Raw genomic sequence first — 144,179 nt, forward strand, 5'->3', positions numbered from 1 at the left:
ACTTCTCGCCATATTAGAGTCACTTTGCACCTTATAAGAGTCACTTGCCATCATATATTGGTACAATTATATAACATCATGTACATGCAATTAGAAATCCTTTTACCACCTCTTAGTCCCACATTCATACAAGTCAATTTTGGTCCAAATTTTGGTTATAATTAGTCATGTAAGTCACTTTTCACCATATTAGAGTCACTTTGCACCCTATAAGAGTCACTTTCCACCATATATACAACAATTGACATATTGACATCATATACATCCAAATTGACATCCTTTTACCACCTATTAATGCCACTTTCATACAAGTTAATTTTGTTCCTCATTTTGGCTCTAACCAACCCTCTAAGTCACTTTTCACTACATTAGAGTCACTTTGCACCCTATAAGAGTCACTTGCCACCATATATTGATACAATTAACATATTAACATCATGTACATGCAATTAGACATCCTTTAACCACCTCTTGGTACCCATTTCTTACAAGTCAATTTTGGGCCACATTTTGGCTCAATCAATCATGTAAGTAACTTCTCACAGTATTAGAGTCACTTTGCAACTTATAAGAGTCACTTGTCATCATATATTGGTACAATTAACATGTTAATATCATGTATATGCAATTAGAAATCTTTTAACCACCTCTTGGTAGCCCTTTCTTACAAGTCAATTTTGGACCACATTTTGGCTCTAATCAATCATGTAAGTGACTTCTCACCATATTAGAGTCACTTTGCACCTTATAAGAGTAACTTGCCATCATATATTGGTACAGTTAACATGTTAACATCATGTACATGCAATAAGAAATCCTTTTACCATCTCTTAGTGCGGCCTTCATACAAGTCAATTTTGGTCCACATTTTGGTTCTAATTAAACATGCAAGTCACTTTTCACCATATTATAGTCACTTTGCACCTTATAAGAGTCACTTGCCACCATATATTGATACAATTAGACATCTTTTAACCACCTATTGGTACCCATTTCCTATAAGTCAATTTTGGGCCACATTTTGGCTCTAATCAAAGATGTAAGTGACTTCTCACAATATTAAAGTCACTTTGCACATTATAAGAGTCACTTGACATCATATATTGGTACAATTAACATGTTAACATCATGCACATGCAATTAGAAATCCTTTTACCACCTCTTAGTCCCACATTCATACAAGTCAATTTTCGTCCATATTTTGGTTTTAATTAACCATGTAAGTCACTTTTCACCATATTAGAGTCATTTTGCATCCTATATGAGTCACTTTCCACCATATATTTGCACAACTAAAATGTTAACATCATATAATCCCATTTGACATCCTTTTACCCCCTCTTAATTTACTTTCATACAGGTCAATTTTGTTCCACATTTTGGTTCTAATCAACCATGTAATCCACTTTTCACCATATTAGAGTCATTTTTCACCCTACAAGAGTCACTTTCCACCATATATACAACAATTAACATGTTAACATCATATACATCCAATTTGAAATCCTTTTACCACCTATTAATGCCACTTTCATACTAATTAATTTTGTTCCAAATTTTGGCTCAAATCAACCATGTAAGTCACTTTTCACTATATTAGAGTCACTTTGCACCCTATAAGAGTCACTTACCACCATATATTGATACAATTAACATGTTAACATCATGTACATGTAATTAGATATCTTTTAACCACCTCTTGGTACCCCTTTCTTACAAGTCAATTTTGGACCACATTTTGGCTTTAATCAATTATGTAAGTGACTTCTCACCATATTAGAGTCACTCTGCACCTTATAAGAGTCACTTGCCATCATATATTGGTACAATTAACATGTTAAAATCATGCACATGCAATTAGAAATGCTTTTACCACCTCTTATTGCCACATTCATACAAGACAATTTTGGTCCACATTTTGGTTCTAATTAACCATGTAAGTCACTTTTCACCATATTAGAGTCATTTTGCATCCTATGTGAGTCACTTTCCACCATATATTTGTACAATTAAAATGTTAACATCATATACATCCAATTTGACATCCTTTTACCACCTCTTAGTCCCACGTTCATACAGGTCAATTTTGTTCCACATTTTGGTTCTAATCAACCATGTAAGTCACTTTTCTCAATATTAGAGTCACTTTGCACCCAATAAGAGTCCCTTTCCACCATATATACAATAATTAACATGTTAACATCATCTACATCCAATTTTACATCCTTTTACCACCTATTAATGCCACTTTCATACAAGTTAATTTTGTACCATATTTTCGCTCTAATCAACCATGTAAGTCACTTTTCACCATATTAGAGTCACTTTGCACCCTATAAGAGTCACTAGCCACCATATATTGATACAATTAACATGTTAACATCATGTACATGCAATTATACATCCTTTAACCACCTCTTGGTACCCCTTTCTTACAAGTCAATTTTGGGTTACATTTTGGCTCTAATCAAACATGTAAGTGACTTCTCAGAGTATTAGAGTCACTTTGCACCTTATAAGAGTCACTTGCCATCATATATTGGTCCGATTAACATGTTAACATCATGTACATGCAATTAGAAATCGTTTTACCAACTCTTAGTGCACATTCGTACAAGTCAATTTTGGTCCAGATTTTGGTTCTAATTAACCATGTAAGTCACTTTTCACCATATTAGAGTCATTTTGCACCTTATATAAGTCTCTTTCCACAATCTATTTGTATAATTAACATGTTAACATCATATACATCCAATTTGACATCCTTTTACCACCTCTTAATTCCACTTTCATACAGGTCAATTTTGTTCCACATTTTCGTTCTAATCAACCATGTAAGTCACTTTTCACCATATTAGAGTCACTTTGCACCCTATAAGAGTCACTTTCCACCATATATACAACAATTAACATGTTAACATCATATACATCCAATTTGACATCCTTTTACCACCTATTAATGCCACTTTCATACAAGTTAATTTTGTTCCACATTTTGGCTCTAATCAACCATATAAGTCACTTTTCACCATATTAGAGTCACTTTGCACCCTATAAGAGCCACTTGCCACCATATATTGATACAATTAACATGTTAACATCATGTACATGCAATTATACATCCTTTAACCACCTCTTGGTACCCCTTTCTTACAAGTCAATTTTGGGCCACATTTTGGCTCTAATCAAACATGTAAGTGACTTCTCACTATATTAGAGTCACTTTGCACCTTATAAGAGTCACTTGCCATCATATATTCGTATAATTAACATGTTAACATCATGTACATGCAATTAGAAATCGTTTTACCACCTCTTAGTGCCACATTCATACAAGTCAATTTTGGTCCAGATTTTGGTTCTAACTAACCATGTAAGTCACTTTTCACCATATTAGAGACATTTTGCACCTTATATGAGTCACTTTCCACAATATATTTGTATAATTAACATGTTAACATCATATACATCCAATTTGACATCCTTTTACCACCTCTTAGTTCCACTTTCATACAGGTCAATTTTGTTCCACATTTTGGTTCTAATCAACCATGTAAGTCACTTTTCACCATATTAGAGTCACTTTGCACCCTATAAGAGTCACTTTCCACCATATATACAACAATTAACATGTTAACATCATATACATCCAATTTTACATCCTTTTACCACCTATTAAAGCCACTTTCATACAAGTTAATTTTGTTCCACATTTTAGCTATAAACAACCATGTAAGTCACTTTTCACCATATTAGAGTCACTTTGCACCCTATAAGAGTCACTTGCCACCATATATTGATACAATTAACACGTTAACATCATGTGCATGCAATTATACAACTTTTAACCACCTCTTGGTACCCCTTTCTTACAAGTCAATTTTGGGCCACATTTTGGCTCTAATCAAACATGTAAGTGACTTCTCACAATATTGGAGTCACTTTGCACCTTATAAGAGTCACCTTCCATCATATATTGGTACAATTAACATGTTAACATCATGTACATGTAATTAGAAATCCTTTTACCACCTCTTAGTGCCACATTCATACAAGACAATTTTGGTCCACATTTTGGTTCTAATTAACCATGTAAGTCATTTTTCACCATATTAGAGTCATTTTGCATCCTATATGAGTCACTTTCCACCATATATTTGTACAATTAAAATTTTAACATCATATACATCCAATTTGACATCCTTTTACCACCTCTTAGTCCCACTTTCATAGAGGTCAATTTTGTTCCACATTTTGGTTCTAATCAACCATGTAAGTCATTTTTCTCAATATTAGAGTCACTTTGCACCCTATAAGAGTCCCTTTCCACCATATATACAACAATTAACATGTTAACATCATATACATCCAATTTTACATCCTTTTACCACCTATTAATGCCACTTTCATACAAGTTAATTTTGTACCATATTTTCGCTCTAATCAACCATGTAAGTCACTTTTCACCATATTAGAGTCACTTTGCACCCTATAAGAGTCACTTGCCACCATATATTGATACAATTAACATGTTAACATCATGTACATGCAATTATACATCCTTTAACCACCTCTTGTTACCCCTTTCTTACAAGTCAATTTTGGGCCACATTTTGGCTCTAATCAAACATGTAAGTGACTTCTCACAATATTGGAGTCACTTTGCACCTTATAAGAGTCACCTTCCATCATATATTGGTACAATTAACATGTTAATATCATGTACATGCAATTAGAAATCCTTTTACCACCTCTTAGTACCACATTTATACAAGTCAATTTTGGTCCACATTTTCGTTCTAATCAACCATGTAAGTCACTTTTCACTATATTAGAGTCATTTTGCACCCTATACGAGTCACTTTCCACCATATATTTGTACAATTAACATGTTAACATCATATACATCCAATATAACATCCTTTTACCACCTCTTAATTCCACTTTCATACAGGTCAATTTTGTTCCATATTTTGGTTCTAATCAACAATGAAAGTCACTTTCCACCATATTATAGTCACTTTGCACCTTATAAGAGTCACTTTCCACCATATATAAAACAATTAACATGTTAACATCATATACATCCAATTTGACATCCTTTTACCTCCTATTAATGCCACTTTCATACAAGTTAATTTTGTTCCACATTTTGGCTCTAATCAACCATGTAAGTCACTTTTCACCATATTAGAGTCACTTTGCACCCTATAAGAGTCACTTGCCACCATATATTGATACAATTAACATGTTAACATCAGGTACATGCAATTAGACATCCTTTAACAACCTTTTGGCACCCCTTTGGTACAAGTCAATTTTGTGCCACATTTTGGCTCTAATCAATCTTGTAAGTGACTTCTCGCCATATTAGAGTCACTTTTCACCTTATAAGAGTCACTTGCCATCATATATTGGTACAAATATGTAACATCATATACATGCAATTAGAAATCCTTTTACCACCTCTTAGTCCCACATTCATACAAGTCAATTTTGGTCCACATTTTGGTTCTAATTAACCATGTAAGTCACTTTTCACCATATTAGAGTCATTTTGTACCCTATATGAGTCACTTTCCACCATATATTTGTACAATTAACATGTTAACATCATATACATCCAATATGACATCCTTTTACCACCTCTTAATTCCACTTTCATACAGGTCAATTTTGGTCCACATTTTGGTTCTAATCAACAATGAAAGTCACTTTTCACCATATTATAGTCACTTTGTACCTTATAAGAGTCATTTTCCACCATATATAAAACAATTAACATGTTAACGTCATATACATCCAATTTGACATCCTTTTACCTCCTATTAATGCCACTTTCATACAAGTTAATTTGTTCCACATTTTGGCTCTAATCAACCATGTAAGTCACTTTTCACCATATTAGAGTCACTTTGCACCCTATAAGAGTCACTTGCCACCATATATTGATACAATTAACATGTTAACATCAGGTACTTGCAATTAGACATCCTTTAACAACCTTTTGGTACCCCTTTGGTACAAGTCAATTTTGGGCCACATTTTGGCTCTAATCAATCATATAAGTGACTTCTCGCCATATTAGAGTCACTTTTCACCTTATTAGAGTCACTTGCCATCATATATTGGTACAATTATGTAACATCATGTACATGCAATTAGAAATCCTTTTACCACCTCTTAGTCCCACATTCATACAAGTCAATTTTGGTCCAAATTTTGGTTATAATTAACCATGTAAGTCTCTTTTCACCATATTAGAGTCACTTTGCACCCTATAAGAGTCACTTTCCACCATATATACAACAATTGACATGTTGACATCATATACATCCAATTTGACATCCTTTTAGCACCTATTAATGCCACTTTCATACAAGTTAATTTTGTTCCACATTTTGGCTCTAATCAACCCTATAAGTCACTTTTCACTATATTAGAGTCACTTTGCACTCTATAAGAGTCACTTGACACCATATATTGATACAATTAACATGTTAACATCATGTACATGCAATTAGACATCCTTTAACCACCTCTTGGTACCCATTTCTTACAAGTCAATTTTGGGCCACATTTTGGCTCAATCAATCATGCAAGTAACTTCTCACAATATTAGAGTCACTTTGAACCTTATAAGAGTCACTTGTCATCATATATTGGTACAATTAACATGTTAATATCATGTACATGCAATTAGAAATCTTTTAACCACCTCTTGGTACCCCTTTCTTACAAGTCAATTTTTGACCACATTTTGGCTCTAATCAATCATGTAAGTGACTTCTCACCATATTAGAGTCACTTTGCACCTTATAAGAGTTACTTGCCATCATATATTGGTACAGTTAACATGTTAACATCATGTACATGCAATTAGAAATCCTTTTACCACCTCTTAGTGCCACATTCATACAAGTCAATTTTTGTCCACATTTTGGTTCTAATTAAACATGCAAGTCACATTTCACCATATTATAGTCACTTTGTACCATATAAGAGTCACTTGCCACCATATATTGATACAATTAGACATCTTTTAACCACCTATTGGTACCCCTTTCCTACAAGTCAATTTTGGGCCATATTTTGGCTGTAATCAATCATGTAAATGACTTTTCACAATATTAAATTCACTTTTAAGAGTCACTTCCATCATATATTGGTAAAATTAACGTGTTAACATCATGCACATGAAATTAGAAATCCTTTTACCACCTCTTAGTCCCACATTCATACAAGTCAATTTTCGTCCACATTTTGGTTTTAATTAACCATGTAAGTCACTTTTCACCATATTAGAGTCATTTTGCATCCTATATGAGTTACTTTCCACCATATATTTGCACAATTAAAATGTTAACATCATATACATCCCATTTGACATCCTTTTATCACCTCTAAATTTCACTTTCATACAGGTCAATTTTGTTCCACATTTTGGTTCTAATCAACCATGTAAGTCACTTTTCACCATATTAGAGTCACTTTTCACCTATAAGAGTCACTTTCCACCATATATACAATAATTAACATGTTAACATCATATACATCCAATTTGAAATCCTTTTACCACCTATTAATACCACTTTCATACTAGTTAATTTTGTTCTACATTTTGGCTTAAATCAACCATATAAGTCACTTTTCACTATATTAGAGTCACTTTGCACCCTATAAGAGTAACTTGCCACCATATATTGAAACAATTAACATGTTAACATCATGTACATATAATTAGATATCTTTTAACCACCTCTTGGTACCCCTTTCTTACAAGTCAATTTTGGACCACATTTTGGCTCTAATCAATCATGTAAGAGAATTCTCACCATATTAGAGTCACTCTGCACCTTACAAGAGTCACTTGCCATCATATATTGGTACAATTAACATGCTAACATCATGCACATGCAATTACAAATCCTTTTACCACCTCTTAGTGCCACATTCATACAAGTCAATTTTGGTCCATATTTTGGTTCCAATTAACCATGTAAGTCACTTTTCACCATATTAGAGTCATTTTGCATCCTATATGAGTCATTTTCCACCATATATTTGTACAATTAAAATGTTAACATCATATACATCCAATTTGACATCCTTTTACCACCTCTTAATTTCACTTTCATACAGGTCAATTTTGTTCCACATTTTGGTTCTAATCAACCATGTAAGTCAATTTTCACCATATTAGAGTCACTTTGCACCCTATAAGAGTCACTTTCCACCATATATACAATAATTAACATGTTAACATCATATACATCCAATTTAAAATCCTTTTACCACCTATTAATGCAACTTTCATACTAGTTAATTTTGTTCCACATTTTTGCTCAAATCAACCATGTAAGTCACTTTTCACAATATTAGAGTCACTTTGCACCCTATAAGAGTCACTTGCCACCATATATTGATACAATTAACATGTTAACATCATGTACATGTAATTAGATATCTTTTAACCACCTCTTGGTACCCCTTTCTTACAAGTCATTTTTGGACCACATTTTGGCTCTAATCAATCATTTAAGTGACTTCTCACCATATTGGAGTCACTCTGCACCTTATAAGAGTCACTTGCCACCATATATTGGTACAATTAATATGCTAACATCATATACATGTAATTAGAAATCCTTTTACAACCTCTTAGTGCCACATTCATACAAGACAATTTTGGTCCATATTTTGGTTCTAATCAACCATGTAAGTCACTTTTCACAATATTAGAGTCACTTTGCACCCCATAAGAGTCACTTTCCACCATATATACAACAATTAACATGCTAACATCATATACATCCAATTTTACATCCTTTTACCACCTATTAATGCCACTTTCATATAAGTTAATTTTGTTCCACATTTTCGCTCTAATCAACCATGTAAGTCACTTTTCACCATATTAGAGTCACTTTGCACCCTATAAGAGTCACTTGCCACCATATATTAGAGCCACTTGCCACCATATATTGATACAATTAACATGTTAACATCATGTACATGCAATTATACATCCTTTTACCACCTCTTGGTACCCCTTTCTTACTAGTCAATTTTGGGCTACATTTTGGCTCTAATCAAACATGTAAGTGACTTCTCACAATATTAGAGTCACTTTGCACCTTATAAGAGTCACTTGCCATCATATATTGGTACAATTAACATGTTAACATCATGTACATGCAATTAGAAATCGTTTTACCACCTCTTAGTGCCACATTCATACAAGTCAACTTTGGTCCAGATTTTGGTTCTAATTAACCATGTAAGTCACTTTTCACCATATTAGAGTCATTTTACACCTTATATGAGTCACTTTGCACAATATATTTGTATAATTAACATGTTAACATCATATATATCAAATTTGACATCCTTTTACCACCTCTTAGTTCCACTTTCATACAGGTCAATTTTATTCCATATTTTGGTTCTAATCAACCATGTAAGTCACTTTTCACCATATTAGAGTCACTTTGCACCCTATAAGAGTCACTTTCCACCATATATACAACAATTAAAATGTTGACATCATATACATCCAATTTGACATCCTTTACCACCTATTAAAGCCACTTTCATACAAGTTAATTTTGTTCCACATTTTGGCTCTAATCAACCGTGTAAGTCACTTTTCACCATATTAGAGTCACTTTGCACCATATTAGAGTCACTTGCCACCATATATTGATACAATTAACATGTTAACATCATATACATGCAATTATACATCCTTTAACAACCTCTTGGTACCCCTTTCTTACAAGTCAATTTTGGGCCACATTTTGGCTCTAATCAAACATGTAAGTGACTTCTCACAATATTAGAGTCACTTTGTACCTTATAAGAGTCACTTGCCATCATATATTGGTACAATTAACATGTTAACATCCTGTACATGAAATTAGAAATCCTTTTACCACCTCTTAGTGCCACATTCATACAAATCAATTTTGGTCCACATTTTGGTTCTAATTAACCATGTAAGTTACTTTTCACCATATTAGAGTCATTTTGCACCCAATATGAGTCACTTTCCACCATATATTTGTACAATTAATATGTTAACATAATATACATCCAATTTGACATCCTTTTACCACCTCTTAATTCCACTTTCACACAGGTCAATTTTGTTCCACATTTTGGTTCTAATCAACCATGTAAGGCACTTTTCACCATATTATAGTCACTTTGCACCTTATAAGAGTCACTTTCCACCATATATACAACAATTAACATGTTAACATCATATACATCCAATTTGACATCTTTTTACCTCCTATTAATGCCATTTTCGTATAAGTTAATTTTGTTCCACATTTTGGCTCTAATCAACCTTGTAAGTCACTTTTCACCATATTACCCTATAAGAGTCGCCACCATATATTGATACAATTAACATGTTAACATCATGTACATGCAATTAGACATCCTTTAACCACCTCTTGGTACCCCTTTTCTACAAGTCAATTTTGGGCCACATTTTGGCTCTAATTAATCATGTAAGTGACTTTTCACCATATTAGAGTCACTTTGCACCTTATATGAGTCACTTGTCATCATATATTGGTACATTTAACATGTTAACATCATGTACATGTAATTAGAAATCCTTTTACAACCTCTTAGTGCAACATTCATACAAGTCAATTTTGGTCCACATTTTGGTTCTAATTAACCATGTAAGTCACTTTTCACCATATTAGAGTCATTTTGCACCCTATATGAGTCACTTTCAACAATATATTTGTAAAATTAACATGTAAACATCATATGCATCCAATTTGACATCCTATTACTACCTATTAATGCCACTTTCATACAAGTTTGTTATAACGACCGAGAAATTACGTTTGTATTATATTATAATAATGATATATTATGTGTATTATTATGTGATTAAATGTGTTAAGTCATTAACCCCTAACTGCTATGTGTTATGTGTTGGCTGTTTTGATCCAAACGTGCTTTGGATATTTATTGAGCATTTTATCGTCAGTTATATATTTTATATCAAAACCCGTACAGCTCAAAACTATGTTTTAAAAGCCCGTATTTCAAACAAAATCATTGGCCCTATTTTATTTAAAGATGCCCTATACCATATCGCTATTCTGAACCCTTAGACGTTTTCCGGACCCCTTCGGGTACCAAAAACCCCACAAAAAATTTATTTTTATTTTTATATGATCATGAAATTATCATATATCATTTTTCTTTGTATTTTTGTAATATTCACAATTTTTGGGAATTTTTAGCATTTATTTTGTATTTATTGGATATTTAAAAATTCAATATTAATACCCAAAAATTATAAAAATTAGGGTCAAATATTTTTATTAGGAGTTTAATTAGACCCTTAATTTTACTTAGGGGTATTATTTTCATAAATATAAAAACCTGATTTACTATTAATTAAATCAGTTAATTATAATTAAAAATCAGAAAAATAAAAAGAAAATTAGAAAGGGTTAGGGTTTGTGAAGAACAGAGCAGGAGGATCAAAGCTGATTTTTATCGTGATTCCGGAGTCCAAATCGAGCGTCTGTGTACTCGTTTTGAAGCTTATGATTTGTAGTTTTCGATTATGTAATTGTTTTTTATGGTTGATTGATTGAATTGAAATTTGTATTTTCGGGTTTAATTTCTTGAATTCGGGTTTGCAGTTCTGTTAATTGTTTGATGATTCTGTTAGCATAGACGTTTAGATCGTCGGATAGGGAGTCGATTGGCACTGGTTTCGCGTTCGTTGGTTTCCGTTTCGTGCTCGCCGGAGAACGACGCCGCCGCCGTGTTCTTCGTGTTTCCGGCCACGTTTCGACGAGAGGAGGACGAGGGAAGGAGGAGGAAGGTGCTGGGAGCGTCGTTGTGTTGCTGTGCTTCGAAACCGCAGAAGAACGAGCCCAGAATCGAGTGTTTTCGCCTCGCCGGAAACCGTCGTCGTCACCGGATTCTGGGACGGTGACGGCTGTGCTTCGTGACCCGTTAACCTGAGGTCGACCCGGTTTGCAACTCGGAAATGACCCGGGTTTGATCCTTCATAACCCAAACTCTGTTCTGATTTTGTGTTTTTGAGTAATTAATTATTTATTTTATATTTTAGTAATTAAAATCAGTTTTTAATAATTCTAAAAATTAATTAAAAATTAGTTTTAAATTCTGAAAAATAGTATTATTAAATTCTAAATTATTTTATTAAATTATAAATTCGAAATTAATTATTTAATTAATTATTTATCTAATTATTTATTAATTATCTAATTAATTAATAATTGGGTAATTAATTAATAATTAGGTAATTAATTAATAAATAAGAATTAGAAATAATTAAGTGATATGATTAATAATCTAATAACTAGTTAATAATGCGAATAGTAATTCGATAATTAGAATTAGTATTCGAGCGATAGTTATTCGAATAATATTGCGGTAATTATTTATAGCGTATAATTAAATATCGGTAACTAATTGATTAGCGAATCGTATGAGTTTCAATAATAATATAATAGTTCGATAATTATGCGAGAATTGCGAGTAGCTCGTAGTTATACGAGTGATTAATCATTAAGTTGGTTTATAATTCGAGTAATTCGTAGTTATTCGATAAGTAGCGTATCGGTTAATTAAATCGATTAATTATTTGTAAATAATCGATTTGATCGAATAAGTAATAATAATTTGTAATAAATAATAATAATTCCTAATAATTAGGGATTAATTATTTTAAAATATAATAATTATTAATTAATTATTTAAAAATATAATTAAGGATTGTTTATTTATAATTAATTATTAATTAATTAAATCTTGTTTAATTTATAATAATTCAACCGTTAGTCCGATTTGAGCGAAACGAAGACCCCTAGACTCAGAAACAAGGCAGAGCAAGCTAGGGACAGAAGGCGGTGAGTTAAACCAGGTTAAGTATGCGCAAGGCAAGTTTTTCCCCTATTCTAAATTCAGAATAGTGATTTATATTTCCTTTTATCGTATCAGTTACCTTTGATAATCATTGTTCATATACACTGTTACCCATTTATTATTGCTTGTTTCAATTTCATTTCGATTCTTGATTTCACCCAATTTATTGAATTCCCTTTTCATATTTCAATCCTTTTTACCCTTGTTACATATACTCTGGTATATCCTGGTGTTGGGATATATCAAAAGCATTCCTGATTGTTCCGGATGCTAAGCCTTGGATTGGATGGTTACTATACGGGCTGGGTTTTACCCAGACCATTATTTAATAGGCCATAGTTGCCTGAGTACTCTTTATGTTGGTTGGGTCTATGCAGTTGGGTATAGATCCGCACTATATTCTGACTGATCAGCAGGTTATAGTGCATATGTTAGTTCTTGTTTCCAGTCTTGTTCATTTGGTACTCGCCAGCATTGGCAAATTACTATCCTATACAGATTCAGATGGTTATTTCAACCAGCAGCTAATTGGTTCACCTGTTTCTCTCTTATACTATATATATTGTTACAGGCTTGTTGAGCAATTTTGGCTCATCCCCTTTTATTATTATTCCTATTGTTTTATAGTTAAGGTAGAGAATGAAACCCATCAGGACCTGCATAGTCAAGAAGCGAGTCAAGCAACGGGACCCTCTTATACCAAGAGTGTTCCTTCCCATTCCCGAAGAGAGCTTTGAATTGCCAGATCAGGTGTAACAGGATAAGTAGTAATGTTGGGTTGAATAAAAGTCTTGTGTAGTTTGAATAAAAGTTGAGTGGTGAGATTGTAGATAGAATAAAGTTTTGTAACAAAGAGAGTTCTTGAGACAGGTTTATTTATTTGGGTTTGTAATAAAGTGTAGTATGTGGTTCTTGTTTTCAACTCAGACCTTAAAATATCCTGAGTAGTGATAGTTCGGGGTAATTATTATATTTATATTTCACTTGTGCAGGTTTAGTTGGTAATTGTTGTTAATAATGCCCCAAATCTATACCCCAGATTTGGAGGGTGTTATATTTATTGTGTTCCATATTTTGGCTCTAATCAACCATGTAAATCACTTTTCACCATATTAGAGTCACTTTGCACCCTATAAGAGTCACTTGCCGCCATATATTGATACAATTAACATGTTAACATCAGGTACATTCAAATTAGACATCCTTTAACAACCTTTTGGTACCCCTTTGGTACAAGTCAATTTTGGGCCACATTTTGGCTCTAATCAATCATGTAAGTGACTTCTCGCCATATTAGAGTCACTTTGCACCTTATAAGAGTCACTTGTCATCATATATTGGTACAATTATGTAACATCATGTACATGCAATTAGAAATCCTTTTACCACCTCTTAGTCCCACATTCATACAAGTCAATTTTGGTTATAATTAACCATGTAAGTCATTTTTCACCATATTTGAGTCACTTTGCACCCTATAAGAGTCACTTTCCACCATATATACAACAATTGACATGTTGACATCATAGCTGGGACATCTTCATTTTCTGTTGCTTTTCCCTTACCACCAACATCTTTCTTGTTGTTGTTCAAAGCATCATAATCAAGACCAATTGCTATGTTAGCACATGGTTTGTTCTTCTCATGGTACTGACCAACCGACTTAGATGCATTCCATATTGATTTCAGTTTCACCTCATTCTTTTCAATCTTTCCTCTTAACATAACTTCAATCTCATTGGCACACTTCAGCTTGTTTTTCAAATATTCATTCTCTTGATTGACTGACTCAAGATCCACAAGCAGTAGATCCATATTTTGCTTCTCACTTTCAAGCTTATCATTAGCATTTGTTAGCCTACTTACTTCCTTAGTAGCTTCTAGTAAGCTACTGTGTATATGAAACATCTTCACACTCATCTTTTCCACAGTCTCGTTATATTGACTAGCATTTAAATCAATGGTGGTTAGAGTTGGTACCTTTGATTTTGAAGTGGATGTTTCTCCATGCTCAAAATCCATTAGTGCATAGTTTCGAACTTCTTCATCCTCATCATCAACATCAGTGTCATCCCAACTCTTTCCTTCTACAATATAAGCTTTTCTAAACTGTTTCTTCAAGAGAGCTTCATACTTTTCTTCCAATTCTAAGTAAGCTTTATCCGTCTTCACCTTTTTAGGATTTCTGCATTCAGTAGAAAAGTGACCCAACTCATCACAGTTGAAGCAACTTATCTTTGATTTGTCCACGGATCATGTTTTGTAGGCACCTTTGCTAACTGAATTGTACTGAGTTTTTGGTTTCCAATTGTTGTTGTTGGAAGATTGTCCCTTGCTCTTGAAGAACCTTGGCTTCTTGACTCTTATATTGGAGAATTTTCTAACCAAGTAAGCCATGGGTTGGTCCATTTCATCTAGCTCATCCAAGGTATAATATTCATCTTCCTCCAGCTCCAGTACAACTTACTTCTAGGTCCTTTATTCTTTTGTTCCATAGCTTGGACAACTGGAACTTGATCATCTTGCTCATCTTCACTTGAACCATCAACAACATGTCCATGATGTGCTTTCAATGACTTTCTTTGCAGCATCTCAAGTTCATAAGTTTTCAAGATTCCATATAGAACTTCCAAAGTCATTCTCCTTAAATCTTTTCCTTCTCTTATGGTTGATATCTTTTGTGCAAGACGGTCAGGAAGAGCTAGCAAAAACTTTAGGTTAACCTCCTCAGCTTCATAATATTTATCATGTAGCTGCAAGCCATTTATCAGTTTGTTGAACCTTTCAAAAAGTTCTGTAATTCCATCTTTTGGTTCGGCCATAAACCCTTCATACTGAGAAACCAGAATCCTCTTTTGGTTTGACCTAACTTCATATAAGATCTCTATTTTCTCCCAGATTTGTTTGGCTGTGTCATAGTTGACAATATTATTGTACATTACATTGCCAAATGACTTTATAAAGATCAGCTGCAAGCCACTATCTAGAGAGACTTTTTCTTTTTCAGGCTCAGTATATTCTGAAGGATCTTTAGGAGCATAATGTGCTGGAATAACCATGTCTCCATTTATAGATTCCTCAACTCTTACCATGGGGTAAAAGGCCCATTCTTGAGGATCTGAATGTATAGTGGATTGGCCATCCTGATGAACAACATCATTTTCTTTTTCCGTAGTGTGTAGTTAGATCTGTCAAAGGTAGGGATTTTGATACTGCCGAGTTTCTGTGTATTCATTCTTCCAAGATCTTCAATCTGTTTGCTTTCAGATTTTGCTCCGATACCACTTGTTAGGTAATGAATACAACACAGAAGGGGGGTGAATGTGTTTTAGACAATTTTAATGGTTTTTTAATTTACTTAGACTTGGTGAACAAAGCAGATAAGAAATATAACAATATTATGTTAACTGAACTAAAAACAGTGAACACCAGATTTCAAAACTCACTTAATTTTATATAAAAATCAAGCTAGTGTTTTGCTACAAATTTCTGGGTTCTTGGTATGTTAAGAACTCAACTTCTCTCTTGAGAGTTACTAGATTTTCTAGATCTAACTTGTTACTCTTAAACAAAGCATCCAGTGTTTACTTTATAGAACAGTAAATACTGATTTTACACAGCATGTAATAGAATGTATTAATCCCTACTTTTGGATAACTAAATCTTTCTATTTCTGGCTTAGTGTATCTTTGCAAATCGTGCATGTCTGTGACTTTACTTTGTCCGTTAATTTTGGCCTTTGATCTTGTACTATTCAAGCTGCTTTTGTAGACTTTTCAAATTAGTGATTGAGTTGTTTTTTGATTGATAATCTTGGATATTTAACTGATCTCCATTTTGTACTTTTATTTTTATATTGAGATCTCCAGTTTGTCATATAGAGGACTCGACATCTCGATAAGTATAATGGCTTATCGAGATCTCTTATTACTCTAGTTGTTTTGACTTATCGAAGTCTCTGAGTTCTCTATAAGAGAATTAGACTTGTCGAGGTCTCCAATCTTCATGTCTTCATTTTGGCTTATTGATATCTCTGAGTTCTCTAGTGAAAAAATGACTTGTCGATATCTCAGAGATCTCTAGTGATAATTTGACTTATCGATATCTCAGAGATCTCTAGTAGTATTTTGACTTATCGATATCTCCAATCTTCATGTCTTCATTTTGGCTTGTCAATATCTCTGAGGGTTCTCTATAAGCTTTTCTTGACTTCTCGATAAGTCATTCTGAAGTTCTCGAATGTCTTCTCTATAAGACTTAATCTGTGATTTGTAGATTTCTTGACTTAGAATGTTTTTCCTAAAAAAGATTTATTCAACTCCAAACTTCTTTGCACTTTCTCTGAGGCATGATCTTCATGATCTTCTTTCAGAGTTTATTCTGAGGCTTGACACTATTTACAGAAAAATACTCCAGTCTAATCTATTTACAGTTTTACAGACTTAAGTGATATAATACAAAATGCAAACTTATATTATCATACAACTTACTTAGGGTTGTCAATTTGACTTAGTCTTGTTATAGCACAGGCATGACTTGTACAACATACGATAGTCAACATAAGTCAATATATTATTATTAAATAATAAGTAATTTTTTGAATTTCAATTTTTTTCTTAAAAATAGTTTTTATTTATTTTTCACCCTTTGACCTAATTGGCCGATCTGTGACCAAAATCAATCAGCTTTTAACAGTTTTTTTAAAAAAACGTCATTTGACCTGATTTTTGATTAATCGAGACGGGATCAGCCCGAACTTCGATTAATATGTTAATCAACCGATTTTTTGAACACTGACTATATCCATCAAATGCTTGTGTTAAACTTAAATATTTATCTATTTTTTAAATTAAAACTTGAACATTTATCCAAACTTGAAACTCCAAATATATTTTAAAACCTTTACATATAATTTTGTATAATATGTCCAAATAAATTAGCCATGTTATCGTTATATCTTTTTTCCTCAATAACAATAAATATGTCATATAGTTAGTTTTTAAATAATGTATAAATCATATGAATATTATTGAATATAAAAATAACTATTTTCTAGTACTTATGACTACAATGCCTCCGGATAGATTAGATGTTAGGTTTATCACCTCCCAAATTCTTCATGTAACATATGTTCTTTACTTCGGAAGAAAAACAAGTGCTAATAAGCAAGGCTGGATTTTATCTGCAAAAATCAAGCAACGAAATAACATTACAAAAGGCAGTTGGAAGCATCCAATCGTCCAGGTCTCCGGGGTCTCGAACATCTTCGGACAGCTCCGCACAATGGGACTGCCGACAAGCTGACCAAGGTCGTGGAACTAATAAAAGGTCAGCTCAAAAGTTCCCAAATCAAGAAAAGAAATAAGAAAAGCCCTTCTCCACCTCGGACAACTCAGAAACCTCATGCAAAACGTGACTTCGTAAAGCTCAATATCAACAAAGCCCATATACTGGCTATACTTAAGGAAGGCCCAGGGGACAGGCCCCCGAGGCCCATGAACCCGAATAGGCCTCCAAGCACCAGGTTCTGCAACTACCACGATGACACATGGCACATGATAACAAGGTGCTACCAGTTAAAGAACTTGATTAAACATAAAGTCCAAAGCGGAGAGCTTTCACATTTAGCTGTTAAAGATGACTCGAACCATAGAATTCTGAAGAAGGGTTACGCCTGAATAATGACCTCTTCGAAAAGCTCAGAGACTTTATATAGTCCAGAGTAGCCAATTGTAGGGAAAAAGTCTCCAAGCTCTGTAATATGAAAGTAAAATCAAGAAGCATCAAGGTAAACGATCTAATGCTAAGGGAGGCTGTAGCTTCAATGCCCTCCAAATAAAGCAAAATTTATGCTCCAAGGGAAGGAACATTGTTAGGAAATGAGTAACACGCAGAGGGGGGGGTGAATGTGTTTTAATATTTTTGTGCTTTTTTTGAATGTTTATGGGTGAAAAAAGTAAACTAAATCTTGTAATAAAATGTGTTCATGCAGAATTTAAGCTTGCAGAAAATAAAGAACACAGATTTTCAAAACTCACTTAATTTTATATTAAAATTAAAACTGTTTTGCTAAAAAAATTCTAGGCTCTTTGTTGATAAAGATCTTAGCTTCTTCTTGAGAGTGTTACAAGAAATTTGATCTAAATTGTTACAACTGACTAAAGGACCAATGTTAACTTTATAACTTAGTTAACTGTTGGTTTACACATTGTACAATAAGACATGCTAAATGCAAAAATAGCTGTTGGATGTTTCCAGACAATAATACTCTCTTCTTCTAGCTCACCATTCAGAAAGGCACTCTTGACATCCATTTGATACACTTTAAAATTCAAATGTGCAGAAAAAATCTTATTGCTTCAAGTCGTGTAACTGGAGCAAAAGTTTCATCATAATCAATTCCTCCTTCTTGTGAGTAACCTTTTGCAACCAACCTTGCTTTGTTCCTAGTAACTACACCATTTTCATCCATCTTGTTCCTGAACACCCATTTTATTCCAATAATGCTTCTATTCTTTGATGCGGGAACTAACTTCCAAACTTTGCTTCTTTCAAACTGATTCAGCTCTTCCTGCATAGCAGATATCCAGTCAGGATCCAGTAGAGCTTCATCAATTTTCTTAGAATCTAATTGAGATAGAAAACATGCATGTAGGCACTCATTAGCAGTTGCACTTCTAGTCCTCACACCAGCAGTAGGATCACCAATAATTGCATCTCTAGTGTGACTTATATCCCACTTCCTTGTATGAGTTTGTTGACTTGGGCCTTCATTATTTTCTTCATTGCTGGTATGACTGCTGGATCCTTCTTCTCTTTCTCCCCCTGAGTTTGTGCTCTCAAATTCAGGTGTTTGAGATGAGTTTCCATTTTCATGATTTTCATGTTGAGTAGTCTCTTCATTTAATGTCTGTTGTGTATCAACTTCATCCTCCCCATCATAGTCACTATCAATGTTGAGGTTTTCAAATGTCAGGGCTTCAGCTTCATTATCATCAAGGCATTTCAAGTCTGGACATTTGTCATCATCAAAGGTCACATCTGTGCTCTCCATAATCTTCTTTTGATCAATCACATAAACTTTATAGGCTGTTATTTCCAGTGAATATCCCGGAAAAATTGCTTCAGAAACCTTTGAGTCAAATTTTCCCACATATTCAGAGTTGTCTTTCAAAATGTAATACTTACTTCCAAACACATGAAGATGCTTTACAGTAGGCTTTCGTTTAGACATGATTGAGTAAGGTGACTTGACATGTGCCTTGTTAATGAGATATCTGTTCTGAGTATAACATGCAGTGTTAACTGCCTCTTCCCAGAAACTAGTTAGCAACTTGGCATCTTGCATCATTGTCCTGGCAGCTTCAACCAATGTTTTGTTATTTCTCTCAACTACTCCATTATGTTGACGTGTTCTGGCAGCTGAGAATTCTTGAATAACGCCTTTGCAAAAATCACTCAGTGTAGCATTTCTGAATTCTGTTCCATTATCACTTCTCAATCTTATCACACAATTGTAATTTTCAGCCTAATTTTCTATCTTCCTGATGTGCTCAATTATGATGTGTGCAGTTTCATCTTTAGAATACATGAACTCTACCCAAGTTTATCTTGAGAAATCATCCACCATCACAAGTGCATATTTGTTCCTTGAAATTGATAAGACATTCACTGGCCCAAATAAGTCCATGTGAATAAGTTGCAATGGTGCACTTGACTTGTGACTAGATCTTTTCATTTTTTCTTTCAGACAAGCTTCACAAACTTCAACTTGAGCAAATTCCAGTTTGGGCATGTCTCTTACTAACTCCTTTTTGACTAAGGTGTTAATTGCCTTGAAATTCAAGTGAGACAGCTTCTTATATCATAGCTTGCTTTGTTCTTCTGATGCCTTGGTGTAGAAGCAGCAACTATCATCCTTATTTGTTGAGTCCAAGTCTGCAACAAACATGCTTCCTTTCCTTGCTCCTTTCAGAGCAACTTCACCAGTTTTCTTGCTAATAAAAGTGCATTCTTTTATGTTGAATAAAAATTCAAAGCCTTTTTCTGTAAATTGGCTAACACTGAGAAGATTCACTTCAAGACCAACTACTAGTGCTACATCATCAATGTCAATATTTTTAAAAATAATCTTGCCATATCCCACTGTGAATCCTTTGTTGTTGTATCCAAAGGTCACCAATGGACCAGCTTTCTCCTCAAACTGTGATAGCAGAGCCTTATCACCTGTCATATGTCTGGAACATCCACTGTCAATGATCCATATGACTTTCTTCACTTTACCCTGCACACAATGAGATTCAGGTGTGTTTAGTGACCCAAGCAGTTTTGGGTACTTTCTTCTTGTTAACTGATTTAGCAAAAGTAGAGTGAGTTGTTTCAGATAAAATAGAGTTCAATGATTGTTGTGCATTTTCCCTATCTGATGTAGACCCAATTTTTGTTTCTTTAAGGTCTACTCTCAGTTTGTAGCAACTCTTCATCACTTTCAAGTTGCAAGAGATGCAGTCAAACTTATCACAGAATGAGTAGGGATCATTTGAATTTGCTTCATTGTATTTGCGAGCTCCTTCAGTTGGCTTGCTAACAACCTTTTTACAAATGTGAGTTAAATGATTTGCAGAGCTACATTTTTCACACTTCTTTCTAGGAGCATCTACAATATAAGTAAGATTATTGCTTTTGTTTATCCCTTTTTTCCCATTTCTATTTTTCTTCTTCTTTCTTGCATCTTCAATCTTTATTTCTTTGACAGGAATCTTGGTGCTTTGATTGTCCATGAGATTTTCTTCAGGTTTAGAAGATTGAATTGAGTTTGCATTTTTCTTTTCATTATCATCATCTGCAATTTCTTGCTTGATAATCAATTCTTCTTCACTGAAGTCTACTTCACAAGCCTTGAACACAGGTGACCCAACCTTTTTCAGCATTGCTGGAACATTTTCATTCTCTATTGTTTTTCCTTTGTCCCTTATGTTTTTCTTTTTGTTGTTCAAAGCATCATAATCAAGACTAATAGCAATGTTTGCACATGGTTTGTTTTTCTCATAGTACTGACCAACCAATTCAGATACATTATTGAAGGACTTCAACTTTACTTCATTTTTCTCCAGTTTTTCCCTTAGCACAGCCTCAATCTCATTTGCACACTTGAGCTTGTTCTTCAGATAACCATTTTCTTATTTTAGGGCTTAAAGCTCTACTATCAACAATTTAGTTCCTTGTTTTTCATTCTCAAGCTTCTCATTCATTTTTGTCAGTCTGCTCACTTCTTCATTTACAGCCACCATGCTTGTATGAATGTGAAACATTTCTGTACTCATCTTTTCAACAGTTTCCTTATATTGATTCACATTTAAATCAGTGGTGGTAAGAGTTGGTACCTGTGATTTGGATGAGAATGATTCTCCTTGCTCCAAGGCCATGAGTGCATTGTTACCAAATTCTTCATCTTCATCATTTTCAGAGTCATCCCAACTTTTACCTTCTGCAATATAAGCGTTACTTTGCTGTTTCCTCATAAGAGCTTCATACTTTGCTTCAAGTTCAAGATAAGCTTTATCTTTCTTACCTTCTTGGGTTTCCTGCATTCAATAGCAAAGTGGCCTAGTTCATCACAATTGAAGCACCTTATCTTAGATCTGTCAACAGATCCAGTTTTGTAGCCGTTCCTACTATCAGAATTGTATTTCCCTTTTTCCTTCCAGCTGCTATCTTTGTTGAAAGACTGTCCTTTACTCTTGAAGTATTTTGGCTTCTTTACTCTAATGTTAGAGAATTTTCTAGCCAAATAAGCCATTGACTAATCTAGCTCATCCAGTTCTTCAAGAGTATAGAACTCATATTTTTCAAATTCCAGAATGACTTGCTCCTGTGAATCATTTGTTCTTTGCTCACTTGTTGAGGCAACTGGAGTTTGAGATCTTGGTTCATCATTGGATGTTTGGATTTCATTTACAATTAAAGCACTTGAGCCATCCACAACATGTCCTTGACCAGATCTCAATGATTACCTTTGAATCATCTCTAGTTCATATGTTTTGAGAATTCCATATAGAACTTCAAGAGTTATTCAGCTCAAGTCTCTCCCTTCCCCGATTGCTGAGATTTTCTGTTCCAAATGATCAGGGAGAGTAAGCAAGAACTTTAGGTTCACTTCTCAGCTTTATAGTATTTGTCATGAAGCTACAAGTCATTTATCAGCTTATTGAATCTTTCAAACACATCAGTAATGCTTTCCTTTGGCTTTGCCATAAAACCCTCATACTGTGAAATCCGTATTCTTCTTTGGTTTGACCTAACTTCCTCAGTTCCCTCACAGAGTATCTCAATCTTTTCCCATATTTGCTTGGCAGTGTCACAGTTGATAATATTGTTGTACATCACATTGTCAAGTGACTCGATCAATATTAATTACAAGCTGTTATCCAGGGAAACTTTCTCTTTTTCAGGATCAGAATACTCAACAGAATCTTTTGGAGCATAATGAGCTGGGATAACCATGTCGCCATCTGTAGATTCCTCAACTCTAACCGTAGGAATGAAGGGTCCATTCTTGAGGGAATGTAGAGTGGATTGGCCATCCTGATAAACAGCATCATTTTCTTTTTCCAAAGAGTGTAGTTAGATTTGTCAAAGGTAGGAATTTTGATGCTACTAATTTTCTGCGTACTCATTCTTCCAAGATCTTGAATCTGTTTACTTTCAGATTTTGCTCTAATACCACTTGTTAGGAAATGAATAACACACAGAAGGGGGGGTGAATGTGTTTTACTGTTTTTGTGCTTTTTTTGAATTATGGGTGAACAAAGTAAACTAAATCTTGTAATGAAATGTGTTCATGTAGAATTTAAGCTTGCAGAAAATAAAGAACACAGATCTTCAAAACTCACTTAATTTTATATTAAAATTAAGATTGTTTTGCTACAAAATTTCTAGGCTCTTTGTTGATAAAGAGCTTAGCTTCTCCTTGAGAGTGTTACAAGAAATTTGATCTAAATTGTTACAACTGACTAAATGACCAGTGTTAACTTTATAACTTAGTTAACTGCTGGTTTACACAGTGTACAATAAGACATGCTATTAGCTTTTCTAAACTATCACTTGTCATTTCTATTTACAGAAAAGTATATCTTTCATTTCTGGCTTAGCATATCTTTAGCATCATGTGTTCACTTTGATCTTCCTTTGTTAGTTAATCTTTACCATTGATCTTGCACATTCTTCAAGCTGCTTTTTGTAGACTTGTCAATCCAGCTGGTTGGATTGTTTGTTGATTGTTAATCTTGGATATTGAACTGGTCTGTGATTCTGTACTTTGAGAATTTTACTCGAGATCTCCAGTTTAGGCACATAAAGATCTTGACATCTCGATAAGTAAAATGATTTATCGAGATCTCTAATGCTCTAGTGAGTTTGACTTATAGAGGTCTTTGAGTTCTCGAATGAAACTTTAGCTTGTCGAGATCTCTCAGCATCATGTCTTCACTTTGTCTTGTCGATAACTTAGAGTTCTCTAGTGAATTTTGACTTATCGATATCTCTGAGTTCTCTAGTAGACTTAGACTTATCGATAACTCTGAGTTTTCTAGTGAAGAAATAACTTGTCGATATCTCCAATCTTCATGTCTTCTTGACTTGTCATATCTCTCTGAGTTCTTTAGTAGTTTTCCTGACTTCTCTATAAGCCATTCTGGAGTTCTCGAATAACTTCACTATAACATTAAATCCGTGACTTGTAGAGATCTTGACTTAGAGTATTTTTCCTAAAACAACTTTATTCAACTCCAAGCTTCTTTATAATTCTTCTGAGGCATGATCTTCTTGATCTTCTTTCAGATAGAATTCTTAGGCTTAACACTGTTTAAAGAAAAAGACTTCAGTCTACTCCTTTGACATTTTTACAGACTATAAATGTTACAAGTATAAAATACAGATTAAGATCACAATATAACTTACTTAGGATTGACAAAATATTTTAGTCTTGTTAAAGTACAGGTTTATCTTGCACAGCAATCTCTCCCAATTGGTGAGAAGATTGCTTAACACACATTCATGCCTGTTAACAAGACTAACCCCAAGCTTAATAGATTACCAAAAGTAACAGTTCATTATTCTCCTTAGATCAAATATCCATTTAGCTTTGCTTCATACCATGATCAGGGACACTAATGATATTGTTTTCTTCAGTAATTTTTGACATCATCACTTATGTATGACAACCATACAGGATCACAAAAGTCACCAGTTCTGGCACCTATCGCCCCTCTCACTTTGATAAAACTCCGGTAATAAATTCCTGGAACGCCATCCACCTCAAATAGTTCAACCCATGAACGCTCCACAACAAAATCTCATTTTAAATTGTTAAGTCATGATATAAGTAAGTTTATGTAATCAAGTTCCCTTTTATAATTTCGTTCCCATAAAGGAAGATTATGAAGTAAGTCGACATATGTAATCTCTCTTTGTTTCATAATTGAAGCCTATCTCGAGATAATTCATGTTTTCTTTTCTCATATCTATCATATCATGCATAAAATTTTCCCAGCATATCTTTTGGAGTTCTAAAATTTAAAATCACACACTTCACTCATCATATTTCAATTTTAAAAGTACTTATATACATACAAACATGTTCATTTTTACAAAGCATATAAGATAGTACCATCTTCAACTACAACTCCAAAAAAATGCCAACAAAAGCCAACAAGGACTACAAGAAATAAGAACTCCACAGAAAAAGATCTCCAAAACAATCATGGTGCCAACAAAAATAGAAGGCCTGTTAATCCTACATAAACATCTACTACAAGTAGCTCATCAAGCTCCAACAGTAAAAAAAGAGGTAAGGCAGTCGCCAAAAGTAAACATCGGCTTACGTCTTCAAGAAAAGAAAAAATATTTTTTAAACACGATTGAAACGAAAGTAAAGCAAAAGATAAGTAAACAGAAGGAAAAGTACCACTTCTCAACACGCCTGAAGAGACCAACCTCCATGTGGTTCAATCGTATCTAATAAAAAAACTTTCTACAGACCAGTCTTGTGACTTCACTAAGTCTTCAGACTTCGTCTACCTCATCGAGGGTCGAATCACTTTGTATAGGCAAAGTACCACTTCTCAACATGCCTGAAGAGTCCGACTTCCATGTGGTTCAACAGTCTCCTAATAAAGTACCTACTACGGGCCAGCCTGGTAGCTTCACTGAGTCTTCAGGCTTCGTCCACCTCGTCAAGGGTCGAATGACTTTCTACGAGCATTCAGAAGTAGCGAAGCACCAGCTGAATCACTTCAAAACTGAGATGGACGATATACCGAGTATGATTGAAGAGTTAACTATCAATTACTCAAACAACATGAGCGCCTAAGTCCATACATAGTTCCCTCCTTGAAGTGGTCTCCAAAAAGAGCCCCATATAACTTCAAATAACTACGAAAATATTTGAGTAGAGACTAAACTTGCGGCAATATACAAGCCTACAAATCTCTGAAGTCAATGAGCGGGTAAGTATTATGATCATTCTTTGTGATGACAATATCTTCTGCATAATAATAGAATGATAAAATATAAATGAGGTCGGTGCAACAATCATCCTCCTCTACAAGTAAAAGACAAATGTTCCCTCGTACCTCGAAGGGGTCAAAAATATAAGGGAGGCCCCCACCAAAAGGGCACTGGCTTCCCAGACCCCAAAAGGTACGTGACTTTATGAAGCTCAATAGCAGAGTAATGATCGTCACCATCCTCAAAACAGATCTTTAATGTAACCCACCAAGTCTCATGAATCCCAATGAAGAAACAAATACTACGAATACCAGGAAGACACGGAACATGTACAATGATCAATTGTCTTATTTCTCATCATAAAACTATGCTAGCGGAAAGAGAATTCGCTAAAGTTTGAGACTCGCGAGAGGAGTTTAACATATCAAAAGAACGTTTATCATATGAGCACCAAACTAGAAAAGAGCCCGACACAACCGTCTGAAAGACCTCAATGGCTCAACCAGTTTAAAGGCACCACTTCACTTATTTGAAAGAGCCCATTTCACGACTCCTCGAACAGCTCAACCAGTTCAAAGGCACCATTTCACTTGTCTGAAAGAGCCGACTTCACGACTCCTCTGACGGCTCAACCAGTTCAAAGACACCACTTCACTTGTCTGAAAGAGCCCGACACATACCGCCTCGAAGACCTCAATGGCTCAACGACCCTTAACGTTTGAAGTAACATACACCTAAAGAAGCCTTAAACTTGGAAGCGGATTCACAAATAATGTAACAAGGAAGCTCAGTGCCAATAATACTCTATAAAAAATAAAAAAATAATTACGTAATGGGAGCATCAAGGTCTATACGAACAAGGGCTCAATCTAAGAACAACTTCAAATCATTCCAAGTCAGCTTTAACATTCATAAATTTTATCAAACTTCTATTTCAAATGTCTCACTTCGTTGACATCACCATCTTCACAAAGCATTAGTCTTCACCAACTTCATCAATACGTGTCACATGACTTGAATCAGTTCTATGCTTTAAATACTTCTTGAAGTCCAACACCTCACGAATAGCGAATCAAAAATCTTCTCCAAGTACGAATCTAAAATCCTCTCCAAGTGCGAATCCAAAAACGTCTCGCGAAAGTGAATCCAAAGACATCGCCAAATGTAAATCCAAAATCCTCGTCCAAGTGCAAATTCAAAAATGCCACACGAAAGCGAATCCAAAGAGATCTCTAACTATGAATCTAAAGTCCTCTCCAAGTGCGAATCCAAAAATGCCTCGTGAAAAGCGAATCCAAAATATTCGCCAAGTACGAATTCAAAAATGCCTCACGAAAGCGAATCTAAAATCCTCGCCGAAAGCGAATCCAAAATCCTCGCTAAAAGCGAATTCAAAAATGCCTCGCGAAAGCGAATCCAAAGACATCAGCCAAATATGAATCCAAAGTCTTCGCCAAGTGCGAATCGAAAACACCTCGCATCTAGCGAATTCAAATTACTCGCGAAGAGCGAATCCAAAAACATCACCAGGTACGAGTCCAAAGACCTCATGTACCTCGGAGACACCTCAGACCCCGCTTACCTCAAATAGAGTATTATACTTAAAAGATTCTGACGATTCATAACTCCATGAAATAACTTAATAGCTCACACTTCTCGCGTACATTAGATCTCTTCAACTTCATCAAGATATTATGTATTTTGTTCTACACTTAAAAACTCCTCGCGAAGCACGAATCCAAAATCCTCGCAAATAGCCAGTCCAGAAACTCGCACAAAACAAATCCAAAATCATTCGCCAAGAGAGTCCAAAAAACTCGCGAAAGCTGAATCGAAAGTCTTCGCCAAGAGAAAATCCAAAAAACTCGCTAAAAGCGAATCCAAATTCCTCGCCAATAGTGAATCCAAAAACTTACGAAAAGTGAATCCAAAATCATCGTCAAGTGTGAATACAAAAAATTCGCGAAAGCGAAGCCAAAGTCCTCTCTAAGAGAGAATCCAAATACCTCGCCAAAGCGAATCCAAAGTCGTCGCCAAGAGCGAATCCAAATAATTCTCCAAAAGATACATCGCCAAGAGCGGATCTAAAGAGCTCTCCGACTTTATTCAGCTTTGTTCGACGTCGCGAAAAGCGAACCCAAAATAATTTACCACTTCATCGACCTCGCCAAGAGCGAATCCAAAAGACTTTCCTAACTTTATTCGGCTTCATCGAGTTCACCTAGAGCAAGTCTAAAAATACCTCGCCAAGAGCGAAACCAAAAGACCTCGCCGTCCTCATTCGGCTTCATCGACTTCGCCTAGAGCGAGTCTGAGAACACCTTGCCAAGAGAGAATCCAGAGACCTCTCCAAGAGTGAATCCAGAGACCTCCCCGATTTGATTTCGCTTCATTCGACCTCATCAAGAGTGAATCCAGAAATTTTTGCCTAGAGCTAGTCTAAAAAAATCTCGCCAAGAGCGATTCCAAAAAAGCCGCGAATAACGAATTATGCGACCTCTCCACAAGAAAATACAAAGGCCTCATGCACCTCAAAGACTACTCACTCTCCAACATGCTCAAAAGAGCTCGTGGAAATGAGCTCAAAGATCTTTACATGTGACGAGTGTACATGAAAAATCTCTTCACGAGTGCAAATAAGTTCAACTCTTAACGCATTAAAAAGGTCAAAACTTAAGTCAATCACCTCATAAATTCATCAATCCAACGCGGTCATTACTTTCCCATTCTCATCAAGTGACCTATACAACTCAATCAACTCATTCACCTACTACGCATACAAGTAAATTTCGCGAGACCTCCAAACTTACTTGCATTTAACATACAGTCTAGCTCAAGGAAAGTTAAAAAAATGACAAAATCATCAAGGCCATATTGCAAGGCCTCCTGAAAAGGTAACTTGAAATAGAAATAAATTAAGTAGAAGTTCTTCCGAATGTGTTTCTCCTTCTTCAAACTCACAGAGGCCTTCTCAAGGTCCGACTTTGCAGCTTTCAGCTCACGAACCTCATAACAAAACTTCGAGACATTGACAACCTCAACTGCTTCACCCCAGTTCAACAAATTCTCCAACTCATTCGGTAAAAAAACAAAATAAGAAGAGAAAGTACAAAGTAAAGGGAACCGATAGCAGCAATTAAGAAAAAATAGAAACAAGTAAAGGCAATATATTTAACCATCAAAACTTAACTCAAAAGACTTAGATTGAAGAAAAGAAGATTACAAAAGCCTCCAAGAGGCATTTCTTAGGATATCAACTCATACGCCAACATCTTCGAGATGGTGCGAAGAACCACTCCTACTGCCGACTTTGTTCTGCAAGTCAATAGAATAAAATTCAAGGAAAATGCACCTCAGTAATACCTTCACATCTGCACTTAAAAATTCACACTCGGTTACCAATCCCAAGTTATCAGCTAACAGGTTAAAAGCCTTCTCATCCACGACCATCTCCTCGGCCAACAAAGTAGAGGAATTTTCCTCAAATTTGAAATTCAAAATCACTAGATCAAGAACTTCACGTTGCAGTTTTGAAGTTTCGGACAGATCAACCACATCAACATGGTGCAAAGCCTCAACACCTCCATTGACAATGTAAGAACAAAAAGAATGAAAGTCAAAAAAGCTTCAACCAAGAGCCACATCAACAAAAATAATATCAAAACAAGACTATCCCATGAAAAAGAAATACAGAAAAAGAATACAGCCAACATAATCCTTGCACCACTTAAACCCGACTCCAGCAATTTCAACAACAACTTCAAATTTAGCAGTCGCTCAAGCACAAATTCAGTCTTAGAAGCCAAATCCACTCTCTCAGAACTTGGACACGTTACATGCTCCCTGAAATTCTTTTTTGGTAAGAACGTGAAGATACCCATCTCGATTCCTCTTCCTATCCTTACCTTTCAGCAAGGTTGTATTAGGCTTTAAAAACTCCACTACCAAAAACTTCACAAATAGAAGCAGTAATTTTGGATCAAGTTTCAGGACCTACTTCCACTTTGCCCACCAACAACAAAAGCAGAAGCGGCTAGAGCCTTTTATATTATGAACATTGCATAAAATTCATCGATAGATATCATTACGTGCAGCTCAACAACCTCACAAAACTCAGGTCATGTTAAGTGTCGCCAAGAGCTACAGGCTCTCAATTTAGAAAATGAATGTATTTTTCAATTTTTTTAACATTTCTATTCTTCATTATACAAAAAGAAAAAAAAACTCTCCCATATAAAAGTTTATAACTAAAACATCTAAATATCTTTTTTTAAAAGGGGACTGAATGTTGGGTATAGGCCCACCTAGTATAGAGCCCATTTAGAAGAACCATTTAAACACTATAAATACACTTTTAATCACACATTATAAAAAGATCTAAATATTATATTTTAACACAAACATGATTTTATTATCGAATATTTTTAATTGATTTGATGATAATAGTAAAGAAAAAACTTTACGTTTATAGCCACAAACTAGGGTCTGCAATACTAAAAATGATGGTAATTTTCGATTTCAATAATAGTAAATCTGTTTGTTATTTTTTAGTACTTAAGTTTTCCTCAATTTTAAATCTGACAGATTATAAAGAATTTGACACTTGGCATTTTGTAATTTTTTTTGGGAACCAATTTGGTGCCCCTGATATTTTTCAATTATAAATTCTTGAATATTTGATTTATAATCATTTTTTATCAATCGGAGCAGTTAGTGCCTTTTTTACATTGTACCAATTTCTTGTATTTACGAAAATTTAATCCTCCAATCAATACTATAAGTAATTAACAACAGCAAAAAATTTCATCCTTTTCGTGGATAATAAAGGTTATAAATGTCATGTAAATCTATGTAGGTGTGAAGCTAATTATTGTTGGTTTAAAAATACAAGAAATTTTAGATATGGGATATATTTATAAATGAGATATATTTATAAATGAGTTTTTAAAATCAGACATTTATATTAAATTATAATAACTGAAATATGGTATAATTTGGTTAACAATTATTCTCGTATTTTGGTTAATAAAAAAATTAAAAAGTAAATGATATCTTATATCTATTAAATTACTAAATTGCTCAACTATTATTAGACACAATTTCCTTGTTCTTCTAAACTATAAGCATAATTTATCATATTAAATTATAAACACCCCTTCTTTCTAATTATTTTTATCACAAATATATAATAATTATATATTTACATAAAAGTATTAAAATTAATTTTTTTACATGATTAAATAAATAAAAATTTAAAACATATTAATAATAACGGGATCCCTCCATCATCGTACAAGTTTAAGCTAATATTTATAAACTCGACATAATTTAAAATAAAAGATGTCAAATATTTCAAATTTTTATACCAAAAAATTTCCCCAATTCAATGTGTGGCAACCTTTCTAATAATCCCATAAATCAAAATCAGGCGAGATCCTTTGTTAAATTTTTTGGGTTTGATTCGAAATTTGTTCAATAACCTCCCAAAAAAAAAGAAGAAATTCAGGGGAAAAAAGAGTGGGGGATAGAGCAGTGTGGCCTGCTTGCTTGCTCGCTCAATCCATAACTTGTCCATATCAAATTCACAAAATGAACCACCTTTCATCATCTTCTACCATTTCTCAAACCAACCCTATCTCATTTCCCATTTATTCAGCTAAAACCCCCAAACGCAAATTATTTCTTGTCCTTAGACCAAATTACAGGCGTTATCGACCCATTTTCCGAGTCCACTCATCTGCTGACGGAAATGGGTCGGAGGATTCTCCTTGGCTACGCTTTAACGAGTCGATTTTTCGGGGGTCTAATAGATTTTTCAAGAAATTTGGGGAGTCTGTCAAGAAAGAAACTGGCTTTGATGTTGATGTTGTTAATGCTCAGCTTTTCGGGTTTTTCGGTTGGGCTAAGGAGGTTGCAAATGAGGGCCAGGCTCAGTTCGACTCGTTTAGGGCTCGTGTACTTCCTCAGTTTATTCGGTGGAATAAATGGGATAGATGGAAGGTCAATTTCTTTATGTTTTATGTAGTGTAATTTAGTGTTTCTTTGTGCTTGTGTTTTAAAATGTGGTTGTTTTTAATGAATGATATGTTAATTTGCATTGCTGTAAGGGTAGGTGATGAGGAAATATGAGTAGTTTGCGTTATTTGGTTGTTTTTCAGGATATTAAGAGCTGGGAATCTAAGAGATTAGGTGCATTGGTACTTTATGTTTTTATTGTAGTTTTATCTTGTCGAAGAATTTATACCGGGGTTCGAGCTCCTTTCCTTGCTCGTCAACAAGAAGAACTCACCGAGGCGTATATGGAGGCCTTGATTCCTGAACCAACTCCCACTAACATTAGGAGGTAACTGCATTTCTATATGTTACTCGTCGTCGTTAGAAGCATTAGTTGTTCCTCTTTTCCGACAATAATCAGTGATCCCCTTCAAAAAAATTAACTAATTAGGCAGTGAAACATTATTAAGATTTAAGCTTACCCCATTTAACTCTTATTATGCTTCTATTTGATTTTAAAAGTTAATTTCATCAACTTGGGTTGCTCTATTGGACGTGGTAAACCTCTGGGAGTCAGCATGACATGGATCATTGACAAACTTAAAAATCCCTTCCTGTACTGCTTAATTGTTTATTGGTATTAGATGGATTGGATCAGAGGTGAATATTTTTTTTTTAAATTTTCAACGGTCTATATTTTCCTAAAAACCTTATAGGTACAAGAAAGGGTTATGGAGGAAAACAACTCCAGAAGGCCTCAAATTGAAGAAGCTCATTGAAGAACCAGATGGGACAATTACCCGTGATAGTTCCTATGTCGGGGAAGATGCATGGGATGATGATGATGTTGAGACTCCAATTAATTACGAAAAACAGACAATTAAATATGACGGGGAGTTGAGTGCAGGAGACAGTAAGTCTCTGCAAGGAGATTTGGAAATTTCGGGTTAGTTAGTGCTGGTGTTTTGCTCTTAATTTTGCAACATATATATGATCTGGGGGAAAGATACTGCTTATGAAACCAGTTCTTGCTAGTATGTGAATTATGATGCTAGCATATCCAGTTATTGCTAAGTTTGCTTCTGGTTGCAGCTGGAAAACAATTATTATCTGCTTTTCTTTTATGCAAGTTAACTTCTTGCTAAAAATATATTGGAGCCAAATATAGATTGCGGGCATAGGTACATACTTTTTTTAAGGAAGATTCGGGAATCTAAAGTCAAAGAAGTATTCAAGATATTTGTTTTTTAAAATTATAGATATACGAGTAAATTTGATTTATTTTTCTTCTGTTTTGTCCTTTGTGTATCTTTTTAATTTAACTGGTTGGCTGCATTAATATTTTCAAGCATACATATATTTTTCCTTGCAAACTGGGAAGCTTATACCCGGGGTTTTAGACAGCTTTCAAATATTGTACCTGTTGTACACATGGACCATGAACTTGCCAATGCAAATCTTATACTGTACGCAACTCTTATTATCACGTTGGATGGAGCAGCTCCCAAAAGGAAAAAAAAAGGAATTTCTGTGGGAGTACTGATCGTTTTAGAACTATAGTTGATGAGACAATATGAAAAGTTTGGCATTTATCTATGTCAGCTTGTTAGTTTTTTGTATTTTCTGTCTAGTATTAAGTGGGAAATTTCAGTTATTCAACTTCATGCAAATGTCTCTGGCAGATCAAAATCAGGAAAATAAAAGGACATGGCGGGAAAGACTTCAAACATGGAAAGAAATTCTTAGGAAGGAGAAGTTATCCGAGCAACTAGATTCGTTAAATGCGAAGTATGTTGTTGAATTTGACATGAAAGAGGTCGAGAATAGTCTCCGCAAAGACGTTGTAGAGAAGGCTCGAGATGCACAAGGGACGAGGGCTCTGTGGATTTCTAAGCGTTGGTGGCGTTATCGTCCGAAACTTCCTTACACCTATTTTCTTCAGAAACTTGATTGCTCTGAGGTTAAATCATTTTCCCAGTGCTACATACCTGGGCTTCCTCTTCTTTAATTATAAACTATAAGAAAGGAATTAAAAAAATTAGTTCTTTGAAGTGTACATATAAATGGAAAAAACGTGGCTGAAAATTCCTAATGGAAATCATCTAAATTTTTTTGTACATATGAAACACAAAAGCGAATGTATAATTAGGACAGTTGTTGGAGTCTCTGAGATAATATGTTTGCTTCTTAAATGGCCAGATAAAAATTTTATGTCGACAATTATTTGAGACCCTCCGGAGTAATTCTGTGCATGTGTGATTACATATAAGGGCACCTGCATCTATCTTACTTGGACTCGAGTACAGTTTGTTGAACTCGGAATTTTATGAAAATTTGGGACACAAGTAGGGGGATACAACATAGTCTATTAATAAACAAGTATCTTAAAGAAAATTTTGTAGTAGAAGTTAACAATAAAACTGAAGCTAAGCATGACTCTGTTAGGACTTTGTAGATTAGGGGTATTCTTCTCATCTACTCTATTTCTTTTTCTTGTTAAAAGTTCTTTTTTTTCTTTTCGTATTTTTCTTTTTTGCATTATTATCATCTCATATCTGGTCTTTGAGTTTGTCAGAGTGTCGACAGTTCAACCAAAGGCCCCGATACAGGTATGGTGGCTGAAACCAAAGAGTCTAAGTAACAAAGACCTGCATTTGCTTCAAATTAATAATATGTGAAAAGTGAAATTAGAATTTACTCCCTTTTGTGGCGTTAGCCGTTAGGATGAACCAGAATGCTTTCAGGTTGCTTCGTAAAGTAAGTAGCAATTTAGTCTAAATGCTGGAATAGAGAGTCATAGTTGCAGTGTATTAGTATTTAGTAGAACATTAGGATATGGTTGCATAGTTTTTGACCTTCAGAAGCCATTGTTGGGTAGCATTTATTTTTATTTTTTAATTTTTGTGCAGGTTGAAGCTGTTGTCTTCACTGAGGACCTGAAAAGGTTGTATGTAACCATGAAGGAGGGATTCCCACTAGAATATATTGTGAGATTCATATCCCAATTCTGTGTAGTGAAGAAAAAGGATCTGTATATCTGCGTGTAACCTTGATAATTCTAATGCATATGCCCATCACTCAGGTTAATATTCCACTCGACCCACATTTGTTTGAGATGATATCAAGTTCCGGAGTTGATGTAGATCTCCTTCAGAGACGGCAAAGCCATTACCTTTCTAAAGTTGCAATCGCTTTACTACCTGGAATATTGATATTGTGGTTTATTAGGGAAGCTGTGATGCTTCTTCATATTACGAATAAGAGATTTCTTTATAAGAAGTACAATCAACTTTTCGACATGGCTTATGCTGAAAACTTTATCTTGGTATATATTGCTTTCTACTGCAAACTTTATTTGTTAAGCTTAAGCAACATGTTTATTTGATCTCAATATTCTGTTACCCCCTCAGCCAGTTGGAGAAGCTGCTGAAACGAAGTCCACGTATAAAGAGGTAGTTTTAGGCGGTGATGTCTGGGATCTCCTGGATGAATTAATGATTTACATGCGTAACCCAATGCAGTATTATGAAAAGGAAGTAAAGTTTGTGCGGGTAATGGTCAAGTTTAGCAATCAAATTCCGAAGCTTTGAAACACGATTAATCTGTGTTTGATCGAGCTCTGTTTTAATGTTGATTTCAGGGAGTACTTCTGTCAGGTCCTCCAGGAACAGGCAAAACACTTTTTGCACGGACACTTGCTAAAGAAAGCGGGATGCCGTTTGTTTTCGCTTCTGGCGCTGAGTTTACAGATAGTGAAAAAAGTGGTGCTGCACGTATTAATGAAATGTTTTCTATTGCAAGGAGAAACGTAAGTTATATTTCTTGCATGCTATGCAGTTTCCATTAATAAATTTAGTTGTTTATACTGGATTATTGAAGATTTAGACTCATTGGTTAATGGGTTTTAAGTTTTAGTTGAAAGGTTATATTGGGAGGATTTTGCTAAAGCTTATGCAAAGTAATTACACCTGATAGGTGTAAGACTCGTAAGCTAGAGCTTTCATTTTGACCTAGGATTCAATTTGAAAAATATGCACACAGGAAATTCGGTTTTTAACTAGTTCATGTATGAGGATCAAATGGAGAAGCCACTCATAGATGCTAGGGTTATAATCTGATTATTAATACGGAGAGATAAAGAAGCACCTATGTAAAAACATAAATGCTCTTGAAATATTATCCTTTAATGAGGAATTACAGGTTCCAAGTTAAATATAATTTTGTGTTCTGTTTTCAGGCTCCTGCATTTGTATTTGTTGATGAAATAGATGCTATTGCTGGGAGGCATGCAAGACAGGATCCACGAAGAAGAGCAACATTTGAAGCTTTGGTAGCGCAGCTTGATGGAGAGTTAGTATTTCATTTACTCCAGAATGACATACAGCAATTGAAAACAAGGCTTCTATTTTTCTAAGCCTTCCTGAGTTGTTTGATTTGCTAAAAAAATATATTCTGAGCTTTCGTTTGATTAGCATATTAATGAATAAACTAAAATAATAAGTAATACATTTTAACTGCAAAATCAATTAAGAAACTATGTCTCAGGACACATTTATTTTAGTGATAGATCCCCAAAATATATTTTAATGGCGGTAGTGTGGTAAGACACCAAATTCTAGGTTTTTCAAAAAAATTTACACTACAATATATTAGAATAACTGCAGCTGTAATGTGCAGTCAAAGTTTTAATAGAAACAATATGTTTTATACTTGGTATATATAATTGTCTTTCGGACCTGTGTCTGGAAAGTTTTTGTTTTATATCATAAACTTATAGTTGTACTTCATTTTAAAATTTAATTATAACTGGTGAGATAAATTTAGGGAAGGTATAGGTAAATGATAAGTACAAGGATGAAGGATCAGATAATATATGGGACTAGGTGTGTCCACTATATTGTTTAGGCTGCTTCTTTGTGTATGGTTACTTCAAATATTTATGAACATTAGATTAAAGCTAATTGCTTGTTGCTGAAAAAAATTGACAAGTTGAGTTGGCCCAGTGGTTAGGTGCCCAACTCATGACCAATAGGTCATGGGTTTGACTCTCTCATCTGACATGCCAAGGGTCATTGTCCAGAAACATCCTCTCTATTCACTTATATAGGGTTAAGCGTACATCCCACCCTCCTCCTATGCTGCTCTCCTAGTGGGATAAGTGAGTATATCCCTTTTCCCTTTTGTTTGCTGCTGAAAAATAATGCCGAAGTCCTTTTTTTTTTCTTGTCAGGAAGGAGAAAACTGGTGTTGATCGGTTTTCACTGAGGCAATCCGTGATATTTATATGTGCTACTAATAGGCCTGATGAACTGGATCTTGACTTTGTTCGACCTGGAATTATTGATCGACGTCTGTACATTGGCTTGCCTGATGCTAGACAACGGGTCCAAATTTTTGGTGTGCACAGTAGAGGAAAGCAGCTTGCCGAAGACGTCAACTTTGAAAATGTTAATTTTTGGAGCCTCATGTCTTTATCAGTTTATAATTTCTCGCATCTGTTTATTATCTTTCCTTAAGATTTAGTGAGTACTAAAGGATATATTACACTAGCTATAGTCTATAGAGTTTACAAATAGTTGATGTGTTTCTTGAAGGAAGTTTTACTTGGTAAATCTATATGGCTGTCTGTGAGTGCAACATATAATAAGAAACTTGTATTACTGTTTAAGATCTAATGACTACATAGCATTTTTCCAGCTAGCTTGGGCTTACTCCTACCTTTTTGATGCTTCAGCTTGTTTTTCGGACTGTGGGGTATTCCGGGGCAGATATGAGAAACCTTGTCAACGAAGCAGGGATTATGTCTGTAAGTTGGTTATTAAAGTTATTATAAACGTGTCTATCATAAATTTGTGCTGTGCCTTATCCAGCTTCCATATGTTGCACCATTAATCATTGTAACTTTAAATCAACATCCCTTCGTATGCATCTAGCTCCCCATGCTCTGTTTTTAATTGTGCACATTTATCAATCGATTGTGTAGAAATTCTAAAAAAATACAGAATGTGGAAAGCTATTTCTTTATTGTCATCTGGTAGACTAGTGTAATAGTGTTCCTCAGTGAAGTTCTTCATACTCTTATTTTTGGCCATTCCCCTTTTTTCTGCTTCATGTTTCAGGCGAAACTGTGTTAACTGATCATGGTTTTTCATTCTTTTGTCTGTTAATGCTTGAATAAATTAGAGTTTATTTTGGTCTTTGTTTACATTTGCAGGTCAGGAAAGGGCATTCTAAGATTTTCCAGCAAGATATAGTTGATGTGTTGGACAAACAATTGCTCGAGGGAATGGGTGTGCTTCTAACAGAGGAAGAACAACAAAAATGCGAAGAAAGTGTAAGTGTCTTCTTTTGACATTCTTTCTTAGGCTTAAAAGTTAAAACTATGATATACTGTTTAATAAGTTTTTTTTTGTGTTATGTTTAATAGGTAACATTTGAGAAAAAGGAGACTACTTGCAGTACATGAAGCAGGCCATATACTGTTGGCTCATTTGTTTCCTAAATTTGACTGGCATGCATTTTCACAGCTTCTTCCTGGTGGCAAGGTACAACTCATCATATTTATTTCATCTAACTTTTTATTTTTGGGTCTCCTGACCTTTTGTTCTACCCACTTAAGCAGGAAACTGCAATTTCTGTTTTTTACCCTCGAGAAGATACAGTGGACCAAGGGTACACAACCTTTGGCTACATGAAAATGCAAATGGTGGTTGCTCATGGTGGGCGTTGTGCTGAACAAGTCATCTTTGGTGACGACGTGACTGATGGAGGAACTGATGATTTGGAAAAGATAACAAAGGTAGTGTATCTGCTTGTATATTGTTATCATCCCAAACCGTTTTTCCAATTCCAGTATCTAGATGTTCTTTGTAGTCGTGTTGTGGATATAGACCTTGCAATCATTCTTCTGGTTCTCTGTCCCTAAGCCATTTTAATCATAGGGGCATATCTTTATGATTTTTATATCTTTCCAAATTAGAAGATATTTTCTCTTAACTTCTTATTGATATCCATAACTCTGTTTAAGCAACGAAGATACCATACTTCCAGTTATTTTCACCTATATATTTTGGTTCTTAAACTGTCAACTATTGTCAGAAACTCCATATTCGTACACACACTGTCCAGTTGAAACCTCAGCCATATTTTGACAACATAATTAAGTTTTAGCGTTGTATATTCATATTACTTCTGAAAGTATTAGTTAATTGCAGGTACACTTTGAACTCAGTAATAAGAGCATCTCCAGTAGAGGTACCGTTGAAGGGTGCCAAACATGTCCAACACATCATAAATAATAATTTTGTATTTTTTTCTCCATTTAAGTCATAATTATGACCCTTCAAGTCCAATAGTTGGCACCCCATGAAAGGTGCCTCAATGGTCTCTAAACAAATACTATAAAAACTAGATAAAATATATAAGTATGGATAATATATACTTTAGTGCTACTATTTAAGTTTTTTCTATTTAGAGGGGGTGCCAAAAGTTGGCAACTCTTGGCACCTCTTGGGCACCCTTGTGACTCCAATAGGGAGGCACTCAAGAGTGCCATGCCACATAGGATTTGGCACCCTTCTCGGCACCCTATTGGAGATGCTCTAAGTGACATCGGTGTTGATATATAATATATATTTTACCAGTGTCGGGGTAGATGTAAGTTCTTACAATTTGTGTTCTTTAAAATCAACTCCCTTGGACTGTCTCTTCAGATTGCTCGAGAAATGGTTATTAGCCCAATGAATGCAAGGCTGGGGCTTACTGCTTTGACCAGAAGGGTTGGACTAATTGATCGACCTGATAGTCCGGATGGAGAATTGATAAAATACAAGGTAAACTTCTCCATGATCATCCTACACATAGAAACCCTGGGTTCTATAATTGATGACCAACATATGCTTTTTGCATTTATATGTATATATCAGAAACTGCCTTTTCTTTTCTTTGTTCAGTGGGATGACCCTCATGTGGTTCCAGCGGATATGACTCTTGAAGTTTCTGAGCTATTCACTAGAGAATTGACAAGGGTAACTTTTTTTATGATGTCTTTCATTGTCAATGCAAGAGGCTATTCTCTGCAAATGAGAATATAAACCGAAAATTTATAGTTATGTCGTGTTATCATCCGCTGCTGCTACAAAAACAATTTATGGCCAATATATGCATTGTAGACTCTGTTTCTTTTGCGTGAAATATTTACTGGTTTCTTATGTTTGGTTAGGAATATTAGTGAAGGGAAAATAGTTTGCAAGTCAATGTTAATAGACAAAATAAAGCGAGGAAAATATTCTCTTCTCTAATATTGGAAAAATATTTTACAAATTTCTCATTTTCCTTGCTCAATATTTTCCGAAGAATGATGTTTTACACCAATGAAACGGGGCCTTGGCAAGTGAACTTTGTACAGGTCGTAAAGGCGGGATGGAGATGCTTCATTAATGATTGTTGTACAAACATTTCTAGTGAGGAAATTGTGCCTTTGTCATAATTTAGCATCGGGGACAGTTTGGTTGACCGAATCTTCTTGTAACCTAATCACTTGCTAAAGGCAATTACTAGAATTGCTTATATTAATGGATTTTATAACTGATGGCAGTATATTGAAGAGACGGAAGAACTTGCAATGAATGGATTGATGGCTAACAGACATATATTGGATCTAGTTGCGAAGGAACTGCTGGAGAAGTCAAGAATAACTGGACTGGTATAGTAGAGACATCCAGCTATTTTTTTTAAACACATATTTACATAGCATTTAATGATAATCTTCATATTTTAGATAATTGACTAGAGCCTCTAATTCAAATAATTTGTACTATTGTTGTGGCTGCTCTATGAATTTTACCTCCCATGTGTTTCTGTGTTGTTCGGATGTATTTGACAATAGGTCTTGATCATTCCTATGCTAATGGTCCCAATTTTGTTCCCAAAATGGATCCCAAATGCCATGTGGCAAATCTTAATTGGTTAAAGCAGGAATTTAATAAGATGGGGGTTTCTGGATTCACATAAACATAGCCAGTTAACTTTGGCCATAAGTATAAAGCCATATGAGCAATGCCACATCATTCAGCTCTAGAACTACTAATAATCAATAGAAGTGTTTGCCATATAGTTGTTTTCATTTCAACAGTAAGGAGTGAACACGTTGCAAATGCCTAAACTTTGTGCCAGTCATGGCTTGCTTTATAAACTGAACATTTCAGTGACATCAAGGTTGAGGATCTCTTTTCATGCCTTTGTAATTTCAGGAAATTGGGGAGAGAATTCAAGAATTTTCCCCAGTTATGTTTGAAGATTTTGTGAAGCCTTTCCAGATTGATTTGGAAGAGGTAATACCTGATCCTTTCACTTCTTTCCTTCATTTACTAAACAGTTTAATCCCAAGGTTAATCTTTGTTTAAGAAGATTAAAATTCTTAATGATTATTCTAGAAAATTGAATGTTAACTTTAATCTTCGAAAATAGCAAGGGTTTACCCCTCTGACCACTTCAAATTTCTATTAACAATGATTCTCCAAATACATCATAAACATTAATAGTACATTCCACTTGTTCCCTGTTGAAGTAGTCGGCCGCTTATATATGTAAATTTTTATTGTGCTCACTTGGATCATTTCACCACTAACCTTTAATCTATCTTTTAGAATTATTGTTTAAATTGCAGTTGGTGAACCATAGATGTTAATATACAAGTTCTTTGATTTATTTCAGGAGGGGCCATTACCTCACAGTAACCAGTTAAGATATAAACCATTGGATATTTATCCTGCCCCACTGCACAGATGTTGAAGTATATGTTATCCGTTTACTGCATCACTACATGGTACTTCTTGCCATTTCTTTACTTCTGTTGTATGCTATCGTCTATGGTTGCATTGCTATCTTGAGGATTGCCTACTTCCAGGATAGGATCAACGCAATTCAACCACAACATGCTTTATGCCAAATGGAACTCGCTATACCTAAATCATTCGTTTGTAGTATGTAAAATTAGCTATAAAAGTTTGCTGTATAATGAACCTGTACAGATGATTAGTTTTAAAATTAAAATCAAGGATGCAAACAAGAAAGATTACTGCTGGTGCACTGTTGTAGTAGTTTGAGGTGTCGGCCTGCCTTGTTGGCTGTTCCGCTCTGTCTTTTACTTTGTAGTTTGCTATGTGGCCGATGAACAAAGTAGCAAAGCAATATAGTAGGTTAAGCTTTGTAGAAATCATCAGTCATCACAAGCTAAAAGAGATCAAAATGTGTTATGAACCGTGTAACCCAAACTTGCACGAGGACAAAATTAGTAGCATGATTCACACTTGTGATTTGTGAAGTTATGTGTTTTAAACTATTTAGCTTTATATTCGATTTTGCAAAGAGAAAAAAAGTCACTGAATTCCTGAGATTAAGTGGTTTTGTAATGTAAATAAACATTATATATTTCCAGTAATTATAATTGTACCCCCGTGCCATTTAAACGAGAAATCTACTTAATTCTATGGTGAAGTTATAGAACAGCATTTGAAATTTAGTTTTAACTTGTAGATGAGTTTTTATATGAAAATCTACTTAATCCCATGGCAAGAGCATCTCCAGCTGCTCCCGTTACGTAGAAAAGTGGGCTAAGATAGATAAAATAATTATTATGTAAACTTGTTGAACAAATTAGTTGAACTTCTAAGCTAATTTATTCCGGTGGGGTTGAATATAACAATTGACTATTTTTTTAAAATAGTATATTGTTATTATTTCAAGTTACTATAAATAAAATATTTTATTTTATTATGATAATAGATGATCTGTAATTTCACTAGGTCTCGATAAATATAGTCAACATAGGTAAGTTGGTTTTTACCGAAAACCGTTACCTAACTGTACATGTCGGTTCGGTTCGGTTTTTACCTATAAACCGTAACTGAACCGTCCGGAACGATTTTTTTCGGTTCGGTTAGAGCATCTCCAACCACATAAAATCATTAGCTAAAAATCATTAATACATACTATAAATAAAAAATATAGAGATTATGTAAAAAAAAATTCATCTCCAATGGTGCATTCCCCTTATTTATAAATATAGTAACCTCTTGAGGTTGACTATATTTGTTGAACCACTACATACCTGTAAGAAATCTGTAAAAAAATATTAATCACTTATTACCATATTGAAATAATGTATTCTATTTATAACAACATAAAATTTTAATACCATACTATTTTTAAAATATAGTTAACCACCCAATACTATCAAAGCATAATATCTTACAGGTTCAATAAATTTTACATATTATTTTACAGACCCAATTTAACCAACCAATTATAACTAACACCATTGGAGATGCTATTAACCGTTTGCCAGTTTCGATTTTTTCGGTTTTATATATTTTTTATAATAATAAGTTTGAAAAAATATAAGATAAAAAAAAAAAAATTTAAAATTATACACTTTCTATTATATTTTTATTATTAAGTGAGTCCATTTTCAAATGTAGAATTGAAGACTAAACTAGTAATTATTCAAATTTATTATTAGACACTGCAATACATATAAACTTCTAACATTAATCTGGAAAAACAAACTTCCGTACATAGTAAATGTCATACTCAATTTAATATTGAAATGAAATCAGGCCTTGTATGGTAACTATGGTAACTAAAGTTTTATATATAACTATATAATTTTATTACTACTTTGTTAAATAAAACTTTATTAATATATTATTAGCTATAATTATTATTATATATTGTTATGAAAATATAATATTATATAAAGTTTTTTGGTTCGGTTATATGAGTAATACCGTAACCGTTCTATCGGTTCATTTACGGTTTTTGTCGGTTTCGGTTTTTTCGGTGCGATTTTTCGATTTTTTGGTCCGGTTTCGGTTTTTCGGTTTTTGTTTGCTCACCCGTAACTTTTTACATAATATCTATAATAATTATTTTTGATATGTTTGATAACTTTTTAGTTAAGGATTCTTGCCATTTGGAGATGTTGTACTATCACCACATGTTAGCTAAAAAGTCTCTCTCATTTCTTTACAGTTTTTTTTCCACAGTGTTTGACACGTATTTTAAGGACAACTATAAAGTATATTTTTGTAATTTATTTTTCTAAAAATTTTCTTTTTTGTATAAAAATTTGAATATTATATTTTTTATTTAGAAGAAAAAATTCAAAAAAAATTTATGTAATTACATTTAATAAGAGTATTAAAGTGTGTGTCGAGTTTTAGGGGGACGGAGGGAGTACATATTAGCTAAAAAATATAGTAGTCCAACCATGATACATTTTAGCAAAAAATTTAGATATTCGGTATCTCATATTCTATGTGTTGAAATTTTTATTTTATATTTAATATTTTAACTTTATGTTATATGAAGTGTCAAAATATGATTTTCTTATTAACCAATTTATTAATTATTTTAATAAACATTACATATTTATAAAAACAATAATAAATCTAATTTAATCTAATATAATAAAATGTAATATACTATAAATATAAAATTTTATTATAAAAATAAGCATATGTGTTTTAACAGATATAAGTGTCTAATTATAATTATATATTCAATATTTTTTCATTAAATAAATTTTTTATTTTTACTTGTATTTAATTAAATATTTAAAAAATTTAATATGTGAAATTTGCATATATATAAAATAATTTAAAAATACATATACCATAACCTTAGAGCCTCCAACCATAATTAGCTAAAATGGTTAGTTAAATCATCATCTAAAATTTTGTTGAATTTGTAAACTCCCTCCATTTCACTGAATTTTTTAGGTACTTTTTTCCCATACTACTTGACACGTATTTTAAGATTATTAAAAAATAAAGTTCTATAATTTATTTTTAAATTCTTTTACTTGATAAAAGTTTAAACATTATATTTTTATTAAAAAGGTATTTAAAAATTATTTAGAAAAATATATTTTAAAAGAGTTTTAAAATGTGTGCCAAATTTTTATTTTCTTTAATAGTGGGTAACTCGCATCCGCTAAATATGAAGTCAGTAATTTTTTGAAAACTAACTTTCAAATTCTACATAGGATGAGTGTAAATATAATCTAAATTTATTAATTTTATACAACTTCAACTTATAATAGTTTTTCGAAGGAATGTTACCTTTAAAATTAATGAATCATTATGTGCCCGGGAAATTTTAAAATAAATAATTTACAATTTAAAATGAATAATTGACTTATAAGTGTTAAGTAGATATATATATAAGTTATATAAGTGTTTGGATAATTTTATTTACACGACATAATTTATTTATTTAAATAATTTATAATAAATAATGTTTAAATACAATCAACTTAATTTGTGGATTTAAAATTAGAAAAATATTTTAAAACATATATTTTAAAATTAAAATTAATAAAAAAGTGAAAAAATCAAAATAAGTTGAGAAAAAGTAAATAATTACTAACATTCAACTTTGTAAATTCAACTTATAAGTTGGGTCGACAAACACTCGTCGATAAATACTTACGGACTTATAAGTGAATAAGTTACTTTTTAAGTAATTGCCAAACAAGCCCTATATAAAACAAGATTTTTTTTGAAAAGTAGGATTACTTATTTTTCAACTTTGCAACTAATTGCAAGTAGAATCAATAAAAATATAAATATATATATATATATATATATATATATATTTTTTATTATGCCCACGAAATCACCTCTAAATTTCACCATCATATTCATATTTTCTAGGAGGAAAAAGGTAACATGAGTTGTGCCAATTAACAGAAAATAGAAGTAAATATTACTTGGGCCTCTTCCCAAAATACAAGGCCTAATAAATGAGTAAAACCCAGGTCACCTATTAAGCAAGTTCCCAGTTCTCATACATGAAATATAACGGCGGCAACTAAAACCACCGGAAAATACACACAAACACTTGCATACAATTCATCCACCTTCATGGAAGAACAACAACTCGCTAACGACTTCCCCTTATTCTCCGTCAAAAAACCAACCAAACAGCCCCTTAAATCTCCACCTCAACTTCCCCAACTAACCAAGCCCCAAATTCTAAAAGAAACATCCACAAACCCTAATTTCACTTCTTCATTTTCTCAACTGGGCCTCTCTGATTGGGCTCTGCAGACCTGCAAAGAACTGGGCCTTAAAAGCCCAACTCCAGTCCAACACTCCTGCATTCCTCGTATTATTGCCGGAGATGATGTTCTGGGTATAGCACAAACTGGTAGTGGCAAAACGGCGGCGTTTGCTTTTCCTATTTTGCATAAGTTAGCTGAGGATCCGTTTGGGGTTTTCGGGTTAGTGGTGACTCCGACCCGAGAGCTGGCGTATCAGCTTGCGGAGCAGTTTCGGGCTCTCGGGTCGTGTTTGAATTTGAGGTGTTGTGTTGTGGTTGGAGGAATGGACTCGTTGACGCAGGCTCATGCGTTGATGCAGAGACCGCATATTGTTATTGCTACTCCGGGGAGGATTAAGGCTCTTATTAATGGGAATCCTGATATTGCTTCTGTGTTTTCCAAAACTAAGGTATTTTTTTTTGTGCCTGTTTGTATTAATGTAATTATGTATATTTTGTATATATTGCAATGCATTTGGATAATGTTTCTTATCGATTGTTATTTTTATATTCTCAATGTATTCTTAACCATTAGGGCCGGAGTGTACACACTGGGGTGATAATTTGGAAATAGGAATAAAACTAAAACTTATTGCTCTAGATCAGTTCTTTACGTACAAATGTTGATTTTTTACTAAATTTTTGAAAACTTAAGGAAATGTATAATATTAGCAAGATTTGGTCTTTCATCAGCTTTATGTTACACGTTTTACTTATCGAGTGAGGTAAGACATAGATATGCTTGAGTTTGATGTAAAATTATCAGTACTAGAATCTTGATATTACACTTGTTGTTGAAGCTCCCATTCTATGATATACTACCACAGTTTAAGAAAAGGGATCTTTATGTTTGTACAATTGTAGCCCCTGACATTTAAAGTGTATATGTAGCTTCTCAATCTATAGAAGACAAAATTCGTAATCATTTTCAACTTCGACCAAGTTTATTTTGCTTTTCCGCCCTATTTAGGGAATCTTTAACCCTACTTTTTTTGACAAGCTCCTGGTGACCAAGCCCCTACCACTTGGTTAACCTTGTTGGATAATTTCAACGAGTTTCTAGTATCAACATTTGGTGAATGAAAATGAGCTAAATACATGTAATATATAAGCTATAGTTTGAATAATGCACCGTATAGTATGCCGGATTTAATCGTGGAATCTTGTTTAAAATATATATTGATGTTTTTGGTAAACTAAAAGATGTTGCTATTGACTTGATTTAATTTCATTGTACCCTTAATGTATTACAAAAGCAAATATAAAGTTAGACTTCCAAGTGGAGCAAACCATAACCTGCAAAGTCTCGTAAATTGTCAAAATTCAAAGCTAAGGTGTTGTGTTTATTAAATGGAAGGCCTTTAGAAAGATTCTGGGTTCAAAAGACAGACAATTAACCAATGAAATATTGTTTTGGTGTGTGATTAATTGGTTATATATCCTTATATTCACCCACATAAACTCTATTATCACACCCATTGTCTCAAAAAAATTAGTTATTTGGTGTCACACATATAGGGACTTGGGGAAAATAAAAAAAAAGTGTTTTCTGGTCTATAAATACTTCTTATAGTTATTTTTCATTTTTCCCAGTTTTTGGTTTTGGATGAAGCAGACAGAGTTTTGGAACCAAGCTATGAAGATGAACTTAAAGTGATCTTCCAGTGTTTGCCAAAGAGTAGACAAACTTTATTATTTTCTGCGACAATGACAAGTGATTTAGAAGCACTACTTGAGCTTTCACAAAATAAGGTTTACTTCTATGAAGCATATGAAGGTCTAGAGACTGTAGAATCCCTGAAACAGGAGTATCTACTTATACCCAAAAACGTGAAGGATGTCTATCTGATGCACATTATGTCCAAAATGGAGGACATGAAAATTCGTTCTGCCATAGTCTTTGTATCAACCTGCAGGTATTTATTCCTGTAGTTTTATTATTTGTTATATTAATTGATGACTGGAAATACTCATTTTAGCTAAAATAATGTTTATATATTTTAACAGAGTTCTTCACTTACAATTTTGAAGCTAATTTTTTTTTCTTTTTAATGATTGCTTGTTAGAGCAGAACTTGCCATCTTTTGAGTTTAATCCTGGAAGAGCTTGACCTGGAAGTAGCAGCATTACATTCGTTTAAATCTCAGTCTCTACGGCTTTCAGCACTACATCGATTTAAATCTGGCCAGGTTCCTGTATTGCTTGCAACTGATGTTGCCAGCCGTGGGTTAGATATTCCTACTGTGGATCTGGTAATCAATTATGATATTCCAAGGTAACATTCTTTTGGTTGGAGTTTGTAATTTGTACAAGTTCAGGTAAGTTACAGTGTTTCCTGATAATATTATAATATTGAGTTCTGTAGATATCCAAAGGATTATGTTCACCGTGTTGGACGTACTGCTAGAGCAGGGAGAGGAGGTCTGGCAGTGAGCTTCGTTACGCAGGTAAGATTTTATAGTGAATTTGATTTTCCATGAAACTTACGAGTTTGTTTAAAGTTTAACTCTGAATTTGGGAACAAGGCTAAAGGGTTAGTTACTTTGATCCTATTTACAATTGTTATGTGCACCCAAGTGTTAACAGTTCAGGATTGCAAATCTGCGATTATATGATTGTCCTTGTAATCTCTACTTTATTAAGGAGCACGGTACATGGTGTAGCTTGACTCTTAACTCATAATATATCTGCAGAATGATGTAGATCTTTTTCTACGGATAGAAGCAGAGCTGAACAAGAAATTAGACAAGTTTGACTGCAAAGAAAACGAAGTAATATCTGATATTACCAAGGTAAAAACCTTTTAATCTTTTTTTAGTAGATTTTCTCATAACGAACATTAGTTTGTCGCAGTTGTGGCTTTAACATATGGTTTTCAGATTGGTGTTACGTTTAGTGATCTTTTTAAATTATTTTTAGTGGGACTTAAAGCAGTTATCCCTGTTTCGTGGGGCTGTATGTTTTCTTTGCCGTCTTAGCTATCAAACATTTTTACATACACAAAGACAATTTTTGATAATTGTATGTGAGTGTTTGATACTGTATTATATAAAGTTCTCACAATATAAGGATTACTACAACTTATGAATGGCAATAGTGGCAACACAACTTAAAGATATATAGGTGACTAGGCAACAACTTGTATGAAATTGTAGAAAGAAATTCCGATTTAAGCTTTTGATAAATAATTTTGTTCAACTCAATCTCCTTGTACTTTTTCTTTAATGATAAGTAATTCCTTCAGGTTAAACGATGTCTAATTAATCTTCTTATAATTGAATGATATATTATAATTTAAGTTCATTGATTACTTAGTAATTATTTCTATGTATATTTAATTTTTCTGTGATCATGCGCCTTGCCAAGGCGCATACCTTGCCTTTATTGCTTCCCGCTAGGCTACCAGAGGGTTTTTCTCCTCGTTTTGCCTTTCGTAGGTTGTTAAAACCTTGTAAAAAATGGTCCTAATTCATTAACGATGCAATACTGAATGAGCAGGTTTACAAGGCTAGACGTGTTGCAACGATGAAGCTGCTGGATGATGGATTTGAGGATAAAGAAAATGAACGCAAAGCTCAGAAATTAAGGATGCTTGAAGAGAAAGGACTAATGAAGGGGAAGAATAAAAAGAGAAAAAGAGGAGGAAAGGGTGGACATCACTGAATGCATCTGTAGAGCAGCATGAACCTGCAGATACTTCCGGTAGGGTTGTAATCTGTTTTCTTGGAGATTACCTCCTGCAATTTTGTATTTTGTAATGTCTTTTTTCAAAGAAACCTTTAAATGCTTATCAAAAGGTGTAAAGGAATTTCAGTTGATTTTTTTATTTGTAATGTGTCTTCGAAACTTCTTCTAGTAAATTTAGGCGTCTGTGTTTTAGAAGATTCCAAACTGCCCTAGAAATCCAGATTTCGTAAGATAACTGCAACGAGCTTTTGCAGAAGATAATGTATAAACAACTTTTGTACCTGAACACATAATTATGACATTGTGCAAAGTAGGATTCTGAGTGTTAGGATGTGGTACCTAATGAAATTTCAACCACAATTAAGAGTCCCAACCATGGTTCCCCATGTGGAGCTGTAGTCGAGTGGATTAGAGTTTAGACCTTGGGATAATGTCCCTGCTGCAACTTTCACAGTTTTGACAGCTACTATTTGAGTTTTGCGACACTGAGTAAGATTTGCGATCTCCGTAGCCAACAGAAGCATTTATACGCATTAGAACACATCTACCTTAATATAACTTTTATTGATAGAAAGTACAGGAAGGACAACCACTAAAGAGACTAGGTGCAACCCAATGTACAGTCATCAAATTAACATTCCGGAACATGCCCTGCACATATCTTAGAGTTGCGAGATTTTGACTACCAGACCATACTACTTGACCACTTACTGAAACTACAAAAGTTCATAATTAAATCGACAGACTAGAGTCGCAAGCTTTAACCTACCATACTACTTGATCTCTTATTTGAACCAGGGAATTTCATGATTAAAACCACATACATTAGGTACAACAAACCATAACAGATACTCAGCCTTATGCTCAGTTACCATTTTCCTCCTGATTTTGATATTCTTGGGGATGCTGCCAGGGCGTATATGGTGGGGGCTGGGGATGCTGATCAGGATAAAACCCACCTTGTTCCGCAGCAGGATGTTGCTGCCGGGAACATAGTAATATGGAACAGAATCAGCAGGTGGGACCAGCAGCAGTTCGCCTGGTGACACCAGGAACTTCTTCCTTCAACTCATCTCTTGGTATGATGTCAACCAGAAAGTCGTAGACATCAGTCTTTGAAATGGCAGCAGAAATATCATTCTCCTGTAGCGTTCTCCTTTTGTTCTCCTCAGTGTTCATCCAAGCACGCTTAGTCAGTTCCATGATGAACATCTCGCAGGCCTTTGCAAATACGACAGGGCCTCAGATGAAATCATCCTGACATCTTCATCAGCTTTCATTATCTTTTTGATGCGAGCAAGAGGGAGGTTGTGGTTCTTGAAGTCTGTCGTGTGTGCAACTTCCAGCATCTGATTATCCCAGAATTCCTGTAGCTCACGCTGTTGGCGCTCCTGCTGTTGCTGGTAATAGTTCTGCTGAGAAGTAGAACCATTTGGCACCGACATCGGCACCACAGAAGTACCTGTTGCAACCTTCCTGTTCCAGCATGGTAATGAGGCACACCGTATACAATCTGAGCAGCACCATTAATCACTTCTTCCTGCTGCTGCTGCTGTGATTCTTCTGATTCATCCATCAGCCTTACTTGTATACTCCTATAAAAATAAATTTTAAATCAAAATCAAGACGATAATTACAATATCATAATACAGTAAAATACCTACAGTTTAAACTGCTGAGGAGAAGAGAGGAGGGTGAGGAAGAAGATGTGACACAATCTTAAATAGGAAGTAGGTTGTAAACACTGGATGAAGAAATTGATAGATAGGGACAAAAGTAAGTGGGATATAGCTAGTTAGTACAAAATTTCATTTGAATTTTGTTCATTCTGTTACTTCTATTTTTCGGTTATTATAAATAATGTAATTGACGTGCACTTGGTGCCAGCTGTCGGAGGTAGAAGGGAGGCGAACAGGGCCGGCCCTCATGTGTGTAAAGATCTTCGTTGGTTTGAAGATTTTCAACCAATCGAAGATGGATCTATGTTAAAGATGGGAAATGTTGCAACTGAACCAATAAAAGGATTAGGAAATGTAAAGCTTGTTTTTTACTTCTGGAAAATATGTATTATTAAATAATGTGTTGTATGTTCCTGAAATTCGAAAGAATCTCTTGTCTGGTGTTGTATTGAATAATTGTGGTTACAAACAAGTGTATGAAAGTGACAAGTATATCTTGTCAAAGCATGGTACTTTTGTTGGCTTTGGTTATTTATGTAATGGCATATTTATGTTGAATGTTAATGTCTCATTTGATGATGAATCTGCTTGTATGGCTTCTCATAGTGCTAGCAATAATTCGAATAAATCTAAATTGTGGCATGCTGGACTGGGACATGTACATTATAAAAGAATAAAGGATGTCTAAAATGAGTCTCATACCTACTATTGATATAAACAATGAGAAATGTAAAACATGTATGTTAACTAAGATAACCAGAAAGCCTTTCAAGGATGTAAACAGAATATCTGAAGTGTTGGAACTGATACATAGAGATTTATGTGATTTTCATGCTACACCTTCGTTGGGAAATAAAAAAATATGTCATTACATTTATTGACGATGCATCTAGATATTGCTATGTTTATTTGTTGAATACTAAGGATGAAGCTCTTGATAAATTTAAAATCTATAAAGAAGATCATTCTTCCACGAGTGGTTGGGTATTTCTTCTTGGGGGAGGTGCTATTTCTTGGGCATAAAAAAAACAGAGTTGCATTACTAACTCAACAATGGGATATGAGTTTGTAGCATTATCAGCTGCTGGTAAAGAAGCTGAATGGCTAAGAAATCTGATTTATGAAATTCCATTGTGGCCTAAACCGATATCTCCCATATCTATCAGATGTGATAGTGAGTCTGCCTTGGCTAATGCTTATAGAGAAGTGTACAAAGGCAAGTCTAGACACTTAGGTGTTAGACATAGCATGATTCGAGAGCTTATCATGCATGGTGTTATATCAGTGGAGTTTATAAAAATTCAACATAATTTAGCCGATCATTTGACCAAAGGGTTGAGAAGAGATCTTGTGTACAAATCGGCTGTAGGGGTGAGATTAAAGTCCATCTAAAATTTCTCATGTTGAGATACCCAATTCCCATCTAATATGACATTAGATGTTGAATTCAATGCGGAAAGCTTAACATCTAGAGATTGGAACACATTAATAGTATCATCCCAAGGTATGTGTTCAGACCTGCAAGTTGAGGAGGTTGAAGTTTATCTTCTTAATAGTTCTTTTGAAAAATTGCATATGCAGGTGCAAGAATAAAAGAGCTACCTATGTGAGCATGAAGTTTAGCCGCTTCAAGAAGTTAGGACTTGACTTTATTATGCTTATGAAGGATTAGGACACAATGCTAGTAAAAGATAGTGTCAAGTGAGAACATTTGAGAATATAAATTTATGTGTATATTATCTTCATGTATTCATTATGAATAACAGAGGTTCAATCAGTTGTGATACCTTGATATTCGAATATCTGGAATGTGTAATATACTAATATGAAATTCAATCGTCATGATATTTCATTCATGCATAAATTTGTTGTTTGTTGTGATTTTATTTAGTTAATCATGGATTACGCTAAAATGGGGGAGGATTGTTAGATATTTTAGTGTAATTGGATTAACTAGTTGACCAATGTGATTGTAATATTTCATCAAACAAGTCGGGAGAGTGCGGAGTGCATGCTTGTTTGAGTTTATTATGATTTCGGTATTGGCGGGGGTTCGTGTTAATGTGAAAAGACATGTCTTTTGGACACAACCGCATACCTCAAAGGATGTGTCTTAGGACATGTATGGATGTGTCTTAGGACATGTCTTTTGGACATGTATGGACGTGTCTTAGGACATGTCTTTTGGACACCTATATAATACTTGCAACAGATTTGGTCATGGAGAAAGAAAAAAAATAAAAGGTTGGTTGTTGAATTCACACAAAATACATCATTCTCTGTTTTTACATTCTGATTTTATCCGGTTGAAAAGTTTGGATAACCACCAAATTGTTTCAATCTGAAATTGTTTGTCAAGACTTCAGAATAATCCAAGTTATCCTCTATTTTTATACAACATTTCTTACTAGAATTAATTGCATTGAAATATTTGGAATAAAAAACTCAGCAATCTCAAATGCAAAAATAAAATCAAACAGATTTGCAATATTAAAGATTATTGGTAAAAGAAATATGTATACAAAATACATTTAATTACGAATATATGTGATATTGAGTTTTGAAAATTGGGCTTCTAAAATTTTGGGCATTAGGCGGTCGCCTCCCTACCCTCTTTGTTGCTCCAGAATCAATCCACCATGCAACATTATCATCCTGCACATAAAATGCCTCAGAGATTAGTGACATATAATTCTGCCTAGAATTATAACTTTGTACTAAAATCCGACCTTGTTGCTTTTCTGGATCCTTAGATCCACTTGAACCAACGTTATGCTTGCCTTTACCAACCCGACAATCCTTCTTGAAATGACCAGGTTTGCCACACTTCCAACATGCCAATTTTGGTTTCTTGTTGGAAGAGGTATTGTTATTTCCTTTAAACTTCCTCTTGTTACCATTGTCTTTGTTTGAATTCTTAGAAGATCCACCATCTTCAACCATATTTACAGAAGAGTTACCGACTTGATTCTTTCGCTTAAGATTATTCTCAATTTCTTGAGCCCTTAAAGCCTCTTCAATTCTGAAGTGACTTCCAAGTTCAACCAAAGTCATCTCTTCCTTATTATGTTTCAGGGTATGTTTGAAATCTTTCCACGAGGGTGGCAGTTTGTCTATAACACTAGAAATCGAAATGGATTCATCCATTTTCATGTCGTGTTGAACAAACTGTCCCAAAATCCTTAACAGTTCATTATACTGTTCCATGACCGGTCTACTATCAACCATTTTATAGTTAATAAAATTACTAACCAGAAACTTTTTGCTAGAAGCATCTTCAGCCATGTACTTGGATTCAAGGGAATCCCACAATTCTTTTGCAGACTCAACATTTTGATATATATCAAAAAGAGAATCAGACATACCGTTCAAGATGTGATCCCGACAGATGTAGTCATCATTCTCCCATTTGCAGCGTCTTCTAGTCTGTTATACAGTTTCCTCCTCAATCATTTCTGGCATTGGAGTACTCAAAACGTACACAACTTTTAATGTGGTTAACAAGAGATGTATCTTCTTTTGCCATCTTCTGAAGTCATGTCCCTCAAACTTGTCTAGTTTTGCAAACTTGCTAGTCATGTCTTTTACAGATTCGTTGTTTGCCATCTTTTACAGATTCGTTGTTCGCCATCTTTAGAAAACAAATTTGTTTCAATCTTTGTTGTATAAAAATAGAGGATAACTTGGATTATTCTGAAATCTTGACAAACAATTTCAGATTGAAACAATTTGGTGGTTATCCAAACTTTTCAACCGGATAAAATCAGAATGTAAGAACAGAGAATGATGTATTTTGTGTGAATTCAACAACCAACCTTTTATTTTTTTTTCTTTCTCCATGACCAAATCTGTTGCAAGTATTATATAGGTGTCCAAAAGACATGTCCTAAAGACATGTCCTAAGACACATCCATACATGTCCAAAAGACATGTCATAAGACACATCCATACATGTCCTAAGACACATCCTTTGAGGTATGCGATTGTGTCTAAAAGACATGTCTTTTCACATTAATACGAACCCCCGCCAATATCTAAAATCATAATAAACTCAAATAAGCATGCACTCCGCACTCTCCCGACTTGTTTGATGAAATATTACACTAAAATATGTAACAAGAAATATATGTTGGTGAATATTGATATAAATACCATTCAAATTTGACAAAACTGTATTTTACGATCGTCATTAACTGATTATCATGATGAAATTGTTAAATAAAAGCTGACGTGTAGTAGGTGGCAGCTGTTGGGGGTAGAAGAGACGCGAAGCAGAGGATGGAGTTCCAAGTGGAAGAGAGAGTAACACATTTGCGTACACGACTTCTTGATCCGTCGGTGGTCTGGTGCAGTCTAGTCAGAAATGCAGAGGCCATGAAATACTTTCGATAAATAGTTCAAACTTTCAAAATAAAAGAAAACGTTTCACTAGTTTACTCAACTCTAATTACTTTATGAAGAAATGGGAGACTTAAGTGTTACAAAAACTTGAAAAAAATCAAGTATAAACCAGAATAACATTTTTGTTTTTATTGCAGATATGTTCAATTGTGTCACAGCCTAGCAATGCACCTCATGAGGTTGGTGCTATAATAAAAGTCTGATTTATCATACTTTTTTACGTCTCAAATTGCACATCTACTAAATGTTATTGTTTCATACAGTTTTAGGATGAAACTACTTAGTTTTTCCTCATGAAGAACTATGTCTTTCTGCAACGAGCTCCACAATTTACAGCAACTAAGTTTCGTATTCGAGAGTTATTTTTTTGGTAGTTTTGGTATTATTGATCTTCATTGTATGCATATTTCAATGTTTTTGATGTTACAGACTTTTCATGTAATGATTTTGTATTTGTTTTGCAGGGGATCAGTACATTCATAGATAATTTGTTGTGTATTTGACAACAAATCACATTATTTGTGTTATATCTAATATACATTTTCTTCTATACATTTTTGTAACACCTATCCTCAAATTCGTAACAAGTTTTGATATCTTTTTTGCTGTGGTTTTAGTAATCTTATAGGCAGTATTGTTGACCCTTTTTTTATTTTCTGGTGAAATTTTTTAATTGAGTAAATTTTATTACTAATCCTATCCAATGAGTCTCGCACTCTGGAGATCTTATCAACAAAGATCTTGGCTAAAGCGAAGAGATGCTTAGTCTTGATGGTGTGTTTGTTCATTAGACAGCAGAAGATCAGCACTATTCCCTTGTAGTTGTAGATCACCACCATCTGTGCTTTTGTCATTTTTTCTTTTCTGGAGACGTCTCCGAAGAAACACCACAATAATTCCCAAAATCCACAATATAGTCTCTCTCATCGTTCTCAGTAAAATGACATTCCTAGTAAGAATGCAGATCACATGTAGTATATTCGCAGCTCTATAATAAAAATATTTTCATTTGCTAAAGATCTTTGTCCAGTCGACAGATGGGAACACTAAACAACTGCACTCAAACAAGCAAAAACATTTAGACAAACAATATTGATACCAGATTACTCTTTCAAATGATTGTTCTTAGAAAATCTGAAAATGGATATGAGGGAAACCTCAAAAGAGACTAGGTGCAACTCATTAGGCGATTTCATGATGTCTTACACAACTTATAGCTGCATAGTTTACCGTACATTATCATACCACTTGACCATAGATTAGAAGCTACAGATATTCATCTTGCACATCAACAAAAACTACAAGGGTACTATGGTAGACCCATAAAGATGCTTAAATCATCAGTTTCCATTTTCCTCCTGATTCTTATGTTCTTGGGTCTGCTGCCACGACATATATGGTAGCTGCGGGTGGGCCTGCTGATCAGGATAGAACCCTGCTTGTTCAGCTGCATGCTGCTGCGGAACATAGTAATATGGGACAGAATCAGCATGTGGACCCAGCAGCGGAATTGTAGCCTTGGTGATACCAAGACCTTCTTCCTTCAACTCATCTCCTGGGATGATATCAACCAGAAAATCAAAGATATCAGAACTTGAAATTGCAGCAGCAATGTCATTCTTCTGCAGCGTTCTCCTTTTGTTCTCCTCAGTGAATAACCAAGAACGCATAGTCAGCTCCAAGATAAACATCTCGCAGGCCTTTGCGAATATGACAGGGACCTCAGATGAAATCATCCGAACATCTTCATCAGCTTTCATGATCTTTTTAATGCGAGCAAGCGGAAGGTTATAATTCTTGAAGTCTGGCGTCTGTCCAGTTTCCTGTACTTGGTTAGCCCAAAATGTCTGTAGCTGAGTCCGTAGGTGCAGCTGCTGTTGCTGGTAGAAAAGCTGCATCTCATAGTATTCAGGCTGCTGGAGAGAAGCAGAGCCTGTTGGATGCTGAGTTGGTGCAGACACCGGTACCAGAGGTGTACCAGTTGCAACTCCTGGTCCAGCAGCATGGTAATGAGGCACACCATAAGTCATCTGACCAGCACTTTCTATCACATCTTTCTGTTGTTGCTGAGGTCCTTCTGATTCATCCATTCCGTTCCTACCAGCCCTTCAATTAAATATTCCTACTGTCTAAATATATATCATTAAACAAACCAGAGAAAACATTACCAACAGAATTTAATTTCAAGGGGAGTCAAAATTTACATCGACAGTCAAAACTTCAGTTTTCGCAAAAGCTTAAAATAAATAACCCGTTATTTTTAAATGATTGAGGGGATGCAACTAGTTAACTTTTACACAAAATTGTAAAATCTCAGCATATTTTAATACCTTTTGGCCATTCAAAATGGTTCAAGATACTAAAAGCATCTTAATGAGCCACTCTATTCAAAATTTAAGTTTTGCTATATTTTAAAAAAAATTATTATCAGGAAATTTTAATTAAGCTAGATAGATTATGCAATATTGTAAAGTCCATATTTTTAAGCTTGTATAATTATTAAAAAATGTGTAATAAATTGATAGTTTGTAACTATGGAAGGAATAATGTATTTTTTTTAGCACCCAAAATTCAATAATCATAGTAATAAGAAAAAAGAAAAATTAAACCAAAAGAGCTGAACCTAGCTGATTAAAGGAGTTCAAACAGATGTCGAATTAAATGATTTGAGTTGGGCCAGTATATGTTTAACTCTAGGCTTATTAAACACATTTTATAAAACAATTTTTATGTTCAAACTCAGTTTCGGTTTCGATCAATAAACAAATCGAGCAGATTTCATGTATATAACTAGCCCAGCTCGAGTTTTGTTTTCCAACAACTGTCATTTACACCCTATATATAAATGTAATAATCTTGATAGATTAAGATGTAAAAGAGATATATCAAGCATATGGATGGGTTAAAAATTGAAAAATAAAGTTGGTATACATGACTAGGGGTTGTTATTGGTGCACACAAACTTCAAGAAAGGGCTTAAACATATAAATTAATCATAAGCACATTAGCCATTATTAACCTTTAACAAAGATTCAAAAATAGATTCTTACTCATACAAAGAAAAAGACCCTAGATCTTTTAAGGTGCTTATAAGAACATGAACCTAGGGCACATATAAATTTAAAATAAAAATAAAAGTATAGCTACACTACAAACAAACAAGAAAGTGCAGTTCAAAATGCTAAATACCCAAAAGCTTAAAACTTGTATATAATGAAGAAAAGACTTACAAGAGAGTATGCAGAGGACAAGTGAGGCTAAAAAGCTCTGAGGAAATTATACATAGAGTTTGTATATAGGTGTAGTAAAGACTGGAAAAGAAAAGTGAGAGGAGACAAGAGACAAAGGTTTAAAATCTTTTGTTTCTATATCTGGCTTTTTTTATTATGAAAAAAAAAACGTTACTTAACTTCTATTGGGGAAAAGCTTTCGGGATGGGAGATGCCAAGACGTTGGACTTTCACCGAAAGTCGATACGCTCACGAACAGTTTGATATTCGGTTCGAGAAAGATTCAGTTTAGATTCGGTTCAATTTTTAAATGAGTCGAACATAAACACAATTTTAAAATTCGGTTTGTAGATAAACTGAACTTGAGCACAATATAGTCTAACTCGAAAATCGCGAACAAGTTCAACTACAATGTTCCTAAATAATATTTGTGAATATGCTCGTTAATATAGCTCATTAATAAGTATATGAGTTATTTGTTAATTTATACATACCGTAACGTTTATGACAAAATATTTAGTGAATAACTGTGTATATATTTATCTACAAATAAATTTATCAATTTATTTAATTCAATTGTTACTGTTATTGATTTTTATACTTTTTGTATTTATTGAATTTAAATTATAATACATGTTAAATAAGAAATATATAAATTTTTTATTTAACTTGTGTTAATGTAATCATTATTTAAATAAAAATAACTTATTTAATCAAAAATCAAATGCTAAACACTCAAATTTATTTGTTTAATTTGTAAGGTTTAAAAAATTATTTTTTTTTTTAAAAAAAAACTTATGCAAAAAATCGTGAATAAGTTCGCAAAGTCAGTTGATTGTGGTCAAGAGTTCGTGAACAATATTTATGAGTTGTTCGTTGAACCATAGCTTGTGAGCTGTTCGTGAACATGTTCGCGACTAACCTTTTCTTTAATGAGTCGATACACGAACAAAATTTTTATTTGATAAAAGTTCGAGCTCGATTTCGAATTCGATATATTTTTAACTATCTGATACATGAACACTTAAGAGTTCGGGTCGGTTCCGCTCATTTACAACCCTATATGTACGTGTACCATGTGTGTCAAATCAATTTGGATATTTAACTTTAAAAACTCTCATTTTATATACTTGCATTTCAAATATTTTTGCAATTTGTGTATTTCCGTCAAATATGTCTTACTTCGTTAATTTTTAAAGGGCATTTTGGTCTTTATAATAGCAGCCTAGATTTTGGTGAACTAGTTGAATTATCCCGCAACACTAACAAAAATTTTGACCCACAACTCGATGAAATTACACACGATGAAATTAAACATAAACGAATCGTTATGCACACACAAGTTTAACCCATCAAATTTAATCCACAAACGAGCTACGATTCGATTGGACAAAAATTGCTACGGTGTCGATATTTTCTCGCAAAACATCAAAACTTAACCAAAAATCATGAAACAAGCATGTATCAACCCTAATTTACATTATCTATAATCATACATCAACAAAATATATGAACAACCAATCAAAATTAAAATCCCATATCGATTTAAAAAAAAAAGTTTCGAGAGTCGCACATATTAATAGCAGAAATAGATAGTATAACTCAAGAGCTTCAAATCGATTACTTGAACTCTTGATTTGGATATCATTAACATATTTAACATCTAATTAATTCTTAATAACACCAAGAACAAACTGTTGAGATTTTTTTAGAATTTCTATAATTTTTTTATCAAAACTTTTAATGGATATCTCACTATAGAGGAGAAAGAGACATTTTTAATAAAACTTGAATGACTTAATTTCGTAAAGAAACAAATAAATTATTCGAATTTTAATTCATCAAAAACTTCAACAATGGTGTAAATGAGTTTTAAGAAGAAGATGCATATAAAAATACTGAAATACCTTCCCAAAAAGTAACGGAGAATTAGGGATGAGTTAACGGAAATACATACGTTACGTTGGTTGGAATTTTAAAGTGTACATACACAAAATAGAAGTTTTTAAATTACAGTACCCCAAATGATCTAATACATAAAGTGCACATACATGAATTACACTTATTTATTATTAATCCAAGTCCAAAATATTTTTGAATATCACAGGTCCATTCAAGTATCGTTAATTTTAAAAATGTCGGAGTTTATTTGTGAAAACTGTTATGAAATACATGATCGATATTGTTGACAGGGTACCTTTCAGTATTAATAGGATATGATCGAAACATTAATCGAAATTAATTTAATTAATAATAATATATAATTTTATTTAAACTTCATTAAGTTTCAATAAAATTTTCAAAAACAACACCATATATCATTTGTCCAATATTATTATTTAAATGTGAAGACTTACAAAAAAAACCCATATTAATATCATTAGTCCATTTTATATATTTAAGTGGTTTATATCAATTAATCACTACTCACTACTCATAGTTAGAAAATTACTACCTATATATAAATACATGATATGCTAATATAATTTAGTAGTCGCTATCGACCGAAAAGTAATTTAATTGAATAAATTGATTCAATTTTGAGAAAATTTGTACGAGAATTTATGGGCATACGATCGTCAACATAAGTCAATATATTATTATTTAATATTAACTATTATTTTAAATTTTAATTTTCTTATTTTTTTGATTAAATTCTCACTGTTTGACCGATTTGGTCGATTTTTGACCCGAATCGACAAATTAATCCTGTCTTGCTTAAGTTTTGACTGATTTTTAAAAATCTGTAGTTTGATCTGATTTTTGATTAATCGAGACGGGGCTCATCCGAACTCGAATTAATCCGTCGATTAAGTTAGTATGCCGATTTTTAGAACAATGCTTGCAAGATAATAAGAGTGATGGAATTTACTCAATTTAAATATTAAGAATATTTAATTTTTGTTTATGAATAACAAAAAAATAAAATTTTATATTTTTAAATTTTTAAGTTTTAATAGAATAGAAATATCTCATTAGCTATTTTAGTTCTATGCCAATTTAAAATAAGATAAAGAAACTTTTGTTATTTTTTCTGCAAAGTATATAAATCTTGTAGAAATAATGCATATAATTGTAAGTACGATGGAGAACCTATAATAACGTAAATATGCTGAAGTGTTTTCATATAAAATTAATAATCTAGATTATTACAAATATATATACAAATGATATCTATATAAAAAAAATCAAAATACACTATTTTTGGGTTCAACTTTCCAAAATAGCGTTTTGCAATATGTTCTGGCCAAAATAATTGCTGAGTACTCATGTGACATTTGTGTATCAATTTTTTTTAAAATTTCAAAGTCTCTAATAAAAGTTTTGTTATGTATATGCATTCTAAAAAATGCATTTTCCCAAAAAGTGTTAAAAAATTAAGAACACGCAACCCAGGGAGAGGTGAACGGGTATGCATGAATATACTCGACGGGTATTTTGAACAGACAATATTACTTTTAGACATTTTATATCCTGTGAAGAAAAAAAATGATATCTATATAATCTTAAAGGCTACTATTGCCCATATAAAATTTACCCATAAAATTTACCCATGACCCATGACCCATAACCCATTTAATTTTTTACACATAAAACTTTATATTATACACATATCCATGAATCTTTCACATTTAAATTCTATAACCCATTTTAGAAACTAACCTAAATACACCTAACCCACTAACAGATTGTAGCAACTGAATGGTATGTTTGAATTTTTTTGAATTTGTTTCTCTCCACTGCATAACTTCAGCCTCCTCTAATCTACTCAAAGTTTCATGCTCAGGTGATTTGCTCTCTAATCTTCTCATTTGTTCCATGCTCCGGCGATTTGTTGTTAATCATGGATCCACGCTCTCATCCGACCTCTGCAAAAAATTCACTTTTAGGTTTATTTTCATTATAAAGTCATGTTAATCATTATGTACGTTAATTGTTATATGATTTGTTTGGTTTGTGTCTTTATATACAGGTTTGAAACGTTTGATTCGTAGCCGAGATTCATCAAATGAGGACGGCAATCAATCTTCTGTGTTGCAGCCTATACCAAGTTTCAATATTCCTGACTCGACGGGTATATGTATCTTTTTTTGTCTTTATGTTCGTATGTAGTTTTGAATCTAAATCATGTCCTTATATTTATTTCATGAACTTAGTTGTGAAGCGTAGAAATATTTGTGTTGGCCAAGAAAATCTTAGTCCCGGTTTTACAGTTTCAAATCAGCAGACACCAGGTTCTGTAGTATCGTCTGGTAAGTTTTTCATATCATACATATCTTATTTGTTACATAAATAAATTCCGAAACCCATGTTTAACATACACATTTTGTAGTGGGAAATAGGTCTCCTTTATAACCATTAGCAAGTTAGACAAATGTTTTGCGTGATTCGCCCCCAAAAACCTTCTAAATTTGTTGTTGATGTTACGTCTAATAGAAGCAGTAAAGCTTCCTTCACAGGTTTGTGTAGTTTGTCTACAAATGTTCTGTGCTGATGTTTAGTCATTGGTACCAATGTTCCTTGCAGATGTATGATGTTATGTATAATGTTATTGTCTGTCATATTTGTTGATTGCTAGATTTGAAACGTATGAGCAGATGTGTTGGAATGAGAACTGTTGGTGGATCAAATAACAATCCTTGCAGTGTATCAGTTTCACCTAATTCAGGTATTACACTTGAAGAAAATAACACTCCAACTGCCAAGAACATGGAAGGAGCTGCTGCATTGTAAGATATTACCAATGCGTCGTGTACGTTATATTAGAACTTGATAGTGAAAGTTAGAAGTTTGTATGTTCTGTTTCCTTTGCTGTATATTTAACATTACATTGTGTGATTGGTTGCAGCCATGAAACGTAGAATACGGGGTCACAATATTGAGAAGATTTTTCCAAGCCCCATGTGTATGTTGTCTTTTAATAATTCTGTTTTGAATAAGTTGTTATGATTTCCTATATCATTATTGCCCCTAATCAGTTTATTCCATTACTAATAATGTATATTAATAACTCTGTATTGTATTTTATTTTTGTTCAACAATCTTCTTTTTCGGCAATTACAGGTGTAGAAAATAGCAGTGCAACGGCGAAGAACGGAAAACCATCTTCCACGCCTTCAAATATAAACAGCACCATGTGTGCGTGACCTATTAACTTAATTCTCCAAATTGTAAGATATTATGCCTGTTTTGATCGGAAAATAATTAATTTGGAGTTTTTTATTTTGTTGCAGATAAGAAATGTAGAGTACGTGGTCCTAATATTGAGACGATGTTTACAAATGCCATGCATATATTTTTTTTGAGAATGTACTGTTTTGGGAAATGTTTTAAAACTTTACAAAATGTAATTTATTAATTCCACTTTCTTCAACAAATGAGATGTATACTCACTTATTTGTTTACTGTGCAGCTGTGAAACGTAAAGGACTTGGTATGTCCTCTGTGAATAACGGTGATGCATCTTCAAACTTTAATCCAATTTTCGAACATGGGCGAATGAGACAACCTGGTGCGTCTCATTTACGTAGAAGTTGTCATAATCCCCATGAACCAAAGTTAAGAATCAGTGAATGAAAGAATAAATGTCAAGCATCTCCTGAGAAGAGGAATTTGATTTCAGATTTTGAAAATTTGGTTGAAACTGACAATTCAGAGTCCAGTGATTCAGATGTGGAAATTGATGACATGTACCATGATGACCTTGATGGTGTGATATTGAATCAGAATTTGTGGCGTGGATATATGGATCTTGGTCCTCCGTCAAAGTTGTGCAATAAATGTGGTGCTACTATGTGGAATGAAGAGCATAATAATAAATCATGTCCGCGTAAAGAGCCCACATTTTCTATGTGTTGTCGTAATGGTCAGATATATTTGCCAAAAGAAAGGCCGCCACCAGAACCACTAGCTTCTTTGTTACTTGGTGGTGAGAAATCGAGGAATTTTAAACAGTACATAAGAGTGTACAACTGCATGTTCCAATTCACTTCCACCGATGGTAAGATTGATAACTCAATAAACAGAGGTAGCCCTCCGTATTGTTTTCGCTTACAATGTCAAAACTATCATTTGGTTGGGAGTTTAGTACCGTTAAATGGATCTTCACCCAAATTTTTCCAGCTCTACATATGCGACACGCAGAATGAGGTTGAGAATAGAATCAATGCAATAGGAGGTGCTTCTGACAATGTTGATCCAGATATTGTCGAGGAACTTTTAGGTATGTTAGACAAGAACAATGAGTTAGTTAAAGCTTTTCGCATGGCTCGGAATCGGTTTGAAAATGAAGATCTGGATGAGTTTAAGTTAGTCCTCATATCATCTCAATCTTCTAGCGGTATACCAAACCATATTACTCCATCTGATGAAGTTGCTGCTTTCATTGTTAGTGATGATACGGATACCGGTGGTTTTAGAGACACGATTGTGAATTCCAAACAAGAACGATTGAAGAGGATATATGAAACAGATCCACATTTCATGCAGTTGCAATATCCACTACTGTTTCCTTGGGGAACCGAGGGTTATCATAAACGTATACCTCTGATAAGCAATAAATACTCTGAAATAGAGAATTTAGATGATGAAGACCTTGATCCTGACTCAACACAGAGGCGACATATTTCACTAAGAGAGTATTATTGTTACAAGATTATGATACGCACTTCTGAAGGTATTTATTAGAAGTAAGCAATGTGATTAGAATATAAATTGTGTAATGAATATGTGCATATTCTCACCATCGTCTCATTAGTTTCAGGTTTAACGCCACACCTTGCTGGACGTTTGTGGCAACAATACGTTGTGGATCAGTTTGCTGCCATTGAACAATATAGATTAGACTGGGTTTCAATGCATCGAACTACCATCTGTGATGATTTGTATAATTCTATGCGTGATGCTCTCAATAAAGGAGACCGAGATCCAATGCATGTCAGAAAAGCTGTTATACTGCCTGCTTCATTCACTAGATCCCAACGATACATGTCTCAATACTTTAAGGATTCCTTGGCGATATGTCGTGCAATTGGTCATTCATCCTTATTTCTCACCATGACTTGCAACTCAAAGTGGCCAGAGATACAAAAAATGCTTAAATTATTGCCCAATATTGATCCCGTTGATGCACTGGATATTGTTTCTCACGTGTTTAAACTGAAGCTTGATCAGCTATTAGATTTGATTAAAAAGAAGAACTACTTTGGAAAGTGTATAGGAGGTAAATTTATTTTACTGGACACCGACAATTTTGCATTTAATTTTTTAATCATATCTACACACATGCATAGATTTAATATTTTCTTTACTTATGTTTTGCACAGTTATGAATGTAATTGAATTCCGGAAGCGTGGTTTGCCACATGTGCATATGCTAATCTGGATGAGCCGCGAAAGCAGACCTAATTCTTTTGAAAAGGTTGACCAGTTGGTTTCTGCTGAAATACTAGATAAGAATTCTGATCCAATAGCATATGGAGCTGTTAAAAACTACATGATGCATGGACCCTGTGGTAAAGACTTATACACATCTCCATGTATGGTGAAAGGAAAATGCATGCGTCATTTCCCAAAGAGGTGTGAATAAATAGAATGATACATATGTTCTGTAATAAGTCTTTTTTATTATTAATCTCGATGCATGTAATGTTTTGTTTTGCAGGTTTAATGGTAATACCTATTTTGACGATTTTGGTTTTCCTGTTTATCGGAGGCGTAACACTAGTAGAGTCATCAACAAAAAAAGGATCAACCTTGACAATCAATATGTAGTTCCATACAATCGAGATTTTTTGTTACGGTTTCAGTGTCATATAAATCTGGAAATTTGCAACAGTTCAAGATCGTTGAAATATCTCTTCAAGTACTGTTTAAAGGGTCATGACACTGCTACAATGTTGTAGAAGAAGAAAAGTAAAAAATCAGGGAGTGAACAAACTGCAAGATCCGTGAAGAATTTGGATGAGGTAAAGAATTTTCTTGATGGTAGATATGTTTGTGCATCTGAGGCATCGTGGAGGATTTTTGGGTTTGACATTCACCATCGTTCCCCAAGTGTTGAACGCTTACCAATACATTTGCCCGGTCAGAAGTACTTGAATTTTCAGAATTCTGCAGATTTGGAGAATGTGTGCAATAACGCGACTTCCAAAAAAAGTAAACTAGAGGCTTGGTTTGTAGCTAACAGTGAATTTCCACATGCTCAAAATTTTACGTATTCTGACTTTCCCACCCAGTTTACATGGATAAAGAAAACTGCTAAATGGAAGCTTGGACAAAGAGGTAATGTGGTTGGGAGGTTAGCAGAGGTTCATGCAACAACTGGTGAATTATTGTATCTTCGAATGCTATTACTTAGATGTAAAGGTGCTTTATCTTTCTCTCAGTTGCGCACTATTGATGGAACTACATATGATACATTTAAGAAAGCATGTGGTGCTCTTGGTCTGTTGAATAATGACAAGCAATGGCATGATGCTTTGGAAGAAAATGCATTCTCAGCTATGCCAACCCATATTCGGGCTATGTTTGTTAACATACTGGCAAATTGTTCAGTGTTTGATCTGCTTGCGCTATGGGAAAAACACTGGCCAGCATTGTCAGACGATGTTCTTTATATTAGGCGTAAGATTTCAGATAAAATTCATTTAACACTGTCCGAGTATGAAATCCAGAACTATGCTTTAGCAGGTGGGTGATCAGTATTAAATACATGATACGTATGTTACTTTGTAGTATTATTTTTATTATTTTTATTTAGATGTCGGAATATTTACCAATGTTTTTTTTGTGCAGAGATTGAAAATTTGTTACATGATGTTGGTAAGTCCTTAAGAGATTTTCATATGATGCCATTTCTTGACGAACGATTTTTCCACACTTTTGTCAATCGTCTCATTGTTGAGGAAACTAGCTACAATAAAGAAGAATTGAGACTTAACCATGACAAAGCTCATAAAAAATCTGAACTCAAGGCAGCTGGATGTATATAATGCAGTTGTTGATAATGTAAACAAAAATAAAGGTGGAATGTTTTTTATTTATGGGAGCGGTGGACGCGGTAAAATGTTTCTTTAGCAAACTCTTTGTTCATGTTTTCGATCAGAAGGAAAGATTGTTCGTCCTGTTGCAGGCTCAAGAATTGCTGCTATACTTCTTCCTGGTGGCCGAACAGCTCATTCTAGGTTTACAATACCGCTTAAATTAGATCAGAGTTCTATTGCTGGAATAAAATATGGTACATATATTGCAAAGTTGATGCAACACACAAGTCTTATAATATGGGATGAAGCTCCAATGCAGCATCGCTATACATTTGAAGCCGTGGACAGAAGCTTGCGAGACATAATGGCTGCCATTGATGTAGAACGAGGAAAAAGACCCTTTGGTGGTATTACAATTGTCTTTGGAGGCGATTTTCGACAGATATTACATGTTCTGTCTAAGGCTGGAAGGGCTGAAATAGTGAATGCATCATTTAACAAATCCCGACTTTGGAAATCTTGTAAGGTCTTTCTTCTCATTCAGAATATGAGATTACATTCAGGTAATTCTGAAGCTAGAAATAAAGTAATAGCTGACTTTAGTAAATGGTAACTTGAGATTTGAGACGAAAGAGTTGAATGCATTGATACTCATCGTGCAGATGTTGAAACTGAGTTTGTAGTTCCTGATGAATATGTTGTCAAGAGTCCCTTGAAAAGTCCCATTAAAACCCTAATTGACATTATATATCCAAATTTTCAGAATAACTTGGATTCACAGGAGTATCTGAGATCGAGATCTATTTTGACTCCAACAAACGTTGTAGTTGATGACATCAATGCATAGATTCTTGAAAGAGTTCTGGGTAATGTGCATACTTATCTCAACCAAGATTCAATTGAAGACAGGGGTATTGACGATAATGACTTTGATTCGTCATTTCCAGTTGAGTATCTGAACTCCATAAATATGCCATGTATGCCTAAACATGAGTTAAAAGTAAAGGTTGGGGCTGTTATTATGTTGATGAGAAATTTAAATCAGATTATGGGTCTATACAGTGGTACAAGGATGATAGTTACTGGCTGCAAAAAAATAGCATAGAATGTCAAATTCTCTGTGGATCTCAATTTGGTACGAAACATCTAATTCCAAGAATCGATATGGTCCCACAGACACGAATTGGCCATTTGAATTTAAAAGAACACAATTTCCTCTCCAAATATGTTTTGCCATGACTGTGAATAAGAGCCAAGGTCAATCATTGGACACCACTGGATTGTATCTTCCTCGGCCCATATTCTCTCATGATCAGTTATACGTTGCAATATCCCGTGTTACATCTCCAGAAGGACTACATATTCTTATTGATGACGATAATGGGAAAAGCACAAATATGACATCAAATGTTGTGTTTGCAACCTTCCTAAATTGTGATCATATTTGATTTAACTAACTTATTGTAATTATTTGACCATGAGTATTTTGTACTTGAAATCCTTATTTCGTGGTATGTGATTTGTTTAACAGTTGAATTTGTTTTTATTATTATAATTTTATGTCATTTCGTTTGGAAAAATAATTTATTGTATTTAAAAATAATAAAAAAGAATGGCATGTATATAACAAAGCTGTATAATTAGTTATCATTAATCCATCTAACTAACTTGATGCTGAACCAATCACATTGATCCTCATCGTATCAAATAATAATCTATCCAATCAAAGGATATGTTTATGATTTAGTTAAAGGCTGATTGAATTATCCCTTTACAGGCCTTATGTCACGTATTAAAAGGGAAATATGAAGTCCACAATATATGTTTATCGTGCACTTCATTCAACAGCATGTCATCAATTATCATTCCATTTAATATAGGGTAATGGACTACAAAAAGACCACCACGTCGGTGTGATATTCTAAGTTCAGTACCTCCATTAAGAATAGAACATGTAAGCTCTCTCAGGAGTTGTGACTTTTAAATTCTAATAATAGATCATCCAATTTAATTTAAATTACAAATTGTTTTCACAGAATCTTGCAAAGATGGAAGCCCTCATGTTTGAACACATTTTAAGTCTTGACAAATCTAGGTCAGATTGCAAGATCAAGGCAAGATTTACAAGAATGTGGCCTACTGTGTCTTCTGAATCAGGAATAACGAAAGGCTGGAATCTCATTCTTCTTGATGATGATGTAACTACCTAATCTGTTGATTTCGTTCTATATTGATTATGTTTACATTTTTAGAATGGATATTTATGATTATACTTTGCCACTTTATACTATGTGCAGAATACTCATATTCATGCATTTACTGATACATGGAAACTTATTGGGAAGAATATTGTTGAAGGAGCTGTTTATATTATTGACACGTTTATGGTTAGGGATGCTTCTCGGAATTTAAAGCCTGTTTCTACAGACACATCTATAAGATTTACAAATGCTACCACTTTCCAACCATGTTATGATTCTAAAATACAAATTTGAATTTATGAAATTTTGGGTGATTTGATGGATGAAGCCAGAAAATATGGTCCTAAAGAGAATCCAGAATTTGCTATAGGTTACTTCGTCTTTCCTATTTGGCTTATTATTATTCGTATTAACAATTGTTACAAAAGTTTTGACTGCAATCCATGTGTTTATATATTGTAGATATAATTGGAGTTGTTGAAGACTTTATTAAAGTAAGCAAAATCCCCACTAAGTTTGGAGATAGGGATATTGTTCGATTCAAGATTTATGATGCAAGGTTATTCTTTTAATTCAACATACAATTTTTTATTAATTTTTACGTCGTTATCAATTTTGGGACCTTGATCAATAAATAATTAAATGTTTACTTGATTACATTGTAGCAACAAGCACAGGGTTGGTATATGGGGAGATGTGGCGAAAGTTGTCGGTGATCAATATGAGGAATATAACCATGAGGAAAATGTTATTGTAATCTTGACAAGCGTAAAGCTAGTAACATACAACGATTTGATCTTTAGTATTTTATGCTATATACTAATTTGTTAGTAAGGTTATACACGGTTATATTAAATTACATTTTATGTAAGATACATATTGCTTTAAAACTTTAGATACGCTTCAATCAACAGCTTGGCATCCTCGAAAGTGTACTTCAATCTTGATGATGAGTGTGTACTTGAGATGATAAACAGGTACAATCTTATAAACATTTACTCCTTTTCCACATTTTATCAAGATTACATATGATATGTACATTATATAATATGTAGGCTTGAACTTGAAGGCTACAAGCCGTCGAGGGATGATGCGGACAATAGTTATGCATTAACATTGGCCTCTCCTTATGAGTTTATAAATCTGAAAACATTAGTTGACAAAGTTGCCGACATTGTTGAGGTTAATTCTTTTTTGACAAAAGTTTTAGAGCATTATTGTTGGATATATAAGGAGTTGAAGATTAAAGATAGATTCATCTATGTCAACAATGCAGATGATGATAACTCAACATAGACAGGACTTGCAAATAATCCTATATCCATTGAAACCAGTACGAAGATAGAAGACTTGACATATACACAATGATCTGGAAAGCTACAGTGAAGAAGTCATCAACAGAAGTTTGAAGGAAGTTCATTAATATGTTCATTCATCGAATGAATAAGGTTGAAGATGTTCGAAGTAGCAATCTGGATTGGTGTGAAGGTCATAAGGGTTTCAGTGAAGCTGATTTGATATGGTAGAAGACTTGACAGTGAATTGTATAGTCTATAGTATGAAGGCCTGAGAGCGGAACTAGTCGTCTGTGAACCAGACCATTGCACTAGGCGTCGGTGATCCATGAAAGGAATCTAAGTACTATCATTCGAAAGACTGTCAAGTGATATTCATATTCAAGAAAACTATTCGAAGATTGAAGTCGAAGCTCAGAAGACAGGAAGACATGAAGTGGTATGACTCAGGGATTGCATAGATCAAGTTTAAGAATGTATAAGAAGTCAAGTACAAGCTCAAAATGAATCCAAGTCAACTTCTATGAGTTGCAGGATAATCAAGTGGAAAGAATTGCAAGAAGAAAGTCTTTACTATAACTTGGAGATTGTTCTAAGGCAAAGAAACAAGAATTCGACTTCTACAAGCTTGGAAATCAACTTATGCATCTAGGAAATGCTAGTCGAAATTAAGGAGTTGCAAAATGTTTCTAAGTAAAGGAAAAGGAAGAAATCGACTTCCATGGAGACAAAATCGACTTGCACAAGTGTGATGGGACTACTAGTCAATTTTGCTTCCTAAGAATTCGACTAGTGGAAGAAAGCTTGAAAAATCTAAGTCAAATGTCTCCTTGCATAGCAATTCGACTTCTAGCTCTAAGGATTTGACTTGTACAAATTCGATTCTTGCAAAGTCGATTTCTAAGGAGTCTAAACTACTACTAGTCGAATTGTGTAAGAGAGTAATTCGACTTCTGAGGTGTTGGATTATAAATCAAGGTCATTTCCTCTCTTGAACTCCAATTCGACTACTGAAAATCAAGGCAACTTTAATTCGACTTGTGGATTTCGACTACTGCACATGTTCAGATCTATTTACTTGGACGAGAGCTTGCCACATCTCCCAGTCTATTCACCTACCTATATCTATCAGTTCAACAGTGAATTGAATAATCAATCACAATCAGAAACAGTAGCGTTGTTCTCGCTTTTTGGAGATTCATTCTATCAAATCATCAATTTACAAAGTGAAGTGCTGCTGAATTTTATACAGAATTCTAGTCTTACATAGGAACACTCAAAAGCATTAGAGCCTTGTATTGATAGCTTGTATCTGATAGGTTATATTGTGTTTTAGAGTGATAGCGATACACACATTTGATAAGTTATCGTTTGTAGTGTGTAGAGTTATTGTTGCTTTGTTCACGTTTGTAACAAAGTTTGTAAGCAACCCACTCAGAGATTTTTCTTAATAATATAAGATCAATCCCCCGAAGCTCTTGTGTTTGTGTTTATTTTTTATAGTATCTTTATCTGTTGCGAATTTGTTTGAAAAACGAGCGATAATACATTCACCCCCCATCTGTATTAACCTAGTGGACCTAACAATTGGTATCAGAGCTTGTTGATCGATATACGGATCAGATCCTTTAGGTTAGCAAATTTTATGTTGGATTTTGGTTGAACGGATACTGGGATAGCTTCTGGTTGTGTAGATTGGGTTTCTGTTGATTGGTTATGTTGTGTGACTGATTGGATAGTTGCAGTTTGAGATATCGTATTGCGAAAATTTTACAGATCTGTAATGAGTTCTCAAAAGATTGGCGGTCTTAAGGTTCCGAAATTCGATAAGACAAATTACAATCTATGGAAGAAGAGGATGCTTCTTTATCTCAAAGCTGCAGATCACATATACATTAAGGTCATCGAGAAATGACCATTTGTATTTGAGATAGAGGATCCAAATGTTGCTGAGAAGAGAATTCCTAAGAATCCAGATAACTGCACTGAGAAGGATATTGAATTGGATAGTCTGGATGCCAAGGTGCAGCACTTGTTGATGGAATCCATGGATGATGACATGAGCCATCAAATTGTTGTGTGTGAACATGCTAAGCATATATGGAAAACCATAGAGTTATTAATGGAAGGAACGGAAGATGTCAGAGAAAACAGCCTTGATATTCCGACTACCCAGTACGAGGCATTCAAATCTCTCCCAGGCGAAAACATAACTTCGGTCTTTGAAAGATTGAACAAGTTGAAAAATGAACTGAGCATCTATGGGAAGAGATATGAACAGAAAGAGATAAACGTGAAGTTTATGTTGACATTGCCCACTCATCTCATAAGTAAAGGAGATTCAGTTCGTGAGCGCTTCAAGACTATGTCTCTGGACAAGTTATATATGGAAGTGGTGCAGTGGACGTGAAGAATGCTGAGTTACTGAAGACAACTGCTCTTGTAGCTTGTAAACACAAGGACTTGGACATAACTGCTAAAAAGCCAAAGATAAATGATCAAGTGCTTTGTGATGCTGAAGTTGATGATGGAAATCTCTCTGGAGACCAAAGGGATTATTATACAATGGAAGAGTTGCAAGATATGAAGGATCTCACCATGGCCAACATGGAAGCTATGTTTGGAAACCTGAGATTCAGGAGGAAACAAGCCTTCAGGGGATCTGGTAGAAGCAACAGTGGTCAGAATTCTCCATCATATTCAGACTCAGGCTACAAGACAGGGATGGTGGATAGAAAGAATGTCAAGTGTTTCAACTGTGAAGAAATGGGACACTTTACCACTGAATGTAGAAGGAGTCAACATGCAAGAGACAAAGGAAAGGCTTATCAAAGGAAAGATTCTGGAGATTCGAAGAAGTATCCAGTGAAGTCTTACATAGCTGAGGGTAGAAGCTGGGATGATACTGATGATGAGGAAGAGCAGTTTGGAAATCTGGCACTCATGGCTGACACTCCACACTCTTCAGGGCAGGTAATCCTTTGCTCCTACTCACCTCCATTTCATACTGAAAACCTATGGGAGAATGAACACTGCCTTGCTTTTAGAAAGTCTATCACTATACCTGCTGCATCTTCATTTGATAGTATAAAAGTTGAATGCACTGAGAAATCATGCATTGATAGATATAATTCCATAAATCTGAGCTATTATCACTGTATAGTCTCCTTGAAAAATGCTAATGGTACTGTAGGTGACTTGAAAGAAAAGGTAAAGAAACTACAGGAAGAACTTGATAAGTTAGTTCTTGAAAAAGTTAATGTTGAAGACATTAGGCAAAAACATCACTATCTAGAACTTAAGGCTAATAATCATGTTGAGACCATTGCTCAGAGAGATGAGAAGATAAAGGAATTAGAAGCTAAGTTACAAGCTTATGCCAATTCTGCTAATCTTGCGAAGGAATTCATATCTAGCCAAGTTGTAAGTGGTAAACTTGGAATTGGGCTAGATTATGATGAGCTTAGAAAGTCAAGTAAGAAACGTGTGGTGGAAAATGAAAAAGTTGAAAAAGTAAATAGTCCACCTGATACACCACACGTTCTGAAAAATGCTAAGAAACTTTTGTACAAAAAAGCATCTTCTGATCCCTTTGATGAGGAAAGACTATTCATTGAACATGAGTTGCTTGTTGAGGACTTAAATGAATTAAAAGATAAAAAGGCAAAGGAACCTAGTAAGTCAGCTGACTCAGATAGTGAAACATCTAAGGCTGGACTAGGTTTTAGTTCCAAAACTTAAAGAAGCAGGAACAGAAATGGCAGGATAGGAGGCAATGGCCCTAGAAAGTTATGCAACAATTGTGGATCTGCTGGTCATCTTACTCATGCTTGTAGGAAGGCTAAGGTAGATAATGTTAAGAATGTTAATATGCATAAAATGTCTAGCATGCCTAAATCTCCTAAGTGCAATAATTCTGTTTGCATGCCATGTGTTGTTAATTTCATGAACACTTATCTTGATTCCACACGCCATGTGTTATTAATTTCATGAACACTTATCTTGATTCCACACACTCGCACAATTCATCGCATAATCATGATAAGTATGTACACAAACACACTGGTAGGTCTAAGACTGTCAGCCCTCCTAAGGTTAGGAGAGAGGCACCTGTCACCAAGCCCAGAAGCTAGTCTGTTGGTGCTTCTGTAAGTGACAAATGGACAGTCAAAGACAATGCACAGCATACTAAGCCTGTCAATTCTGTGAAGCAGAATGTTAAATATTCAAATGCTTCTAAGTCCCCTGGACCCAACTTAGTTTGGGTACCAAAGAAAGCTTAATCTCCTTTGTTTTCAGGGCATTAAGCAGAAGAAGGTCATTTGGATTCTGGACAGTGGATGTTCTAGGCATATGACTGGAGATAGAGCCCTGCTATCAAAGGTGGTTGAGAAAGCTGGCCCGGAAGTTACCTTTGGAGATGACATCAAAGGTTATACAACGAGATATGGCTGTTTAGAAATTGGAAATGTCATCATTGAAGATATTTCTCTGGTTGAAGGTCTGATGCATAATCTCCTCAGCATAAGCCAATTTTGTGATAAAGGCTATAAAGTTTTGTTCAAGAAGGAGAGGTGTTTGATCTCTAATCAGAAGAATGAGAAGCTTACTCTCAATGGAGTGAGAAAGGGTGATTTGTTTGTAGCTGACTGGAATTCTGCTGGAGATGGTCAAGTTCTGTGCTTCTATAATAAAGCTTCTCCAGACGACAATTGGTTATGGCATAATAAGCTCTCTCACTTAAACTTCAAGACCATGAATTCTTTGGTTAAGAGGGAATTGGTGAGAGGTCTGCCCAAGATGGAATTTTGTCCTGAAGGACTTTGTGAAGCATGTGAGAAGGGAAAGTCAAGGAGAACATCACATAAGAAGAAGATAGTTTCTGACATTGCTGAGCCCTTACAACTTCTGCATATGGATTTGTTCGGACCAGTCAATGTAATGTCTATGTCGAGAAAGAAATATTGCTTAGTGATTGTTGATGACTATTCCAGATACACGTGGGTATTATTCTTACATTCAAAGGATGAAGCAGCTAAAATGATCATTGATCACATTAACAAGATTGAGTTAGAAGCTGGCGTGCCTGTAAGATGCATAAGATCAGATAATGGCACAGAATTTAGAAATGCAAAGTTGAATGATTTCTGTGTGGAGAAAGGCATCTCGAGACAGTATTCAGCACCAAGGACTCCTCAACAGAATGGAGTGGTAGAAAGAAAGAATCGTACGTTGGTTGAGGCTACAAGGACAATGTTGAATGAAGCCAATCTTCCTACGTATTTCTGGGCTGAAGCTGTTAGCACTGCGTGTTATACTCAGAATCGAACCCTGATCAACAAGATGTTTGAAAAGACACCATATGAGTTAATGGCCAACAAGAAACCATCTGTGAGTTACTTTCATGTGTTTGGAGGAAAATGCTCTGTGCTAAAGGACAATGAGCATCTTGGTAAATTTGATGCCAAAGCTGAAGAAGGTATTTTCCTAGGCTATTCATTGGAGTCTAAGGCATACAGGGTGTTTTTGATTGATGACAGCAAAGTTGTGGAAAGCCTTAATGTAACTTTTGATGACACCAAGCTCCCGAGTATTTAGAAGGAAGATAGTAATGATCACTTAAGTGTGAAGATCTTTTTGATGATGAAGACAAACCTGAGTTTGTTCCAAATAGAGATATCAATAGAGATAATCATCACAATGATCATAATGGTGATTCAGATTCTGATGGAAATGGTGGAGATGGTTCAGATATGAATGGTAATAGTGATAACACAATTGTGCATAGTGAGACAGTTTCTAGAACCAGTCCTCAAGTGTCAGATTTTACAGATCAAGATGGCAGCAACTCAGGGGGAGCAGAACAAGAAAGAGGATCTGCTAGTCGAACTCAACAGAATAGTTAATCAAGCTAAATCATCAAGGGAAAATCTGCCTAGAGCTGTAAAGTGGAGTAGATCTCATCCTGAAGATCTCGTTATTGGTGATGCTGGAGCAAGAGTTCTGAGGAGAAGAGCTACTACTAATGAATATCTATTTTCTGGGTTTCTTTCTCAAATGGAACCAAAGAAAGTAGATGAAGCACTTGGAGATCCTGATTGGGTGATTGCTATGCAAGATGAGCTCAATCAATTTGAAAGACAGAAAGTGTGGAAGCTTGTACCCAGACCAAAAGATAAATCTGTTATTGGCACACAGTGGGTATTCAGGAACAAGCTGGATGAAGATGGAATTGTAACAAGGAACAAGGCGAGACTAGTTGCTAAGGGTTATTCTCAAGAAGAAGGCATTGACTATGATAAGACCTTTACACCAGTGGCTAGACTTGAAGCCATCAGAATGTTCTTAGTATTTGCTGCACATTCAAACTTCAAGGTTTATCAGATGGATATGAAAAGTGTTTTTCTGAATGGTGAGCTTGAAGAAGAGGTCTATGTGGAGCAACCTCCTGGTTTCACAGACCCCGAGTTTGAAGATTTTGTGTATCTTCTCTTCAAGGCTCTTTATGGTCTAAAGCAAGCGCCTAGAACATGGTATGATACTCTCTCTGAATTTCTACTTGAGAATGGTTTCACTAGAGGTGTCATAGATAAGACTCTATTGCATAAAAAGCATAAAAATGATATCATACTTGTGCAAGTTTATGTTGATGATATTATATTTGGGTCTACGAATGATGCACTTTGTGCAAGGTTTGCTAAGCTTATGCAGAGTAGGTATGAGATGTGCATGATGGGTGAGTTGAATTTCTTCCTTGGACTTCAAGTAAGCCAGAAGCCAAATGGTATCTTCATTTGTCAAACGAAGTACATCAGGGATCTTCTGAAAAAAAATCAGATGGAAGATTCAACACCTGCCAAAACTCCTATGGCAACTGCCACAAAACTTGATCAAGATGAGTCAGGTAAAAAGGTGGACATCACTCACTATAGAGGCATGATTGTATCTCTTCTCTACTTGACTGCAAGTCGTCCAGATATAATGTTTGCAACATGCTTGTGTGCGAGGTTCCAAGCTTATCCGAAAGAGTCACATCTGATAGTTGTCAAGAGGATCTTTAGGTATTTGAAGGGTACACCGAATCTGGGTATCTGGTATCCTAAAGACACGGGCTTTGATCTCATTGGCTATACGGATTTTGACTATGCTGGTTGTAAGATTGATCGGAAGAGTACTTCAGGAAGCTGTCAGTTTCTTGGAAGAAGATTGGTTTCTTGGTTTAGCAAGAAGCAGCATTCGGTTTCTACATCTACTGCTGAGGCTGAGTATATTGCTGCTGGAAGTTGCTGTTCTCAAATTCTATGGATGAGAAGCCAACTCCGAGACTATGGACTTGAGTTGAATCATATTCCTATCTACTGCGACAACACAAGTGCCATATCAATCTCAAATAATCCTGTTCAGCACTCGAGGACCAAATATATTGATATAAGGTATCATTTCATAAGAGAGCACATAGTGAATGGTACTGTGGAACTAATTTTTGTTCCCACAGCTGATCAAATTGCAGATATTTTCACTAAGCCACTTGATGAAGCTACTTTTAGCAAGTTGGTTAGTGAACTTGGCATGTTAAACTTGTCCACTTAAAAAAAATGGAAGTTAACATATTATGTAATTTGATTGGGATAAATTTTACAAATCCTATGATGATGCTTTGAGGCCTTGTAAAGTTTATTTACCTATATTCATTATCCATGGATTGAAGCAAATTGATTATCACAAATTTTGTATGCTTGTATGCTTAGTGATAATTGAATTTGAGATTTTGATGCTAATTGATTACCATGATCTTACATGTTACATGTTATGTGGTAATTGAGTTAGTTTATCTAGAGCTTTGTATGTACTTTAGATAGGTTAGCACCCCTTCTCTGTATTGGACCTAACACTTGATAAGTGGCATTTTATACCACTTAGAACGTCTTATAATAGCTTAAATTGGTGTCTTGAAATCAAGTATTTTGTGTATTTGATGCGTTTTTCTAGTGTTTGTGCATTTCAGGGTATTAGTTGCATTTCGGGAGAGAATTCATCAATAATAAGCCTTGGCATGTGTTTAGCATTGCAAGTGGGAAGATAGGAACAGATTGCAGCGAAGAAACGGAGAAAAAACAGAGTATTTTCCAGAAGGGGTCTGAGCGCCCGCTCAGCTCTGCTGAGCGGCCGCGCAGGAAGCTGAGCGCCCGCTCAGGAATGCTGAGCAGCCGCGCAGGGTCATATTTTCAGATTAAATATTTTAGACTCCTATTTCTGTTTGGCTTTCAACTTCTGAGTTATCTAGGTTTTATGGGACTCCTATATAAGTAGATTTCAGAGACGTTTTACAAAGGTTGGATCGTTGTATTAATCAAGGAGCGAATGAGATAAGGAAGAAGACCGTTTTAGCACAACACAACGAAGAGGAAGCATATTTTCTTGTGATTATTTATTTCGTTGTAACGTTGGATGCTAGTTTTTTTTACTTTGAACCTATTTACTCTTGTGACGTACTCTGGTTTAATATAAGTAGTTTTTAGTTATTATTATTGTGTATTATTATCATGTTTTCATATGAACCCATGATGACGATGAGTGCTATAATGGGCTAATCGTGATCATGGGGTCGTAACGCATTTACTATAGAGTTCTTTAGTTAATTGTTTAATACCTTAGTGTGTGATGATTGTATGTTATCTAGTATTGGTTGTGCGTATTCGTCTTATGTGCGTCGCGAACATATAAGATAGGGTATAATCTCTTGTGAAGTGACGGCGGATCTTCAGATTTAGAACTTGCCATGCTAGCATAGGTTCATGTACGAGTATGCATGATTAGTGGGTAACTCTAACCGTTTTATTCGCCCTGTGTAATCGAAGGGAATAACTTGTGCTTAAATCGTTATTTGTCAATTTATGTAGATATATAGGGACTCAACATAATTGATGCCTATTCAACTTCTATCTTAATTGTGGATGTTTGGTAGAATGGTACTAGTACAATGAAAGTTGGCTTTTATCAGTTTCGTGTTATTCGATTAATATCATCACTGTTGCATGCTAAGGGTAATAACAATAGCTATTGAAGGAAGTAGTAATGAAGTTGTGATCTCATGTGTGTTTTAATATTGTTAATTCGAGTGTTAATTAAGTGGTTAATTATAGTAGTTAATTGTAGTTAATAATTAGTTAATCAATCTAAGTGTTATTGTCTTAACATTGAGAAGTAATCATACACTGGTGAGTGAGTTAATTGAACATAATTAGTCTGAGTCTATGTGGGAACGAACTATAAAGTATTCTATATTACTTGCGAACGTGTATACTTGTGTGTGTTATTAGCACGTGTTTTCGCCCTAACAAGTTTTTGGCGCCGCTGCCAGGGACTCGGCGTATTTGTTTAGTTTATGTACTTACCATCATTGGTCATTAGGACTCAGTGATTAAGACGTGTTACTTATTGTTTCCGGTTGTGTTTCAGGTACTTTAACGAGCGTTTATGCAAACTCGTTCTCGTACTCGCAAGAGGACTTTAGATACAGCTGAGGAGACAGACGAAGTTCTTGATATTCCGGAGAAGATAGATTTTGAAGATTCGGATTCAGGAAGTGAGCAGAAAGAACCATTAATCATGGGTGATCGTATTGTTCCGGCAGATCCAACTCTTATGGACTTTTCTCTGGCCTAAAATTGATGACATTCAGTCAAGCATTCTTCATCCAGCTATTCAGGCTAACACCTTTGAAATCAAGCAGGGCGCTATTCAGATGGTGCAGAATTCTGTTTCTTTCGGAGGTGCTGCGACTGAAGACCCCAACATGCACATAAGGAATGTTGTCGAGATCTGCAGTACTTTCAAATATAATGGTGTGACTGATGAGGCTATCATGCTGAGGCTTTTCCCATTCTCTCTGAGGGATAAAGCTAAGGACTTGGTTACATTCTAAACCAGCGAGGTCTATCACAACTTGGCAAGATCTTGCGCAAAAGTTTCTGGTGAAGTTTTATCCAATGGCGAAGACTGCTGCTATGATGAGTGCTCTTACTCAGTTTGCGCAGCAACCTACAGAATCTATGTGTGAAGCTTGTGAGCGCTACAAGGAGATGTTGAGAAAGTGTCCACATCATGGAATGCCTGATTGGATGGTGATCACTGGTTTCTATAATGGTTTGGGGGCCCAATCTCGGCCCATGCTCGATGCAGCAGCTGGAGGCGCCTTGTGGGCCAAAAGCTATACTGAGGCTTATAATCTTATTGAGATTATGGCTGCAAATGAGCATCAAAACCCAACTCAAAGGATGATGCCTGGAAAGGTAGCAGGTATTCTGGAAGTCGATTCAGCTACAGCTATTGCAGCACAGCTCCAAGCGCTGTCTATGAAGGTCGATTCTCTAGCTACCTATGGAGTCAATCAGATAGTTATGGTCTGTGAGCTTTGTGCAGGTTCTCATGCTACGGATCAGTGTTCTCTTGTTAACGAATCTATTCAGTATGTGAACAATTATCAGCGACAACAGCAGCCTGTGCCAGCTACTTATCATCCTAACAACAGAAATCATCCAAATTTTAGTTGGAGTAATAATCAAAATGCTATTCAGCAACCATATCAGTAAGGCGTAAGTAAGCAGTTCAATCCACCTGGATTCCCGCAACCATAGCATTATGCTCAAAGGCAATCATATCCTCAACAAGGAGGTGCAGCTCCATCCTCTAGTGCTGATTTTGAGGAACTTAAGCTGTTATGCAAAAGTCATGCAGTTTCTATCAAGACCTTGGAAAATCAAATCGGTCAAATAGCCAATGCAGTTCTCAATCGTCAACCTGGCATACTTCCCTGTGACACTGAAGTGCCAGACAGGAAGGAAGATAAAGAGCAAGTCAAGGCTATTACCTTAAGGTCTGGAAAAGTTGCTGATGCTGAAAAAGCAAAAGAAGGAGAAGCTGAAGTTGGAGATGAAGAAGCTAAGGAAAAGGAGAAAGCGGCGGAACCAATGAAGACTACTGTTGGACACACTCTGCCTGAGGGTAATATAGGGAAGAAATAACTCTATCCTCCACCACCTTTCCCTAAGAGATTGCAACAACAAAAGCTGGATAAGCAGTTCGGTAAGTTTCTGGAGGTGTTCAAGAAACTTCACATCAATATACTTTTCACCGAGGCTCTGGAGCAAATGACTAGTTATGCAAGATTTATGAAGAGTATTCTTTCAAGGAAGGTGAAACTGGATGACCTTGAGACCGTTGCTCTAACGGAAGAATGCAGTGCTGTGCTGCAACAAAAGTTACCTCCAAAGCTTAAAGATCCAGGTAGCTTCACATTCCTTGCACCATTGGCAAGTTGTCTTTTGACAAGTGCCTTTGTGATTTGGGAGAAAGCATCAATCTAATGCCGTTGTCGATCTTTAAAAAGTTGAATTTGCCTGATCCAAAACCCACCTACATGTCTCTACAATTGGCTGATCGTTCTATTACTTACCCAAGAGGCATAGTGGAGGATGTGCTAGTAAATGTGGATAAGCTCTTCTTTCCTGCAGACTTTGTTATTCTGGATTTCGAGGAAGATAAGAAGATTCCCATAATCTTGGGGAGACCTTTCTTGGCTACAGGCCGTACCTTGATAGATGTGCAGAAAGGTGAACTTACTATGCTGGTGCAGGATCAGGATGTGACATTCAATGCAATGAAATTCCCTACAGAAGATGAGGAGTGCTTAAAAGTGGATTTGATTGATTCTGCGGTTACTTCAGAACTCGATCATATGCTAATGTCTGATGCATTAGAGAAGGCCTTAGTGGGTGATTTTGACAGTGGTGATGAGGATGGCAATGTGCAACTACAATATCTTAATGCTTCTCCCTGGAGGCGAAAGCTAGACATGCCGTTTGAATCTCTTGGTACTTCTGACCTCAAAAATGCTGAAGGAAAGTTCAAACCATCGATTGAGGAAGCACCTACCTTGGAGCTTAAGCCATTGCCTGAACACTTGAGGTATGCTTTTTTAGGTGATGCATCTACTTTACCTGTTATTATTGCATCTGACCTTTCAGGTAGTGAGGAGGACAAGCTCTTTAGGATCTTGAGAGAATTCAAATCGGCTATCGGATGGACTATAGCTGACATCAAAGGGATCAGCCCTTCATATTGCATGCATAAGATTCTGCTAGAGGAGGGTAGTAAGCCGACTGTTGAGCAACAGCGCAGACTTAATCCTATCATGAAAAAAGTGGTGAAGAAAGAAATTCTGAAGTGGCTGGATGCAGGAATCATTTATCCTAATTCTGACGGTTCTTGGGTGAGCCCCATGCAATATGTGCCTAAGAAAGGAGGTATCACTGTGGTAGCAAATGAGAAGAACGAGCTCATCCCTACTCGAACAGTCACAGGATGGAGAGTATGCATGGATTACAGAAAGTTGAACAAGGCCACAAGGAAGGATCACTTCCCGCTTCCGTTTATTGATCAGATGCTTGACAGGTTGGCCGGTCATGAGTATTATTGTCTTTTGGATGGCTACTCAGGGTATAATCAAATTTGTATTGCACCAGAGGATCAAGATAAGACTACCTTCACTTGTCCATTTGGCACGTTTGCTTTTCGCAGAGTTCCGTTTGGATTATGTGGCACACCGGCCACTTTTCAGAGATGTATGATGGCTATATTCTCTGACATGATTGGAAATAATGTCGAGATGTTCATGGATGACTTCTCCATCTTTGGACATTCGTATGATGAATGTTTGAATAATCTTCGTGCAATACTCAAAAGCTGTGTGGAAACTAATTTGGTGCTCAATTGGGAAAAATGTCATTTTATGGTACGTGAAGGCATTATTCTTGGGCATAAGGTCTCTAGCAAGGGTCTTGAGGTGGATAAAGCCAAGGTGGGAGTCATTGAAAATCTTCCACCACCTATTTCTGTGAAAGGAATCCGTAGTTTTCTTGGTCATGCGGGTTTTTATCGGCGTTTCATCAAGGACCTTTCGAGGATATCTAAGCCATTGTGCAACTTGCTTGAGAAGGATGTGCCTTTCAAATTTGATGATGACTGTTTAACGACATTCGAGACTCTTAAGAAGAGTTTGATAACTGCACCAGTTATTACAACACCTGATTGGACAGTGCCTTTTGAGATGATGTGTGATGCAAGTGATTATGCGGTAGGTGTAGTTCTTGGGTAGCGCAAGAATAATCTCTTTCATGTGGTCTACTATGCTAGCAAGACCTTAAACGGGGCCCAAATGAACTACACCACTACTGAGAAAGAGCTCTTGGCTATAGTTTTTGGTTTCGAAAAATTTTGATCTTATTTGCTTGGGACAAAGGTGACAGTATTCACTGATCATGCGGCCATTCGCTATTTGGTTTCCAAGAAGGATTCGAAGCCGAGACTCATTCGTTGGGTGCTCTTACTATAGGAATTTGAGTTAGAGATCAAGAATCGAAAAGGTACTGAGAATCAAGTAGCTGACCATCTCTCTAGATTGGAGAATCCCGAGTCTACTTCACATGATAAGACATTGATCAACAAATCTTTTCCGGATGAGCAGTTGTTCGCAGTTCAAGAGGAAGAGCCATGGTTCGCGGATATTGTGAATTATCTTGTCAGCAATATAATGCCTCCTAATTTGACCACAGCTCAAAAGAAGAAGTTTCTACATGAGGTGAAGTGGTATATGTGAGATGAACCATATTTTTTTAGACAGGGAGCTGACCAGATCATCAGGAGATGTATCCCATTCAGTGAGACGGAGGGGATATTACGAGACTGTCACTCCACAATTTATGGTGGACACTATGGTGGTGAAAAGACGGCAGCTCGTATTCTGCAAGCAGGTTTTTTCTGGCCTACTTTGTTTAAGGATGCTCATCAGTTCATTTTAAGGTGTGATCGTTGCCAAAGAGTGGGAAATCTTACGAGAAAGGATGAGATGCCGTTAAATGTGATGCTTGAAGTCGAGGTCTTTGATGTTTGGGGAATCGATTTTATGGGGCCTTTTGTCTCATCCTGCAATAATCAGTATATCTTGCTGGCAGTCGATTATGTCTCAAAATGGGTAGAAGTCAAAGCTCTACCGACAAATGATGCAAAGGTAGTGTTGAATTTTCTTCATAAGCAGATTTTCACAAGGTTTGGAACGCCACGAGTAATCATAAGTGATGAAGGGTCGCATTTCTGCAACCGTAAGTTTACTTCTATGATGCAGCGCTACAATGTGAATCATCGGCTTGCTACTCCTATCATCCGCAAATAAATGGTCAAGGAGAAGTGTCTAACAGAGAGATCAAGCGCATTTTAGATAAGGTTGTTTGTCCGTCAAGGAAGGATTGGTCTTTAAAGCTCGATGAAGCTGTTTGGGCTTACAGAACAGCATACAAGACTCCACTTGGGATGTCCCCGTTTCAACTTGTGTATGGTAAGGGATGTCATTTACCTGCGGAGCTTGAGCGTAAGGCCTATTGGGCGTTAAAGAAGTTGAACCTGGATCTAGATACAGCTGGAAAGAAGCGAATGCTTCAGCTTAATGAACTTGACGAATTTCGACTCCAAGCGTACGAGAACAACAAAATGTACAAGGAAAAGGTGAAAAGGTGGCACGATAGGAAGCTACATCCTAAGTTATTCATGCCGGGGTAGCAAGTTCTTTTATTCAACTCACGTCTCCAACTTTTTCCTTGGAAGTTGAAATCAAGGTGGTCGGGACCTTTTATTGTCAAAACTGTGTTTCCACATGGAGCGTGGAGATTTTTGAGAATGATCCGAACCAAGCATTCAAGGTTAATGGTCAGCGTTTGAAGCACTACTATGGGGACACGGCAAACCGGGAAGTGGTTAGTGCCGTTTTATTGTCAACTTGAGTAACACATGCTATGTCAAGCTAATGACGAAAAAGAAGCGCTTCGTGGGAGGCAACCCATGATTTGTTGTTAAAGGAACCCTTAGAAGTTAGTAACCTATCCAAAACCACAAAAAAATCAGAAAAATAGGGCAAGGAAAAAAAATTCCAGAACACCCCTGAGCGCCCGCTCAGCTCTGTTGAGCGACCGCTCAGCTCTGCTGAGCGACCGCTCAGCAAGCTGAGCGCCCGCTCAGCTTTGCTGAGCGACCGCTCAGGGCCCGACTGGAAGAATTTTTTTTTAAGTCCTATAAAAATCCAAAAAAAATCTTAAAAATAAAAAAACAATTTACAGCCCCATTACCCATGATTTATTCTCCCATTACCCACGTTTTTAACCCTCAAAACCCACTCCTAATCAAATTTTACCCTAATCCCTACCCTATATATACATACACCTATCCCATATATTCCCCATACACTTTCAAACCTTAAACTCTCTCCCAAACCCAAACACACAAATCTTAAACACTTTTACTCAGTTTCGATGGCACCCAAGAGATCTAGGACTATCGATAGCAGCAACACTGTCCCTACTGCTGATTCTTCGAGGGATACTGCTGCGAGGCCTTGTTTGAATGATAGGGATGCTGAGGAGGAGTATACTAGGCTTTTGGGTAAGCCGATTTTGAAGGAGAGGGGTTCTTACCATCGGGGAGGGATGGTGAGTTGTTGCCTATGATTGCTGAGAAGGGTTGGATTGCTTTTTGTGAATCTCCTGAAGCAGTGCCGATGAGCGTGGTTCGCGAGTTCTATGCGAACGTGAAGGCTGAGAAGAATGGGTATTCTGTGGTCCGGGGGATGACTGTTGATTATCACCCTGCGGCGATTCGCCGTGTGATTGGGCAGCGACAGAGGAAGCCCACAGAGGAGAATTGGAACGAGAAGACTGCTGATGATTTTGACTTGGATTTGATTTGTGCCACTCTCTGTAGGTCGGGCACAGTTTGGACCTTCAAGACTGGGATTAACGAGTATCGTCACTTTCCGGCGATCACGATGAATAGGTATGCCCGTGCATGGAATGCTTTTATTTGTGCTAATATTTTGCCTACTTCGGATGCACATGAGGTCACAGTTGAGAGAGCACAGTTGTTGTGGGGAATTTTAATTGAGGAGTACTATGTGGACCTTGGTGAGTTCATCTACCAATGAATTCTGAAGTTTTTGAGGGGAGCTAAGCACATGAACATCCCTTATGCATCCACGGTTACCAAGCTTTGCCGAGCGGTGGGAGTTCAGTGGCCGTCTCATGAACAGTTGCAGTTGCCGGCCGCTCCTATTGATTTCGGGACTCTGCATGCGATGCAGGAGTGGACCGGTGGTGAGCCTGAGAAGCATGGGCTGGGTTATCGTCTTCCAGGAGGGCGTCCAGCACGAGGTGCTACCATGGCGAGGCCAAAGCGAGATGAGGCTGGTTCTTCTAGAGCTCAGGAGGGTGCTGGGATGGCTGATGCCCAGTATAGGAGGCTGTCGAAGAGGATGGACGCTATGTATGAGATACAGAGCAGGTTTGCTCAGGAGCTCACCCTTGCACTTGGGACTGCTTTTCGAGGTCCTTGGAGCTGACATCCAGTGGCCAGTTTTTGGTGAGGACTCTGCATATCCGCCTCCTGATACACCACCCTCTGAGAGTGATAATGATGATGATCTCTCTGAGTAGGTATACCCTATGTTCCTTTCTACTACCTTCACTGGGGATAGTAAAGATTTTAAGTTTGGGGGTGGTAGTTAAGGAATATTTTGTGTGTGTGTGTCATATAGTTGCATATTCATGATAGTTTAGTTCATATAATTGTATAATTTTTGCCATATAGTTTTTTTTTATTATTTATAGCTTTATTTATCATGTAGCTCATGCATATACCATGATCCCTTTTGCGCTGATTTACCAATTGATTTGTGATGTTGATGCGAGTGTAGTGATAGCGTTAAAGTTATGTTGAGTCGTGTAGGTTGATATGCATGCTAGAAACACTTGTAATTTCACTAAATCTTAGAGAATGCTTAAGGACTAGATTGTTGTTATGGTTCGATGGTTATCGAGGTTAATCTATTGATTATGCTTAGAATTTTATAATAGATTCTTAGTGATAAAAGGCATGAAAAGAAAAGAATGGAGTGAAAAATGGAATTCATTGCTAATTGTGGCTAGGCTTCAAATGGCTAGTAGCCGGCTCGTATGTTTATGCGAGTAGTCTAGGGTTGAGCAAGAGGGAGCGAAACGCACTTGCTCAGAAATTTAGAAAAAAAGAAAAAGAAAAATAATAGAAAAAAAGAAAAAAATAAAGAAAGAAAAAAAGAAAAAAAATAATAAAGAGTTAATGCATAATTGATCACGAGTGGGCTCTTTGGTATTCGAGTTATTAAGTTCTTAGGGGACTTTGTGCCTAGTGACTAAGGCTTTTATAGTCTGGGATCCGCTAACCTAACGCTCGCTACATGGATGCTATTGTATAAGTCTTTTGTGGACCTCACTCATTGCACGGTCAAATAAGCCTTTGTTGTTATAAATAAAAGCATGATTCCGTAATAAGCTCCAGGATTCTTGAAGTGTTATAAGTCACTTTGTGCCTAGAATTTTTATTCTTTGTATAATCATGCGATTGCCTTGAGGATAGTTGAGTTATGATAATTGATCTAGTTTCGAAGCATATCTGTTAAGCATCTGCACACACCACGTTTCTGGCTGTATGTTAGTTTGCATGATTTGATTAATCTTTATTCGCCTAATTGTATTTGTTGAGATGTCGTAAGTTGGTTGGTTTGGTCGTAGTAAGGGGGATTGCTACATTTCATATAGATTGCATTCATGCATGTTTTTATTTTGTTTTTGAGTCTGTGACGCTTGAGGACAAGTATCGATTTAAGTTTGGGGGTGTGATAAGTGGTATTTTATACCACTTAGAACGTCTCATAATAGCTTAAATTGGTGTCTTGAAATCAAGTATTTTGTGTATTTGATGCGTTTTTCTAGTGTTTGTGCATTTCAGGGTATTAGTTGCATTTCGGGAGAGAATTCATCAATTATAAGCCTTGGCATGTGTTTAGCATTGCAAGTGGGAAGATAGGAACAGATTGCAGCGAAGAAACGGAGCAAACACAGAGTATTTTCTAGAATGGGTCTGAGCGCCCGCTCAGCTCTGCTGAGCGGCCGCGCAGGAAGCTGAGCGCCGCGCAGGAAGCTGAGCGCCCGCTCAGGAATGCTGAGCGGCCGCGCAGGGTCGTATTTTCAGATTAAATATTTTAGACTCCTATTTCTATTTGGCTTCCAACTTCTGAGTTATCTAGGTTTTATGAGACTCCTATATAAGTAGATTTCAGAGACGTTTTACAAAGGTTGGATCGTTGTATTAATCAAGGAGCGAAAGAGATAAGGAAGAATACCGTTTTAGCACAACACAACGAAGAGGAAGCATATTTTCTTGTGATTCTTTATTTCGTTGTAACGTTGGATGCTAGTTTGCTTTACTTTGAACCTATTTACTCTTGTGGCGTACTCTGGTTTAATATAAGTAGTTTTTAGTTATTATTATTGTATGTTATTATCATGTTTTCATATGAACCCATGATGACGATGAGTGCTATCATGGGCTAATCGTGATCATGGGGTCGTAACAGATTTACTATGGAGTTCTTTAGTTAATTGTTTAATACCTTAGTGTGTGATGATTGTATGATATCTAGTATTGGTTGTGCGTATTCGTCTTATGTGCGTCGCGAACATATAAGATAGGGTGTTAATTTCTTGTGAAGTGACGGTGGATCTTGAGATTTAGAACTTGCCATGCTAGCATAGGTTCATGTACGAGTATGCATGATTAGTGGGTAACTCTAACCATTTTATTCGCCCTGTGTAATCGAAGGGAATAACTTGTGCTTAAATCGTTATGTTGTCAATTTCTGTAGACATATAGGGACTCAACATAATTGATGCCTATTCAACTTCTATCTTAATTGTGGATGTTTGGTAGAATGGTACTAGTACAATGAAAGTTGGCTTTTATCAGTTTCGTGTTATTCGATTAATATCATCACTGTTGCATGCTAAGGGTAATAACAATAGCTATTGAAGGAAGTAGTAATGAAGTTGTGATCCAATGAGTGTTTTAATATTATTAATTCGAGTGTTAATTAAGTGGTTAATTATAGTAGTTAATTGTAGTTAATAATTAGTTAATCAATCTAAGTGTTATTGTCTTAACATTGAGAAGTAATCATACACTGGTGAGTGAGTTAATTGAACATAATTAGTCCTGAGTCTCTGTGGGAATGAACTAGAAAGTATTCTATATTACTTGTGAACGCGTATACTTGCGTGTGTTATTAGCGCGTGTTTTCTCCCTAACAACACTCTATCTCAGATAAATTTATTCCTAGCATGAATTATGTTTAATTGTCTTAGATCATAATGTCTATTGGTCTTGTATGTATGCATGCTCTTGCTCTGATACATAAAATATTTATGCATGTATACATACTTGACAAAATATGATTGCTATATGCTAGATAACCCTTTATATTGGTTTAGAACTAAAATGAGTAGAGTATTTCCTCCATCTTTATCACATGTTTCATCCATGTGGCTCTTATACATTCTCTAGAAAGAATTATTCTACTTACTCAATTCTAAATCAATACATGATGCTATTTACCATTGCTACTAACTCTATTTCTATTTAAGTCTTGCGCTGAATATCCAAGCACAAAAAGCAGCTAAGGTAAAGTTCAGGTATGACCAATCTTTCAGAATGTACTTCAAGTTGAAACACCACACAATCACACACTGAATGATCTCTGGTAGTAGATCCTGTCCTGTGTTCTCTGTGGTACTTCTAAGGTATCATTCCTTGATCCTTAAGCATTCTGAAACTTTATGGATTATTCCTAAGGCCCAGTCCTAGTATTCTGAAACTTATAACTGCCCCCAGTGGCTTAGGAAGCTGACTATGAGCCTATCAAACCAATAGGTTCTGACCAAAGTCATAGAACCAATACTCCTCAAACAGAATTTATCCAAAGCTTTTGCTCTGATACATGAAAACCACATGATCAGTTGCATTCTGAACCTTGATAACTAGAGTTGAGTTGAGTGAGGGAGATAGTGCCAAGCAGCACCATATAAGGAAGGAAAGGTCAACCCTATAGCTCTATATCTCACAAAGTAGTGGAGTATTCAAATTCTGAGACTATTGTAAAGCCCATTTATATTCTCTCAAAAGAATGTAAAGCTGAAAAAGGCACTGAAACTGTTACTAGAAGCATTCTCTCAACAGGTTGTATTTCTATTGAAAATTTGCCTGTCAGCCAGGGCATCTGAATGAGAGTCACTACCTTACCTCAAATATTTCAATGCACGTGTGAGTTTCACACACAAGGAAGGTTTTGAAGGAGCAAGTTTATTAAACCATCTCAAGGTCACTGATAGAACTTGATATTTAATTTTGATTAAATATGAGATCCATATGGATTCTAACTCTGATGAGATTCTGGTACTCTGGTTTATCCTAAGACCATTATCTCTGATTCATGTCTAAGTGACATAAGAAGAAATCATTGATCCCTAATGGCTTATCATTGATCATTGATTATCTTCCCAGAATTTAAATCTGGACATGATCCTTATAGAATTGCAACTCATGGGTTTTGATCCTAATTACGATTCTGGTTCTGACTCTGTTTATGATTCTGGATCTTAATCTCGGATTTCTAACTCATGAGGTATGCTTCTTCATAGAAGTTGGGGGATATCAGGAATTCTGCCACCATATAGAATCCTAAATTCCCCTCTCAGAAGGAATATTTTTGAATCTCTTGACTGAGAGTTTTCATCCTTGAAGATGGAAGGCAACTTTTCTATGAAAACGATTTTCTTGCAGGTACATTCATTGTTGGACTTCTGGAGCTCTGAGTGGAGTGAAACACTTGTGAGGATGAGTTCAAACACTTGAGTGTAGAGTGGAGTGAAACACACTGTGAGGACACTAAACAGAAATCACACACTTGCACTGTGAGGAAATTTGTAGCACCTGTTCTTATTCTAGCTTGGTTTTATTTTTAATATTCTCAAGAATGCTGTGATGATCTGGGGTTGAGGACTTTTTCTGTATGAGGTTCTCTCCTGGTTCTGGTTATGGAATTCTGTTTCTTGGGAGATATAAGGAAGCTAGAAGGGAATTTTTGGTGATATAAGGGTAGTTCTTTTCTTGAGTTGAGAATCCTGGAACTTCTTTTCTCTCTGAATTGTACTTTGTGGGAGATTTAGTTTCTGTAGTCTACATTTGAAGGATTACTCAACTAAGGGGGAGAATAAATATAGCATAACATAAAAACATTTTTCCCAGTATTGGACAAAGGGGGAGAAATATGGAACAAAAACTGGTGGATATCCTTATTCAACTAAGGGGGAGCAACCTTCTTCAACTTAGAAGAAGACTGGATAGGTCACCTAAGATATTTTTCCTACCTACTCATGTTGATTATTAAGGGGGAGAAATATGGAGATTTTGAAGACGTATCTTTTGCATTTCTACTAAAGGGAGAGAATATGTTGTTCTCTGCTGGAGCTGAATGAGTATGAGTGTAGAAGATATAAGATAGTATTATTTCCAAGTCCAGGACATCAATGTTGAAAGCTGATTGAAGATTTTTGGTTATGATTAGTTGAGTTATCCTCCAAATTGATACTTCTCTAGTATAAATTTGACTGTCTGGTTCAACAGCCAAATATGGGGAGATTGTTGGATATAGAAGGAGTTGAAGATTAAAGATAGATTCATCTATGTCAACAATGCAGAGGATGATAACTCAACATAGACAGGACTTGCAAATAATCATATATCCATTGAAACCAGTACGAAGATAGAAGACTTGACATATACACAATGATCTGGAAAGCTACAGTGAAGAAGTCGTCAACAGAAGTTCGAAGGAAGTTCATTAATATGTTCATTCATCGAAGGAATAAGGTTGAAGATATTCGAAGTAGCAATCTGGATTGGTGTGAAGGTCATAAGGGTTTCAGTGAAGCTGATTTGATATGGTAGAAGACTTGACAGTGAATTGTATAGTCTATAGTACTGAAGGCCTGAGAGCGGAACTAGTCGTCTGTGAACCAGACCATTGCACTAGGCGTCAGTGATCCGTGAAAGGAATCTAAGTACTATCATTCGAAGGACTGTCAAGTGATATTCGTATTCAAGAAAACTGTTCAAAGATTGAAGACGAAGCTCAGAAGACAGGAAGACATGAAGTGGTATGACTCAGGGATTGTATAGATCAAGTTTAAGAATGTATAAGAAGTCAAGTGCAAGCTCAAAAGGAATCCAAGTCAACTTCTATGAGTTGCAGGACAATCAAGTGGAAAGAATTATAAGAAGAAAGTCTTTACTATAACTTGGAGATTGTTCTAAGGCAAAGAAACAAGAATTCGACTTCTACAATCTTGGAAATCGACTTATGCATCTAGAAGTCGATTCTAGGAAATGCTAGTCGAAATTAAGGAGTTGCAAAATGTTTCTAAGTAAAGGAAAAGGAAGAAATCGACTTCCATGGAGACAAAATCGAATTGCACAAGTGTGATGGGACTACTAGTCGATTTTGCTTCCTAAGAATTTGACTAGAGGAAGAAAGCTTGAAAAATCTAAGTCAAATGTCTCCTTGCATATCAATTCGACTTCTAGCTCTAAGGATTCGACTTGTACAAATTTGATTCTTGCAAAGTCTATTTCTAAGGAGTCTAAAGTACTACTAGTCGAATTGTGTAAGAGAGTAATTCGACTTCTGAGGTGTTATTATAAATCAAGGTCATTTCCTCTCTTGAACTCCAATTCGACTACTGAAAATCAAGGCAACTTTAATTCGACTTATGGATTTCGACTACTGCACATGTTCAGATCTATTTACTTGGACGATAGCTTGCCACGTCTCCCAATCTATTCAACTACCTATATCTATCAGTTCAACAGTGAATTGAATAATCAATCACAATCAGAAACAGAAACATTAGCGTTGCTCTCGCTTTTTGGAGATTCGTTCTATCAAATCATCAATTTACAAAGTGAAGTGCTGCTGAATTTTATACAGAATTCTAGTCTTACATAGGAACACTCAAAAGCATTAAATCCTTGTATTTATAGCTTGTATCCGATAGGTTATATTGCGTTTTAGAGTGATAGCGATACACACATTTGATAAGTTATATTTTGTAGTGTGTAGAGTTATTGTTGCTTTGTTCACGTTTGTAACAAAGTTTGTAAGCAACCCACTCGGAGATTTTTCTTAATAATATAAGATCAATCCCCCGAAGCTCTTGTATTTGTGTTTGTTTTTCATAGTATCTTTATCCGCTGCAAATTTATTTGAAAAACGAGCGATAATACATTCACCCCCCCTCTGTATTAACCTAGTGGACCTAACAATTATCTTAGATTTATATGTAATATAATTTTCATTTATAACATTATCCTCAAAATTATCAATTGCAGAAGAAATTGTATCGTGGTTTGACAATTGCTAAGTTGGAGAAAGGACATCCTTGGTTTTCATATTCATGTAGCAAATGTCATTTAGAAGTTGTTGAAGTTGGGAATAGATTTAAATACGGTAAATATAATCGCACTTTTCCAGTTGCTGAAAAAAGGTATTGACACATAGGAAATAATATATTTAACATTCGGTTGGTACAATTTCTTTGGATTACGAAATGTTGAATTATTTAATAATTTTTTTTCACTCAGATTCAGTGTAAAGGCTGTTATTATGGATCAATTGTTTTCATGGAGCATTCTTCTCATGGATCATGTTGTGAAATGGCTCATAGGTTCAATCAATTACATTTTTTAAATTTGTTTCCATATTATAAATTGTTTGCAATACAGACCAATTATGTTGATGGCTTAATTATCAAAACAGGAAGAGGTAGCTGCTAAAGTGTTTCCTGCATTTTTGCATGGCATGGACGACAAATAAATTATTGTTGTTGTTGAAGTTCATGCAGCCAAAGATGTTTCTGAAAATTTTATCATCAAGACCCAAGACATGTATAATTCAAACATGTATGCCATGTCAACTTCTGAATCATCCAATCATGTTGATTTCCCTACCCTTGATTTGTCAGAGGTATGAGAATTTTTTCATAAATTACTGTTATTGCATATTTTGGAATATAATTAAACATTATTGACTAAATGTTTGCATTATAGTCATTTGATCAGGCTGAGAGTTCAAAAACCCCTGGATCTTGCAAATCCGTCAGTAAGAAGATAAAAATGGTAAATAGTAATAATAGTTTTTGAGTTAATCTCTTAACGTATGCGTATCATACATTAAAATGCTCTAATATTACAAGAGAAGTGATGATGTACATCTGTTTTGTGGCATAGATGCATCATTTGATCTTGCAATCCAATTTCCTAAGCTTTTATTTATGATATTTCTTTATCACATTGAACTCTAAACATTATTTTCGGTTGTTTCAAGTTTGTTTTTATATTATAATCTATGAAGATTGCTCTTTGGTTTTGTTTGTCGTTTAATTCATAATTTTGGATAATCACATTTTTAATGTTTAATGCAATGTTAAGAGGAACACCAAATTTTTGATTCCTACTTTTTGTTATATACGTTACAGGTAGTTAATCTTATATAGTTATAACTGTTTGAAGTTAGTTATTAAGGAAAAAAAATAGTTTTATAAATAAAACTCAACATCCATTCCCCAACAATCAAATCTCTGTACCTTCTTTTGTATATATAGAAGTCTGTCACTATGGTTGATATTAGTTGGTCTTTAAACGTTTTAGTAAGAATACCAAAAACACAAAACAGGTAATCATGGAACATGTTGAACGTGTATGGGAATTCCCTGCTCAAGGTTGGATCAAGATAAATGTTCACGGTGAGTTTATTCAGAATGCTCTTGAAGGCCAAAATAGAAATGGCATTGGCGTTGTTGTGAGAGATTCAAATGGCTTTGTTCTTAGATTAACATATGGCACCATTCCAGGCCTAACTAATCTGAATAGTGCTTTATGGGCTGTTTTGATAGGAATGCGTAGAGCATTTCAAGACCAGTATGAATGTGTTATCATTGAGACTGATAATATACAGGATTACCGTGAATGCAAGTACTACAAAGAGGATGGATAACACCACATACTAGGAACACTTTCAGATTTATCCTTTCACGTCTTAATGATCCTAACATTCGTTACGAAATTAATTTGGTACATCCGTAAAGGAACTCTGTTGCAAGACGTTTGGCATCTATTCGTAGACAAAATCTCCATGATTTGCAGACATTGGACCGACCTGTTGACAACATTCAAGATTTTCTTAACATGGATTTAGGTATTGGCCCTCCACAAGCCCGATTTCAATATGTTGAAATTGATAACCCTGAACCAGTTCAAGATGGTGTTGTTGTGAATTTCTAAGCATGTTCAATTATTTATGTTTGTTCCTGTTAATTACATATAAGTACTGAATCCTTATGTAAAAATGTAAAAATAATGTACAAATGGGTTTTATATATCAATGTAAATAATTATTGAGGTAAATATGTGAATGTGAAAATATGTTTGATTTGATGTTACATGGATTCTCCATTCCTATTTTTTTCGATTACCTACAATGCTGTATTTTGTTACTGACACGTTATTCAATTAAAGTTATGATTATGTTTATTCCCACAAGGCAAAAATATTTTGGCAACTGTTTATATTATTACAAGTCATAATGATGTATTAGTATTTTCCAATAATCCAACTTACTGCCATTTAATCCTTACGCATTTCTGAAGTTATAACTCTTTCAAGTAGAGTAGAAAGTGAAAAGTTTTTCTTCACATTCAATGCAGTTAATTGGAATACATAAACCACTTTATATTTATACAGAGTTGGAGAACTCCAAGTTTGCCCGCCTTTACATATATAACTGTTGCATTTAGACCTTATCATAATCAGATATCATTCTAATTCTGCTTCATTACCAAATCACTATTTTCACTACATCATGGCAAACTTTAACATTTTCACCATTGATACTGATATTATGGCTATATTATTTACATTCATAATATACGATCTTGATTGCTTTCAAATGTTTGGAAAGTTGTTGATGGCCTATTTCACCAAAGCAAGCCGAATCCAAGTTAAAGAGATGTTGTAGAAGCTTAATTGGGATGCTCTATACCCGTTCCATAATCATGCAAAATAATGTGGATCATAATCTCCAAACTCTCTCTTTTCTCTCCGGTAATCATTTTCCATCTTATTTTAGTTTTGTCTTTTTTAGAGCCGTGTACAGACCATATGAAAAAGATCAGGTTGTTGAAGAAATGTCTCATATTGTTGGAATGGTTGATCTTAAATCAAAGTTAGTTGACATTGTTCATTTGCTTGAGGATATGTGCTGGTACATATCGGATGTAGACAATTTGCTCCCTCTTTCTAAATTTTGTCCAAATACAAGAAATAAAGACCCGATAAACAGGATTGAAGGAAATCCTTTTGGTGAACAGCTTTGGTATTCACTTTGTGAGTTGACTGTGAAAAAGAAGTACCGTGAAGAAAAGTGAATTTTATAATCAACGTTTAACCATGTCACACATATGGAATTCAGGTTGTGGTCATTGCAAAGTGCAATTACTTTTGTTCAATATTTTGCTTGGTGATGTTTGTGATTGATGTTTTGCAGTTTTATTGAATTTAGTACGAAATTGAAACATTTGGTAGTTTAAGTTTTGTAATTTCTAGACTTTATGTTGAATGTAATATTATTGTTATTTGTTGATCAAACTAAGATGAAGAATGTGTTGTAATATATGTGTTTTGAGCATGTAAATGAAGTTAATTTGGTATGTAGTCCAAGATAGATTGTGTCATACAATATTTTGTTACAATAAATAAAGATATGATAGAGATAACAATTATATAATTATAGATTTTGTGATGTCAAAACCACAATTACAAATTAGGCAGAATACATAATTGGGCATATTTTGGCTATAATCAATTATGCCATAGGAAGATAACCTTAAAGTTGTTAGATGTGGTAAGTTTGTAACAACAAAGAACTTACGAAATCCTCGAGTCTCCAAATTTGTGGTCATTGAAACCATCATTGTGAAACTATAGTTTTCATAAGTATCATGAGATATTAGTTATAATAAAAGTGTAACTCACATAGTTTTTAAATCTACATGTGGGTTATTATATCCACTTTCATTAAACCGCAACTACATATGTGCAATTCATAGGTCATGAGTTGATACTATGATTAAGTAAGTACCTTAATGGAATCACCCAAGGAATTAATACATAAGCCCAATGTTATCTTCAGTCGATAATTATCAAAAATTATAACAATTCAGTAATACCAAACATGGCAAATGCCATGTTTGCAATGATACGTCTTAAAGTGAAATCCATGCCAAAACAATTGGCGACTGTATCAATATTACATTTCTTTGTTGAAAGCATAAGTTAAAAATATTGGAATATCGTCAGACACGCAACCATGGTCATGAAATGTTTTCACTCGAATTCATCTCCATTCCATCATTCCCGAACTAATTTCCCTGGACGTTCTCTGCATAAAAAAAAAGAACATTTGTATCTTTAAATGTGTGTATTTAAATAGAGGTAAACAATCAGTTCAATATAAACCAAAAATAGTTTATGTAAGTTCAGCAATGATCGACTATTAATATGACCATACTGTATAACAGAGTTTCTATTATTAGAGTTCTCACCAGGCTTTGGGGTCTGATGTGCAAACATCCCTTGCACTCCATATTTGTCAAAAATGACAGTATCAAACCGGCCAGCTTCCCAGTTGGTGAACACAATAAAATCTCCCAGGTTGCGTTGATTATATGCTGGAATTTTTATAGAGATCAAAGAACCTTTGTCATATTTGGAAAAATAATCAGTAAACACTGTATCCAAAGGGAAATAGTAGAGAACAACATCGGGAATATGCTTTCCAGAACGTGCCACGAAAGAATGTGGAATATCCTGCATCAAAAGTTAAAACATAGTTATCTTATGTATTTCAATTATGTTAATAGAAAGTTTTGCCCGATTAAACCATTTTACAAGTTTATAAGAAAATAACTTACAACTAAGCCATCTTAGATTGTATTCTCATTAGCTTCAACTAAAATTTTTCATCCAGCTCCAGCAATATTGGCTGATCATGTTTGTAAAAAGTATAATTACAATCATGACTTAAAATAATGCAATGTTCAGCCATATAGTGAAGAGCAGATTAGACTTTTACCTCGCTTGGCCACATAGAAATTCGGTTTTTCTGGTATGATATACTCTATTTCACATCCCGTCTTATCAAAAATGTGACCCCGGAAATTTCCTTCACCTTTGTAGTAGAGAAGAAGTTTACAACCAATGCCTTTTTTGAACAAATTATTGAGTTCCCCAACTCCAATTAAGCTTTCCCTATTTTTCTCATAAGAGAATTGTAGATGTTGGCCATTTGGTAGCATTATTAATCCATTACCAAGAAGATTTTCATCATATGTAGAAACAATGGAGAGTGGCAATTTTTGAAGACATAAGTAAATACTTATTCATTTACTCAATTATGATAGTCAGTGCATGTATTGAGACAATTTTTTTTTTTTTTTGCCAGAAAAGGAAAGATTTTATTAAACTTGCAAATCCTTCAACAATACATGAATAAAATCAGGGTGGGCATCCCCTATACCCCAAGAACGATCAGCTAAAGAACTTGAGTATCTCGCTAAGAAGTGAGCTACCATGTTCGCGGATCGTTTAACAAATTTTAAAGTCACATTACGCGACCTTAAGTCAACAAGTAGATTTTTACACTCATCTATTACGCGTCCTAGATAAGACAGATTCACAGATGAGCATCTGATGGCCTGTATTGCTCCTAGACAATCGGATTCTATGATCACTGTTGGCCAATCCTTCGACTTCACCCAACTCAATGCTTCCCGGATTCCGATAGCCTCTGCGAGCTCTGGATTTATGCTTCCTTGTCTGCAGCTCGACAAAGCACCCAACATTGACCCTGAATGATCTCTAGCCACCATAGCAAAGCTGTAAGAATTTGTATGTTCAAATAAAGCCGCATCAGTGTTTACCTTGATTGTTCCTGTCTGTGGTTGTTGCCAGCGCACATCGCCGTCTGCTTGGGTCAAGAACCCAATAGAATTATCATAAGACTTATCTTGTGCACTCTCCCAGTTATCAAGGACTTGAATTGCTGATGTTACTATCTGATCATACTCCCTTCCTTTTTGCTTCCACACTATGTCATTTCTATTATTCCAGATGACCCAAGCTACCATAAAGATCTTATTAATCTCATTCTTACTGCTGTGCTGCAGGACCTCCGCTATCCAATCTGCTACTGTCGTATAAGCATGCATATCATAACTGTACCCCAGTTTCTGCCAACAAAGAACTGCTACTGGACAAGCGATCAGTACATGAACTGTGGTTTCCCCAGCTATATTACATACCGGACATCTGTCATCCACCATCACTCTTTTACTTATTAAAGCATCCTTAGTAGGTAAACAACCGCTAATCGATCTCCATATAAAATGTTTAACAATTGAGACAATTGAGTAAGTTATTTACCAATTCATCCATGAGAGGTTGCATTGTGGCATCGACCTCAATGATGAATGCTGGAATGTTAACAGGCTCACAGATTTGCTGCTGAGATGGAATAATATACATAAGTATAATTAGCAATAACAAATTATTAAGTCTAATTGGCCAATTACCGAGACCCGTGCAATGCAACAATCGTAATGTTATTTTTTTGGCTTCTAATCCAAGCGTGATCATTTTGTTAATGGATTACAGAATATTAAAGTAGCTCTTGCTACTATGAATCAGGTCAGATGTAAAGTCCAGCCGCAATGCTAAACATCTCTTAATACAATCATGGCAGATACTATTACAAATCAATATAGCAGAGTTGAATATCTATAATGACTGTCCCAGTAGTAAACCAATATAACCAAAATCACAACATACACTGCTAGCCAAAACAGATTAAGACTACCAACGACATACTTAAAAGAATTGGATTGATTTTTCACCATATAAGTCAACATACAATATGACAATACTATATGAAAAAATACCCAATATTAATCGATACACAATGTTATCACGATATTACATTGTTAATCCTAAACTAATCTTAATAACTATTTTCATAGAATCATAAATGTAGGATATTCATTGTTCATATTTGTATATAAACATGAGCATGATTGAACAAATCGAAGACAGTAAACATCTATTGAATATTGATATTTAATCATCAGGTTCCTAATTGAAGGATAGAGTAGAAACATACCTCCATGACAACTGTTGAATGATCATATGGAAAAGTTATCAGCTGATGCTCCGTGCAGAGTTGGATTACGGTTTAGTTGTAGTATTCACTTTGAATGGGGCTTTGCATGCAAGGGTTTATTTTGATCAAAATACCAAAACTATTGAACCACTAAAAAGTCAAACAACACGCATCTCTATGTGTAATTATGATTTGTGTTTAATTAGTTGGAAAGATGTAATAAAAGAATTATAAGTTATTACATAATTATGAATATTAAGTAAGATTACATAATTTAGTTACATAATTATGAATATGTTAAAAATTTAAAAATAACATTTAAAAGAGCAAGTAAATATCATTTATCTACTAACAAAAAAACATTTATTATTTTTAGAACAATATGCTGCAATCTTATCATAAAAGTTAATAATTCGTGAATTATTTTTCCAATAAGTTTTTTAACTGAATATGTCCTTATTACGGTTTATAAACAATACTATTTATTCGAGATTTTTAATTTCTCAATATTATGTTATTAAGTTTTAAGTTTTGTATTTTACGCCATTATATCTTCACAATACACAGTTCAAATAACCAGAATTCGTAATAGAGTATTATGTGTCATTTTGTTATACATGTTCACTCATCTTCCCATGCTAAAAATATAATTGATATATTTTAATTCTTTGCCGGATTATATATCTTTTGCAATAAGATGTTTTGTAAGTGTAATTTGATTAAAAATAATAATAGACGTCTGAAACAAACATAGATATTTCAATTAATTATTGATCAACAAATTATTTTAAACTAAAATATTGTTATCAAATTTTTGTACATATTTTTTTTATCGTAGGTATCCCGCAACCGCTACTCTTCGGGTGCACACTGGGTAAACATTACGGGCTCACGCAATAGCCGGCAAACCACATGAACGAAGTTAAAGCGCATTTAAGCGACGGGCTCTTAAATTCTCCTCCCTTGAGATTCGATGTAAACTATATTTTACAGATTTTTTGAGAATTTATATGCTCTTACTATTGATTACTTTGAGCTAATTAATATGCATAATAAGTTTTAACTTTTATTTTCTACGCCATAATATCATCGCAATATTATGCCCATATAAGAATAACAAAAAAACTACGATTCTTTGTTAAACAATATGCTGCAAGTCTTAACATAGAAGTTGACAATTCGTGTTTTTGTTACAAAAAGTTTATTTGACTAAATATGCCCTTATTATGAATTATAAATATTACTATTTATTTGAGATTTTTAATTTCTTAATATTATGTTATTAAGTTTTAAATTTTGTATTTTACGGCATAATATTCTCACTATACACATTACTAAGGTCCTTCGACTTTAATAGATTATTATGTGTCCTTTTGTTATATATGTTCACTCATCTTTCCATGCTAAATTTGTAATAGTTTCCAATATACAATTGGTATCGTTTTCTTTATTTGGAGCCGGATTATATATATTTTTGTAATTTATTTTTTTAATTGTAATTGGATTAAAAATAATAATATACGTCTAAGACAAATGTAGATATTTCAATTAATTATTGATCAACACAATGTTTTGAAATAAAATATTGTTATGAAATTTTGGTACATATTAAACTGTCAACTGTGGATTTTTTAAGATTTAATATGCTCTTACTACGGATTACAGACATTACTGCTTATTCGAGCTAATTCATATGTAGAATAATTTTTCATTATGAAGTTTTGACACTTGTATTTCACGCTATAATATCATCACAATACAAATTACAAATAACCATTGATTTTAATAGATATGCATAATCTGAAATGTTAATAAATTAAAATGTGTAATCGGCTCAGTTACGTGTTCACTAGTATGGGTATATGAATATGATATTTTATATTGTAATAATAAATTTCTCATATCTACGTCAATCGTTTTGTTGGTAAAATAATATTTTTGACAGATTTGCTATAAGTAATTACCAAGTTATAAATCAATGTATCATTATGCTTTCGATCAAATCTACAAAATGAATTGATTAAGCCTCCTATTATGAACTTCTAAGGTTGAAAAATATATTGTATGTGTACTTGATACTAATTAATTGTGGAAGATTTTAGGTGTACTTTACACTTAATTCCTTTTTTTCAATAATAGGACAATGATATTCAATAATCGTCAATCATTATGTTTATGATTCTGTGCAACAACTAATAATTTGATTTATGAAATCATCTAAAGAAAATTAACAATTAAAATATACCTATTTTGGTATAATCAAAATATCAAGAAGTATCATATTCTCACTCCACGATTGACTTTACATATTTCAGAGTGACTAACTTCATTCCATATTAATAGCCTGACATATCACAAATAACAACTTTGGCGGCATAAAACATGTAATCTGATCATATCTCTAAATTAAAGTTGTAGATATGCATCTAAATCTTTTTCATAGCATTTTGTTTTAATTCCGATATTGTCATAGATGTTCCTGTATTATAACTCAGAGCTGCAGAAGAAACGTTGCATACCACATCTTGCAAGCATCATGGGTTAGTATTCTGCATACAATTTGTATTACATGGTGAACGATTATGAATTCTGGAGTTTACTACTATGTTATCTTTTAATATATATTTCAAAATTCAATTCTTTCAGCTCCAGTTATAGTTCATTCGCTTTCTTCACTGGACATTTACAACCGAAACTTGAGGATAAGAGTTCGAGTCACAAGATTGTGGCATACTAATAATAGAGAAGGAGTCTTTGTTGGATGTAATTTGATTCTTTTGGGCCCTCGGGTAAGTAATGTTTAAAACAAATTGTTTTATGTTGTCATATTTATAGTTGCGAGTATACTATTATAAACTACATATTTTCCTGTTTGTAAGAATGATCATATGCAGGCTTTTGTGAGAGCTGATAAATGGAACTCTCTTGACAACACTATTGTTGAAGGTCAGATGTATGAAATAACAAATTTCATTACTACCCACGCATCTGGTATCTTGAGGCCTGTTCGTTCTGCGCTAAAAATTGTTTTCACACCTTTAACCACAGTCCAAATTATGTATCCAAACGACTTAGACCAGATTTTCATAGAGATGCACAAATTTGAATTTGTCAGTTTACCTCAGTTGGCTATAAATCCTGAATCTTATGCTCTCGATAGGACATTCGCCATAGGTATCAATAAATTTCATATGCTTTATACTAACACAACAATTTAAAAAGTGCATTTGTTTTAATTATATGACATTGTTCTTTATCAGATAGCATAGGAGTTGTTGCTGATCTCCAGATAAGGGTGAACATTAAGACAATTTTTGGAGCTCAACCTCTTATACGATTCAATGTTACTCAAGGACCAGAGTAAGAATTAAGTTACACATGTAGAAATTTATTGAACTAATGTATCTACTTAAATTTAAATTTTGTTCGTTTCTATGTGTTTTGTTACAAGTGTTTCTTTCAAAGTGGATATATGGGGTGCATTGACTGAAAGTATGACTTCACTGTATGAAGATGGTGAAGAGACACCGGTCATTATTGTTCTGTCAAGTGCCAAAGTTATCATGTACAAAGGTTAAATTTATGGAGTTAAGATAGTTTATTATATTATTTACTTAGACAAGCACATTGCACGTTTGTAACATGTTATTTTTGGTTGTTAAGGCGTCGCTATTATCACTAATACTCCGGCCTCCAAATTCTACATTAACCCGGGAGTACAGGAGGTTTTTAACTTTAGGCATTGGTATGTGTAAAAATATTGTTTTGAAAACTTTGTACGTTAACTGTTTTTGGGTATAAATCTCTTAATACATTTATGTGTGTTACATGCTTGAGGGCATGGGATATGATGGTGCCGATAGTGACTGATGAATTAAATAAGGTAAATATAGCATTTGTTACAGAAGTAATGTCCCATACGATTGAACATAAGTGACTAAATATATGAAATTAAATATTGTAACATATTTCTTACTGTCTCCTTTGCAGGAGGAGAGAGTCGAAGGTGGTTTTTGATATTTGGAAAGAGAATGCATTGCACAGATGTCGCAAGAAAGAAAACTTTTTATTTCAATCAGAATTTTCGTTAAAGATATCTAAATAAGTTTTAGAGACAAGTCATTGTTTATGTTTAAAACTTTATGTTGGATATTTAGATGGTTTGAATGTATGTCCTTGCTGATTTCTGCTTATTGTTGGAGTTCACTAGTGTAATATCCGGGATATCACGTGTAATTACTTTTACCAATAAATAATTTTTATATGATTATTATGTGATTTTTGGTGAATTATCTGATGATTGGTATGAAGATGTGGATGCTTATATGTGGTAAAGTATAAGTATGTTAATTTTATTATGACCAGAATAAAATATAGATAATTAAGGTATTTTTCTGGTAATTTTTGGACTGTTATATGATTTTATATTGATTTATGAATTTATTAATTATTTTCTGAATAATTATAAAATTATTTTATAAAGCCGGGAATCGTCCGACTTCAACCGTTTTTACGTTTTTACAACCCGAAACTCTTCCGAAAACTCCTTTCTAGCTTAATCTGGTAATTCCGGACATTTTTCGTGTTTTGACTTTTTCAATCCGGATTACGGTTTGACCCATGTGCGGCCCGACGCACAATTTTCGATACGATAATTATTTCGATGTACCAACAAAACCCGTATTCTCGAAAGACGGAATATTATTACATTATTTTCGTATAAAGTATTTTATAAAAAGCCCGGTTTGGATAATTATCCAATACGGGTATCAAATCGGATCATTGTTGCAGTTACTTAGCGACTAAGTAACTAATTTAACGATCCAAAACGATCCAAACGAACCAATATTCCAAAAAATATATATAGCCCTTTTATCATGTCATTTTATTCGTATAATCATTATCAGTTAGTAAAACTCCGTAAAATACAGAGAAAATGTCGATATATGTCGCGTTCTTGAGAATCAATCATACGAACGAAGGCGTTATCGAACTCCGATTCGGGCGTGCAATATATCAAATCGAAGCTCTCGAAAAATAATTTCTGATTCAATCAACCATTTCAGTGCAGAAATCAAGGTGATTTTGTTATTTATTTATTTTAATTCGAATTATTTGATAATTAAATTATGAAATTTTGTTCTTGATGTTGTTTGTGTGATTTGATGGTATAATTATGTAGATAATTTTCTCCTGATCAATTTGGTATATTATATGTAAAAAATAGAGGCCAATAACATGATGAAAAGGGAGTTTGATTCTATTAAAATTCGAATTAGGTTTTTTAATTCTTGAATGTTCTTAATTTGATTTGGGATTTTTAAATTCGTTGATTCTTGGCTTAATTTAATGGTAGCAGCTTATAGATCGTTCAAAAATAAGTCGATTCATGTAATTAACTTCTCTGTTGGAGGCCGAAAACGACCCGCCGGAAAAGCTCGAAGCTTCGCCGGCGTTAATGGCGATTCCGTCGGATTCTGAGTTTAACAGTCAGGTTTCAGTTGTTGTTGCACGAAACAAAGTCCTGGGGAGACGAGGAAGAAGTCACGCTCTGGAACCACATGAAACAGAGCCGATTTGCTCCGTATAGAGGTCTCTGGAAACCGGTAAGAACGGTTCCGGCTGGACCCGGTTCTAGTTCTTGCCCGACCCGTTTGATCAACTGAAAAACCCGTTTTCAATCCATAAAAACCCAATCTGAATTCAGGGAACTTGTTTCTGGATTTTTGTTTTAAAAATAAATCAAAAATCTATTTCTTTTATTTCAAAATTTCTTTTAATTATTAATTTAATTCCAAAATGTTTATTTAAATATTTTAAATTCAGAAAATTATTTTAATTATTTATTCATTCAAAAATAAATCGAGATTATTTTATTAATTAATTTTAATTAGTTTTTAATTATTTTAATTAATCGATTAATTTATAATTAATTGATTAATTATTAATTAATTTTAGTTGATTTAATAATTAGATTTAATTATTTAAAATTGATTTAAAAATTCTGAAAAATAGTTTTGAGCTTTAAAATATTATTTAAAAATTATTTTCAAGTCTCAATAATTATTATAAAATTATTTTAAAGTCGGATTCGGGTATTCGAACACTATAATTTAATTATAAAATGATTCGGAGTCCCGTTTAAATTCCGAAAAATATCCAAAAATTCGTATTAAATACGTGGAAAATCATTTTAACCCCGAATCTTTTTTGAATAATTATTTTAATTTGAATATTTTACGTGCTACGTGTTATATGTAATCTGATTGAAGCATAATATGGTTATACGTGCATTGTTTGACTGTTTTATTCATAACTTTCAATCCGTAAATCAGATTTGGGTGAAAGGAAGGGTAGATAAAAGTTTATGACGTCTATGTGACGATTAGAATGATATGAGATTAAGTATTGATAGATACTTGTGATACCTAGAAGAGTAAGCGGGGCATAGAAAAGAAGGCCAATAATCAGTAAATAGAACCGAAGTGTAGAAAAAGAAAGCAAGTAACTGATGAATAGAGGCAAGGCATAAAAATAGAAGGAAAGTGATGGAAAAGTAAAACAGTTAAATGGGGACAAGTAAAGTTGGAAATCAACGGTGATAAGGCAAGTACTTCTGAACCTTTCTTCAAGATATATTACAAATATTTTTGAACTGTTTCATAACATGTCGCTATTATTCAAAATAACTCATGTTTTATATTGCAAGTGCTTTAAAATATTTACCTTGAACCCTGATTCTTCTTAATCTTGGGCCATAAGCCTTGTTCTTCATAAACCATTGATTGTTAAATTATTAGATACGAGCCAAACACATACGATACACTCCACCAATACATATCTACCACATACTGATTTCTGATATTGAATTGCTTGATATACCAACCCTTATTCCTTGTTTAACAGAAGACCAATTCTTGGAACCCTTGAACCCTTGGTCTTCTACTTTCTGATTCTTTCCTTGATTGAAGGCCAATCGTTTTGAATTCCCTGTTATGCCTTCATGGTGTTATGAATCACCATATGCTTCAAGATAAATATTGTTTATAAATCAACTTATTGATTTACATTGGCTATTATATTGAATTGTTCTAGAATCGGATGGTTTTATAAATGTGGACCAGATTCGTGGTCATAATAGGACAATGCGTGCCTTGGATCCAGTATATAGGGCAAAGCTGGGAGCCTTGCTCGGGGTTAGTATGTGACTGATCAGTAGCCTAACCTTGGTTTTTAAAATGAAAAGTGAATATCCAATTCTAATCATTGCTTATTCAGAAACTTGATTCTTCTGAATCATTCTAATTGATTATTGTTTAACCTCAATTGTTGCTAATATGACTTGCTGAGCTAGTTAGCTCACTCTTGCAAATCTTTTTATGTTTTCAACAGTTGAAAAAGAAATTGTTGGTAACGAGGATTCCCTGTCCAATGTGCGAGCTAGGATTTCCGGTTAAGTTGGATCGAGTTAGAAGGAGATTTATATTATAGATGAGTTGTGTAAGATTGTAAGTACGATGTCCTTAGCCATTGTAAGTTGAATTAGTTGGGTTTTCGGTACGATGTAATAAAAGTTAAGAGTGTGGCTTATTATCATACTTTAACCTGTTGCGATCCGTGATTATGTGAAGAAGGGTCAATGCATTTAATATTTTATATACAGGTTTATATATTGTGTGTGTGTTGTGAGCCTAAACTTCTGACCCGGGTTTGGAGGGCGTCACAACTAGCCTTATTATTATCCTGTTCATTTTCAGCATTTTGTACTGCATCTTCTATATTCAAATCAACCGGCTCTTCATTGTTCGCATGATTATCTAACACAGCATGTTTGTTCTGCGTTTAACTATTTAAATGGATTGCTCAAATCCGTGATTGTAATATTTGATGCTAAATATTTTCTCAACGTTTAACTGTATAAACGTAGTAAATGGTTTTAGATAATATTAAAAGAAAATCATGAGATACGAGATGCATAACAAAATAGACTTAATCATGTCTGATTGCCTTCTACTTTTGGTATTTTAACTTAAAAAAATGGTAACATCAAATTGACGAATTAAAAAGTCTAAGTAGAATTAAAAGTAAAATGTTCGTCATATTTTGTCTTAATTTCCGTTCCAGCTAAGCTTTTAATTGTTGCAATAGATGTTTAGGAAGAAATCACTACCGAAAATATTGTACTAGACGATTTATTCTAATTTGAAGGTCGTAGTCATTGTTATACCATGTGAAGTTATTATAATTATTTTCAGAATATTGGATTACTTATGCAGAATCCAAATCCTAACAAACTCATATGTAAAGATTACGCCAACTGGATTAACATCAATCATGTACCTAAGTCCATGGTTGACATAGTAATCCTTTTACATATATGGTTAACATATGTTCTATGAGAGTTTAAATTGTGTAACCTTTTAATAATCATTTGGTTGTTGTTCATCATTGTCGTGGCCGGTATGGAAAATAATTTTGCATCAGTTGATAGCACTAGGACTTATTGGAGGGTTCGTGTACGTATTACTCGAATGTGGCCTTCATTTTCTCGCAGTCAGCAATTCCGAGGTGTTAATCTAATTTTGCTTGATTCTGAGGTAATGTCGTTCAGTTTATAAAGTAGTAGTATATGATCAATATTTATATAGAAGAGTTTTTTAATGAGCCAATATTATGCAGGATTGTCATGTCTTTGCATTTGTGAATCGTGTGATTTGGCATGATGTTAGCAATATCATACTTGAAGGAAACACATATGATATTCACAACTTTATAGTAATAGAGCCTGTAGGACTTTTGAGACCTGTATCTTCAGATAAGATTATTATTTTCGCATATGATACCATTGTCCACCCTGTTCCTTTTGAATTAAATACCATTCCAAGGAACAAGTTTGAGCTTAAGACTATTCCTGAGATTTCTGAACTTGCAATGTCACTTTCTGAACATGAGGTCCCTGTACATGCTATAGGTATTTCTGTATCTTATCACATATTTGTTTTTATTTAAAATGATCCTTTACAAATTCTAATTAGATGACATTGCATAGATATTATTGGAATGGCTCAAAACATTGAACCAATAAAGCAAGTTTATACACGATTTGGTGAGAAAAAGTTTCTTCGTTTTGAGTTATTTGATGGCAGGTAAAACCATGCTTTCCCAATAAATGTAGTTTCGATCAGTGTTCTCCAATGTTCATATGATTGTCTATTTTGTTTCCATATCAGCAACGTGGTTCAGATTTATGCTCGGGATCAATTTACTGATGATGTAGCAATGACGCTAGAAGGAAATGTTGTGTATCCTCCAATAGTGATCTTGACAACAATGAGGCCATTAATCCATAATGGTTCCATTTATTGTCAATCTACATATCTTTACTAGAAACTATAATTGTTTTTCATGGTGAGAACTAACTCTTATTGGTAAATTGCTTCTAATAGGTTTACTACAGATAAGAAGTTCAGCATGTTCACAAATTTACTTCAATATTAATCATCCAGCTGTTAAAGTGTTGAGGAAAAGGTATATACACTTTTTGGTAATGTAAATTTTTAGTACTGGGAGAGATATAAACATGATTGAATTGTATAAACTCTAACGAACATGTTGTGTACTATTGTGTCTACAACATTCTTGGTGGAGCTGTCTAAATAAACCACTTTTGGCATGAAGTCTTCCCTACACATTTGTAATCAATTTATTCATAACAAGATTTAGCCAGATTGTGTTTTGGAATATCTGCTATTTTGCATTACATTTGAGTTTTTGTCATCCTAAAGATGATTGTTTTGAGATTTTAGTATTCAACCAAACTTTCTCTTATGAATTGGAATAAATTTTAATGTAGACTCATATGAATGTTTTACTCATCTAATCATTTGTTATATGTCATTGCCGAAATCAATGTTTACTTATGACATGTGAATATAATTTTAGATATTGCTATTACAGATGGGAATAACATACAAAATAAATGATACTCTATTCCATGTAAATTGGAAGACAATGATGCAATTTGAATATAGATAACAACAATATTCACTTTGATCCAATAATCTTACAAACACTTTCTGCAGAATAATATTGTCACTAATTTATAGTAACGTTAATTAAACATTAACATACTAACATTCTTCTAATAATATACTGAAATATGAATCATATATTGCGACCATAATCATCCACTAATATGCGAATTCTACCAATTGCTTCAATCAACTGATCGGCCTGGCCATTCAAATTAGCAAGATGCTCCTTCCACCCATCGCCAAATTTTGAAAGCCATTCACCATTTCTGCAACAGTTTAGTTTCAAGGTTGTCTCATGACCACGTAGGGAGGTGGACGTATCACCTAGGAATCTGAGTGGATTTCTTATAAAAGATGGTGGAATTTCAGTCACTGCTTTGGGATGATTCTCCACGTGTTTTCCTTGATCCATTCTGCAAAATATCTTCTATATTGCTGTAAAGGAGAGAGATAAAATTATGAAGCAAACTTCCAGAAATTGGTAAGACATGAAAAAAAACAGACATGTAAAGAATACTTTAACTGTTCCTGGAGGCCAACCGAACGAGCAAACAAATCAGATTGCCTGCTTTCCATGGATGCATACAACTCTGAGAAGAAAACATTTGCATCTTTCAAATTAGCGTTGAAATCTGCACAAGTGACAGCCAATTGGTTCAACTCCTCCATTACCACATTTTTAATCCCTGACCATCGTTTCCTCTTTGCACTGCATGAAGTCATTTTTGAGGCTATATAAGAGAAGGTGTAAGAGATGGTGTGTAACACCCCCAAATTCAAGGTCGGGAATTCGGGTCGTTACGATCACTTAATATTGACTAATAAATAATTAATCCTCTTTTCACATCATTACTCGACCTTTAAACCAAACTCTCACACACACAGGTTATATGCTCAGAAACATTACTAAATTAACGTTAAAGTATTTAAGTTATTACAGACCAAAGGAAATTATCTCAAAAGAGTGAATGCCGAGAACATCTCTACATGAGACTGACTCGGGTCACAAATAGTCTTGGTTCAAGTACTTAAAAGGAAACTATCTCTATTCGTCTACCTGAGGTGGCTGGCGGACGAACAGTCTACGGTACTCACGGGCGTCCCCTACCCGTTTGCGGGCAGTCATCCTGGTTCGGGCCATGCTGGTAATCTGTTGTGATATGATATTTATAAAAGCAAGAGTGAGCACTAATGCTCAGCAAGATATAGATATCCATTATCTCAATATAATCATTTAGGGAAAAACAACCATTAGGCATTGTATATCCAAGGTTTCTAAAAGTTTATATGCTTGTCAATTTTATGAAAAACTCAACTTTAAATGTATCAGTTTAATCGGCTTATACTCGTACTCATTTTATCTCAAAATCTCAATATGATGCTTGAACCAAGATTCTCATATGGATGTGATATATGTACATCAACATCCTTATTTAAAACTCAGCCTTATCGGCCTTCTGTTGTAGGTTTCACAACAATTTATCCAAAGTGGAGGAAGGGACTATACTGGAATAAACCACGTATCGGTGATTAGCCGAATAAGAAATTTTCTCTACTAGTAGAAGGAATACAAACCTAGCCGCCTTTGGGCTTATCAAGACATTACACGATGGTTGCCCATTTCCGTGCAAGTCCGAAAGTCAATGGTCACAGAGACCACATAACTGTATACTGCGCCACTCCGCGCTTGGTCACTACCCGATACCTCTCCGTGTCGGGTAAGCCACATTCCAGTCCCAAAACAATTATATCATCTACATAAAATCCTTTATCGAAGGAATAGATCGTTCTCAGTTGACCTTTAAACAAGGTAATTTATCCGTCACTTTTATTACAATTGATTCTTGGGAGTTGTCGGAGTTTTGAATTTAAAATTGTTTTCTACCCTTAACCGTAGTAGAGTTTTACATATATTATTCACTTGTTTTTCATTGAGCGAGGAAGCAAAACCTTCATGCTTCTAGACTAAGTTCCCTAAGGTTTTGATAAGTTTCAGATGATTGATCTCTTCCGAGAAATTTTGAATAATTTAGAAAGTATCCTTGGGAACTATGTCTATTTTTAAATGATTTTTTTAGGTACGTAATATTAAATATTTACGGTCTCATAATATTTTTAAGAAGGGTCCAATGAATTGATAAAACCTTAAGTATAAAATATTTCTTAATAAGGTTCAATGAATTGATAAAAATCTTAATTAAATACTTAAGACGAGATTCGACATCTTATAATTATCCTTCGAATGGTTACATACGTTTTAGATAGAGTGAATTGATTTTAAAACATTTCAATATCACTTTAAGTATTTTTCGGATATTTTAGTAACTCTTTAGGTATTACTTATAAATAAATAATCAAGTAGGATATCCCTTGAGTGAGTATTCGATTACCTCTTTTAGTTATAAATCAAATCTCAATCGTTCGTTTAATATGTATGTTACGCGAAAGTACTTTGTTTATTGAAATCAAAATTTTCCGCGTCCCGCTCATTCCGGGATTAAATTGATTTAAAAATATCTCCGACTCCCACTATCTTGTATTATATTAAAATTACGTTTCAATTTCTCAGACTCGTATAAAACGAAGTTCGTCTCCGTAAATAATTGCATAATAGGAATGTATTGATATCACAGACAAGCATATATTTTCGAATTGTAAATCATGACATCAATATCACAACAATATATATAGAATGGATAATTTGTGTTAGGGTTTCGTAAACTTGCCTCGAGTGCTAGGAGTGGTATGGTCTCGGGGCTTTTGTTGGCGATCTAAAATCAATAACCAACGATCTTAGTTAGTACGCGATTATCGATTCGCTTTACTAAAACATTTTTATAAAATCGAAAAATTAATATTTTCTTAAAATTCTTTTTGGACAGTCTTCCTTGCTGTATTATTTAATTATCATGACTTTTCCAAATTTTTGAAATCATTTTTAGCCTTTCAAAATTATCAAGCAAGTGGCCTATGCGCAGTTGACTTTTCGTATGAATGCTCTACACTAAAACGGTCATAACTTTTAAACCGTAAATCCTCTCGCGACGATCCACACATGTACAGAAACTAAAAATCAAGATCTACCCAGTCATGTCTAGTGACTCACAAATTTCAAATATTTACATGGCCGAATACACTGCAGAAGGCAGACCAAGTGCAATAGGCTCCATATTCCATTTCTACTACTTATTCTTGACACAATTACTACTTATGACCAACACAACACTTCTTACTTCTCAAGATCCACCCACATACACCTTATATACTTTATATATCATCAAATACAAGCATCACAACTCAAAAACTCAAGTACTTAGCAAGAATATGAGTAAAACAACCTTACACATACACAAACTCTTGGATCTTGACACTACATCATAAATAACTCTTAAACCCACCCTTAAAACTTTAAAGAGTTGGAAGTTATACCTTCTTGAGAACTAGGAGGGTAATTAATAAGGTTATTAGGGCTTGGTTTGCTTGAAAAACACTTAGAAGGTCTAGATCCTTAAGAAACAAAACCAAGAAACAAGTTAGAATTTCGGAGTTACTTTTCAGCACCTCATTCAAACATTTTTATAAAATTGAAAAAAACTAATTTGAGGCTGAAATTTGGTAAGAATCTTACCCAAGATATATAGAAGCTATGGTAAAAATTTCATGATATTTGAATGCGTACATTTTGAGTTATGAATTTTTCTTTCTCCCTTGCTCAGAAAATCCGAACTGCTGGAATGTAAAATGGGAGAGCTTTAAGTGAGGGAAAAGAGGGTTGTTTTCTTTTGTGGCTAAAGTGTGGGAGTGTATAATGAATATATGGGATGTATGCAGCAGATTTGACAATAATTTGGCAAAGATATAGGTTGGTTTGATTGTGTGATGAAGTGAGAAAAGGGAGAAGTATGGCTTGTGTACTTGTTTGTCTCCCGTCACTATTCAACACTATTCCACTAACTATTCTAGTTAACTTCTAATCATCTAGTTACACTCCTAACTACTAGTTAGGACTTGGTTATGCATGGCCAACTTGCATGGGATTTAATTTCTCATTCGTTTATTTATCGTAAACGCAATCGTCGTTCCATTCCGATAGTTTTCACGTATAACGACTTGTTTCGTAGCGATTTCTTTTATCACTTATAATACTATAACCAATTCCATTCCTTCTCTTGATCATAGAAACACCTTGATATATTATTTATTTCACGTAGTATTCCCGATTCTACGCCATTCTTTACGGATACGAAAACACGTAGTATAATCGTGAATCTTCGAATTCCGTCGGCTTTTACATTCACTTATTTTTCTCGACAAACAAGAATATGATCTCGAATTCTCAAAATTCCACTATTCATTTTATGATGATCCCCATACGTATTACTTAATCAGCTCAAGTTACTATTCACAGAAGTTTTAAAATATTACAAAAATCAGGGTTCTTACATGGTGTTTGTGTTAATGTGATTGTATGTGTGAGGTCATGTACCTTTCGCTTATATAAGCATCAAACTTTGATAATTGCCTGTTCTATAATGTGCAGTTAAATAACTGCAAGTCAGTTACCTAAAACTTTGGTAACTGCAAGTCTCCATAACTCTCATCATAAACAGTTCTCTGGGAGTGAGTCTTTGACAACCAACAAATAATTCCCAATTTATCATCAAAATACTCACAAATATAAAAATTTATGACCAAATGTAAACAGGTTCATATATGAAACACAAAAGACTTTTATAACGAAGAGTACCATGACACAAACGCATAAACCATTCTTATGTTATTGGTATCATACGGAGAAAAGAGTAAGTGCTTATGATTTTACATCAAAACTATCATCAATCTCAATTACTTCTTCAGAATATTAAGGAAATATGAAATCTCCAAAGCGGTATGTTCCACAACAATGACGAAGGTGATTCACGCATGTCGTATCATAAACAGAATTCTGGAAGTCTGAATTACTGCAATATTTAAAAAATATAATATAACCCTCGCGTACAACATACTTCCGTAAAAACTGATTCATCCCATAAATCTTCTTCTCCGTTAAACAGAATTCAAATTTTGCACTCATCCCACCACCGAGAAAAATCTTTAAGTTATTGGCAAGTTTTGTACCATTATGACAGTAAAACACATGTGGTACTTCCTGCATAGTAAGGTTATCAATTACTGCAAGAACTCATTTTAGTGATTGACTCCTTATGAAACAAGAACAAAGTACAAACATACCAGTTCCCCGAACTGTAACATATGATCTATAATAACCTTGAAAAACTTGGCATAATGCTGAACATCATCTGCCTCACCTGTTAAAATGCAACATGGGAAACAATTTCGAAATCTCAGGTTTTTAAATAGAAGCTGTTAATGACAAGATACCTCCATAAGTTCCATCTTTTGAAACGACGGATTCATCAAAAACACATATTTTAAACTTCAGTGCTTCGTCCGTATGGTAGAGAGCAATGGTATCACCAATTTTAATTTGTGTATCTCGAATGAACCAATCCCACTCATTAGTAAAAAGGACTGCATCAGAAACCCATTTTACATGTATAGGCCATTCTTAATCCTCAAAACAAAATGTAATGACCGGAGACTTTTCACATAACCCCAATTTATCGCAAGTATCTGAATTGATAACCTAGAAGGAACAAAACTATTAGAGACAACACATTAAAAAAATGACAATATTTTAAAATAAATTTTGAAATATGGACGTCTATTTGTTACCTCTGTGAATGATGTGCCCAACAAATGTTTGCCTTCAATAAGTATGTGCTGAACAGTGTAGAAATTAGTTGTAGCATTACAACAAAAAGTGGTACTCAGTCTTTCTAGCTCGGTATAAGTCCAGGTCAAGTCAGAATCCCATGCCACTTCTGTATATTTCATTTCCACCGCATACGGATTATATACTTGAAATTTGAACTGCGCTCCTCCTTCATATTCCAGTGGAACCATGTGGTAGGGCTTCATTAAGTAGAAATTCATCATATCAGACAGATTTTGGATGCTCTTAGAGTTTCTCAGATATTTTCCCGTCCAAACAATATTCAAGGGTCCTAACAATTTAACCTCACCAGGGAGGTGACTCCCATAGTTTACATAAAATGGCAATGCCAGAAACTGCATAATTTGAACAAAGTAAGCAAAACAGATACTCTAATATACAACAATTACAATTATCACATAATGAGCAATTGAACTTTAACAAAGTACAGAGCTACATTCTAATACATACCAATTCCCCCTTTCTAAATCACACATATTTGTACAAACAAAACATATCTGAACTTCTTTTAGATCCTTTTCTGCATCAATTTACATTCAACGATCTATCGAACATCAAATTCTTATACAATGAGAATACATAAAAGAGAATTGAACAACTTACTTCTTTCGGAATGAGTACCCCCGATGAAATGGTATGGATTAGTTATTGTACTGAATGCAACACTTCAAGCTCTAAGCATAAATTACTTGAATCAGCTTCAAATTGAAAGAGAGAGTGTGTGAATTGTGAATTTTAAGAGAGTTTTGTCTGTTTCAAATTGAGAGTGTATGAATTGTAATTAAGCTATGCTGATTTGCTTTTTCTTTTTGTTTTTGGAATATGTTTGTGTATTATTCAACTATTTTGTCCATCCTAAAAACCTAATTTTAAATGTTAAATTCATATTTTACTTTTCCTTATAAATTGAATGGAAATATAAATGCTCTATTAACGTATTTTAATTAAAATAAAAAAATTCTATAATTATGCTTTATATCAATACGAGTACATAAGTTTAGAAAATCTTTAATAACTTGCCATTGTAAATACTTTTTTAGATGCAAAATATGTGATGTCATCTAAGAATGAATGTGAGTGTTGTATTGTATGTATATCTTTTTTTTCATTAAATTAAATCACATTATTTAATTTTGGTATCGTCTAAACTATTCATGGCAATATTATTTGACAGACTTTTACCTAAACTCGACACCATTATATTTCAGTGAAAAATAAACTATTCAAATGGTAAAAATATTTATTTGGTGCGAATCGTAAAAATTAATAAAAAAAAATTTCGCTAGCATGCGTAGCTGACTCATCAAACTGTAAAAGTCATTTTACGTTCCCAGTTACTAATATACAATAAAGAAAATTAACCAACAAAATTAAATTAGCACATAATTTGTAATTACAATACTGAATTATACTTTATTCACTTAATCACGTCGCGAAATTTCCAGTCGCTACAGTATGGATTGCTCAAATGCATGATTGTAACATTTGATACAAAATATTCTATCAACTCAAACTCAATCCCCAAGTTTTAAATATAATTCATTTCATCTATAAATGTTAAATCATTATATGTTTACTTAATAGTTATTTGATTTTATGAATATAAAGAACATGCACGGATGAATGAAATCAGATTCGAACAATTACTTAATCACTCATTACTAATGTTCAACAAAATTAAAGATATACACGTAAGTATCATATGTAATACCATATGTGAAAAAAAAAATCAATGATGTAAGGGTGCATATAGAGGAGGAAGTAACAAAATGGACTCTGAATAACAATAATACCTCCGTTTTTTATTCAAGTGATAGTTACTCTGTAGTTGTAGTAAAAATAAAAACTAAAACTTTTTTGTGCCTGATAAAAGAATAGAAGATGTGTCAATTGTATTTCAATTTGGCCACAATTTGGTATATATACATTTTTTCATAAAATTAAACCACATTAAGTTTGTTTTTCTCTTATATATTAGCAACAAAAAAATAAAACTAACATCATATCACAACTATTCGTGACAATAGTATTTGAGATATTTTTATCTAAACTCAACACCGTGATTTCCGGCGAAAAATAAAATATTCAAATTATAAAAAGAAATGGTAAAATAATTTATTTGGTGCTAATCGTAAAAAATAATAAAATTAATTTTTTTTGCTAGCATGCTAAAATACCATGATGTCAGGCCGTCGCATGTATTAGAAGGCGTTTACGTCTATTTTGCAAATATAATATCGAATGACATCAAAAAAAAATGTAATATAAACGGACAAAATTTTAAGAGGTATACTGCATATATCAAATAATATAAAAAATGTTCTCAAATGAAATATTCTTATCGGGACCTATGACTAATACAGGAACATCTTTATATTTTTGAAATTTCCTATTTCTCAAATTTTATTATTGCAAAACTTACTACTTGGGGGCGCTAGCAGACTCAACCCATTTAATTTAATTTTAAAATTTTTTGATTTAATTAAAATTCCATTTAAATTTCATCAGATTTGGGGGTCAAAATTTAAGTCATTTTGGGTCGTTTAGAATATAATAATTTTTTTTTATAATTTCACATTTCAAACATTTGAATTTAAAGTAAAATCCTATATTAACTTGACTTCGAGCTCCACCTAAAGTCCTAAATCTGGTTTGGCGTGCTTTATCAGACTGTCTTCCAACTTTAACTCAACTTCAGCTAAAACGAGTTCCAGTTCAGAACACATGTCCAACCTGCCAAATTCAGGTCGAATCTATTATGCATTGTTTAGTTACTTGTCCTTATGCAAAACAGTGTTGGTCTATTCTGCTTCCAGGGATTCAACCCCGAGAGGATGGCTGTTTCAGGTCCTGGTTATCACTCATTTTTGACACGACTCCTAGCAGCAAGTATGGAGAAGTTGTCACTTTATGCGTCCTTGTGGCGCTCAAGGAACGATCTGGTCTGGAATCAAAAAACTACGAAGATTAATAGAACAGTTGCAGCAGCAAAGCAGTATCTTGCACAATGGAAAACAACCCAAGGAAGATTCTTTACTACTCCTCTCCAGCCTCACTCTGAAGGAGATGGAGCAACTATTTGGGTTAAGCCCCAGCCAAACAAAGTCAAGATTTCAGTTGATGCGGCAGTTTTTGAAGATCGGGATGGGATTGGTTTCGGTTTAGTGGCCAGAGATTCTAATAGGGATTTAATTGAAGCTACAGCAAAGTTTCAGCCGTGCTTGGTACCTCCGATTGTAGCTGAAGCCATGGCCTTCAAAGAGGCACTCAGTTGGATGGATGACAGGGGTTGGCACGACACAGAAGTGGAATCAGATTGCCTTGTAATGGTGCAGGCAATCAGGAGTAAAGTTCCGATGAGGTCGTATTTGGGTTTGATCATTGAAGATTGCCGTTGTACTTTACAACGTTTAAACAACATTAGCTTGTTCTTTGTCAAACGGTCTGCTAATATGGTTGCTCACCAGTTAGCTAGGGAATCATATTATTTGTCAGGCCGTAGTTTCGATAGGAGTAATGTTCCTAGTTCGATTCTTCATTGTATTTCTTTGGATTTAAATTCGTAATAATATCCCAGCTTTTCGTCAAAAAAAAAAAAACTTAAAATCGATCATGTCATGTGTTGCATATGGATGCAACTTTCATGTTATATTCACCGACTGCAACATTGTTAATCACCGACTGCAACATTGTTAATTGTGTGTAGTTAGGTTGAACAAAAAATTCAACCATCAATATCTCAAACATAAATATATTTGAACTTTTAGTTACTATGTTGTAAATATGTAATTAAAACAGTATGAGATATTCATGCAAAGTATTTATAGAATTATAAATTATGCAAAGTTAATAATAAAATGGGAGGATGGGGTTAGAATGGGTAGTTTACACATAAAAACATACTGTACCCATTTATATTGATTTTAATAATCTTAACCCAATTAAAATTCAGTCTGAATTTTTTTGGGGGTTAGAGTCGGTTCGGGTGTTGAAACCCATGAGCACCCGGTACTATCTATAAGTGTAACACTTCAGACAATCTGTAAGTGTAACACTTCAGACAATACCCACTTAAACCTGCAGGCTGTCGCAGTGGGTAGATTATTAAATATCCAAGTTAAGAAGAAACCATCAAACATTTACAGGAAGATGAAATAAAATATTTTGGTCATTTATCTGATATGCTGTAACAAAATTATTCTCATTTTCAGTTTTACTCGTAATTTTGTAAAAACCCAAAGAGATACTATTGGAGTTATTCACGATAAAAAGGACACACTTGTAAGTGGCCTTTACAAAAAAAATCTCTCTCAATATAATCAATCTGATATAAGCAGTCTTTACAAGAAAAACAATTACATATACACACATATTGTACAATGCCATCACCGCAAGTACTATAAGAATAAACCCTAGCTTGATGCCTTGTGAATGGGCGCTCGAGTTTGGCAAGCTGCAGCCATTACACGCAGGCGATTCGTAATCTCAGTAAAGGTTGGCCTAACCACAGGGTTAGGAGCCCAGCATTGCTCCATTAGCCTTTTCCATTCATGATCACATGAGTTTGGGATAGCTGGTCTTAGTTTGTTGTTCACAATACCTCCTAAAAAATCAAGAAACCAGACCAAACGAGTCAAACTCCGGGACTTATGAACAAGTAATCCAACTAATTGAATTACTGAAGTTACCCTCTCAGAGTTGATCGTGTGTGAAATCCATGTCAGTTTAGCTTACAAAAATATATAGGGTTAGTTGCATAGTGCACCCCTTTGATTTGGAACATTGTCACTTTGGTAACACAAGAGTTTCAACAATTGCAATTTGCATCCCTGCACTTTGCACCCCTTTCCGTTAGTTTCCGCCGTTACCGTTAAATAGGGTAGGGGTAATATAGTACTTCGCCAATGTTTAATTGCAATTTGACCTTTTAAGTTCAGTAGATTTTTCATTAAAACCCTCAAACATTTTTTTAAACATTCTGATCTTCAAATATGAAAATTTTACATTTGAACCTTTAAAATAATTTTACATTTTTTCAAAGATTTAAAAATTTAAAAATATTTGATATGTAATTGAATAAAAAAACAAAAAAAAGACGGAAAAATTACAGAATATTTTTAAAAAATGAGTATAATATATATCCCAAAATCATACAATGATATTAATAGATAAAATTTTTATCAAAGACCTATTCGAATAACTTTCAAAAACTTAGTAATATTGTAGTATTCATAATAAATTCAATTCGTATCAAATTTCCAAGATTTTTGATGATATTAAAGGCCCTTTTTGTTTGAAAATTCATGTAAATCCTGATTTATGTTTTATTTTTTTCTCGAAAAAATTAAAAAATATATAGAACTTCTTTTTTAGTTTTTTATTTGGGGTACGCTTTATCCATTTCTGGAGTCGTTATAATTCCATTTCTAATGAGATTTATCATTTTGGAAAAATCGTTACATTATCTACAACTTTCGTTTTTACAATTTTTTAAAAAATATCGTTTAGAGGGTCGAAAAATTAAATAAAGGTTTTTTTAATGAAAGGGTTAGAATATACAATTTTTATAGTTGAAGGTCAGAAATGTTTAAAAAAAATGTTCCGCGATTTAGATGAAAAATTTGTTGAACCTAAATGGTCGAATTGCAATTAACATTGTCAAATTACTATATTACCCCTGCCCTATTTAACGATAATAGCTTAGGGGGGGGGGCAAGTGCAGTATGGGATGCAAAGTGCAATTATTGAAACTTTTGGTATCAAAGTGATAATGCTCCAAACTAAAGGTGTGCAACATGCAATTAACCCAAATATATATCCCCTTAAATGACGTTAAGGCCGTATCAAATAATTATCCTATTAATCACTCTAAAGTGAAGGCCAAATTCTTACTATTTAACAATCTTTAGAATATTGCCAAGGCGTATCTAAGCATAATATTTCAAAAATGTATTTTGATGATATTATTTAGTGACGAACTGATGGCAACCAAAATGTAGAACCAAGCCGGATAAGTCGTTGGTTTACTTTCTACATTATGGTTAAATAAGCTACTTTACTAAAATTAAAAATTGTTCAAATCGAATATTCTCATAAAATTTCAGTTCTTTACACCACCATATAAGTATGCGTAACTGTTTGGTGGGGAAATGGTGTGATCATAAATCAACACTTCTTTTGGGGATACCAAGTGGTTTTTCCATCAATTTTTTCTTCTATCAACACTAGCTACCCACAATTCCAGCAGTACCAAAAAGTATCAATTCACTTACGATTATGTTAGGGAACGTTAAATTCATTTCAGATGAAGGATTACAAATGAAATGAATTAAGGTGTCATTTCAAAATCCTCAGATTAATGCTTATGCTTGAATGTCTTGGAATTGAATCAAATCCATATCTTTTTTGTTATCCAGACATGTTATTTGTACCATATCCAGAATTTTAAATGACTTCCGCGTTCACAAGGTATTTTGTATCTATCCTGGTGTATTAATGCCAATGTACGATCTATATTTCACATGGGATAGCACAAGGAATTAAAATGTCACTGGTAGGGAAAATAGAAATCAGTAATTGCTGGTTACATGAGACAAGAGGGATGGGCATAAAAGGTTTTTCAGGAGGGGTATAAATAGACAAGGATAAGGACACGGGTTGTTTCCTTTCCATCAGTAATTATTTCCATTTCTCAATTAATATATAACGTTCTCTGTATTTCCTACTGAAGTGAAATTGAATTGGGTGGTTTCCAGCAGATACAACATGGTTTTCCATCAAAGCAGTACAATATCAGATATTAGCTACCCACTTTAGCAGTAATAACAAGTAGGTATTGGTTTATCTATTTGCGTAAAAATAGTTTATTTGGAAGTTTTCAAAAAAGTAATCAGCATTCAGTTAAAGTGAATTTAAAGTAAACGATGACAAAACTGCTCACCAATAATTGCACCATAGTGCATGTTTGCATAAGGCTCCTCACCAGTGAGAATCTCCCACAAGACAATACCGAATGAGAAAATGTCAACCTGCTTAATAATACAAGGAAATTTTAAGAAGTGAACTGAAAATTATTTTCAGAAAAAGAACTTGAAAGTGAAGTGATATAGGGATCCCTGGATTTTACTGTTATTTGAGCTTTATTTAAAATCTAGGTTCACATTTTTACTCTAGAAATTGAGCAGAGCAAAAAAGTTAAATTTAATCACTCCTAATATAAAAACTGTTTTCCTTCCCTTATAAATGTCCCTTGTGACAAATTGTCCCAATCTTATAGTATTTAGTAATAACTACAACAATTCTACAAGAACTTGATGCAGTCCATATTTATAAAAGAATGGCAAAAAAATGAAAAAAGCCAATTAATCAAAGCATTTTAAAAAAAGAATAAATACAGCAAGGGAGGAAGTATTCTTTCTTCAGTAACATGATTGTATTAAGATCCAGACAAGTTTTCCAGTAAATAGGAAACTAAGAAATTTACATTTCCAAGTATTTTGCATACGTCCACAATCTCTTTCACATATAGTGCAACCAGAGTCCATATTCGTTAATGATGTAGTGTAAGTATCGATTACCTTTGAGAATTCCTAGATGCTATTCCAGGTTTTAACAAATGCGTCAATAAGATAGAAATGACAGCACCATACCTTTTCAGAAACTTTACTGCTACTTCCATTCAACAGTTCTGGGGCCATCCAAGGTAGGGTTCCCCTAACTCCACCTGAAACCAAGGTATTGCGCTTGATTTTTGACAGACCAAAATCAGCAACCTGAAAAGTAGTAGTAAACCAGTGATGAACAGATGTTTAGCTTGAGGCTTTTTTTGAAATAACAGTATGCACAAGGTAAATCATACATGAACACAACTTCATAAGAAAAACATTTCATTTATAAGAAAAATCAAATTACAACCTTGCATATGGGCCGAGAAGGATCTTTCAGGTTCACTAGTAAGTTGTCACATTTCAAATCAAAATGCACAATGTTTTTTGAATGTAAATACTCCATCCCAAAGGCTGCATCCATGGCAATAATGAGTTTCTTCCGGTGGTCAAGATGCCTTAAAACAAAAGAATGAAAAGTATCCATCAAACTGCAGATACTGGTAATGTAGAGGCCACAAGGAAAATGGTTACAAAAAACAGTCTAAAATAAATTAAATGTATAAAAGTTTAATAATATATATAATGATTAAGGATCTCCTCCCTCACAATTACTCGATAGCAGTATCACTGTCGATTTGGTTTTCGTTCATTTATCTTAGAAGACATCTGGAAAAAGATATGATGAGAGCAATGAGTGAAAGTTTACCTATCCTTACGCAGCAAAACATGCCTGAGAGAACCATCGACCATGAACTCTGCGACAGTTGCTAATGTACCCCCAGGTCCATCTTGTACCACACCATAGAATGCCACCACATTTGGATGGTGAAGCTTTGACAGAATTTCAGCTTCCCTCCAGAACTCTATGGTCTGAAATTCAAGGAGTTAAAGAAAGCAGAAGTGCCATATTCTGTTACTCAAGACAAACTCCCACATTAGCAACATAAGGTGAACAGAACTACTACTAGTGTGTGTGTGTGTGTGTGAGTGTAGGCTTGTGTATTAATACAAAAATAATTTAGCTGCAAACTTCAAACCAGGTGGATCATAATTGTACTTTCCGTGAATCTTATATGCTTTTACAGTGAATTATAAACTTATGTAGTGTAGTAAAACTTGATCTGTGTGTGTGCATGGTAATGTAAATAAACTACTAAAACCAAAGTATATAACTTGATTCTTATTAAGTTCAATAATCTTCGAACACTTGGTTTTAACTTTCAGAAAGTGACAAATCTTCTAAAAGAGATTAGCAATTTAGATATAATGTACTTCTAGTAAAAGCTACAAAGTACCTACCAATCTCTCTTGCTCTGATGATCGACCTGCAAAGCAGCTCTTCTTTATTCTTTTAATGGCGACATCCGATCCTCTCCATTTTCCATGATAAACTGTTCCAAATGTGCCAGAACCAAGTTCCCTTTGTTCCTCAAGATCTTCATTCTTTATTATCTGTATAAGCAAATCAGAGAACTTCAGATGACCTAAATATCACGCTAAAACTGATGTCAGGGGATAAGATGCTGTGATTTCGACTGATTTTCCTAAATTTGACATAGAACTTGCAGGAAAACACTATTTACGCAACCACTTAATCACTCAGCGCAGTGTCAGAGCACTTAGCCTTGCTTCATGTTCAGAAATGCGATTACTCGTACCAAGAGCTGATTATAACTATTGAGATTCTATTATTTTTTAAAACAAAAGAAAATAAATGATACTGGATGGTGTGGTTTAAGTAATATTGCTAAACATTTCCTGACAAGGACCATGACCAAGTTTGTCAGAGTGCCATGATACTTTCACCTGAGATGACTTCTGTGATGTTCCAGAATAATTAGTCACTATTTTGTATGACTTGATCACCTCAACAGTGATTAATTATGCTACAAAGTTCATATCATTGTAGTTCCTAGTTCTTAGATACAACTGAGATGCATATGACATAGCATGTTCTTTTTCTAATACAGTAGATAATTAAGTCATATGTATATACTCAAAAAAAGTTTGGGTAAAATTCTCACACACATATTGCTAGAACAAACAGACGTTACCTGCAAAGAACTGATATCGAATTCGGCAAAAGCAAGATCCAGTGGAGGTAAGCTCCTGATTCCATCCTGCAAGCAACAATGCTTTAAGAACTGTCTCCCAAAAAACACTCCTTGAAAATACATATATCCAGGAATAGATATACCAATCTATTACTACCAGAATATGTACCTCGTACTCAGATTCTGGTAATCTTATGATCTCAGGCAGTTCATCTAAATGCATCAAATCGCTGCCTTCGACCAGGGAAGGATTATAATCAGAATGAAAGGCTGTAGTAGAAACTTCGCTTACGCCAGTCATTTCTTTTTGAGCACCAAAATTATTTTGGGAATCTATTAGTGGAGTAAGTTTATAAGCTTCTGAAGCATCTTCTCCCACTTTAGGAAGTCTAGATAAAAAATCAAGCTGATCTTGGTCAATAAGAGAAACATCTTTTTGAGCATATTCACCGTGTGCTAATTTCTGAAAAAAAGACCAGTGTTTAGGCTCATGGTTGGCTATGTTCATGCTCAGAGCTCCATCTTTCTGCAGTGTAATACCAGAAGAATTCTCCGAACTGACAGCTCTTGAGAATATATCAGAAAGGAAATCATGAGGAAATCGATCATTTATATCAATAGATATGTCTCCTTGCTCTGGTCTCGAAACACTAACGGAAGATTCTACCCATGAAACATTTCTAGGCGAGATCCCTATCCCAGAAGTAGACTGAGAGTTCCCCTGAACGTGGTTAGCACTAATATCGCTTTCAAACCTGTCATCCCAGGGATAGTCTGGAAGATTAGATGCAGGATCATCGTGGTGGTTAGCTTCTGCAGTTTCATCAGCAAAGGAACTATTTGTGTTGCCATTCATGGAGCTTGTTTTGTCACCAGGCTTGGGAACCTGATTATCTGTTCCATTCTCTTTGTCAGTTAAATGGACCTTTGTTGCCTCATCACTATTCTGGAATTTTTCAGTTTCATCATCAGAAGTTCTAAGGTTGTCAAACTTTGCATTCGAGTCACAATGGTCAATCCTAGGGGACGGTTCAACATTTTGGAAATTTTCGCCAGATCCTTCCATAGGATCCTGCTGTGCAATATCAGAACGAGAATGGGAAACAAGGAACTGAGAACCAAGATCATCTGATCTAGTTAATCGGTTTAATAAATCCGCTTGCTCTCGTGGATATCGCTCAGAGCAAAAGAGACTTTGAGGAGGTAGAGGAGGCTCAAGATAGCTTAGATCAATCAGATCAGTCTGTGAGTTGGCATTTTCAGAAGCAATGACACTACTAGATGTCAACAACTCATTGTCATTTGATGTAGAATCTTGTGTGGGATTAATCACATCAAGTGGTGAAGAGACTGGCAAAGTCTCAACGTGGTCTTCATTCTTTAAAAGCATTAAAGGAGATTTTTTCTCAAGTGTTGGTACAACTGCAGACACCTCTTCAACAGGAAAGTGATCAACATCTTTTCCCATAGATCGAATGATTTCATGTTCAATGTCTTGATTACTCGAGTTATCACCATTCATATGAAGCTCTACTTCTTGCTTATGAGTATCTCGCAAACCTAAAGCACCAGATGGCTGATCCTCCGACAAACTTTCTTCTTGAGTCACAAGTGCGGAATAAGGCAGTGGAAGAGTACTATCCCCAACAGGTGTAGAATTAAAAGTGTGGGGTTCAGAACCAGAGTGCAAGTGATTCTGAGCTTCTTCATGATGCACCTGACCTTGATGAGAAAGAGATTGTAAATGGGTTTCCTGAGCATCGGAAGATTTAGGAAGAATTAGTTGAGAATATAGATTTATTGATGAGGCAGCAGTAACACTTGCAACTCCACTTGTGTCCCTTCCTAGTCCCAGATCCATTCCATTGACAGCAACTACATACTGGACTTCAGAATCCCCACCAGATCTAGCCAAACCAAAAGCAGCATCATCTAGATCATTTACAGAGAATAAAAACATCCTAAGTTTCTTAAATTCATCTCCAACTCCTAGCACGTTGCACTCCTCCATCATATTCTGTAGGTCCTCATCAGAAGTAACCGAAACTAAAGCATCAAGATCCTCCCCCGGAAGTTGATACTTAATTGTATGTGTATAAATATAAATTGTTGTAGTTTTTTTCCATATCTCTTGCCAAGAAATGTCCTTCTTTATTTTAATAATGCGAGTTTCTCCTCCAACATATCTGAGTTTTCCATCACGAGGCCGAGGAAGAATTTTACCACCAAAGCTGCAGAGAATTTTAATTTTTCTTGATGAGCCATCAGATGCACTGGAAGAGGAATATTCATGAACTATAGTCCGGTTACTATTATAAACTGATGAACTAGGTTGTGCTGATGCTACAGACGTATAATTACTTTTCTCTTCAAACATAGAGTTTTTTCTCTCAAATTCTTTTGGCTCCTTCTCTACAACAGTAGGCATAGAGATGTCCGAACTACTTTCAGACCCGGTATGACTGATCCCTAAAACGCCCTTTAACTCCAAGTAACCTGTTGTAAAACTAGGATCAGCAAATGGATCAAATGGCTTCCTCGGATTTACCCGATCACGCATAAATTCAAGGGCAAACTCCTCGCCTGTCTGTATAGAGTAATTTAGTACAGGTTTAGCTTCAGAAAAATTAAACTCTGAAGGCCTAGCATTGGTATTTATACGACCCATGGGATCCACCATGTATCCTTGAGATGTATGTCCAAATTCTACATTATCTGGAGCTATATTATTAAATGCCACACGATTGTAGTTTTTTGAATTTTCCATTGTACAACTATCAATTTACCAATCCTTCAGACCGTTCCGGTGGGGGGAAATGTCAAGCTCGTACGACCATGAAAAATATATGCATGTGACACAAAACACATTTTTGAAAGTATCAATCCACAGAGTGTGTCTGAGTAGTGAGCATGGCTACTAGAGATAACGCAAAAGAAGATTTGAGCTTCCGACAAGACTTGATAACTCAGACAGAAATTCAACTGCAGAATGTTGAAACAACTAGATTGTTGACGCTGGAAATCAGGCACAGAAGAGCTTGAAGATTGCCTGTAATCCTGCACTCTTACGAATACAAGTACCGGAATACATAATATATTCAGGAACATAAAAGAGTTTAGGAACAGCAAAGACGAAAATAACTTCTTTAAACGGAAGTTCCATACTTCACTTATTCATCTATTACGGAACAATATCTTGTTTGTTATTTGTGCGTTGTTCGAAGAGTGGATATATGTAAGGACATGTGTTCGGGAAACAGTTAGTGAGGTTCAACACGAAGTCTCGATGTTAATATGGATGGAGTAAGATATGTACATACATTTCCCAAATAAATTACTTAGAAATCAAATAATTTATCACAAAACTATGAAGGTGTTTGGCTAGGCTCGTTTTGAAAAAGTACCTATTTACGTACTTTTTTGGGGAGTAATACTTACTTTCCGTAAAATGAGATTAGCTGATTCAGATTGAAGTATCTTTAAACTTGAACAAAAACTTAGGTTGTTTTCTTAAACAATTACAACTAATAATCAGCTTCAGCTCAAGTTAAATCCACGGGTCCAAAATCTCTACAATTTCTTATCAAAAATTTTCCGAGATATAACTAAAAATTCCATCAAACAAGTATACATCACCGCTAATTAACATAAGACTAACATAAGAGGAACAAATAGAGATACCTATATCCACTCCGGAAACACACCAATACAAAATAATAGAATTATGCACACGATCATTCACACGGAAACATCGAAAACTACTGATCACTTTAGTAATAAAAAAATCTAAAAACACAGTATGTATCTACTCTAAGTATGAAATCTCTAGTAATAGAACCAATCCTAAGCATGCAAAATCAGTTACAGTGTGTGAATATGTTATTAATTTACATGAAAATTAAACGAAATAGAACAGATCTAGAATAGCAAGTATCAAACAAACATCATAAGAAATTGAAAAGAATGAAAAGAAAAAGAAAATAATGAGAAAAAATTTAAATGAAGTGGAGGAGAATTAACAGTTACCGTGAAGTGGGCAATTGAATTGGCGAATTAGCAATCGGGAGTGAAACTGTTGTAAAGTGAGTGTAAAATGTTGTAAAGTGCGTGTAAATGGGGGATGAGTTGAAATTGAGGTGAGGTAGTTGATAGTGATGACTGATGAGGAGAGGGGTTCAAATAAAAGATATTCGACTTTCCACTGCTTTGTCGACTCCACTATTTCGTCTTTTGTGCGTTATATATCATCCCCTCTGTCATTTCTTTTATTACTTCCCGCAATTTATTTGTTTTACCAGTTCTATAACGGGTCCGCTCCCGACTACAGTATGATGATAATTTTACCACGTCTTTTAGCAATTTTTTTTACTAAAATAACACTTTATGGACTCGATCACCATAAATACCGGCCTATTAAACAATCCTCAAATGTGTATTAACCCACCTTAACTAAAATCAGTTTAGGAGATCGTCAAGACAATTGGTTAGGCGACCCACGGTGCCTACGCCCGTTAGGGTATATACTCAACTATTCGTTTAAAGTATATAATAATTGTTTGAAAATTTTGAAGGCATGTTTTCACATTGTCTGTATATTATATATTGTAGACAATCTAGTATCAAATGGGATAACAGAAAATTAGATTGTCAGACTCCTTATATAATATAGTAAATGTTCACAGTCTAAGTGGTGTTACACAAACCACTGGAACGTCTGAAATATTATTTAAAAGTAGTTTATCTTGACTATTGAAAATACTTGTATACTTTGTGTATATTGAACGGGATCAAAATAGTAGAATAATTCTTTTTTTTTATTCTGACAATAAAGAAGAACTAAGATTTTACGATATTATTATTGCTTAGCTTCTTAATCCGGATATAGTGATTGACACTTGTATTTAATGCATATGCCTTGATTCATACATTAAGTAATTTATTTTAAATTGAGAATTTATGTATTGGGCAATAACATTATATACAGAGTGGGATATTGACTATAAAAGGAAACCGTGTCCGAAAAATATATACGAGAGATGATGTCCTCTTGAAAGCTCATAATGATAATTATGCTTTAGTCCTGCAGGCAGATTTGTTCGTTCATAATTATAAGGTTGAGTGGATGATCAAGGATAAAAGATGTTGATTAAATTGATTGTCAAAAATTAATTTAATTAATGGACATGCGATCTCTTAAACATGGAGAATTTAATAAGCAAATAATATGGGAGCTGAATTAAAAGATTAAATTACGGAATTAGGAAAAGTAGTGCAAATATTAATTCTTTAGTGGATTAAATTAATATTTAATGACATTGGGCTTGGCCCAGAATGTCATTTGAAGGCCCGAGCTAATTATCCATGATCCCTACTGTAGCCTATAAATATTCTAATTCTCCTGAAACTAGAGGTGGCGTGAACATGAGAACACGAGAACACAAAAACGAAATAAGATCCTAGGGTTTGAGAGAGGCAACCATTTTTCTCAAGGAGCCAGCTAGGGTTTTGGATTTTCGGAGCTATCGGGAGAGGTACACCTTGGGAGATCGAAACCCACACTTCGTCCAAGGAGAATCGAAGAATACAGTAGAAGAAGTGGATTTGAATCGCTTGCGCCGTAACGATTAAGGTTAACGTTCTGTTCGAACTCTTTATAGTTATTCATATCGTAAAACGCAGGGCCGAGATCCCGTTGTCCCAACAATTGACATCAGATCCAGGTTCTAGGTTCCACGTTTTATGATATGAAGTCCATGTCATAATTATATATACATGTATATAGTTAGGGCTGTAAACGAACCGAACTCGGACGAACTCGGACGAACATTTTTCGAACACGGACAAAAAATAAATGAACCGAATAATGTTTGTTAACGTTAGCGAACAATATTATTTGTCCGAACTCGAGTTCGATTATTCTCGAACCGAACACGAGTTGTTCGCGAACTTATCGAACCGAACTCGAACCGAACGAGTTCGGACAGCTCGTTAAAAAATGACAAATATATTGTATGGGCATTTAAATGGTAAGCCCAATCAAAATTAAATAACTCTTGGCCCGACTTTTTATATCTGTGACTTGTGGTTCAACTGAATAATAAAGATTCAAAATAAAATAAAAATTAAAAAATTGAAATGATAACATACATATATAGATATACATACGGCTGCAGGGATGAGCAGATGACCACCGACTCCGAAAATGAGAAATTGGGAGACTGAGAGACGAGAGTTGAAGATCGACGACTCTATTTTTATGTAAGGATGTTCAAGCTGAAACATAACTCTTTATGATTTGGGGGCTAGGTTTTTGATTATTTGTTTAAATATCGTAGGTGTTGTATGTGTAATACCCAGTGTATGTTTATGTTTATGTTTAACAATTGAATCAATGTTCAGGAAATGTAATGGACAAATGTAATGAGGTATAAAGTGATTTTGATGAATGCAATCTTATGATTATTTATGAATTATTTCTTTTATCTTTTTTTTCTCGAACGAACTCGAGCCGAACTCGAGCGAAATCTTGTCGAACACGAGTCGAACACCAGTTCGGTCGTTAAGCTTAACAGACAAAAAAATTGGTTCGAACTCGAGTTCGGTAGGCTATCGAAATGAGCTTATCGAGCTCGAACTCGAGCGAACTCGAGCGAGTTTAACGAACAGCTTGGTCGTTTACAACCCTATATATAGTGGTATGCTTGTATTGATTCTGTGATGCATGTTGTTATTCACTATTATGACCATGTTTTAATTATGTGTTTGGATCTCACGTGGTTTAATCGTGGTTATTTTATTATGGTTAAGATCTCACATGTTTTTGTTGTAAATCACGAGGGTTGATTGTGATAGTTTTTTCTATTCAGTTTTTTTGTAATCTTGTAATCTCAATTTGTAATTGATCAAGGTTATGATCAGATGTAATATAATAGGCTTATTCAGCTGTATTAAGTTGTATGTAATTGTTCGATCAACGAAGCTGTAAGAAACATAGATTTTCCGTAATTACATTCTGTTTTCGGGGAGCTTCGCTGTTTTGGCTGCAGATTTTGCATACGATGTCCGATTTGGGCTTATGATACCTTTTCGGAAATGGAAGAACGAGAAGAAGATGCTGCAATAAATCTAAAGATCTATTGCCCCAGTCTTCAAGTTGATCTAGAGGCTGTTTATGTGTTCAACCGGGCTCTCGAAGATTTTCAAAAAATTTCGAAAGATGAATTTCGGGACATCCGTTGATCAAGATATCAGTGGATCAGGACATACGTTGATAAGGACATTCGTTGATCAATACATCAGTTGATCAGGACATCCGTTGGTCAAGACATCAGTTGATCAAGACATCCGTTGATAAGGACATGCGTTGATCAAGATATCATTTGATCAAGACATCCATTGATCAGCTTATAATGAGGCCATAATAGTGAATGTGCTTTATTAGTTTCTGCTGATCTTGATTATTGCTACTATGTGTTTCTTGTATGTGTTATTATGCCATGTGATACTAACCCCAACATGCTAGAATGACATGGACATAGGACTGTTTTAAATGCTTTAATCATGCGAGCATGCTGCTATATTATGTGTTCTTTATTGTTTACATATTATATGTGGAATTCGAAAAAATAACATAGGACGATGCATCCAGATTAAAATCCTCAAAGTAAATACTAAGTGGGAGAGGCAATTGATATATGAAATCAAATCCCATGGTCTTCATTATTATTTGTATGTAATTTAAATAAATATAAATATAAATATAAATTATATATACGCCACCCATCGTGGCATGTAATTTATGGTGTCTAAAATGTTAAGGAGATTACTAGAACTAAACTTCTTAAATTAATAACAAATATTGGAAGGTACACATGTCACCCATCGTGGCGTACCAAGTTTCATAGATTTCAGATAATTATAAGATATCATTTGATGACATCTGGTATAATTATGATTTAAGATTTGATAATGGTATACACTTAGCTATGAAAAATAATATTGACCACCCAAACGTGGCGTATTATTTAGTAATAGGACCGAAGTAACATTTAAACAAATTTAGGTGGTATACATGTCACCCATCGTGACGTACCAGAAACTTATGGTGTTTGAATGTTAGTGTATTAAATTTAATAATTGTCAGAGGAACCAATAGGTCTTAATATTTAATGCACCCTTTATGTGTTATGTGATGTTTTTATGCATGATTCTCAGGATACAATGGGGGTTTAATCCACTGTTCACCATACTTAAGGATAACAAACTTACCAGACCTAACTATATTGAATGGAAACGAAATTTGGACATTGTGTTGACTGCTGAGGAGTACAAGTTTTAGTTTTGTACTTATGAACCCAAGCTAGATCAGCCTGCTGCTGAAACTCGTGAAGATGAGAAAGAGTATTATAAGTGGTGGATTAAGGCATGATGAGATGTCACGATGTTATATTCTGGCAGCAATGTCGGGTGTTTTGCAGCATCAACATCAGTCTATGGCCACTGCTGCAGATATTATCTTTAATCTCAAGAAACGTTTTGGAGATCAAAATAGGGCTGCTAGGCAAGTAGCCATAAAGGCTTTAATGAACGCTCAGATGACTGAAGGAATGCCTTTAAGGGATCATGTTCTCAAGATGATGTCTCATCTGAATGAGATAGAGATCTTTGGTGCTGAACTTGATGGGAAACTCAGATTGACATTATTCTTATGAGCTTGCCTAAGAGTTTTGAGCAGTTTCACTTGAATTACAACATGAACAAGAGGTTGTATAGTCTCGCGGAACTTCTGACAGAACATCAGGCAGCTGAACGATTATTTCGGCAGAGCGTTCAAGTGAATGTAGCTGAGAAAGGTTCTTTCTCTAAACCAAAAGGTAAGAAGAAGAAGAAAAAGGCTCAGACACAGAAAGCTGCGAATGCAGTGGGAGTTCAAGGTGGTGTGAAAAAGCCTAAGGGAAAGTGTTTCAGGTGCAAGCAGTCAGGTCATTGGAAACATGATTTTCCTCTTCCTAAGAAGATAAACAATACTGGTATGTCTTTTTCTCTAGTTACAGAAACATATATAGCGGCTATATCTACGAGCACTTGGTGTGTAGATACAGGAGCCACTGATCATGTTTAGTAATTCTATGCAGGGATTCCAACTATCCAGAATGCTTAGAGATGGTGAAATATACGTGTTCATGGGAGATTCTACGAAAGTAGCAGTAGTTACAGTAGGAGTTATTCATTTATCTTTTGGTTCTAATAGGATTTTAGTTTTAAACAATTATCTTTATGTACCTTCGTTTAGAAGAAATCTAATTTCAATTTCTAAACTTGCTATGGATGGTTATAATGCTTGTTTGGATCGTAATGTTTCTATTATGGTGAATAAATGAATTATATGTTCTGGTACATTGCAAGATAATTTGTATATAATTAATCCTAGTCAACCTACACTGCAACTACAATATAGGGAATTGAACAACACGTTTTCTACATTTATTAAAAGAAAGGAACCTTCTAGTTTGAACCAAACATATCTTTGACACTTGAGATTATGTCATATTAACTTGAGAATGATTCAAAGACTGGTAGTAAATGGGCCTTTAAGCTCATTAGCAGTGGAGCCATTTCCAGTTTGTGAATCCTGCTTGTTAGGTAAAATGACTTATAGGCATTTCAAGGCAAAGGGGAATAGAGTCAGAAAAGTGTTAGAATTGGTTCACACTGATTTATGTGGACCCATGAATATCCAAGCAAGAGGTGGTTATGAGTATTTCGTCACATTCATTGACGTTTATTCTAGATATGGGTATGTTTATTTGTTGCGCCGTAAGTCTGAGTGCTTTGAGAAGTTTAAAGAGTACAAAACTAAAATGAAAAAGCGACTTATTAAAAGTATCAAGTCACAATGATCAGATCGTGGTGGCGAATACTTGCTTGGAGAATTTAGGAAATATTTATCAGAGAATGGGATAGAATCTCAGTGGACTGCACCAGGCACACCCCAGCAGAACGGTGTAGCAAAGAGAAGGAACCAGACTCTTTTAAAGAGTGTTAGATCAATGATGAGTTATTCGGATTTACCCAAGTCATTTTGGGGACATGCCTTAGAAACAACAACTTATCTTCTGAACCTAGTACCTTCTAAATTGGTTCCTAAAACCCCATTAGAATTGTGGACCGGGGACAAACCGAGTCTAAGACACATTCAGATATGGGGTTATCCAGTACATGTGCTGAATAGGAATGCGACTAAGTTAGAATCTCGTATAGAAGTAAGGCTGTTTGTAGGCTACCCTATGGGAACGAAATGTTATTTATTTTATAGTCCGAAGAATCAGGATGCCATTGTAAGCACTAATGCTAGATTCTTAGAGCAAGACTATATAATAAATCACAAACCCATAAGTGGTGTCATTTTAGAGGAACTAGTGGGAGGGACAGATAATAATCAGAAATCGATAGTACAAGTAGAACAACCACAACAAATTGCACAACCTATCACTAATACCCACCAGTGCCTCGTCGTAGTGGGAGAATTATTCGTAAGCCTGATAGATTCATGTTTTTGGGAGAGTCTTTGAACTTGGTCTCTGGTGAACATGATGATGATCCCTGGACATACGAAGATGCACTGCAAGACAAAGATGTAGATCTTTGGTAAAAGGCAATGGAATCTGAGATGGAATCGATGTATTCTAATCAGGTCTGAGAGCTCGTGGAACCAGCCAAAGGTGTAAAACCCATTGGATGTAAGTGGATCTACAAGAAAAAGAGGGGATTAGATAAAAAGGTGAAAGCCTGGAAAACAAGACTTGTTGGGAAAGGGTATACTCAGAAAGAAGGTATCGATTATGAGGAAACCTTTTTGCCAGTGGTCATGCTTAAGTCAATACGTATTCCTTTATCTATAGCAGCTCATCTCGATTATGAGATTTGGAAAATGGATGTAAAGACAGCTTTCCTTAATGGAAGTCTTGAAGAAACCATTTATATGCAACAACCAGAGGGATTCATTAAGAAAGGTCAAGAGCATCTTGTATGTAAGCTTATGAAGTCTATTTATGGACTTAAACACGTTCTAGGTATTGGAACTATTCGTTTTGATCAAGCAGCCCAGTCGTATGGGTTTGATCAAAGTTTAAGCAAAACATGCATGTATAAGAGATGTGAGGGAAATGCAGTGGTTTTTCTAGTGCTATATGTTGATGACATTTTAGTCATTGGAAACAATGTTAAGATGTTGTCTTCAATAAAGGCCTGGTTATTCAAACAATTTGAAATAAGGGACTTAGGTGAAGCGACACACATCCTTGAGATCAAAGTAGTAAGGGATCGCAAGAAAATGATGTTGGTTTTATCTCAGGAGCCCTACATAGTTGACGTATTAGCTCGTTTTAACATGCAGGACTTCAAGAAGGGTAATTTACCATTCAAACATGGAGTTTCTCTATCAAAGAGTCAGTGTCCTTCGACACCTAAGGAGAGAACATGAAGGCAGTTCCTCATGCTTCGGCATGTGGAAGCCTAATGTATGCCATGTTATGTACAAGGCCTGATATCTATTTTGCTGTGGGCATGGTTAGCAGATACCAGTCTAACCCAGGAAAGGAACATTGGAGTGCAGTAGAAAAAATACTCGGGTACTTTCGTAGGACTAAGGAGTATATGTTAGTTTACAGGTCCTCAGATTTGTTGCCTCTGGGATATACCGATTCAGATTTCCAGACAGATAGGGATAAGAGAAAGTCCACCTCGGGATGTGTTTTTACTTTGGGAGGTGGAGCCGTACTATGGAGGAGTGTGAAGCAGAAATGCATTGTAGACTCAACCATGGAAGCCGAGTGTAACTGACTGGGAACTTTACGTTTATATTATATCATGATTATGATAAAATATGTGAATTAATAGTGTCATTTATTTGTGATTATCTGATAAACCCTAACTGTTACGTGATACGTGTATTCCATGTCATTTCTGTATTTTAAGGTATTTTTCAGATATTTTATTATGCATTTATAGGTTTTATTTCAAACGTTTTATGACCCAAACGATGATTTTAAAGCCGGTATTTCAAATAAAATAATGGGTCTTATTTTTCATGAAATGGCTTTTACAATCGCCTTGTTCTGAACATCTAGATAATTTATAAATTTTCTCGTTTTGCGAAAAAAATGATTTTTCCGGGCCCCATTGGATGTCAAAAACCCCACAAAAATCACATTTTTATTTTTATAAAATTATAGGACTTTCATTTATATTATTTCTTTGCATTTTTGCATTATTCACAATTTTTGGAAATTTTTGGCATATATATTGCATATATAAAATATTTATAAATTAAATTTTAATACTCAAAAATTATAAAAATTAGGGCCCAATATTTTTATTTAATGTATAATTAGCCCCTTAATTTTAATTAGGAGTATTATTTTTACTACTATAAATAGCCTAATTTTTATTTAATTAATTATAATTAATCATTAAAATCTGCAAAATTACCAAAACTTCTCTGAAATCGGGTCGGGAAGAACAGGTTCGGGTCGAAGAATCAAGTCGTGATTTCTCACTGATTACAACATCAAATCGTGTGATTCAAGTACTCAAATCGAAGGTTTTGATCCGTTCTTTCTGTTTCTTGCATCAATTTCACGTTTTATTGCATCGTTTTTGATTTTTGATTTCTAGGGTTTATGTTCGAATTAGGGCTTTTTGATTTTGGGGTTATTGTGATGTTTTGATGATTGATATAGCTTTGTTAGATGATTTACAGTCGATTCATGGTGTTTAATTGAACAAACGATGCTTGGATAATGATTCACGATTTCTAGGGTTTAGGTCGAATTTTCAAAACACAACTCGATGATTTCTGTGAATATTTGGTTCTTGTAATGTTAGGGCTTTGATTGTATATGTTCTTAGCTTCATTTTGCACTATATAACGTTTGATTTTATGTACGATTCTGCAAATTCGATTTTTGGCCGGAGTTTATGTCGATTTTGCCGGAGAAGTTGATTCAGGAGTTATTCTGTGATATTTTGGCCGTGGTTGGATTGCTGTGTAGATTTGCAATGAAAAGCACTCAAAAACAGCACCAAACGGTGGTGATTTGGGGCTGATCGGATCTTGGCCGGACTCCGGGAACTCACCGGAATCTGGAAAAATTCCGGCGTGTTCTTGGTGACCCGGAATCCAACTCGTTTGACCCGTTCAGATTACCCGGTTTTGATCTGTTTTTGTCAGAAACCAATTTCTGACAACTGTTTCTGAAATTTTGATTTTGATTTTATTTTTATTAATTTTAAAAATCAGTTTTATTTATTTTGTAAATTGATTAATTAATTAATTAATTAATTAATTTATATTATAAATAATTCTGAATTATTTTCTAAAAATCAGATTGAATTATTTACTTAATTATTTATTATTTATTTATTACTTATTAATTACTTAAAAGTGATTAATTATTTTGATAATTAATCAAATAATTTTCAGTAAATCATAATAAATTCATTTTAATTTCAAAAATTATAGAAAAATTATTTTTAATTCTGATTTTCTTAAATAATGATTTAAAAATATTTTTGCGTTTTAAAAATTAGTAATAATTATTTATAATGATTAATAAATGGAATTATCAGTATTTAATTAATAATAATTCAACCGTTAGTCCGTTTTGCGTGAAACGAAAGCCTGTTAACTCAGAAAAATGAATTATTTTCATTAAAAATAATATCAAAGCTTAATTATTTTTAGAAGTTAGTTGATTTTGTGACTTGTTTGATTATCAGTCAAGTTACGTGCCGAGACGAGTCCGAAAAATTCCGAAAAAATGGGAAACGAGTCAGATAACGATCAGTTGAGCAATCAGCGAGTCGATTTTAGTTTTAAAAATTATTTTAACCATAAAAATGATTATGTGCTTATGTGCTTATGTGTATTACGTGGTTAATCGAGTCTTACTTGCTTATATGTAATACATGAGTCAGTCATAAGCGCATGGGTAGATGTTAGGATCAGTTTGAAGTCGATTCAAGATGCAAATAAAGTACGACGTGACTTAACCAGTCTGTTTTGCCAACAGAAGCTAAGCCAGCCAGGCCAGTTGAGTCGGTAATAGTCCAAGGTGATAGACATAAGTGATTCAATTGCAGTAAGTCGCGCAGAAGGCAAGTTTTTCCTCTATTCTACTTTCGAAATAGTTATATTGATTCAAATATTTATCACATTTACATTCTCTTGATTATTGTTTTTGATCACTAATATACAATCCCTATTCCTTTGTTCATATTTCATTTCAATTCTTGATTTCTCCGTTTCTTTGGATTCTTGATTCATATTCTGTTGGTAACACATGGAGATTGATATATTCTAGTGTTTGGAATATATCAAAGCATACCGATTGTCCCGGTTGCTAAGCGATGGACTGGATAAGGATATTTTGGGATTGAGTGTGTCTTAACCCTGAGGACCAGGATGACTGGTGCCTCGACGTGGGCCGTAGTGCCTGGGTACCCGACTGGATCTATATACTGAGATATGGATCTGCATTATATTCTGTCTGATCAGCAAAACTTGTGTCCAGTTTAGTTTATTTATACTCGCCAGTAATGGCCTTCTTTCTATTCTCGTGAGGTTATATCTTGGCAGATATACCTGGGATGGCGGATTCATTTAAAATGCTTTAACACTGTTTATATGTTTGTGGACTTGTTGAGCAACTTTTGGCTCACCCCTTTTATTGTTATTCACCTTATTGTTTTCAGTTAAGAAGGAATATGAAACCAATCAGGACTCGAGTGGTAAAGAAGCGAGTCAAGCCTCGGGATCCTCTTATACCCAAGGTGTTGATCCCAATCCAGGAAGAAAGCTTTGAGTTTCCCGAGCAGGTGGAGTGTTGATAGATAGTAGGTGTGTGTGTTTGAATAAAAGTTGAACTTAGCTTAAAATGAATTAGACAATGGTTTGTAATAAAGAGAGTTTGTGAGACTTTGAATGTTGGTTTGTAATAAAAGTAGTTAGTGGTTTTTGTTTTCATACTTCAACCTAAAAAGATCCTGGTTAGTGTTAAAGGGGTTTAATTTCATTTCTTTATTAATTGTTAATCAAACTATACAGGTTTGGTGATTAGCTAGTAACCCCCAGACTTATACCCCGGGTCTGGAGGGCGTTACACCGAGTATGTGGCAGCCTCTAAGGCAGCCGAAAAAGGCTATATGGTTTCGAAACTTTTTGCTGGATTTGGATGTAGCTCCTAATTTTCCAAGGAAAATCATGATTTATTGTGATAATAATGGTGCTGTGGCAAATACCAAGGAGCCACGGGCCTATAAGGCTGCGAAATCAAAGGATAACCGGGCAGATCCTTTCACGAAGAGTTTGCCAACTAAGGATTTTCAGGAGCACGTGGAAGCGATATGAGTCAGACACTTGGTCAGATAGTTATATAGTTGATGGTGGATTGATTGCAATAAACACTGATATACTCAAAAAATAGCTTAAGTATAAGTGGGAGATTGTTAGGGTATATATTGAACTATTCGTTTAAAGTATATAATAATCTTTTGAGAATCTTGAATGCATGTTTTCACATTATCTGTATATTATATATTGTAGATAATCTAGTATCAAATGGGATAACAGAAGATTAGATTGTCAGACTCCTTATATAATATAGTAAAGGTTCACAGTCTAAGTGGTGTTAGACAAACCACTGGAATGACTGAAGTATTATTTAGAAATAGTTTATCTTGACTATTGAATAATACTTATATACTTTTTGTTTATTGAAAGGGATCAAAATAGTAAAATAATTCTTTCTTTTATTCTGACAATAAAGAAGAACTAAGATTCTACGATATTATTATTGCTTAGGTTCTTAATCCGGATATAGTGATTGACACTTGTATTTAATGCACATACCTTGATTCATACATTAAGTAATTTATTTTAAATTACGAATTTATGTATTGGGCAATGATATTATATACAAAGTAAGATATTGACTATAAAAGGAAACCATGTCCGAAAAATATATTCGGGTGAAGATGTCCTCTTGAAAACTCATAAAGATAATTATGCTTTAGTCCTGCAGGCAGATTTGTTCTTGCATAATTATAAGGTTGAGTGGATGATCAAGGATAAAAGATGATTAAATTAATTGTCAGAAATTAATTTAATTAATGGACATGCGATATCTTAAACATGGGGAATTTAATAAACAAATTATATGAGAGCCGAATTAAAAGATTAAATTACAGAATTAGGTTTTAATTCGTTAGTGGATTGAATTAACATTTAATGACATTGGGCTTGGCCCAAAATGTCATTTGAAGGCCCGAGCTAATTATCCATGATCCCTACTGTAGCCTATAAATATTCTAATTCTCCTGAAGCTAGAGGTGGCGTGAACGTGAGAACACGAGAACACAAAAACGTC

At 34.6% G+C, this 144,179-nt stretch overlaps 8 protein-coding genes, 1 non-coding gene and 1 pseudogene across 13 annotated transcripts; 6 read left to right on the plus strand and 4 right to left on the minus strand.

Moving 5' to 3' along the window:
• Window positions 1-31,937: 31,937 nt before the first annotated feature.
• LOC141713308 (ATP-dependent zinc metalloprotease FTSH 12, chloroplastic) lies at window positions 31,938-42,763 on the plus strand. Of its 2 annotated transcripts, XM_074516661.1 has the most exons (19): window positions 31,938-32,445; window positions 32,604-32,788; window positions 33,156-33,385; window positions 34,122-34,399; window positions 35,349-35,426; window positions 35,522-35,764; window positions 35,850-35,990; window positions 36,080-36,247; window positions 36,677-36,789; window positions 37,670-37,886; window positions 38,174-38,245; window positions 38,654-38,780; window positions 38,875-38,984; window positions 39,062-39,238; window positions 40,152-40,271; window positions 40,392-40,466; window positions 41,036-41,143; window positions 41,691-41,771; window positions 42,154-42,763. In XM_074516661.1, exons 1-19 carry the CDS (start codon window positions 32,035-32,037, stop codon window positions 42,229-42,231), a joined length of 3,012 nt encoding a protein of 1,003 aa, XP_074372762.1. In that variant the 5' UTR covers window positions 31,938-32,034; the 3' UTR covers window positions 42,232-42,763. The 2 variants fall into 2 exon arrangements, with proteins under 2 accessions (XP_074372762.1, XP_074372763.1); XM_074516662.1 differs by lacking the exons at window positions 41,691-41,771; window positions 42,154-42,763 and having other exon boundaries at window positions 38,654-38,778; window positions 38,873-38,984; window positions 41,036-41,149.
• Window positions 42,764-46,230: 3,467 nt separating this feature from the next.
• LOC141713309 (DEAD-box ATP-dependent RNA helicase 36) lies at window positions 46,231-50,371 on the plus strand. The gene is made up of 6 exons (XM_074516663.1): window positions 46,231-46,955; window positions 48,139-48,461; window positions 48,617-48,820; window positions 48,911-48,992; window positions 49,239-49,337; window positions 50,044-50,371. The coding sequence occupies exons 1-6, from the start codon at window positions 46,368-46,370 to the stop codon at window positions 50,206-50,208; spliced, it is 1,461 nt and encodes a 486-aa protein (XP_074372764.1). The 5' UTR covers window positions 46,231-46,367; the 3' UTR covers window positions 50,209-50,371.
• Window positions 50,372-50,818: 447 nt separating this feature from the next.
• Window positions 50,819-52,359, minus strand: LOC141711055 (nuclear transcription factor Y subunit C-2-like; annotated as a pseudogene).
• A 5,094-nt stretch (window positions 52,360-57,453) lies between these two features.
• LOC141713310 (nuclear transcription factor Y subunit C-2-like) lies at window positions 57,454-59,681 on the minus strand. Of its 3 annotated transcripts, none has more exons than XM_074516665.1 (2): window positions 59,543-59,681; window positions 57,454-58,437 (listed from the first exon to the last, which is right to left on the minus strand). In XM_074516665.1, the coding sequence occupies exon 2, from the start codon at window positions 58,400-58,402 to the stop codon at window positions 57,653-57,655; it is 750 nt and encodes a 249-aa protein (XP_074372766.1). In that variant the 5' UTR covers window positions 58,403-58,437; window positions 59,543-59,681; the 3' UTR covers window positions 57,454-57,652. The 3 variants fall into 3 exon arrangements, with proteins under 3 accessions (XP_074372766.1, XP_074372765.1, XP_074372767.1); XM_074516664.1 differs by having other exon boundaries at window positions 57,454-58,441; XM_074516666.1 differs by having other exon boundaries at window positions 57,454-58,434; window positions 59,543-59,675.
• A 3,705-nt stretch (window positions 59,682-63,386) lies between these two features.
• On the plus strand, window positions 63,387-69,373 carry LOC141715007 (uncharacterized). The gene is made up of 16 exons (XM_074518495.1): window positions 63,387-63,432; window positions 63,516-63,617; window positions 63,700-63,795; window positions 64,122-64,211; window positions 64,392-64,448; window positions 64,607-64,681; window positions 64,777-64,869; window positions 64,956-65,054; window positions 65,199-66,218; window positions 66,306-66,764; window positions 66,868-67,120; window positions 67,206-67,311; window positions 67,447-68,233; window positions 68,339-68,527; window positions 68,676-69,089; window positions 69,189-69,373. Exons 1-16 carry the CDS (start codon window positions 63,387-63,389, stop codon window positions 69,371-69,373), a joined length of 4,071 nt encoding a protein of 1,356 aa, XP_074374596.1.
• A 12,653-nt stretch (window positions 69,374-82,026) lies between these two features.
• LOC141715744 (small nucleolar RNA R71) lies at window positions 82,027-82,133 on the minus strand. Its single transcript, XR_012572495.1, has one exon. It is a non-coding gene; the product is annotated as a small nucleolar RNA R71 (small nucleolar RNA).
• A 22,663-nt stretch (window positions 82,134-104,796) lies between these two features.
• LOC141715008 (uncharacterized) lies at window positions 104,797-106,365 on the plus strand. The gene is made up of 7 exons (XM_074518496.1): window positions 104,797-104,800; window positions 104,907-105,049; window positions 105,155-105,434; window positions 105,521-105,620; window positions 105,712-105,833; window positions 105,924-106,005; window positions 106,251-106,365. Exons 1-7 carry the CDS (start codon window positions 104,797-104,799, stop codon window positions 106,363-106,365), a joined length of 846 nt encoding a protein of 281 aa, XP_074374597.1.
• Window positions 106,366-110,722: 4,357 nt separating this feature from the next.
• LOC141715009 (uncharacterized) lies at window positions 110,723-112,227 on the plus strand. The gene is made up of 6 exons (XM_074518497.1): window positions 110,723-110,857; window positions 110,940-111,231; window positions 111,310-111,406; window positions 111,491-111,612; window positions 111,707-111,788; window positions 112,218-112,227. Exons 1-6 carry the CDS (start codon window positions 110,723-110,725, stop codon window positions 112,225-112,227), a joined length of 738 nt encoding a protein of 245 aa, XP_074374598.1.
• An 8,698-nt stretch (window positions 112,228-120,925) lies between these two features.
• On the plus strand, window positions 120,926-121,657 carry LOC141715010 (uncharacterized). The gene has a single exon (XM_074518498.1). The coding sequence runs from the start codon at window positions 120,926-120,928 to the stop codon at window positions 121,655-121,657; it is 732 nt and encodes a 243-aa protein (XP_074374599.1).
• Window positions 121,658-122,241: 584 nt separating this feature from the next.
• Window positions 122,242-131,969, minus strand: LOC141713311 (RAF-like serine/threonine-protein kinase 20). 2 transcript variants are annotated; one of them, XM_074516668.1, is made up of 9 exons: window positions 131,779-131,969; window positions 127,922-130,809; window positions 127,753-127,818; window positions 126,998-127,150; window positions 126,405-126,568; window positions 126,006-126,153; window positions 125,741-125,863; window positions 125,032-125,119; window positions 122,242-122,694 (listed from the first exon to the last, which is right to left on the minus strand). In XM_074516668.1, exons 2-9 carry the CDS (start codon window positions 130,517-130,519, stop codon window positions 122,504-122,506), a joined length of 3,531 nt encoding a protein of 1,176 aa, XP_074372769.1. In that variant the 5' UTR covers window positions 130,520-130,809; window positions 131,779-131,969; the 3' UTR covers window positions 122,242-122,503. The 2 variants fall into 2 exon arrangements, with proteins under 2 accessions (XP_074372769.1, XP_074372768.1); XM_074516667.1 differs by having other exon boundaries at window positions 127,922-130,816.
• Between the last annotated feature and the right edge of the window lie 12,210 nt (window positions 131,970-144,179).

This window comes from Apium graveolens, chromosome 3 (assembly GCF_009905375.1).
Source record: "Apium graveolens cultivar Ventura chromosome 3, ASM990537v1, whole genome shotgun sequence".
NCBI classification, from domain to species: domain Eukaryota; kingdom Viridiplantae; phylum Streptophyta; class Magnoliopsida; order Apiales; family Apiaceae; genus Apium; species Apium graveolens.

Coding starts and splice junctions, on each gene's coding strand:
- LOC141715008 (XM_074518496.1), top strand. Junction 105,834..105,923: donor CAAAGTTATCATGTACAAAG/GTTAAATTTATG, acceptor TTGGTTGTTAAG/GCGTCGCTATTATCACTAAT. Junction 106,006..106,250: donor GTTTTTAACTTTAGGCATTG/GTATGTGTAAAA, acceptor TCTCCTTTGCAG/GAGGAGAGAGTCGAAGGTGG.
- LOC141715009 (XM_074518497.1), top strand. CDS start 110,723: ATGGAAAATAATTTTGCATCAGTTGATAGCACTAGGACTTATTGGAGG. Junction 111,232..111,309: donor GGTCCCTGTACATGCTATAG/GTATTTCTGTAT, acceptor GACATTGCATAG/ATATTATTGGAATGGCTCAA. Junction 111,613..111,706: donor GAGGCCATTAATCCATAATG/GTTCCATTTATT, acceptor TGCTTCTAATAG/GTTTACTACAGATAAGAAGT.
- LOC141715007 (XM_074518495.1), top strand. CDS start 63,387: ATGGATCCACGCTCTCATCCGACCTCTGCAAAAAATTCACTTTTAG. Junction 68,234..68,338: donor CCAGAACTATGCTTTAGCAG/GTGGGTGATCAG, acceptor TTTTTTGTGCAG/AGATTGAAAATTTGTTACAT. Junction 68,528..68,675: donor TGAACTCAAGGCAGCTGGAT/GTATATAATGCA, acceptor GTCCTGTTGCAG/GCTCAAGAATTGCTGCTATA.
- LOC141713309 (XM_074516663.1), top strand. CDS start 46,368: ATGGAAGAACAACAACTCGCTAACGACTTCCCCTTATTCTCCGTCAAA. Junction 48,462..48,616: donor GTCTTTGTATCAACCTGCAG/GTATTTATTCCT, acceptor TTGTTAGAGCAG/AACTTGCCATCTTTTGAGTT. Junction 49,338..50,043: donor TAATATCTGATATTACCAAG/GTAAAAACCTTT, acceptor CTGAATGAGCAG/GTTTACAAGGCTAGACGTGT.
- LOC141713311 (XM_074516668.1), bottom strand. CDS start 130,519: ATGGAAAATTCAAAAAACTACAATCGTGTGGCATTTAATAATATAGCT. Junction 127,151..127,752: donor TCGATATCAGTTCTTTGCAG/GTAACGTCTGTT, acceptor TTGCTTATACAG/ATAATAAAGAATGAAGATCT. Junction 125,120..125,740: donor GCAGTAAAGTTTCTGAAAAG/GTATGGTGCTGT, acceptor ATTATTAAGCAG/GTTGACATTTTCTCATTCGG.
- LOC141715010 (XM_074518498.1), top strand. CDS start 120,926: ATGGCTGTTTCAGGTCCTGGTTATCACTCATTTTTGACACGACTCCTA.
- LOC141713308 (XM_074516661.1), top strand. CDS start 32,035: ATGAACCACCTTTCATCATCTTCTACCATTTCTCAAACCAACCCTATC. Junction 40,467..41,035: donor TCACTAGAGAATTGACAAGG/GTAACTTTTTTT, acceptor AACTGATGGCAG/TATATTGAAGAGACGGAAGA. Junction 41,772..42,153: donor TCCAGATTGATTTGGAAGAG/GTAATACCTGAT, acceptor GATTTATTTCAG/GAGGGGCCATTACCTCACAG.
- LOC141713310 (XM_074516665.1), bottom strand. CDS start 58,402: ATGGATGAATCAGAAGGACCTCAGCAACAACAGAAAGATGTGATAGAA.